The sequence below is a fragment of the Ceratotherium simum genome, chromosome 9 (genome assembly GCF_057802395.1).
Source record: "Ceratotherium simum simum isolate JZ-2026a chromosome 9, ASM5780239v1, whole genome shotgun sequence".
NCBI classification, from domain to species: domain Eukaryota; kingdom Metazoa; phylum Chordata; class Mammalia; order Perissodactyla; family Rhinocerotidae; genus Ceratotherium; species Ceratotherium simum.
This window is the reverse complement of record NC_141908.1, coordinates 69,501,000-69,645,178: the sequence shown is the minus strand read 5'-3', so window position 1 is coordinate 69,645,178 and position 144,179 is coordinate 69,501,000. Positions and strand designations below refer to the sequence as shown.

Below are 144,179 nucleotides of genomic sequence, written 5' to 3'. Positions count from 1 at the left end.
CATTCCCCTCACAATACTCCTTTACTAGGACATTTCACAGTTCTTCATGGTAAGGAATCTCCCTTGCTGCAGCAAGAAATACGCACAACTTTGTTTGACAACAGGTGTGTCCCCGGTGGTCTTTGGCTGGTGGGCAACAACACATCTTTAGCCGTGTGTATAGTATTTGTTGAGATGGATGGAAATTTTCCATACCTAGATAAAGGATTGAAACTTTGTCTGGGGTAGGTCAAACATTGATAGATTCAAAGCTGAGCAGGAGAGATACATAACACAGTTCTTAGCCAATCAGTGCATTATATTTACCTACTCACAGTGATTTGTTCAAAGCTGAGTGCATGACTTAGACAATACATTGATTTAATTATGTGAAAAGTTGAGTTCTCTCACCTTCTGGAAATTATGGTTTGTATATATGACACTGAAATTTCTATAGCCACTTTTCTGTTATATGAGAAGCCAGCTTGAATAAAAAGAAAAAAAAAACAAAACAGAAAACCTACAACAAAACAACAGACGAAGGAACAACTAAGAGAATCATAGAGAGTTAGGGCAGGAACCTTCATCAAATTACCTCTGATATCTTTCCTACCTCTGGAAGTTGGAGATACATATGCCAATAAATCTTTTTTTATTTTTAAGCCAGTTTTGGCTGCTTTTCTATTATTTTCAATTAAGACTAATCTAACTGGTGCACATACCTTATAATCTATAGTGTTGACAGGCACTATGGAGATAAGATCTACTAGACATAGCCATTAATTTGGAGCGATGTGAATGAGTCAGCAGTAAAAGACGATTAATGACTCCAAGATTTTATGCTTGAATGATTAAGAAATTTATGGTTCCTTTATTTAAAATAGAAGACATCAACTTTCTAGAGTAATATAGAAATAAAGAGAACAACGTGGATACATAAGTTGAGATGCCCACATATTGATGTTACATCTTTAGCTCATAAGTGTGAGAAAGGCTACGAATATTTTGCAAAATGTAGAGTCCCTAGACCTATACCAAGAGAATCTGTTTTAGTATTTTGGGGATAAGTGCTATGTATCAAAATTTATTTAAAGGAAACAATAGAAAAGAGAGAAGCAAAGAATACGAAAAATCATTGTGATATGGATCAAGATCTGTCAGCATACCGAACAGATGGGCAGTTTAAAGACATAACACTTAAACTTAGTGATTATTATTTTCACTTAATATTTCTTTAAAGATTTTTATTTATTTATTTTTTCCCCTCCAAAGCCCCAGTAGATAGTCTATGTCATAGCTGCACATCCTTCCAGCCGCTGTATGTGGGACGCGGCCCCAGCATGTTCCGGAGAAGCAGTGTGCGCCTGGGATCCGAACCCGGGCTGCCAGCAGCGGAGCGCGTGCACCTAACCGCTAAGCCAAGGGGCCGGCCCTCACTTAATATTTCACTTAGTGATTATTATTATTATTATAAGGACTGGGCTAAAGGCTATAGCATGTATTATTTATTTCAATACATCAAACTCTGATGTAATTAGTTGTGGCCCCATTTTTCAGATGTGCATAAAAGTGCTTGCCTTTTACATATCCCAATGTGTTCTAAACAATCACACAGATCCATGAGTAATATTAGCATATGTATGCATAATAATGTTCAAATAAATCTATTTAAAATGAGCCATTTCTTCAGATTAAGTACCTTATTAAGGCTGGAGAAGTAAAAGAATGAGAAATTTGCATCAGTCAGGATTCTAACACACAATGTTTATGATCAGATCTTATGGCGGAACGGGAGTTTCTCAAGCTTCACTGTGTCTGATAACAAAAATGGATATAATCCACAAAGATGCTTGGTCTAATCCCTTGAATGCTAGTGTGCACCCCTTCAATTTTTACCTGACAGCTTTGAGCTGTCCCTGGAAGAAAACCCCTGCTGATATTTATATTCTTCCAGATGTAGCCCCCTGACAGGGCTACATGAGCTGTGATGGGAACTCCTGTCCCAGATGTAAGAAGACTGTTTTCATCCTTCAAGAGCAAGGGAGGAGGAGGTTGATGCATGTGGACATAACAGCTGCCAGCTGTTCCCTTTCCTGCCTCCTGGTACTTAGTCTTACTGGGCTGGAAGCCCAATCTTCATGTTGGCCTGGTAACAATTTGTGATGCCAACACTTTCTGCATGAATCCCCCCTGGGCGTGCACCAGACACTGTGTGGAATGGTCCGTGGGGTACTTGACTGCCCTAGTTGGGGATTTTTTGAATTCAGACCATAAAGAAAGCTGTGTCCCTAAGCAGGTGTGACATACACATGAGGCTTCAGTTTGCTCCAGTCGGAATCTGCTCCTGCTACTCAATTCATCAGTCCATTGGCCAAATCAGATGCTTCCAGAAGCCTCAGGCTTCCAAAGATAATTATATCATTTTCCATATGTTTTATCTACCAATGCCTCATCTCATTTTGTTGAGCATAGTATATACTTATTAATTTGTACCCAGAAAGCATATTTTAAATCTGTTTTTTAATTCTGCAAGACTAGCCTTGAATGGCATACCTAGTTCATAGTAAAATTATTAATAATTCTTAGCTATTATTAGCTAAGATATTACATATCGTATATATTATTAATTATTAATAATTATTAGCTGATATTATTATTACAAAGGAGTGCAAGTGGAAGAGGAGTGTAGGCCATAATCAAGGCAGGCTGATAATGTCCCCCGGTTATGGTTTTCAAGAGGTGTCCATATTTGTTTGCTTGTCTCAATCATTATGACTCTATCCAGGTATAGCTATACATAGTATGTAGTCAGATTCTTAGGCTGATTTTTGGAATATTAAAACCTCTGTAGCATGAAAGTGTCTTGTGATCTGGGATGTAGCTTTAGATCTGCTCTCTGAATCTCTGCTCATAATGGTATTTATACAAAAGACATTGTGCTTTCTGACTCACATTTTCACTTCTGATGAATGTGGATACACACTGTTCACCTCATATTAGCTTCCCAAACTCTACAACTTCCTCTTGAAGCTGGGTGCCTGGGTCCTAGCACAGTCATTAGATTCTTGGGCCCTGACGGCATCTTCACATTTTCAAGGGCCTCCTGGGCTTCCATGTATTGTGGGGCAGAGCTGGGCCCTTGTCCCTAATCAAGCTTTTCCTATCCATCCTCTTGATATCTTTTGCTCAACAAACTTCCACTGCCAAATCTTCTGTCTAAAACCCCTACAGATACTACATACTGGACTGGCAGCGAAAGAGCTAAGCCTTTTTCTGTTTCGGTTTATTTTGTTGTAAGTCAGTATGTCTGAGAACTTAGAAATGCTAAAGAAGAGCATAAACAATAGAAGATAGAGACTGCATAGACTTTGTGGCCATTGTCACAAAGAGATTTGAAGAGGGGAGTAAGAAGGAATTAGTGGATTGAAGAAAATACCATCGAAAAAGTGGGAGAAATAAAGTAGTGACAAAAAGGATGAAAAATTTTCTTTCCCAGGGCCAGCCCGGTGGCGCAAGCGGTTAAGTGCGCGCACTCCGCTGTGGTGGCCCGGGGTTCGCCAGTTCAGATCCCTGGCCCGCACTGACACACCGCTTGACAAGCCATTCTGTGTCGGCGTCCCATATAAAGTGGAAGAAGATGGGCATGGATGTTAGCCCAGGGGCAGTCTTCCTCACCAAAAAAAAAAAAAAAAAATGGATTGACAGATGTTAGCACAGGGCTGATCTCACACACGAAAAAAAATTCTGTCCCATCTTATCTCTTCTTAAATGTTCTTCCCAAAGATTATTCTGTATTTTCATGTCAGCATTGTCCTTTGGATGTCTGGTTTAGCTAGTCTAAGTAATTCACACAAATTCTCAAATTTGGCCTATCAAAATGAATATTTTCCATTCACATCCTTCTATAGGCTTATTCAGGAGTCCAGGATACTTCTACCTTGTAGTTTCACTCTCTTCCAGATCCTTGAAGACCCATCTATTCAGCGGGAGATGGGAGATTTATAAAGCCAATCCTGGTATTAGTATGTATCACCTCCGCTCACAATTCATTAGTCAGAATTCAGCACAGGGTCACCTCAGGTTACAAGGGATGCCGGAGCCTGCAGCCTGGTTGTATAACAAGGAAGGAGAATCAATCAGATATATGTGAGCGTTAGCAGTCTTTGCCACAAATCTATTTACCATATAACTCTTTCTGGCTATTCTGCTTTTATTCTGTCTTTCTGAAATATTCTGGGACTGGGACTAACTCCAGTGATGAAGTTCACACAGGCACTTTTAAGAACGGATTTCTTTTCATTTTTCCATAATTAGTGTGGCAGAGATCAAAGGAATTACTTGCCACTTGAGATGGAAAGATGTGTGTATAAGCAAGTATGTGCACATATATAACTGTATTTATTTGTATATAATAAGTTTTGAAGATGGTAAGGAGTTTCAGGATATGATTATTTAAAATAATTTTCCTTCTTATTTTAAAAATATTTTTAGAAATAGGAGTAGCCAAAGTCTGTGTTATTAGGGGAGAAAAGCACTAGAATTAAAATAAAACATGTAGAATAGCAACGATCTCACATACTTCTTGTTTAACCTTAGCTAAGTAATTCAATTTCTCTGACTTCAGATTCAAAATCTGAAAAATGAGAATTACAATGCCCTATATAATCAGTGTCCCTGATTTTCCACTCCATCAATGCCTCATAAAAATTTTTATCTTTGCCAACTCAGATTCTCCCTTTTTTTCCTCTCTTTCCCCAATCCAAAGGAAATTTCATCAGTCATCAGTCAGATCTTAGGGTTCTGAATCAAAAGACTGAGTAGAGACACCAAGTGGACAGCAGGCCAGGGATAATCAGGGAAGCAAACCTTCACAGGAGGATCTGGGACGTGAAGGCAGAGGCGCCAGAAGTGGGAAGGAGGCAACAGGGAAGACAGGAACCACATTTTTATTAAATAATACTGTGGGCTATGAAATGACTTTTCTCTCAAGTTCTTAGAGAGACAAAAATAAAGCTTTTAAAATTACTTTTGGTCCTGCACTGTAATTCGTTACATGTGATTCTGTGCAGAGAGTTGACCACGTGTGTTCCCAGATTTTAAGTTGGTTTAAGTCATGTAAAGAGTTGTCACATAAAAATTAAATGTAAAAATTATTTCTAAGTCATAAAGATCACATACAAATGATAGTTACTATTATTTTCAATAGCTCAGCTATATGCAGCCTTAGATTAAAAAGTAAAGTAAAATGGAGTTGGCTTTAGCTAACCATTAGTAGCAAGGAAGTCCATAATACTCAGGAAATATTGGTTTGAAGGTTACAGTGAATAATATTTTAAGCAAATATCAGCAAAATCTATATAGAAGAAATGCACACCCACACAAACACATGCCTACTTACACCAGCCTAAACATCTCTGTAGATTTCTCATGTGTGTGCTTATCTTGCATATCGACTTAGTAGAATTGTTTTAATGTTCCTATACTAACAGTAATGATTTGGGTTACCTGAGGCCTCTTTTTTAAAATTATTCACTAGTATCATTACTAGATACTAGTATCATAATTGCAGTCTTAAATTCCTTAGCCAAAGCCCAAAACCAAGCAGTACTTTCTTGGTACTTTCCACAAGACTTAAGTTTCACATTAATAAATCTTTGATTGTTGAAATAGAACTTCGGATAGTATATTAATTAGTGCATTGGTGAATAGCTCTTCCCCATACATCCAAATTTGACATCTAAATCGAAATATGACCTTAGTTATGATAAATTACATTTTTAGGTCATTTTAAAACCATTCACAGATACTCAGATTTTACCTAATTAAAGAGATGCTAAAGGAGTTTGTATCATCACTAAAACCTGTGAATGAACTTTTGACCTTAAAATTATACATTAATTCACATGATTCTCAGAAATCATTGGATCTACAAAACTTGATAAATTAATCTAGCAAACATTACATTTCTCCCTTCATCTATTCTCTTAGATTGTACTCAAATTTTGTCTTTTTTTAAAATAAATTACTGCATGTGACAAAATGATTTCATTGACTGCAGACAATTGAAGTGGTGAAGACTTCTGTAATAAATGACTTGGCAATAAATGCAATAATAGGTTTTCTATTTAGGAATTTCACCCAGCTGGGAAATACTGCCATACAATGGAATATGCAGAGATATTGAGGGCCACTGAGGTTGTAAACACCAGTGTCAATAGGGCCAATTCTTCTAAAGCCATAATCCTCTCATTTTCTAATAAATGCAGATTTCAGAAAATTTTGTGCTAGTTAAGAAAAATCGTGACTAAACACTAGACCTAAACAGTTGAAAAAACAAAAGTCTTACCTAATATAAAGAAAGAACTGATAAAAACGGGGAGGTTTTCTGAAATTCTTAAATATATACTCTATCTGGGGATGTTTAAGTTATTTTTTATTCAGGAAGTGACTGTATATATCAGATTTGGGGATATGTGCTAGTGTCAAAAAGACAGTGGGTCATGGTTCTGTTTCCCTTGGCAACTGTGGTAAAGGAAGAACTCCTGCTCCCTCATTCTCCAGCTCTCACAATATTTCTTCATTTGTCTCATGGCACACAGCCCTTGGCTGCTTTTTCCAATACCCAGTCTATTGAATTCCTTCTAGATTTATTTCTATATCTACCTAGCCTTATCTCAAATGTACATTTTAAATACCTTCCCACCAACTTCCTCAAATTTATCAGCCCTTGAAATTTTCACACAATCACTTTGAAAATCCACTAACCCTAAAAACACCATTTTCATGCATTTGACCCATTCTTATAACCAGATAATGTTGAAGAGAAAATGGATTCCAAGATAGAGGTATTCACTGATTCCAGTATCCATTAGGCCTTCAGAACTGCTCAGCCACCCTTTCATGAGCCAGTGGGCGGCTCTCATTCCAATCCCAGTAGCCACTGTTCAAACCCTAGGCCCTCCATAGACCCTCATCTCACTGCATCTTCCTCACTTTCTGATGATGACATGATTGGAGGCTTTGCCACGCAATAGAGGGCACCCCTCACACAGTTTATTTATACTTCCTCTCCAATTAAAATTTTGTCTCTGTCCTCACTCATCCTCATCTTTTGTCCTTCTTTCTTTAAAGAAAAAGCATTCATCCTTCCATTTGGGTTTTAAACCTTGACTTGTGCATTTGCTCTGGACTGCATCCATCTGTCTTCTCCAAGAAAGTGCTTCAGGAAATATCTTTAGTCTTCAAAAAATAAAACAAAAACAGAACAAAACAAAAAACAAAGCAAAAGTTAAGAAAAAAATCCCCCAAATCCCTCTACTCTTTACTCAGAAACTTCTTGGAATCGTTTATGCTCATTGACTTCCTTCTTATAATTCTCATGTAACAAACAAATTTATCTTTGTCAAAGAAAATATCACATCTTGTATCTTCCATCACTTGGTAATTACTGAAACATTTGACCCAATGCTATACTTTTTTCTAAATTCAAAAAAAGAATATTGGTTATCAAGTTGATTTTTTTACATAATAACAACACATGTTCACTGGAGAAACTACAACATGCAGATAACTTATTGTAATGAAAAGTGTCTCAAATGTACCACCCAAAGATAAGAATTGTTAGAATTTTGATAATTTCTTAACAATTTTCCATCTAGGAATATCTTTCACCATCATAGTTAAAAGGTTGTTTATATGAAGTTCATCATAATTTATTTTTATAACATATCATAACATGTCACTACATTACAAAATTATTCATAAAACATAACTTTTAATGGATGTATGGTTTTCCATCATTTGTATGTATCTCAGTCTAGTTCCAAATAGTCCCTCGTTGTTGAAAATAAGACTGTTTCCATTGTTTCATTGTCATAAATTATGCTGTGATAACCATCTCGTTGTATAATTTTTTCCTTGTCTCTTATTAATCAATCAAAAGGTATGAAAATATTTGTCTAATATATAAAAACTACTGTCTATAAAGATTTAGCAATATATACGCTCACTAGGAAATGATCTTTCTCGTTAGACTCACTAGTAAATGAATGTATGCACTTTTAAAATCTTTGCTAGTCAGGCAGGAAAAATGGAATCTTGTTTGTAGAGGAAATGCTAGACTTAATTACTCATGAAACAGAAAGTTATATATTTATAAACAAATTACAATTCTTTTACTGTGCTTTATATGCTCACATCAATTTTCTGCTTTTTCTATGTGGCAATTGTCTTTCTCTTATTGATTTGTAAGCTATCTTGATATATACCTATCATATGTTCTAGAATATTTTCCAAAATTTCTCAAATGTTCAAATGTTTTATTCTATTTGTTGTGGTTTATGATATATAGAAATTTAAATCCTGTTTTTTATTGCTTCTTTTACTCTGTATTTATTTTGTTTTTTATGTTTTTTGACATATAGAAATTTTAAAATTGTATCATCTTTTTTATCTCTTCTATCACTTACATTTTAAAGTCTTCCCTTTCCTCAAGAAATTTGAAAATAATTATTACTATTTTCTTCTAATTTTATGCATGTTTTTTTTTTCAGGTAATCCCTTAATATATTTTTGAGTGTGATATAAGAATTTTTGTGTGTGTGTGTGAGGAAGATCAGCCCTGAGCTAACGTCCACGCTAATCCTCCTCTTTTTGCTGAGGAAGACCGGCCCTGAGCTAACATCTATTGCCAATCCTCCTCCTTTTTCTCCCCAAAGCCCCAGTAGATAGTTGTATGTCATAGTTGCACATCCTTCTAGTTGCTGTATGTGGGACGCTGCCTCAGCATGGCCTGAGAAGCTGTGTGTCGGTGCGTGCCCGGGATCCGAACCCTGGCAGCCAGTAACAGAGTGTGCGCACTTAACCGCTAAGCCATGGGGCCGCCCCTGTGATATAAGAATTGAAGTGGATAGTTTTCAAATATCCGTGCCTGGATTTTTTGAGATATCTTTTTATCATATTTAAAATTCTGATGTATATCACAGTGTAATAGTGTTTTATTGCCTTCTGTTCACCCCATGGGTGAGAGGGGGTTTCCCAGTCTAGGTTATGGGTTTGGCTGAACACAGGACATCCGACACTGGACAGACTAGATTGACAGCAGCAGTTTATTAGTCACATCTACTCACAGGCCAGGGGAGGAGGGCGCCACATGCCATACAGGGCCACACAGAAGTTGCACTTCGAAACAGTGAGAAACCAGAGGCTGTGGGAGGCAGGCTTTGTAGTGTCAAAAGAATGGACCGCCTCCTGGTTCCCCTGGGAGGATGTGATTGGTTTGACTAATTCTGCCAGCTGTCAGGGAACTGAAACTTGCTACTTAGGGATAAGTGGGAACTGCACTTGACCTATAGGATGGGGGCGTTGTTTGGCTACGGAATCTTTCAGGTGGAAGCAGAGAGGGAGGGGAACTTGCAGGTAGGCCACTTGAGGCACTCCCCATTTCACCTTATGTCAAGGGAGTACGTGTGTTGGAAAGAGTTCGTAGGTATCCACTACAAAATTCTTTTAACTGCACACACTTTCTCTCTCTTTCTCTGTCTCTCTGTTTTTATGTCTCTCTCTGTCTTTTACATGTGATAATTTAAATATTTATAAAAAGAAGTGGCGTTGACAGAATAGAGTTGAAGCTGTTTCCAATTAGCAATTTAAGTGAAACTCGAGGTATCTTCAAAAGAAATGATGTGTGTGTGTGTGTTGTTGTTATTGTTGAAGAGGAGGAAAACAAGAGCTAATTAGTCATTTATAAATCAAGCAAATGGATACTGCATGAAAGAGGGCCCATCTGGGGGGGTCAGCTGTGAGGCAGATGTGACATGAATCCCTAGGGAAAGAGCTTTTGCACCATGAGCAATCCTTACCTCAGGAACGTGGCTTTGGAAAGTTTCTTACTTTTGGCAACCTACTTTCTATCTTTCATTGTCTTTAAGCTTATATGTTAAAATGCAACTTACAAAAAAAGGCTCTGATTTTAAATCAATATGCACTATTCAGTTATTCTGTTCACAATTCCAAAGTAGAGATTTATGAAGCTAGGAACAGCTTGTATGAGTTTGTATAACAGCTTAACTCACATTGTTTAATTTATAATTTACTAGGATTTTACATTTATTATAATTTCCTATTCAAAACACAATTATATGATGAGAAAGTAATGTGTTTATTCCTTTCCCAAACCGTGGTGCCATGTCATTGACATTTGCTTTCTTACACATTTTATACAATCAGTTAATTCAATGACCTACATGTAAAATAAGTTATGCTCAAAATATTTTTCTTTAAATGTGAAGTGGGTCATATTTTTTGTGTTAGTGTCAATATCTAGTTTGCGTAAAACTATTCCATTTTAAGAGAGAGCATTCCAGTAAATATACTGTAGTTCACTTAATTCCCTCTTTCTAACTGTCCTGCTTTCCTTTTGCTTGTCTTGTCATGCTTTGTCACTGCTGTATTTCCAGGGCCTAGAAGAGTGCCAGGCACATTGTAGGAACTCAAGAAACAATTTTTTTGAGTGAGTGAATGAATGTTGTTAACCATTGAAATCTTTAAGAGGATAAACTACCATAAGTCAAAGAGCTATACAAGTACAAGATACTGTGTTACTAACAATGCAACAATAGTCATGTTCACCATATTATCAGTATGCAGAAATACTTTCAGAATAATACTTTCAGAAATAATAACCTTGTTGCTTAAATTGATTGGCCCATAACTGTCCTCATTCATGCATCAGATAATGTATCTAAAAATCTTCAATAATATATGCCCAGTAGCTAAACTGTTTTGTTATTTTTCAACGAGGAGAAAAAGAAAATGAAAGAACTCTCAAGGAAAATTATTTTAGCATTTGCCTCAGTTGATTCTACTGACACATTTAATTAACACGAACAAAGACAGAAGCATTTTTATGAAGGCCCCTTAGCATTAAGGTGATAAGTTTCTACTGCTCTCTTGGGTTCTTTCTTCACACCTACCACAATCAGGATAGCAATAATTAAGCAATAAGTGTGGAATTTTTCCCCAGAGATTTCAATAATATTGTGGGGCTTTTTGACTAAAGGCCTAGTGTGTATAAAAGCAAAGTTAAAGGGAGAGTAGAGAATAATATAATCCTTCATACGAGTAATTAATTGTTAGAATTAATTATTCAAATAATCTCTCCATGTTGATACAAATATTGGGTTATATGTCCAATTCCTGACCTTTTGCAAGTAACTATAACCCTAAAGTTAAGACTCAGTTTATTTAAACACGTCTTATTAGCACCTTTAATTTTGAAAACAGTTACCTTTCCATGCTGTGAATTGAGATGTACAGAATTGCTCCCCTGTCTAAAGATATCCCTTCAACAAACCTGCAGGATGTCTGAATATTCACCAAAGCCATTCATTTCTGGTTAGAGAGGACAAGGCTTTATCTAAAAGCACATATGTTTTCTGAGGAAATTAATACACCACTGTTACTATTCATTGATAACAACAAAAAGAGTTAACTATTTTTCAAATGTCTGCTATATGCAAACACTGGAGCAGGCCCTGTGTGTTACCCTAAAGCAGAGCCAGTCTTTACACACAGAATCATTTATTTGGGGAGGAAAAATGTGAAATTGCATAATGTCCAAATGTGGAAAGGAAAGAATGCTGAGTTAACTGATTTTGGAACAAGACCATCTCAAGTTCCAAAGCGAAACAATGGTGTTAAAATAGGGGCTGCCTTTTATTCCTGCCCCAGAAGGTGCATGCTCTATCCAGTATGTGAAAATTGAGAGTGGACAGATTAGGGGCTTCTTGTTTTATATTAGCACTATATAGTGCTATAAACTACGTTTGTTTCTGAAAAGAGGTCTTCAAACAGATATATGTGGAGATGTAACTAAGGGTATGCTAAGTGTGACAAGGTAGCCTGCCGTGGATATGCCAAGACTATGTCCCAAGAGAAAGTTCTCTTCCACCCAGGAAGTAGCTTAAGATTTCCATGAGCTGGACTCAGAGGTTATGATGAGAGGAAACCAGAGAAGGACATGAAAAGAGAGAAGTTAAAACCACATTGAATTTCATTCATCAATAAGACTGGAGGCCAACCTTGCAGAATTATAACCAGTTCTCTAAAAAATTAACATTAACTTCATATTCCATTTTGTAGGGTGGCCAAAAAATTAATTTGCATTTGACATTTACTGTAATCAGCTGAATTGCAATAAGGTTAACTTGTGTGAAAGCTATAGTCAAAGAATCCTGAAGCTTTTATGCTGAATCAACTAAGTATGTGAACTTTGGTCCTTGACATCAGGCCATTTGGGAGAAGAGAGAGAGAAGAAAGATTCTTTGAAGAAGCCTATATATCTGATACTTGGCAGTCACAGACTTTTAAAGATTAACTAGACAAAACTTTTCTGAAATGATCTTATAGTTTTCATAGTCTTCATTTCTAATGATGATCTTTATTTGTGTAAATAATCCTGCCTGAGCTCTTATCAATATACTACGAATAAACTGTATGCTTAACAAAGTGAACATTGTACTTCACAAATGTATTTTATCCACCTCAAAATCTGCAAACAAATTGGTAACTATTGTCATAAACTCATACAAACTGATTTCAGAATGTTAGGTGATATTTTTAGACTCCAAATTCAGAACATTTCTTCTACTCTACTTCAAATCACACCCATTTCTGTTGTATCTTTAAGAAATCAGACATCTGTGTCCCTTTGTTGAGAAGGAACATAGAAAGACAGGAGAAGAGAGAGTGATGAACAGTGCTAAAGAAGACTTAAGGGTAGTTGGCTAAGCAATATGGAGATTTTACATCCTGGGAATGTTTCTGCCTGAGGGGCAGAGAACAGACCTACAGATTGTTGGAGTGGACGATGGAAACAATAACCATGGAGCAGGCCTCAGAGAGAAGCACAGAGGAGTAATGGGCCAAAGGACAGGGGGAATGAACTGTCACAGATGAGACTTTCAAGTGGTTAGGCTAAAACAATGAGTGAATTCTAGAAGCTAGCAAAGACAGCTATCCTATTTTAAAAAGCTGCTAAACTGTATTATTTAACAACACACTAAAATTTGTTCTAACTTATAAGGACATACTTCTTTGAGCAGGAAATTGACCGAGACTATTCCATTTTATCTCATCAAAATTATCAAGTAATTTTTAAATTCTAACATACACTGCATATAAAGAAGGTGCCATGCAAAGCAAATTAAGTAGACTATCTCTGGCCTCTAAGATTTTACATTGTAATGGGCAATAAGTTAACGAAAAACCACAGGGTGAAAGTCAACGAATACGTGCATCTGTAAGGGGGCTTCCTGTTCCTGTCCTGTGTTGGCTGGAACCCAGACATAGAGTGCAGTAGAGGCTGGAATAAGTCCACATGACTCTAGTTATCTCTAAAGGGAAGGCAAGTGTGAGAGTCGTAATCAGCATATCTGGCTAGCCCAGTGGTTGGACAAGGAGGTCTACATTGTAAATTCATATTAAGAATGCATTCCAACAATTGTGATATCCCTAATGGAAACAAGTCAATATATTTAGCTTGAATCATTCTGATTTTTTGTTTTGTTTTGTTTTTCGAAAAGATCTTTTCTCCAAGAGTTTCTGGACATCTGGTCTGTGATACAGTTCAGTTGGTTGAAGCTAAGGTCATCAGACACCCTTTGTTTTAATAAGATCTCAAACTTCAAAAGAATATTCTCCTGAGATGAACATTCTCAAATAAAGTCTCAAATAATATTAGATAACCAGCGTATGTTCAGGTGGAAAGAATGTCCCAAAGGGGAAAAACCGGGTTTAAGTTAATTGTCACTCTTTCACAAAGCATTTTTCTTCAGTTGGGAAAGAGGATTGGAGAGCCTATAGAGATTTCTGCTAGCTTCTCAGTCACTATGGGCTGCCAACACTGACTAAAGCTTCAAAGATTAACGACGCACACTCTACTTGACCCTCACCCAATAGTAAAAAAGGATAAACTGTGATGCCAGAACAGAGTTTAACTGTTGTAGGAAGGAAGCTTATTGCTCTTAATGAAAAGACGCAGGCATTTTATTTGCTAGAAGGAAATTGCAGTAACCTGAAAGACATAAACACAATTTGTTTAAACTACAGAAAGAGTTAACTTAATTAGTTTGGAAACAGGAAATTTTGATGATTCTAATAAAATGTATTCTTTCCGGTTCTACAGTGCATAATTCAGCCTGCAATGCTTCCCCTTATTACTCGTATCAGCCGCAATCCCCTTATGCAGCTGACCCTCATTAATTAATAATTGTATGTCATGGGTAAGAGGAGTCTCTAAGTCAGCCTCTTTGTCGGGCAGATTTAAGATCCATTAAGGTATATTTAACCCTGAGTGGGGAGGGGAAATAATTAGGATCGACGAGCTGGAAATCAAGCTCCTTGGAGTAGTCAAGTTGCAGTTGTCTGGGAAAGGTAAGCTGGGCTGCATTTGAGATGCACAGACATTCTTCCTTGTTATAGGAAAACAAGTTAACCTCTGGGTATACCAGGGGCATCAATTTTTAATACCAATTTACATTCAGTATTTTCACTGTGTCTTGCATGTAACTACGTCAATCTTTCTAGGAAGAAGCAGCCTGGTAGATAAAACTACATATTCAGTTATGTATAACTCGGTTTCTTTCGTGTTTGCATTGCAAGCCCACGTGTTACTAAATGATATATTTTTAATTAGCTCCGTCTGCTTGGCACTCAGAAGGTTGACTTGGATTCTCTCTAGAGTCCTGTTAGCCAAATGACCTGTTTCGGGTTATGGGCCTTTTCCTCCCCTAGGCAGGACCATTGACATGCATTTTATTCACACACCGGTCTTCAAAGATCTACATCAGTTTTGTTTATCGTCCCCACCCCCAGCTCCTCCCAGCCAGGTCCTCTGCCAATTCTACCTGCTCTCCTACTTCTTCAGGCTAATTCGCTTGCTCATTTCCACACTCACTATGCCCTTTCTTTTGTCTAGGTTTCCTGCCAAGTTGCCTCACAACTCTCAAAGATCTCTTTCCACCCTATCTTCAAAATCTCCTCATATTTAAGAGCCCATAGAGAACAGAAATACTCTTTGACTAGGCATTTATGTTTCTACTTGTATGTATACATAACCAAGATATAACCAATATGTATGCAATGTATGATATAAAAGAATTGACTAGAAACTTTCTTTTTTCTTTTCTTTTCTTTCTTTCTTTTTTATTTTTGTGAGGAAGATTAGCCCTGAGCTAACATCCAATGACGATCCTCCCTTTTTCTGAGGAAGATTGGCCCTGGGCTAACATCCATGCCCATCTTCCTGTACTTTATATGGGACGCCAACACAGCATGGCTTGACAAGCGGTGCATCGGTGCGCGCCTGGGATCCAAACCTGCTAACCCTGGGCCGCCAAAGCAGAGCGCGAGCCACCAGGCCGGCCCCATAAATTTTCTTTCTTAGTGATAAAATAGAACTTTAAATCAGCATTAGACTCCATAAATGTTAATTGATTTACCATTTCTCTAGTGTCATATCACCCAAGCAAGGTCATACACAATAAGTTCAAGAGTCCCTGTGTATACCAGTGTTTTCAAGAAATCAGATCACATCAAAGATGTTAATCTGTTATGGGACTTGGATTACAGCCAAAATTCTTTAAGAAGCTGGAAGAACTTGATATTCTTACTAAAATCAGATATAGTTGAGCTAATATTACTTGTTTAGATTCACCCACTTGAAAGTATGTAACAGAGATTTAAGATAATTAAATGGCAACTGAACTGTGATTAATGGAAAGCCAAAGGAAAACGCAAAAAAGAATCAGGAAGTGTTCTAAGCACTGTTTATGGGTTTATATGGCTTTGTCCCTAAAGTAAAGGGTGATTCTCCTTGGTTTAGTGACTTTATCCTTCTCTTACACAGCACACAGAAAGGCTAGGAAGATTAGTGGTAGTAAATTGTTGAATAAATGAATAAATGGACAGCCTATAGCAGATCACTTGAAAGGAAAACCATAAGGCCCCACGAGCCGCTGCATGCCCTAACTTACCAGACTCACTAGGGTAAAACAAAGAACAAATAATTCTCCATTCTAGCTGTCTTTATTCTCCCACCATTAGAGATATTCATCTATTTATAAATCAAAGCAGTAAATGACCCACTGAATGTCACTTTTTAAAATGTGAACCTGAGTGGAAGGACCCTGGAATAAGATGCTTTGTCTTAAGCATACGTCTTTTTAGCAAGTTGCTATGGATTTGTTCATCAAATTAACTGATTTTTACCTTAAAAGGTCTTAAGTTTCCACTGGGAAGAGGAAAAAGGTAGATCCTTCAATACCAAGATGGCAGCAGGGAATGCTGATCTGTGAGTCAAGCCTTAGAAAATCACCAACTTGAGAATGTGGCATTGAGGGTGAAAGTGGCATTTGGAGAATACACTGAGAATTGGGACAAAAGTCCATTGGGTAAGCTGTGCAGAACAAGCTTTCTTATCACCCTATCACCATCAATTCATATTCCCATGTTCTCTAGCTTTCCTTTTCCTCTTCTTCTCTCCTAGGTTACGTTTTGATTATTGTTATAGTGCCAAGTTTTCCTTTATAAATCTTATTAATAGATGCACAACAGAAAACTATAAAGAAAAAATTAAGATTGCATCACAATCCTACTCAATGAAAAGAGTATTAACCAGATAATAATGTAATTTCTTCCATTTTCACCCAATTATTTTTGCCAAGAAAGATTCACCCTGAGCTAACATCCATTGCCAATCTTCCTCTTTTTGCTTGAGGAAGATTTGCCCTGAGCTAATGTCTGTGCCAGTCTTCCTCTATTTTGTATGTGGGTCACTGCCACACCATGGTTTCCAACAAGTGGTGTAGGTTTGTGCCCGGGAACCAAACTTAGGCCGCCAAAGCGGAGTATGCCGAACTTAATTACGAGGCTGCAGGGTTGGCCCCATTTTCACCCAGTTTTTGATAGAGTAGATGCATCATTTCAGGAAGAGACAGATTATTAAAGTAAACCCATATATGAGGGAAGAGTAGGTAACGCATGATAAATTTAATTTATTAGTGTCTTTTACAAATAATGTGTTTTTAAAATACTACCTTTGTATTAAAGGCAAGTATTCATTAAATCATACATCTAAAAATGTTTATCAATAACCTATACAATGATAGAGCTCAGCTAGGTGTTGTGAGTAAAGAGTACAAAGCAAACAAGTATCCTGCTCTCCTGGAACTTAAATTCCACTGAGTTAGACAGAAAAGAGCAAAAGAGCAAGTAAGAAATTAAATAGATTATTTCAAGTAGAGATAAATATTATGGAGAAAATAAAAAGGATAATGTGGCAGTGTCTGGATGGGACTGAACTTGTAGGTAAGGAGGACATTTATGTCCAAGAGGCTGATATGTGGGAGCCAGCCTTCTGAAGATCTAGGGGTACTGGGTGAACTGTGCTCTAGACAGAAGTGACAGCAAGTGGCCTTGAGGCAGGAACAGGGCAAAGTATGTTCAAGGAAACAAAAGAGGCTTTTGTGCTGGAAAGGTGACAGGACATGTCCAGTTACATGTGGGGGCTTTGCAGTTCATAGTAAGGAGTTTTGTTTCTATTCTAAATTTAATAAGAAGCCATTGGGGATTTTTACACAGTTTATATACAGTTTTTACACCATGAAGTAGCATGACTCCTACCCTATCTTTATTTGCAATAAAAAAGAGTCAGAATGATGAATTCAAAGTAAAATACAATATTTTGATAGCCATTTGTCAAAGTTTTGAACTAGCTTTGTTTTTTCTTCTTGAGTTTCCAGTTCTGAGTTTTTTGTTTTCTGAGTAGAAAGTAATGGTGAGAAGTTTGGAGGAAGAAATTCTTTGGAGATGCAGAAAAGTTGGAAATAAATTATTGGCATTGGGATAAAGGTTCTGATTTGGATTTCTTCCCTGACTTTTTCTTTTTGTTTCCAATGGGAAAAATGGAATAGTGTGAGCTCATCTGTAGAAAGGACAATTTGATTTGTTCTCCCTGTAAATCCCACTTAACTATAATCAGGACTTATGTCATTCTTGCATATTTTTCGCTCTGTGTGTCTAAACAGAGAGGGAGAATGAATTTTGGGATAGAAAGCAAATTTTAGAGGGAAAAAGAAAAAGAGGTAGTGAGAAGGAAAGTAAGGAAGAGGAGAGGATTTAAGAATGAAAAAGAAATGGCAAAAAAACAATTCAATTTTATTCAGGATTTTGTATGCCAGTAATAGTTCATTAATAAATATTTAGAACTTGCACATTGAGTGATGGTTGAGAAATGTTTTTGCAATGTTGGTGTAAGAATAGTAAACTTTCTCCTTTTCATCAAAAAAAAATGTAGGTAGATATGGAGAGAGAGTGTGAGGAAAGGAGTGAAGAAAATGGTTCTGGCAAAGGTGTGAAGCTTGATGCACTTGAAGCAGACAAATTACCAAAAGTTCATAATATTCATTATGGTGGTTTGTAAAAATTTATTTTTTTATAAATACATTGATAGAGAGTCATTCTGAATGCAGAAAGATGAACAACCTCTCCGGGACTTTTATCCTAGTTCAAACTTTAAACCCATGGCATTTGCTAGGCAGAAGCTTCTGGCAAGAGCTCTATAGGAGTGGCCTGATGTGGAGTTAGAAATAAGTCCCTTTAGCCCTCAAAAAGCATGCCTGCACAATAATTTGAACTAATCTAGTCTTGATATTTCAGAAACTGTCTGTATTTTAATGTAAAATTTGAAATTTGATTCTGATAGTTCATCACATTAATTTAGGGTTATCATTAATTCTGTTGCCATTTTTACTTTATAAAGAGCACCTTAGTCTCCGAAGACATTGCAAATTATTACAGAGATAGAAAGGGAACTAAATGTGTTGAGAAGCACAGAAACGGGTACTGTGGTAGGTGCTGGGTTAACCCTTCCAGCTATATTTTGAAGTAAGTATGATCCACCCCAATTTACAGATAATAAAAGGAGCTCAGGAAAACTCAACAATTTTCCCAAAGTTTCATAGAAAATGTTTCATAGAAATGGTCAGAAATAACATTCAAATGTTAGCCTGCTAACTTGTTTTGCAGTTTTAGTTTTACTACCTAGAACTTTAAAATTAGAAGGGACTTTGAGGGTTATGCAGTCCAACATTCTACCCAGTGCTGGCTGGCCTTTTATGGTACCCATCACTGATGGTCATGCAGCTTCACCAGTAAACCTTCAACCCCAAGAAAATGAAATAAAGTCTCCCCCAATCTTGATATTTTCAAATATCCTTGTTGCGAAGATCCATATAAACAAAGAATCTTCATAGATTGCAAAACACAACATCTTATGTAAATCATCTCCATCATTAACTTCTAACGGAATTCTAATAAAAATCTTAACAATTTTTTTCACCGATGTTGACTAACTGCCCAATTTCATAGTACAAAAGAAAGAGCTTAGTCAAGAAAAAAAACATAAGAAGATAACTAATTGAACTAAGAACTTACTAAGAAGATAACTACCAGATATAAGGATTCTATTAACAGAATGCTAACGACATTTACAGCAGTGTGGTTTTGGCAACCAATAACATAAAACAAGGAACCCAGAAACAGTTTCAGATATAAAGTAAGAAGCAATAGAAGATGACAATAGAAATCATGGAAGAAAAGTAGATTAATCAGTGAACATACTGCGAAAATTAGTTATCCATATGAAAAAAGATAAAATTAGATCCCTGCATCACACTGTACAGAAAAATAATTTCCATAGGTTTTAATAACTATAGACAAAAGATAAAAAATAAAACTGCAAAACTTGTACAAGAGAATATAGGCAAATATCTTTATATCATTAGAGTAAGGAAGAACTTATTTATTTTTATTTTTTTTGGTGAGGAAGATCAGCCCTGAGCTGACATCCGTGCTAATCCTCCTCTTTTTGCTGAGGAAGAGCCACTCTGAGCTAACATCTATTGCCAATCCTCCTCCTTTTTGTCTCCCAAAGCCCCAGTAGATAGTTGTATGTCGTAGTTGCACATCCTTCTAGTTGCTGTATGTGGGAGGCGGCCTCAGCATGGCCGGAGAAGCGGTGCGTCAGTGCGCGCCCGGGATCCGAACCCGGGCGGCCAGTAGCAGAGCGCTCGCACTTAACCGCAAGCCATGGGGCCGGCCCGGAGGAACTTATTTTTAAAAATATAAAAAGCAACAACCATAAAAAAAGGATAACAAATTTATCTACAATGAAAACATTATGTGAGGCTTGAAAAAAATAAAAAAATAATGTGAAGAAATGATATAGAAGAAATTTGTGTTCATATAAATAATAAAAGATTAGTACTAGAACATCAGTGTGTATATGAATTTATGTAGATACACAGATAGATAGCTATATGGATGATAGATGATAGAGATAGATAGATTAGATAGATAGATGATAGACAGTGTTTTGTTTATATATAGCCATTCAACGAACCACTCCAAAACAAAATGCTTTAAAGCAACAAAAATCACTCATTTTGCTCACTAACTTACCCTATGGGCAGCACTTGACAGAGATGACTTGTTTTTGCTTCCTGTTCTGTAGGCATCTTTCTTGATGTAATTTCAGGAACTCCATGTAGTCTCTCTCCATGGAGTTTCCAGCATGGTGGTCTCAGAGGAGTTTGGACTCTTGCATGGCAGCTCAGGGCTCCAAGATGTGTGTTCTGAGAGACTAAGGTGAAAGCTAAACAAACTGCTTGTGACCTACTCTCAGAAGAGGCTCAGCCCTGATTTGATGACTCACTGCAGCAGCAGACTACACAAGAGTGTGAATATTGGGAGATATGGATCATTGTGGGGGTCATTTGTTTATAAATAAATATATATAATAATTATATATATAATCAATTTTAAAAAGCCAAAACCTGACATTAAATAAAGAGTGGGGCCGGCCCCGTGGCTTAGAGGTTAAGTGCGTGCTCTCCGATACTGGCGGCACAGGTTCAGATCCCGGGCGCGCACCGATGCACCGCTTCTCCGGCCATGCTGAGGCCACGTCCCACATACAGCAACTAGAAGGATGTGCAACTATGTCATACAACTATCTACTGGGGCTTTGGGGGAAAAAAAGAAAAGAGGAGGACTGGCAATAGATGTTAGCTCAGAACCAGTATTCCTCAGCAAAAAAAGAGGAGGATTAGCATGGATGTTAGCTCAGGGCTGATCTTCTTCAGAAAAAAATAAAAAATTAAGAGCAAAGAATATGAACAGATAACCTAGAAAACTGAATGGCCAGTGAATACTAGCAAAGATTGCTAACTCTGCTAATTAAAACAATAAGATATCTGAAATTGGCAGAGTGATTACAGTTTAATAACATTAAAAAAATGGAAGTCTAAATTATTAAGATCACTTTAAAAAAAGAATTCAGCAATACCTAGAAATTTGAAGACTTTCATACCCTTGGCAAAGCAATTCCACTCCTACTTATCCACCTTGGAGAAACTCTCTAATACTGGGTATAAGGATACATGTACAAAAGTATTCGCAGCAGCGTTGATTGTAATAGTGAAAAAAAAATCACTTAACTGTCTCTAAGTGGCGAAATTGACAAAAAATAATAAATGTTTATTAAAATCATGTAATATGGAAGTTAGAATGAATACACACTGAGGAATGTCAAAAAAACACAATGTTGACTAAAACAAGTTAGTTGATAAAGGATTAACAAAATGTTAATACATTATTTGAACTTTTACACACAAAATAATGCTATATAGTTGAAGAATCAAATATACACAGCAGAAGTTCAAAACTTATGAAACTATTTCAAGCTAATTTAAATTTCCTCTATGAGAAATATTTTAAAAAGGCAAAGAAAATCACATGCCAAAAAGAAGGAAGGAAAGGAGGGAGGGAGGGAGGAAAAGAAACAGGACAAAAACATTCTAAAGAATGTTTATATATATCCAAAGAGCATTCCTGGCTATTATTGCCTAGCCCATGAAAGTTGGAGAAACCAATCACCTCTGCCCCAGCCACTAGTGGTTCCTGAAGTTGAGGCTATGCTACTATTACTACTAGCAGAGAAGACCTAAAATTACAAAACCAAAATAAAAACAAACAAACAAAAAACCTCTGGTCCTTCCTAAGAGACGTTCCTGCCCCTTGCTGCTCGTGGGAGCACAGCCAGTGATATTACCTGGTGGACTCTTGAGGACCAAACTTGTGTGACTCAGGCTGTGCCTCTCATTTTGCTGCTCCCATCACTCCTGGGACTGATTCCTGAATGGAGACCACAGTGCTCTTCATGAGCAAGGACTGATACTTCTCTTGGTGTGCTTACTTATAAAATTGATGTCAGTATTACAACACAACCATTCCCCAAAGATGAGCTTAGGAAGTGGGGATCGGGAAGAGTTTGAATCTCAAGGGTACTGCAAACCCAAAACTACAGTTCCGTTTTGACCCCAGACTTGGGTGAAGAAAGCTGCACTCCTGTTCTCTTGTTGAATTCTGTTTCAGCAGTTTCATGACCTTTTCTTGGCACTTGTCCCTGATAGAGGCTGTTCCAGCCACCTGACATGCTTCAATAACTTTGAAACTCTAACTCAACTGGCCAGCATTTCCATCAGTTTCCACTAGGAGAACTTTGGGCTTATATGTATAGTATGTACATTAGCCCAATTCCTTTCTAATAATGTGTCAATCTTCATAATATTTATATCTATATCTATATCTATATAGATATAGATAGAAAGATAGATGGATATAGGTATAGATATAGATATTAGGGAAATAGAGAGGTGATTCCCTATAGACCCTGACTCAGTCAAAACCTCCTGTTTCATAAACAAAAAGTATAATTAAGAGCAAGTGTATTCATAAAGTCAAGTATAGACCAAATAAGAAAGACAACACTTTTGTCCTTAAAAATTTAAGTTCTTAAAATTCGTGTTTTTGTGTGGGAGAGGTGAGTTAAGTTAAATTACCATTGCTTTACATGGAAAATTATTGATTGATGACACATCACTATTGGGTGTGAATTTATAATTTTTTAATACTCCAATGTCAAAAGCAAAACAACAAAGGACACAGAAATATCAGAAATTTGGGAGTACATGTTTAGAAAAGCATCCAGGATTAGTTGAGAGTGACTCATCACAATAAATTTCAGAAAAACAATAAAACATGAAAAAAGCTTATCAAACACAGTCATTATAGACTCATGGTCATAAAAGGAAAAAATCTGCTTTAAGAAAATATGGTGGAAAAGGGAGTCAATACATGTGAAAAAGTCATTAGGAGGGAAAAGTTAGTTTCTGAAATAAAAATAGCAATGAATGAATTATGATTTTATATATCATCTCTTTTTTACATTGTAGTAATCATTTAAAACATACTTGCAATATATGATTCAGGTTAATGAGAAAACTGAAGTAGGTTACAAAATCTACTAAAAACGATTTTTATGTTTATTAACTAATAACACTTTTGCTGGATTATTATGTGAACAGGCTCTGGTACCTGGGTTTTGTTAAATATATTTCAAACAGACTATTTCAATTGGACACTCTCTGCTGAAATTAGGTTATTTGCAAGCTCACCCAGCAGATTTGTGTGTAATCGATTTGCACACTTCAGGCCTTTTAGCCAAGCCCACCTCTGTAGGTCTGTGCATGGGTCGAGGTGTGTGGGCTGCCGTCCTTTCCTGTGAGTGGGTTTGTTTTTTACAGAAATAAGATAAGCCCTTTGCCATTCTGCCAGGTCTGGTTGAAATTAGCCTCTGGGATCAAAAGTTATTAGTGGAAAAGGATAGGGCAGACTGACATAGTGATTTTGTAATTCTATTGTCCTAGAAAAGTAGGCTAATGAGGGTTGACTGGTGCAAATAAAAATGGTCATGAAATGCTCCAGGCACCACACCTCTATAAATAGTGAAGAGAAACAGCCTATAAAACCTCTCCCGCTGCCACTGATGCTGGGCTTAGAAGGTGAACCCAGCCCAGTTAGAAAGGAGAAAGAGATAATCTTCTCCCCCTGCTATCTGTCCTCTTAATCCCTTTGACACTGAGATGATCTTCACCACTTTTTTCAGAACAAGATAGTGATATGTGCCTAAATCATGTTTTTTTTTTCTGTTGTTCTTTTTAATAATTCAATGTATTCATTTGCTTTATATATGAACATATGGGACTGTAAAAAGAAATCAGAAATAAAGTTGCTTGAGCGAGTCCCATCTAGTGGCGGCAATGTTGAATAGGTGCCTAGGGTGAACTCGATATCCTGGGACCAACAAGTAGTGTTAAGTTTCTACGAATGACACCATGTTTAGGAGGTGCTACGATCCAATCAGACTCCCCTAATTTGTAGCATAAAACTACTCAGAGGTGTTTTTGTTCAAGTGCCCTGGACCCTTTGAATTTTATTAGCAAATTGAGTATATTTTACTGGAACATAATTGCAGCACACTGGACAAGATCCCGGAAAGACAAAGATATAGAATTCCAGTGGAAGAAAACAAAATATTTGGAGAAAATGAAGAGCTCACTTCCATGGCTTTATACGATCTTCGTATATACTAGAGGCTGCAATACAAGTCAATGGGAAATAATGGATTGTTGAATGGACGGCGTTGTGGAAACTGGTTCACTATTTAAAGGAAAATGAAAGTAGATTCCCATCTAATATTATGTACAAAATTAGATTCTACATAGATTATAGATTTAATATAATTATTATAAGATCTTAATGTAAGATAATATAAAATATGTATCTTTACATATATAACTGAAAGTTATAACAAACAATGTATATTACATACAAAAATTTTGTATATTACATATAAAAATGTAGGAGAATATCTCCAAATTAGGAATGTGAAAGACTTCAAAAACACTAAGCAAAAACTTGATGACTTTAATTGTACCCCAAAATTAAGGATTTATGATCGTTACCTCTTCTCGACAGGAGTCTCTCATCTTGGCTCCTCCAGCTATCCCATGTGTTTTAATAACTTTGGACCTCTAACACAAATAGCATCTCTGTCAAATTCCCCCCAGCAGGATATGCTGTTCATGTGTAAATTATCCCAATTTCTTCCTAAAAGAGTAGCTATGATATATTGGGAGAAGATATTTGTAATGTCTAAAACCTACTAGAGACTAATGACTAGAAAAGGCACAGGACACTTGCAAATCAAGTTAAATTTTACAAAGTGAAATTCAAAAGACAAACAAAAATATAAAAAAGTGTTCAAATTTGTTCAGAGTAATGCAAGACAAGGACAGATTACTTTAAACCTTTTAGGCTGGCTATAATTAGAAAGCTGGATAATGTTAAGTGTTGAGGGAGACATGGGCTTAAGAATCTTCACACCCTGTTGGTGGGAGTGGTGAAGGCGATGCCTAATCTATCAAGCAGCAATTCTGCTTTGGCTTTATACCCCAAAGAAATTACCGCATGGTCTATAAGGGACATGTCCGAGGATGTTCACTGCAGTGCTGTTCATGGTGCTATGGAAATGGAAACAATCTGGGTGTCCATCTCTGGAGAAGTAGGTGAGCAATATGTGATGAATGCACACCATACCACAGTCAAAGGATAATGGACTAAACATACAGATAACAATATATAGATCGGAAAAAAATAGTTTTATGTAAAAAATAATGATTCATATTAATAAATACAATGAAACATAACACAATACCACTTAAATATATTAATTATATATTCAAACAAAATAATACACATTTTTCAGGGTCACAAATGAACAGATATCAGTATCTATATTGGTATGATTGTCTATGAGGTGGGAAGGGAATCATAACAAAGAAAAATAAAAAACCATACTAATATGTTAAGTATTCAAGACAAGATCCCTGTCAGAAGCAATGAAAATAATGTGAGAAATCATAACAATGAAACATTGTTATAACGAAATTATAACAATGGAAACATTAACAATAAAAATAATGTGAGAAAATAATTCCTCATGGTATGAGGAATATAATTAACTTAACCAGGTGCTTCCAGGTCTCAATAACAAAAACAAAAACAAAGAGGATTGTCTGCATTCTCATCACCCTGTGTGGAATCTCTGACTCTCACAGTTTTTCACAGAATTGGTGAAGAAGCAGTTCCCCACTTGAACAAATATAGCGAGTGATTTCCTAGTGGTGTCATCCACTTCAACTGTGAAGTGATCAGGTTCAATTTGGTTTTCTAATTATAGTAGTCCCTCCTTATCTGCAGGGGATACATTCCAAGACCCCCAGGGGTGCCTGAAACTGTGGATAGTACTGAATCCTATCTATATTCTGTTTTTTCTTTTACATACACACCTATAGTAAAGTTTAATTTATAAATTACGCCCAGTAAGAGATTAACAGTAAGCAATAAAAAAAATAGAACAATTATAACACCATACTGTAATAAAACTTACGTGATCGTGGTCTCTCTCTCTCTCAAAATATCATACTGTATTGTACTCACCCTTCTTCTTGTGATGATGTGAGAAGATACAATGGCTATGTGATGAGATGAAGTGAGATGAATGATGCAGACATTGTGACATAGGGTCCAGGGTGGGACGGTGTGGGGTGGCACGAGGTTTCATCACACTACTCAGAATGGCGCGAGATTTAAAACTTATGAATTGTTTATTTCTGGAATTTTCCATTTAATATTGGGACCGAGGTTGACCACGGGTGACTGAAAACGCAGAAGTGAAACTACGGCCAAGAAGGTACTATTGTGCTGTTCATTCCTCCATGAAGCTCATTTTTCTTCCAGCTATTTACCTGGAGACAATCTCTCAGTCTCTCTCTCTCTCTCTTTCTCTCCCTCCCTTCTTCCTAATCTTGGCCTCAACCATTGTAAAGAGAATGGAAGTGATAGGAAGTTATGTTCTGTGGGCACAAAATTCTTTGTAATTAGTGCAGGCAAATACAGAATCTGTTAAAATGAGTCTGAGTGCCAGGGCAAGAGCAGCCACAATGCACTTCACAAGCACAATAGCCAACTGCTTACGGAATAGTAAGCACTACTAAATGTTCCTCATAGTGGAAGGATTTGGCATTAACAAATCATTAAGCAGGCACATGTGTTAATTCTTGCACAGAATGAGAAATCATCTCTGGAAATCTGCCCTAGAATATAACTTTTTCACTTTAACCTTGGTTGAATTAGGAATCAGAAAACTCATGTCCTATTCACCATTCAAAATTTACTAGGTATGCAAGTTTGAAAGACATTTTAACATTTCTGAGCGTTGTCTCATTTCATTTAAATATGCATTTCATAATACTCTGACTGCCTAAAGAATGGGATTTGAACATGTGATCCCTTGATCCTTGAATTGAGCTGAATGGACTGAAATGATTACATGGTCTACATTCAATCCCCTTCTTATGGAGATGGATTAATATTGTACAATTACATACTTATAAAAAAACACATCTGAACTGGTACTGAAGGTATATTTAAAATCACCAGATCCAACTTTCTCAGGTGTTTAGAAAGGAGCAGAGTGAACGTCAGAGATGTTCAGTGCCTTTCCAAGATCTCACAGGTGCAGAGTGCTTGAGCTGGGAGTAGAAGCCAAATCTTTTGACTCCCAGATGAGCGTTTTACTTCTGAGATTGACTCCATAATTATGTGTTTGGTCAACTATGCTATCTAATCTTTTTTTTTTTTTTTTTAATTTTTTGTTTATTGCAGTAACATTGGTTTATAACATTGTAAAAATTTCAGGTGTACATCATTGTACTTCTATTTCTGCATGGACTACATCATGTTCACCACCAAACTACTAATTACAACCCATCACAACACACATGTGCCGAATTATCCCTTTCACCCTCCTCCCTCCCCCCTTCCCCTCTGGTAACCACCAATCCAATCTCTGTCCCTATGTGTTTGTTTATTGTTGTTATTATCTACTACTTAATGAAGGAAATCATACGGTATTTGACCTTCTCCCTCTGACTTATTTCACTTTGCATTATACCCTCAATGTCCATCCATGTTGTCACAAATGGCTGGATTTCATCGTTTCTTATGGCTGAGAAGTATTCCATTGTGTATATATACCACAGCTTCTTTATCCATTCGCCCCTTGATGGGCACTTAGGTTGCTTCCAAGTCTTGGCTATTGGGCGTAACGCTGCAATGAACACAGGGGTGCATGTACCTTTGCAAATTGGTGTTTTCAGGTTCTTTGGATAAATACCCAGCAGTGGAATAGCTGGATCATATGGTAGTTCTATCCTTGATTTTTTGAGGAATCTCCATACTGTTTTCCATAGTGGCTGCACCAGTTTGCACTCCCACCAGCAGTGTATGAGAGTTCCCTTCTCTCCACATCCTCTCCAACACATATTGTTTCCTGTCTTGTTAATTATAGCCATTCTGATGGGCGTGAGGTGATATCTCATTGTAGTTTTGATTTGCATTTCCCTGATAGTTAATGATTTTGAACATCTTTTCATGTGTCTGTTGGCCATCTGTATATCTTCTTTGGAGAAATGTCTGTTCAGGTCTTTTGCCCATTTTTTAATTGGGTTGGTAGTTTTTTTGTTGTTGAGATGCATGAGTTCTTTACATATTTTGGAGATTAAGCCCTTATCAGATGTATGGTTTGCAAATATCTTCTCCCAATTGTTAGGTTGTCTTTTCGTTTTGTTGATGGTTTCCTTTGCTGTGCAGAAGCTTTTTAGTTTGATGTAGTCCCATTTGTTTATTTTTTCTATTGTTTCTCTTGCCCGGTCAGATGTGGTGTTTGAAAAGATGTTGCTAAGACCGATGTGGAAGAGCGAACTGCCTATGTTTTCTTCTAGAAGTTTCATAGTTTCAGGTCTTACATTCAAGTCTTTAATCCATTTGGAGTTAATTGTTGTGTATGGTGTAAGGTAAGGGTCTACTTTCATTTTTTTGCATGTGGCTATCCAGTTTTCCCAACACCATTTGTTGAAGAGACTTTCTTTTCCCCAATCTATGTCCTTGGCTCCTTTGTCAAAGATTAGCTGTCCATAGATGTGTGGGTTTATTTCTGGGCTTTCGATTCTATTCCGTTGATCTGTGTGTCTGTTTTTGTGCCAGTACCATGCTGTTTTGGTTACTATAGCTTTGTAGTATATTTTGAAATCAGGGAGTGTGATACCTCCAGCTTTGTTCTTTTTTCTCAGGATTCCTTTAGCTATTGGGGGTCTTTTGTTGTTCCATATAAATTTTAGGATTCTTTGTTCTATTTCTGTGAAAAATGTTGTTGGAACTTTGATAGGGATTGCATTGAATCTATAGATGGCTTTAGGAAGTATGGACATCTTAACTATGTTAATTCTTCCAATCCAAGAGCACAGAATATCTTTCCATTTCTTTGTGTCTTCTTCAATTTCTTTCAGAAATGTTTTATAGTTTTCGGTGTACAGATCTTTCACCTCTTTGGTTAAGTTTATTCCTAGGTATTTTATTCTTTTTGTTGCAATTGTAAATGGGATTGTATTCTTAATTTCTCTTTCTGCTACTTCGTTGTTAGTGTACAGAAATGCAACTGATTTTTGTATGTTGATTTTGTATCCTGCAACTTTACCATATTTGCTTATTACTTCTAAAAGTTTTCTGGTGGATTCTTTAGGGTTTTCTATATATAAAATCATGTCATCTGCAAATAGTGACAGTTTCACTTCTTCCTTTCCAATTTGGATCCCTTTTATTTCTTTCTCTTGCCTGATTGCTCTGGCTAGGACTTCCAATACTATGTTAAATAGGAGTGGTGACAGTGGGCATCCTTGTCTGGTTCCTGTTCTTAGAGGGATAGCTTTCAGTTTTTTACCATTGAGGATGATATTAGCTGTGGGTTTCTCATATATGGTCTTTATTATGTTGAGGTACTTTCCTTCTATACCCATTTTATTCAGAGTTTTTATCATAAATGGATGCTGTATCTTGTCAAATGCTGTCTCTGCATCTATTGAGATGATCATGTGATTTTTGTTCTTCATTTTATTAATGTGGTGTATCACGTTGATTGATTTGCGAATGTTAAACCATCCCTGCATCCCTGGAATAAATCCCACTTGATCATGGTGTATAATCTTTTTAACGTATTGTTGTATGCGATTTGCTAGTATTTTGTTGAGGATTTTTGCATCGATGTTCATCAGTGATATTGGCCTGTAATTTTCTTTTTTTGTGTTGTCCTTGTCTGGTTTTGGTATCAGGGTAATGTCAGCTTCGTAGAATGAGTTAGGAGCTTCCCCCTCCTTCAGTTTTGTGGAAGAGTTTGAGAAGGATAGGTATTAAGTCTTCTTTGAATGTTTGGTAGAATTCACCAGGGAAGCCGTCTGGTCCTGGACTTTTATTTTTGGGAAGGTTTGTGATTACTGTTTCGATCTCCTTACTGGTGATTGGTCTATTCAAATTCTCTACTTCTTCTTGATCCAGTTTTGGAAGGTTGTATGATTCTAAGAATTTATCCATTTCTTCCAGATTGTCGAATTGGTTGGCATATAGCTTTTCATAGTATTCTCTTATAATCTTTTGTATTTCTGAGGTGTCTCTTGTAACTTCTCCTCTTTCATTTCTGATTTTACTTATTTGTGCCTTCTCTCTTTTTTTCTTGGTGAGTCTAGCTAAAGGTTTGTCTATTTTGTTGATCTTTTCAAAGAACCAGCTCTTGGTTTTATTAATTTTTTCTATTGTTTTTTTTTGGTCTCTATTTCATTTATTTCTGCTCTGATTTTTATTATTTCCCTACTTCTGCTGATTTTGGGCTTTGTTTGTTCTTCTTTTTCCAGTTCCTTTAGGTGCATTGTTAGATTGTTTATTTGAGATTTTTCTTGTTTGTTGAGATAGGCCTGTATCGCTATAAACTCCCCTCTTAGAACCGCTTTTGCTGTATCCCATAAATTCTGGCTTGTCGTGTTTTCATTTTCATTTGTCTCCAGGTATTTTTTGATTTCTCCGTTAACCCAGTCATTGTTCAGTAGCATTTTGTTTAATCTCCATGTATTTGTGGCTTTTCTGATTTTCTTCCTATAGTTGATTTCTAGTTTCATACCGTTGTGGTCAGAAAGGTGCTTGGTATTATTTCAATCTTCTTAAATTTATGGAGACTTGTTTTGTGGCCTAATATGTGATCAATCCTGGAGAATGTTCCATGTGCATTTGAAAAGAACGTGTATCCTTCGGTTTTTGGATGGAATGCTCTGTATATATCTACTAGGTCCATCTGTTCTAGTGTGTCGTTTAAGGCCAATGTTTCCTTATTGATCTTCTGTTTGGATGATCTATCCGTTGGTGTAAGTGGAGTGTTAAAGTCCCCTACTATTATTGTATTACTGTCTATTTCTCTTTTTATGTCTGTTAATAATTGCTTTATATATTTAGGTGCACCTACATTGGGTGCGTAGATATTTACAAGTGTTATATCCTCTTGTTGGATTGTTCCCTTGATCATTATGTAATGCCCTTCTTTGTCTCTTTTGACAGTTTTTGTTTTAAAGTCTATTTTGTCTGATATGAGTCCTGCTACCCCAGCTTTCTTTTCATTGCCATTTGCGTGGAGTATCTTTTTCCATCCCTTCACTTTCAGTTTGTGAGTGTCTTTAGGTCTGAAGTGTGTCTCTTGTATGCAGCATATATATGGGTCTTGTTTTTTTATCCAGTCAGCCACCCTATGCCTTTTAATTGGAGCATTTAGTCCATTGATGTTTAAAGTAGCTATTGATAAGTATGTACTTATTGCCATTTTTTAACTTTTTTTTTTTTTTTCCTCAGTGTTTTAGTAGTCCTTCTCTGTTCCTTACTTCTTCTATACAGAATTGATGGTCACTTTAGTTTGACCTCTGTCTGAAAGCTGTACTCTTTAACTCCCCTCCTCCCTCCTTTTATGTTTTTGATATCATATCTAACCTCTTTTTTGTGCATTTGTATCCATTTCCCTCTTATCATGGAAATAGATAATTTTTCCTATTTGTGGTCTTCTCTTTTCCCCTTAAATCAGTCCCTTTAACATTTCTTGTAGCACTGGTTTCTTGGTGACAAACTCCTTTAATTTTTGCTTATCTGGGAAAATTTTGATCTCTCCTTCCATTTTGAATGATAATCTTGCTTGGTAGAGTATTCTTGGCTGTAAGTTTTTTCCTTTTAGCACTTTAAGTATATCGTGCCATTCTCTTCTAGCCTGTAAGGTTTCTGCTGAGAAGTCAGCTGATAGCCTTATGGGGTTTCCTTTGTATGTAACTTGACATTCTCTTGTGGCTTTTAGGATTCTCTCTTTATCTTTAATTCTGGACATTTTGATTATGATGTGTCTTGGTGTGGGCCTCTTTGGGTTTATCTTGTTTGGGGCTCTCTGTGCTTCCTGTACCTGGATGTCTGTTTCCTTCCTTAGCTTAGGGAAGTTTTCATCTATTATTTCTTGAAATAGATTCTCTGCCCCCTTGTCTCGCTCTTCTCCTTCCGGGACACCTATAACACGGATGTTAGTGCGCTTGATGTTGTCCCAGAGGTCCCTTAGATTGTCCTCACTCTTTTTAATTCTTTTCTCTTTTACCTGTTCACCTTGGGTAATTTCTTCTAGTCTTTCTTCCAGCTCACAGATCCGTTCTTCTGTATCCTCTACTCTGCTTTTGAGTCCCTCTAATGAATTTTTCATTTCCAGTATTGTATTCTTCATTTCTGATTGGTTCTTTTTTATATCTTCCATTTCTTTGTTGACCTTCTCACTGAGTTCATCTATTCTTCTCCCCACATCAGTGAGCATCCTTAACACTCTTAGTTTGAACTCTCTGTCGGGTAGGTTGCTCATTTCTGTTTCACTTAGTTCCTTTTCTGGGGTTTTGTCCTGTTCCCTTACTTGGAATGTATTCTTTTGCCTCCTCATTTTGCCTCTTTCCCTGTGCTTGTGTCTACGTATTAGGTAGGTCAGCTACGTCTCCTGCTCTTGGATAGGTGACCTTATGTAAGTGATGCCTTAGGAGGCTTCCAGTGTGCTTCCCTCAGTTCTCAATGTTCCAGGGATGGCCCCTATGTGGGCTATGTGTGTCCTTCTATTGTGGCCTGTTTGCTCTCCCTGTAGGCACCCTTGGAGTCTGAGTTATGCTCCTGGCCAGCTGTTGTAATGCTCAGCTGCTTGTAGTTGTTGTGGGCCCTTCAGTCTCTTTATCAGGTGTGGGGAGCCCCAGCACAGTTGGCTGTAAGCTCTAATACCACATTTATGTTGCAGTATTTCTTTTAACTGAGTAGGCCCCCAGCGTGGCAGGTTGTTAGGCTCAGGGCCTTACAATTGCTGTAAGCCTCTAGCCTATTAGGTCTCTTGTCAGCTCTCTGAGGATTGCAGCTGGGTGGGGCTGGCCTCAGGCACAGGAGCACCCAATTGTTTCAGGCTTTGGAAGGTGGGGCAAACCTCCTATGTGGGTCTTTGAGAAGCACAAGTCTTCTGCAGCTGACAAGCCCTGTTGCCCACAGGTCCACACACACAGTCAACACAGTCCTGCCCCGTGTGAGCGCCCCGACCTCCCCAAGCAGAACCAGTCTCTCCACGGCGGGAGCCCCACACTCTCCACCTGCTCCTTGTGCACACCCTGCCCTGCTGAAGTCGGCTCAGTTGCCAGGCTGCAGAGAATCCAGTCACCAATCTATGCAGGCCCACACGTTGCCTGAGGGCTTGTTGTTGGGTGGGGCCAGTGTCTAGGGTGGGCTGCCTGCCTTGGCTGAGCTGGATTAAATCCGTGCTCTAGCGGGTGGGGCACACCCTGGGCTAGCAGGCCTCAGGGAGAACTGCAATGGCGTCTGTGTCAGCACGCTCACACCAGGCGACAACAATGGCGGCCACCCATGTCCCAGTCCCTGGAGAGGTCTCACCCCTCACCGAGATGCACTCAGGGCCTATTAGGTGAGTCTCTTGTCACCAAAGCAGTGTGCACCTTTCTTTCTGGTGATTTTAGGATGCTTTCTGGAACGGGTGAGTTTGTGCGTGGGCCCTTTAAGAGCCAGTTTTAGTTTCTTTGTGAACTGGGTTTTCTGGGGGTGCTCCCCAATGCTTTAGTAGCAGGCACAGTCAGATATTATGCCGCTGGTCTCGATTGTTCTGGGTCCACAAAATGTCCACAGCGGGGGCGCTCCCGGCTCAGGGCCCCGCGCCTCCAGGGAGGCTGCAGACCTGTGCCCTGCTTCCGGGCGGCTGTGAAGCTGGCGGCTTGTGAAGGCGGCGTTTTTCCTCTCCAGAAGGGAGTCTCTGCCTCTTCCACCTCAGTTAGGATTGTCCGTTGTTGCAGGAGTTCCTCTTATCCAGTTTTCAGTTCTGTCTCAGGGGTAATTTTTCCACAAGTAGTTGTAAATTGGCTGTGTCCACAGGAGGAGCTGAGTTCAGAGTCTGCCTACGCCGCCATCTTGACTCCGCCCCCCTATGCTATCCAATCTTAGCTCAAAAAATTTCTCCCTCACACATGAAAATTCAAATATTAGAGAAACTAAACATTTAGTGGAATAAAAAGAGAGTTTTGTGTATATAAGGAACTATTAAAATACATGTTGTGTGGACCCTGTGGCTTAGTGGTTAAGTGCGCACGCTCTGATACTGGCGGCCCGGGTTCGGATCCCTGGCGCACACTGACGTACTGATTGTCCAGCCATGCTGAGGCAGCATCCCACATACAGCAACTAGAAGGATGTGCAACTATGACATACAAATATCTACTGGGTCTTTGGGGAGAAAAAGGGAAAAAAAAGAGGAGGATTGGCAATAGATGTTAGCTCAGAGCTGATCTTCCTCAGCAAAAAGAGGAGGATTGGCACGGATGTTAGCTCAGGGCTGATCTTCCTCTCACACACACACAAAAAATACATGTTATTATCATGGGCATATTTTGCTGATAGGCACTAGCAGAGATTAGTTTATCAGTTTAGCAAAGAGATATTTTGGGTATTACAGAGATAAACTATAAGGCAGATACCTATCCATGATGAGCAGCGTGACATTAGCACTCCTAGGTGGGAACATTTGGCGAGTTGAAAACAATATGATATTACTATGTAGGCCTGAGATAATGGATCACCTGGCCATGAGGACTGGTTTAGGGGGAGGGGAAGAAAGAAAGAACAAATATTGAAACAGAAGAACGTCAAGGAAAGCAAGGTTCACCCAAATTTGCACTTTTGCCGACAGCAGGTTGAGCTTCCCTTGCTCCAGATTGCCCTGTATCAAGTCAGCCCGGCAATTAATACTCTTGTGCAATATGAAATGATGTGCAATATGGTGTGACATCTATGTAGCAAGGCACTCTTGGAGTCAAGAAGGCACATTCAAAAAGAAAAATGAGGGGCCAACCCAGTGGCCTAATGGTTAAGCACGCACTCTGCTTCAGCAGCCTGAGGGTTCACGGGTTCGGATCCCAGGTGCACACCGATACACTGCTTGTCAAGCCATGCTGTGGCGGCGTCCCATATCAAAGAGTAGAGGAAGATGGGCACGGATGTTAGCTCAGGGCTGATCTTCCTCACAAAAAAAAAAAAAGAAAGAAAAGTGGAAGCTTGTGCTACTAAATGTGCTTGGTTTGACTGACTGCAGGCTCCAGAAGAGAAAATCATTAACACATGTCCTGAAAACCGCCTCTAATTCTGAACTTGCAAACAGTCTCCTTAGTCAGTCAAGGCACATGCATGTGCGTGCACATACACATAAAACAATGTTTGTGTAATTTCATAGTATTTTGCAATATGTCTTGTTTCTTTACATTGTTGAAAAACACAACTTTTACGTTTTTATTCAATTTTTAAGACTTGAAATTCATTAGCTTTGCAAGCAAAGAAAATAATTATTAGAGCTGTAATATCTTATATATTTCTGATATTGCTACCATAGCAGAGATTTGAATTTTCAATATCGGCTTTTATTCCTACAATGCAGGTACAGTAAGCAAAGATCTCGCTACCTCATTTTTTTTTTTTTTTTTTTTTTTGTGAGGAGATCAGCCCTGTGCTAACATCCGCCAATCCTCCTCTTTTTTTGCTGAGGAAGACGGCCCTGGGCTAACATCTGTGCCCATGTTCCTCCACTTTATATGGGACACCGCCACAGCATGGCTTGCCAAGCAGTGCGTCGGTGCGCGCCCGGGATCCGAACCAGCAAACCCTGGGCCGCCGCAGCAGAGCGCGCGCACTTAACCGCTTGCGCCACCGGGCCGGCCCCTCGCTACCTCATTTTTGATACGTTAGACAAAGCGCCAGGAATTTCACAGGCCGTGTAAACTAAGAGAGTGCAGCTATGTACGTAGTTCTCCACATAATTTTTGACCAAAGTTAACACATTTTTACCTAACAATATATTAATTAGTAAGTATAAATAAACAATGTACACTTGAAAGCAGAAGTTAAAGAAACACAAACCCTATAGAAAGTTAAAAATCTGTGCCGTGCTAAAATTTAACTCAAAATAGCCTTGTTGAATTTAAACATTACTGAAACCAATCTAGCACTAAAAGCATAAACTCATCTTGAGTCTTTCCTTGGAGACTCTTCTGAGGTCTTCTGAGGATGTATACACTAAACTGGACCTATTTGCCAGGACCTTAGAATTGCTCCTTAAAGCATAGCTCTGAGCTTTAAACAGGGCCACTGGTAGACTTTGTACAAATTAAAGAAAAAGTATCCTTTGCTCAGGGGGACACATTCATTTACCAGGATTTATGACTTAGAAAACACAACATGAATTGGATTTCAGTTGCCACTCACCCCCTCACCTGGATACCCTTCTGGAGGGTAAAACTAGCACAACCGTAAGTGAAGGCCCTGCCTGAAAATATTTACTGGTGATGAAACAGTCAAAAGCAGTTAATTTGCTACCTTGTCATTCTCACTCAGCCAAGAAACTTGTAATTGTAATCATGCAATTCCTCTCCACTTTTGGTAGCAAAGTTTTTCATTTTCATATTCATAATATGTGCAATTTTCTTGTTCAAAATCAGAGATAAAAGATGGAGAATGATTGGGAAAAATCATTCGTACATAATCATGGACTGTTTCTTCCATGAGGGTGTAAAATCTAGCGCATGTCTATTTAAAAGAAAATGATTTCAAGGCATTCCCTTGATTCATTGAACTTCCTCGGTGCCACTGGATTGATAGCTCCATTCAGGTAACACTTATGATATTACTGAGTAACAGTGTGTATAAATGTAGCCAGTTTAGAAACCTCTCAGCTTTTTCTAAACCTATGTAAGAGATGATTTGTGGGGTTTGTTTGTTTGTTTGTTTGTTTCTCCCAGAACAAACACAAAACAAAAAAGAAACTCACAAATGCATTTTTTAAAGCTATTTTAAAACAATGACAAGGACAACCTTCATGACTAGGTGCATTAACAAAAAAGGACACTCAAATGTATAAGGTACCAATGTGTAACAACCTCAGTTTCCACTCTTCCATTCTTTCTTGTTCCTTCTCCTGTTTCCAAAAAGGAGACTAAAAATATAAGCTTGCAAGTTCTGACGCATTGGCTGTTGAAGATTCTGACACTTTAGCCGCAGAGAACCAGTGGCAACTATTTTTGAATAATATGCTGAGTAACTAAAGTGTGGATTTGCATTAAGAACAAAATTAATTCAACCTTTTAAAAATTATTTTCCCATTTCAAAAAGATCCACAGTAAAATTTCATGCGTGTTTTAAGCAATCTAAGTGTAATTAAAGGTCCTTATTTCTGCTTCTCAAAAGATAATGTGTTCAGTTCCTCCTCAGAACCCAGCCAAATGTAGACAGCAACCCACTGTTTTTTGAGTATTGGTTGGGCTGGTTTCTGTCAAAGTAATCAAATAAAGGATATCTGTGTCAGTATACTGTGATACTAAGTACACTCAGCCACCTGGCTTTTTGTTCTGATTCTCCATGTGCTCCATAAACTGACGGATTAGTAAATTATTCTCTTCCAGCAAGTGCTAAATGGTCTACAGATTCTCTTTTCACTTGTCCTGCAAGCACTTGTGCACAAATACATGACATTCTAGTAGAGAGTGGAAAGGAGAGTCGTGCCACATGCATGAACTCAGATCTTGGGAATCCACACCACACCATGCCATGCTCATCTTCTCCAAACTTAACAGTCATTTCTCCTCTTCTCTTAACTGACCCAGCTCCTTCTAGAGTTGTCCAAATCCACTTTTTCTCCATGCTGCAACTAGAGTAATGGTGGAAAAGGAACAAAGCAGATGATTTAGAAAATAGAATACATGGGACCTGAAAACTGATTGAATGTGAAGGGGTCTATTTGAAATATTACTCATTGAAAAGTTTTTTAATTGTGCAGAGAAAGTATAAATGGCATAGTGTGGTATGGGATGTCATGACATAAATGCATGCACACTGCCAGAAATCTGGACATACTGTCCACCAGGAACTGATGTACTTGAATAGGAGCACCTGTAAAGGAAAGACTTGGAAATAGATTTGAATAGGTGTGGGGAGAGCAGAGGAGAGTGGAAGGGAGAAGCAGAAGATGTCCCAGAAGTTCCTGAATGCATATATTACTGAAACCATGGATGGTAGTGCTTCTGATACAGGGCGCACTGGAAGAAGACTAAGGCCAGACTTGATCCAAAAATGAGGTGTTAAAGGGTATTTAAAAAAAAAAAAGGTAAAATCATGACTGTCATACAAATATGAAATGAGCATGTATCAAAGAGTCTATTTAACTGCTTAATTAACAAGGGGACCAGTAAGATGTTACAACCATTTCAAAGTAGCACCCAAAAGAGCAGACACATTTAGAAGCAATTAGAATTGCTGAAATGAACTTGCTTAGTAGTTGCAAAGCATGCGTCTTCTACAGAGGGGAGGGAAAATCAATTGTGTTTGATGAGACAAAATTCATTTGCATGTCTAGGGGCAAGAATCATTTGCATTTTCTATCATTCATCCACATCTTACAAAATGGTAAAGCTCTCAATGAAAGGTGTAGAGACACCAAAGGATCAGAAAGTTGCATTGCACAATACCTAATTTTCCATTGAAGATACCCAATACTCTTTTTGATTCATTTTAAAGTATTTCATATTTTTTCCACCTTAAGATGATTTAGAGACAACAACTAAGTGGAGATACCAAGTAAACACCTAGATATGAGTCCACTTCGTTCCTATTCAGGATCTCCTCATACTAAGGATTGAGTCAAATTTGCTTTAAAAGAAAAACGTTAAAAGGGGGCCCCTCTTTTACTCTAATTTTGAACAATTGGTAAACCACTTACTTCCTACATTTTCATAAAAGGGTGCCACTTGTACAATCTTTCCCCTTTGCAAAACAAAAAATAAGTTGTTCTTCATAAAAACAAATGAAGAAAAAAATGTTACACCAGCCTAAACATTAATTTTTCCATTTCCAGGCCCAACTGAAGCTTGTATCTGGTCCAAATGTCTTTCAAAAATGAAACATGCATCTTTCTGAATAGTTTAGTCTGAAATTAAACCAAGTGAAAAGGTACTGTTGTGAGGAATATTCATCAATTGGAAAGGAATTGACTTTCAGAAAAGGATAACACTAGATGAAAAATTTGAGGGGCGGTTGGTAGTGTTTGATTTGTATGAGAGGCAGTTCACATTTAGATGGCCTCAAATATGGAGCACAGTGTATATTTGTTCTTTATTTTAAAACCTATCATCTTTTTTTTTCTCTATTAGATGGGAGGGAATTTATCAGATGAACCTTGGGGACATAAGGGGCTAACTTCCCAACACACAGATTTTCTTGGAATAGAAGCGGTGATGGAAACTACTCTGAGGGGTCAATACCACTTCCATACACTTGACCCTCAGGTATCCTGATAGCTACCAAGTCATATCATTCTAAAGGGAAAAAAATTCAACACAGTCCTGGAACCGGAAGTGAAGAACCATTCTAATGTTCTATTCAAGTGTTCCATTCTGGAGAAAGTTACCAAAATACTCAGGGGGTTTTGTGGGCTTGCTAATAGTTGCAACGTGCCTGCCATGTAATGACAGTGATTAAGAACTTTGTGTATAGGCCATAGATTTAGTCATAAGTATGTTGAACTAGATTTTATTTAATTTGGTTGTATTCAGTTTTAAAATATGATAAATCTAATAGTGAAATGTATGTCTAAGGAGCCATCTATGAGAACATATCTTTAAAACCAGGAGATAACTAGTTTCATAAAAATATGTTTCCCTAGCTTTGAATAGTCACAACAATTTAATTGTGATTTTTAAACTTGAATCGAGCAACTGATACTTAGAGCTTATTTTCATTGTGATACTATCAGAAAAATTGTCACGTTATGACACAGCATTTTTTTTTTTTTTGCCAGCTTTCACCATTCTCTCCCTTCTCATAGCCCTAATACTCAGAGAAAACATGCCTACTTCAGCTTACCACATATTTTATCATTTCAAGTGGATCATCATTTATACTTCATTGGGATGGACTCTGAATAAATTAAACACAGGTTAGGTACACAAGCTTGCATTGATCAGTTATCTTAGAGCAAATGAGTGTGTTGATTTATGGCAGCTGTCTTCTTTCACTTTCTTCACTTTTTTTGTGTTTTCTTGTTCCACTTTCATATATATGTGCGTATGAAATCTATGCATATATCAAACTTAAACTCCGTTTACCATTGGAGTCCATAGATGAGCTTTGGAGCTATTTTGATCTTTGGAGAAATAACAGAGTTTTCTTTCATTGTTCTGTGGTTACACATTTCCACGTCTCTGTGGAAGATGATTGTAAGTTCTTGGCCACAACCTGATGTGTGTCTCAGTGGACGTCCTGATGACCGTGCCTGCGAACTTCTCCCGCCCAAACTGCACCGTTCTTCTCACGTACTCTTCTCTGTGTTCCTAAATTGATCCTCTGTCTTCAATTAGCCCATCCCAAGGTCCCAAAAGACTTATTTTACTTCTCTCACTCTTTCTGAAATGCAGACGTCCTCAGTAAATTAGCGTTTTTGCATAAATCTAGATATCAACAGCCTGTGTATGTACAGCGAGTCTCCTGCTCTTTTGAGGGAAGCTCCTCTCTGGCTAGTCACACTTGTACGTTCATCCATGGACATCTCCCCTGGTTCTAGTCAGTCGAACTCACCTATAAATTTGCAGTGGTTGTGAGGGGCAGGTTGTTTTCTTCTTCGTCTTTATGGGTTATCTTTATGTGACAGACATAAAACCAATTAAAGATATATTTTCTTAATATCCTAATTTAAGTTTTTGTTCTATTGAAGCTGTAAAGTATAATAGGGGTTGACTTATTTGTTCATTTTCTAAGGTTGAAACACTGATACATGAATTAGGTTAGGGTGTCATTTTGTCATCCATTGACAGTTTTTCACTTTCTTCTATATAATCCTTCCCATTTCTAACCAACATCTGCCTTCTCTCCGTTATGCCAAAATACAGTGTATGACATCCAGGCCATGTTTCTGTACCCAGCAGTGTAGTTTTGAGAAGCATTCCAAAGGATGGTATATATTTTTGTCTGAGTAAGAGAGAGATCGATATTAGAATAGTCCTAGAACGGCTTTATGCTGTTGTGGTCACTCTACAGAAGTGGCTGAGGACCCTGGATGTTGCGGATAATGATGCCACAAATGCACCAAAAGGATATGAAAAGATATTTTTATGCACGTGATGAATTTTTCTGGGGAGACAAGGGCAGACTCCCAAGCAGGTCAGAAAATGGCTTAAAAGAGCCAGCAGGAGATCAGCTTTAGCTTTTTTTTGTGGTTGGGCATTAGCGTTGGGCTGAGGGATCCCGTGTGTGGACAGGAGCTTGTGTAGTTTGAACTTCCCACTATTGCCAAAGAAAGGAGCTCCTGGGTTTTCTGATTGGCTTGCCCAGAAGTAGGGCAAGAGGAAAGGAGGCGGATGTGCAAATTGAAAGCCATCAAGTCATGTATCCAAAAATGGAGTTAGACTCCGTATTATGTGTATGCCAACTTCTCAAAATAGCACCCAAATATAAGGTAACTGATTTCTAAAACGAGTGACCATCTATATTAAAACAAACAAACAAAGAAAATATACTGACAATTTAATTGAAATTGGAATTTTGAGTTATTCTCAAAGATCTAGTAAAATAATTTTTGAAAATATTTTGTATATACCAGTCCTTGTTCTTAGGGTAAAAATATGTTATGCTTCTAGAATTAAGTATTATATGAATTCTAACTTATGGAAAATTTAAGAAGGTACGAGAGGGTGCTATAAATGCAACTTCTAAAAGAACAATAATTCTGATTTGAATATGTCAATTTAGCTATATTACTTCTCAGATATAAATATCAGCCAGATATAGCAGAAATTATTCTACATTTGAAATAGATTTTAAAATCTTGTTTCATGCTTAACAGGCAAGTGAAATTGAGGAAATACCCTTCCATTCCCCTGATTATGAAATAGGATACTATCAGTTCAATCATAACAGGATATATGTGCTCCTAAAAATTATTGCACTGTACAAGATTGGTCAATAAAAATCACACAGTTTATGGGGAAAATGGAGTTAGTGACATATACTCAAAACTTTCGTCAATAAGACATAAAGAAAGGTAGGGACATAAAATCATAAAAATTATAGTACAATTTTACACTTATTAAATAGTTAAGAAATGCATATATGCTGTAACGAATATGGCACTTTATCTTGAAAAAGACCTTAAGTTTGCTTGTGGTAGTTGTCACTGGAAGAGTTACAGCTTGTTAGTTATTGTAAAGTGGTGGAGAAAGGATGGTTATACGAAATTGCAAGGAAGTTGTAACATCAGAGGCAGATGATAGATGTTTGAGGTATGTGCGTGTATGCAGTTTATGTATCCCTATGTGGCTTGGTTCAGCTGCGTGCAGTGTTCTGTGCTTACCTAGTGTTTGTCAGTTGAAATCATGCAGGAACAAACTGAAATTTGCATGATGCCCAAATTGTTCCCTAGTATATCAATTGCATTAAAACAAATTCTCATTTTGAAAACAAGCATATAGCAAAACTGACTACATTACTACCTGCCTTGTCTTTATTGTGGTGGTTGAGAACATAGTCTTACAGCCCCACTGACCGGGTCCAAACTCCTGTTCTCACCTCTTTGCTTTGTGATCTTGAACCCAATATGTAAGATCTAAGTGTCAGGCTCCTCATCTATAAAATGGAGCTTAGAATTGTTTCCAGAGAATAAGCTTTTTGTATGGATTAAATGCTTAATGCCTGGAGAGGATTTTGCACTGGCTAAGGGTTCAAAAACGTACCTATAAGTATTGACTTTAATAAATGAGGAAAGGCCTTGGTGAAAATATTTTGTAAACTAGAAGTCCATATATACGTGGAAGAATTTATTTTTATGTTAAGTTGAATGATACATACGAATTGCCAATATTTGATTATTTTTCTTCATCAAACATAGTAATTTCATTTGGTTCATTCTAATATTTCTTGTGCTTTTTGCTAATACGATACCTATATGTAAGTGGTAATAATTTTAAAATTATATAATATCAGCTTAAAATTCAAGAGGTGGAAAATGTGTTTAATACCATATATAACATAAGCCAGTAACTTTAATTCCTGGTTCAGTAAACTAAACCTGGATTACATAAACCACTTTTATAGCTAACATTCTGATCCTTAATTTGCATTTCTTCCAGTCCTAAGGCATGGAGACTACGAATTAACACGGAAATTTTCCCCATAAAGGAAAGTTTGAAGTGGTCCATTACAAAATGCACGGGAAAGTAAATTAAAGATTAATGGTAATTTTCCTCTTTAGAGAAATTGAATTTGTTGCAGACGAAGACCCCTTGAGGGCTTTGGCACAAAGTGGTCTTGGAAACTTGGAAGACATATTGTTAGCTGAGTGTTTGAAGTTTGAATACAGATGTTTGTTTCATATTTTATTGTATCTTCTCCTCCTCTTCTGTTAATCAGTTTTTTTAAGCTTAGTCAATTAAATTATTCAGCATTTTCTGAATAGGGACCCAATTTATCCGGCTGCAGGGATCTGTATTTGGTGTGGTATTATGGAAATCTGAATGTGGTAGAGCGTTTTTAACCTCAACTTGTAAATTTTCAAGTTAAATTAATTTTGAATTTTGTATTTTGATTAATAGTAGAGAAGCTGTGTCAGATTGTAACACTGTTTACAGTCATTACCCTGTCTCCTTGCAATAAAATAACTGAGTGATAAAAAAGAAGGGATGAAATCAGTGTACATTCTGTGGGAAAAGACACCAAAGCAAATTTCAGTGGATTCACAAGACTCACTGTGCTACTTTCGAAGAGAGAAATGCTCAGATTATTATTCATACAAATCAGATAGAATCTACTGTTCCACCATTGTCTTTTAAATGACAGTATGATTTGTAAATCAGGTGTTTAATCATTATGCTATTTTCTGTGTATATTTACTTAGAGAAAAAGTCTACTTATAAGAATTATAAAGCTGATAAAAAAACTGTATTCACTAAATTTTTATATTAATTTTAACAGTCATACACAGATAGTTATACTTCTGTGGCTAGTGGAAGTATCTCATAAGATATACCCATTACATAAAGCTCCTAAAGCCATTAATTTGAAATTATAAAAATGGCAAATTTTTGTAAAAGCAATATGTTAAAAATGATTTGCTGAGCTACTCTTGATAAATTTCTAGGTTGCATTCATTTTAAAGTGTTTGATGATCATCCATGGCTTTGTGACAAGGTTTATTATAAGCAACTTTCTTCTCCATAAAGATTAATCAGAATTAAATCTATATGTTTAGCTAATAGATTTTAACTCTATGAGAGATCATATTCTTTGCATCTGTCAGTTCCTTGGAACAAGAAAACTCACATTTTAAAAAGACACCTACTCAAATCAAACCTAGATACTTTATTTTTCAGACAGAAAACAAAACAAAAAAAAAAACCACACACACATAAAACAAATAAAGGGCTCTAATGCTTACACTTATGAAAAAATATAATAGTTTAAATTTTATTCTACAGTAGAAGTTACCAGCAAAATTTTCTTTTAATAAAATTATAGTTGAAATCCTAAGCATCTACTTAATTCTTCTGATTAGATTACAACAGGAGTATGAAGGGAGAAAGATGGATGAATGAGAAAGAGAGAGACAACTACTCTGAGCTTTCTGAAGGGCGTGGGAAATGGTCTCTGTGACGACTGACAGAAGGAGACCAATTTTCACACCTCCTTCCTCCTAGGAAAATGGAAATGGAACTGTTATGCTCCCATTTCCCACAGGTAACCCAAAGGGAACTTTCAGGCTCACTGGCATTTATCCAGTTGCAGAAGGTTCCCCCAAAGGGCACTCTGAATTGCCTTCCACTGTGTCAAACAAGATGCAGGACTCAGGCTGCTGTTCAGGATGAGAAACAACTCCCTGGCCTTGTGACATAGATACTATAAGAGAAAATTAAGAAAAGGATCCATTTCTCTTTCCACTCTGGGACGTTATATTATCTTGTGAACAGTGGGAATTTACACTTCTGCATGTCTGGCATTTATTGAGTATATAGTGACACTGAGATTAAATTCTTGTGAAAATATAATATGATTATAATATTATATTAATTGTAATTTATAATAACAAATTTTATTAATAATAAATTTATAAATATATAAATTATATATTATATTAATATGTATTATATAATATAATATATACATTAGCATTCAACAGAAAGAGAAAGTGAAAGGAAGGCAGTGTGCCTTAGTAAAAAAGGCATTCTCATTTAAATTTTGCAAGTGATAAATATTATTATTCCAGTTATACAGATGAAAAAACTGAAGCTCAATATTTTTTGTTTTATTACCCTTTATTTTCATAGCAATTTTCCTCAAGCTAAGTAATTTGTTCAGACAAACAAACTTCCTCTGAGAACATTATGATACCAATGTGCCTCAGCAAAATGTGTACTTTCTTCATCTATAAGCTTGAAGTAACTAGGAAATATTTCAAACCCCAAATCATAAAAAAGTGAAGGTTAAAACAATAGGGCAATATTGTATTAATTTGACAGTTTCGAGTTTTTCATAAATTTTGATCTTTATCATTGCTCTAATACCTTAATTCTTACTAAAAAAAAATTAAATGTTTATAGGACAAATAACTTTATGTTCTTGGAAAGAAAGGGATTATACTTGATACCTAAATAATTTTGTGCAGAATCCTATGTTGATCCACATATTCAAACACTAAAAATAAAATGGACACAAATCAGACAGCTAAAGAGCTGTTAAGTTTTTAAGAATGCAAAACTACGATTTGGCCTTTGCCTGATGGTGACTCAGTTATAGCAACTGTTCCAATGAACACAAAAGTAAACCTAATTAATTCATTTGAACGCATGCTCAACGAGATGAGAATTATCGGTTTTTGGTCATCAAGCAACTCACAAATTACTAATGTGGAGGTAACATACATACTATCTTGAAATATACTTACTAATATAGAAGTAATTTATACATATCCTGAAAGGATAACTTTGAAAGCTCTGAGGAAACTAAAAACAGTTTCTTCACTAAGATTCTGTTTGATAAATTATTCACTAAGAGTAATATCAGTACGAGCCCAAGAGAGGGTTGTAGAATTCATGTCCAACATCTGGATCTAAAATACAAATATACATGCACGATCACTTGCAAACACAAAGCAGACCGTGTCAAATACTTGGCCAAATGAAACAAGGTTAGGGAGAAAAAGCAAAAAAGGAGAAAGGATATGGATTTAAAAGATATTGGCAATGCACAAGTTGACTAGTTTGAATTACAAGGATGGTGAAAAGTTTACGCACTTTGTAGGCTCTATTCATCATCACCGAACAATCTCCTTGTTCAAAATAAGAGTCTACAGTAGTTTGGTGTGGTAGAATTATGGCCACTGCAAATATTTTTGTTTATTCCAATAATATGTTGGTTCCAGTGGTTCCAGTGTTCTACCATAGCCAGATGACCTTACACAGGAGCGTGCCAGTGACGTCAGTTCGCCACACAGGACTATTTTCTCCTCCAACAAATGCCTAAGTAGAGAATGGCAGTGTCTGGATAGAAAACTTCACATTTGTCCCCTGAGAATTGAAAAACTGATGCAACAGTTGCAAGCATGCACACCTTTGACCTTTTTCAATAATGTATGAAGAAATGTTTTTCTGGGAAATCAAAACTCCTCAACTCTGTGAATCAAGAATCCTGTGTGTTTAGCTCTCCAACCCAGTTATCCATCAAGCAGAGACCTGCTTTAGCTGTGAAATTGGGTGTCATCTCCTCTGAATCCTCGCCTTATTCTCTTTACATGCACTCAAATATCTACCCACATATCTCTACATGCACGCATCTCAGATGCCATGCAGAAACCTAAACTCTTCCTATGCCAACTCAAGAACTTTTTAAACTTAATTATCCATCCAAGTAAGAGGAAATACACCTGAAATTTGTACAATGTTATAAACCAGTGTGACCGCAATAAAATAAAAAAAGAGAGGAAAGTCAAACAGCTCACTTCGTATAATTTTCAATCTACTTTCTCCTTCCATTTTTTTTCTTTTCCTTTAGATCATCGGACTTAAGCATATTTTTCTAAGAAAAGATAGTCTAACCTCAAAATCTCCCCAATTATAAAGTGCCTGAAAAAAAAAGACAAACTAGAACTATCTACAAATTTTTTAGCTCTATATCTTTTCCTAATTGTTTCTATTCCTCTATTTCTATTTACTAATAGAAATTAGTTTTTATGTTTCTATTTACTAATCATGGCATTAGTAAAGTTTGTGAGTTTATGAGTATATGTGAGAGAATCAGCATGAATTAAACCCAAGCATAATTCTATTTCATTTCTATTCAACAAAGCTTGCTTGAATACCTACTCTATGCAAACATGGTGCCAAATTCTAGGGATGATTCTTGTTCTTCAGGATTTCAGAGGCTAATGCGAGAGAGTGACATATATAAAAACAAATCTCAAAATAAAATGTCACATACTTTATTTAAAGTATGCACAAAATCTCTGTGGATTTTTACAGTAAGGAGTATCAATCTTTATGGTTCTTCCTTTAGAACAGTACGTTACAAAAGTCAGAGGCATTGCACAGACTCATACACATCCTTCATTCTTAATTTTTTGAGAAATTTGAAAGGTTTGAAAATGCCATTTGGTATCAGTATGATTGATTTTCAAATAAAACTGATTTAAGACTGAATTCAGTTGTAATGGATTACAGTTGGTTTATATTCTGTGCTTTAAAACTGAGTCATCGATCAATCTTTTTTTTTTTTCTCTCATGAAGAACCTTCATTATCTACTCATTAACCATGAAAACACAGTGGTTTCATGGACAGATGACATTTGTTTGTTTTTATATTATTCTAGGTGCCTACCCAATATGATCCATTCTAACTACATTAACTTCTTTTGTGGGTTCCATTTTGCATGTTTGAGAATGAAAGTAGAGGTAGGCTATTTCCCTAGAGATGGACTATTAATTCCGTCAATTCACATGGATGGTTATGCAGGGTATCATGGTGTTTTAGGGCACCTAAAATATACATTTAGCTTTCCTTTTTCCATAGGGAAGATAGACAGGTCCAAGCAGAAAACATGGGTGAAATAAATTAAATGTAGAAAATGTATTCCATATTATAAATGTATTAAGTAAATTTATAATAATTAATGTATTAAAATATTATACCAAATATAATAAAAGTGTGTTATATATTTTACTGTAAATTTTCTATATCAACCATCATGATTTTATAATTTTAAAATAATCCTGGAGTCAAATTTTTGACAGTATAACTTATATGTGATGCTAAACAACCTTCTACTAAATATTTCTCTTCTTTTTCTGATGTTTCCAAATTTATGATAAAAAAATACGAAGCTGTAAATCTGATAGAAGGGAAAATGTTCATTTATATAATACTAAGGTCTTACCTAAAATGAAGTAAAATAACAGAGTGATGGGTCAGTATTTAGAAAGTAACATTTCCATTTTAGCTTTTGTTCAATTATGCATACATAAACTTGTTACCATCTTCCTGTTAATATTTGACCACAATGGCTACATAACAATATCTAAAGGTTACTTTTTACATAAAAGGATTTTAATTGATTTTTTTAAACCAAAATAGTCTGTATGTGTGAGAGCTATAGTAAATTACTTATTCCTTGGAAGTAAGCAGCAGGAAGAAAATGACAAGTATTTACTGGATATGATAGTTGTGTTTCACTGAAAATGCTCAGCCATGAATTAGTTGAATAATACAAAAATTAAATAAAATTGATAAGAGTTCCAAAAAGAAAATATTGGCAAGGAAATTACTATAAAATAATTGGCAATATGGTCAAAAGTTAGAATTTGATTCCTCTTGGAAGAAAAACAAGTAAATCCCTCAGAAAAAAGAATATTCAAAACATTTTTTTTCATTGTGCAAGAGCCCAAGTATAGAAAAGTCAAGATGGAAAGAAGAAAGGACTGGGACAGTTAATAAATGTCAAATGCAATGTAACATGGAGACAAGAAATAATACTCCACATGTGTGCCTCAAATCATTGGAAGTACTTACTATACCTCACTGTGCTATAGACTTCACTTCTTCATCTATATGTCTCTTGTTTTTATTTCCTGAACCTCCTCACCCACTTCGTTCAGGTGTTCTCCAAGTTCTTTTCCATTCTCTTTGATCCAATGATACCTGAGGTATGTTCTTCCTGTAGTGGATCTTGGAAGCAAGAGAGGGCAATCCTAATCATGCCAGCCATGTTTAAAGCTTCCATGCATTATGTCTTGTCACATTCTATAACCTCAGCAAGTCGCATAGCCAAACCCAAAGTCAGTGGTCAAGGTATACTGTACCCCAAGGTGGAGAGGGAGAGGAGGATAATTTGTTGAATAATAATACAATTTATCACACTAGGAATTATTGTTCTGGTTTTACAGATAATTTGATCAAGATTTGGAGATTTTTCAGCAGTTTAGTTAATGTTTCACAATTAGCAAATAACAAAGCTAGGATTCAAACACATTGCTATCTGTTTCCAGTGCTTAGAGTCTCAATTCCTGTCTCATATTGCCACTCTGATCCCCTTTTGACCATATGGCCACAACACTATAGGAAACACACACACACACACCTCGACATACATAAGTCCATCCCTAGTCTCTAAGTTTTTTAAATGGTATTTTCTCATTGTTCCAGTCAATGATAGTCAATGTTCCTTGCACAATCTCTGAAAGACTGCTTGTCTTTTAAGAAATTTAAACTATAACCAATACAACCTTACTAATATGTGTTGTTACTATTTTTGAATTCTTTTTTTTTTTTTTTTTTTTTTGGTGAGGAAGATCAGCCCTAAGCTAACATCCAATGCCAATCCTCCTCTTTTTTCTGACGAAGATTGACCCTGGGCTAACATCCGTGCCCATCTTCCTCTAACTTATATGGGACACCACTACAGCATGGCTTGACAAGCAGTGCATCGGTCCACGCCTGGGATCTGAACCTGAGAACCCCAGGCAGCGGAAGCTGGGTGTGCGAACTTAACTGCTCTGTCACTGGGCCAGCTCCCTATTTTTGAATTCTTTACAAAAGAACATTGGCCTAAATATTATTAGCCTGAAATTACCAGTAGAGTCCTCAACGTACGCATTTTTCAAAGAATCTGTCTTTTTGGACTTTGTATCCTGAGACCACACATACACAAAATTTAAATATTTATTGAAAGGACATAGTATGCACATGATAAAATTGAAAAAATGATTAAAAATAGTTAATTCATTAATTGTATAAAAAGAGGAGTTAAAATTTATTATAATGACAATTTAGCTAACGTAAAAACTGAAATATAAAATAAGCAACAGATTTTAAATATAGACATGAACTCACATATTTTATGTTGGTTTCAATAGTGTAGGGATAATTCAACAGTTTAATAGAAACAGGACTAAACAAGATATCACGGATTTAGTCTCTATTCTGTTAGTAAAAAGCTCAAATAACAAGGGTCAAGCAACAGTGCTTTCTTTGAGTTGTGGAGTTCTAATCAATATATTGAGGAGGTTAGTTTAGATTATCCGTAAATTCTCTTTTAGTATCAAATATTTTTGCACAAACAAAAAATTCATTATCAAAAAGCTGTAAGTAGAGGGAAATTATTAAAATAACAGTATCAACTAGAATTGAGTGAGATGCATATATACAAAGCAGTCAGACACGCATATCTATCTATACCAATTACTACAGTTGAGTGACACATGTGTATACATACAAATGTAAGTAAGAAGGGAAAATAAAGAGCATAATAATTGCTATCTCTCAGGGAATATTATTAGATTTTGTAATAATCTCTTTAGGGATATGAGAGAATGCTAAATATACAGAATAGCACAAATAAAGAAAGAAAAGAATCAAAAGACGTATGTGCATTAGACAAATGCTATACTGTCAAGAGTTCAGTTAAATGATTTGTGAAGAATCTTTGTACCATTTGTTTTTCCTGATTTCAAATATCACTTTAGAGTTTTTCTCTGACTCTTGACACTTCTTTTTCTTTTTAAATAAAGTCTCTTGTAGGGGACCAGCCCCGTGGCATAGTGGTTAACTCTGGCGCGCTCCGCTTCAGTACTCCGGCTTCACGGATTTGGATCCTGGGTGCAGACCTATGCCACTCATCAGCCATGGCTGGGGCAGCAACCCACATACAAAATAGAGAAAGACTGGCACAGATGTTAGCCCAGGGATAATCTTTCTCAAGCAAAAAAAGAGGAAGATTGGAAACAGATGTTAGCTCAAGGTTAATCTTCCTCAGCAAAAACAAAAGAAGGAAAGTCTCTTCTAGGCATAGCTTATTCCATTTGGATATCTAAGACAGATCAACAAATGCAATTTTGGTTTATACTCAATTCTAACATAATACTCATGTTATACAAACAATGAGTAGTGACAAAAAGTGATGCTGATGATGAAGAAATAATGTAGGATTTAAATTTTAATTTTTAAAGCTACATTTTTGTTGAAATAAATGTACCACTTTGAAAAAACTTAATGTATACCTAAAGTTTTAAGTTAATTAATCTGCCTCCCTTCATATTTTTATACATATAAAATAACACCTCACTTTGTCCATAATAGTTCCCATTTGCCCACCTAATATTGAGGAAACTCCTTTTGTTCACACTACATTTTTAGTCATGGAATAGTCATGGAATTAAAAGTATTGTACTGAGTAATACTGCTTGCATAAGCAGTTTGCCTAGACGAAGATGACCTAATATTAAAGGATATTCCTTCTCTGTTTACATTTATTCATCAGAAGCCAGCAGCCTAAATGGGAACCATCCTAAGGCCATAAGAAACCCATAAGAAAATACACTGCAGCCCTATATTTGTGTGTCTCCTTTGCTGTTTTGGCCAGTAACTTAATCTACCATTTCAGTTTTTAAAAATTTCATGTTAAAGTCTATATTATCCATAAGTGCACATTTCTATCCCTTCCCACATGCATAACTTTTAACCCAAATTCAGTTGTCAATGCCTGTAGATCAATACTATAAGTGTTATTTGAAGACAAACAGTTCTAAGTGCCTGGTTTGCTATTATCTGCTATTATACATTGTTCTAACTAGGAGGAGCTTTCAGAGGTACTAGAGAGTTTCCCCCCGTTTCACTAGATGACATCCAATGATAATGGCCTTAACATGTTGGGAAATTAATTGAGAAAGCATTTCTACCCTGCCATAATTTTAGCATCCATTCTATTGCTGCTATTAGCAGGAATCCATAACCCCATGGGTGTTTTAAGTGAATCTCTTTTAGCAGAGCTAACAGTCTGAAGGTCATACTGTTAGCTACTCCCATCAGCTGGGTGTCAAATCACTGTCAAAAAGAAATTACTGGTGTATTTATTTTTTTAACTTCTAGCCTTGTGCTTTGGTATATGAGATGATTTGTAGAGAGCCATTGGGGAAAAAAGAGCGCTGGTGGTCATTGAAGGCTTCTTTCATGTCAGCACTTAGCCGAATCATTACAAATTAACTTGAATGTGTGAGGCACTGCCTGCAATTGAACTCACTTTTCAGACAGAGTTAGAAAATTCTGGATTCTAATTCCTGTCGGACATGATTTTTTCTTAAGTGGACGAAACCACAGAGGGGATCAGTGCCACTTGTGATATTAAACATAACTGTTAAGAATCAGTAGACGATTCCTCCATCATATTGAAAATATACAATTGCATCATTATAAAAACAATAATAAAGGAATAACAATATTATAATATTGGCTGATATTCCCTATTTTCATTTGATTCTGCACATAATGCAATGGTTTTCATACACGCGTTTTGGATGTCCTAAAAGTAATTTACACACGTATATACACGCAATGAGACATGAATAAAATTCAAAGGGAAAAGATAATTCTTTGAAATCTATTGTTTCTAGTCTGCTCTTTTTTTCCCTCTGATATAGAACAAGAAAACAACCTCTAATATCTTTTTTCTATACTTGCTTTCACAACGAAGTACTGTAGACTAAGTGATTTTTGAATAAACATATAAAATACAATGTAGTTGTATGCTTCCATGCTTAGAGTTTGTGTAAATTGCCTATGGACTGTAGTCGGTGCTTTCTTAATAATATTTTTTCAATGAGACAGTAGAGGAAGGGGCACTGTCTATCTTGTCTCTGCTGGTATTTAAGTAAATGGAAACAATTACTGAAATATGACATATGATAATGACATATAAGAGGATTTTATGTACATCCGAAATCAATTGTACTTGGAAAAATGATGTACTACTCTGACAAGCACAGGCATCCCGGTGTAGAGTTACACTTTCTAAAATCTTTCACACATACCTTAACGGCTTTAACAAGTTTACCATAAAATGGCTGTGCCAAGACTGGATCTTCCTTCTTTCAAGTGGCTTTTCTGAATTAATAGCAATGTTGGTCTCTTCAAAATATGACATATAAAGGCAAGGATGGGAAATAAAAATACCAAAGAGCTAATAACAAGGAATAAATAGTAACACAGATATTATTTATTCCAACTAAGGATTAAAGGCAATAACATCTATAATTGAGAATATTCTCTAGAGTTTAAAAATAAATGAAACCAACTACATTCATTCAGAAGAGAGTCATTTCTCTCTACAATATTGATAATTGCCTCTTAATAACTCATGTGGATCGGTTGTTCACAAAGTCTTTTTGAACATATTCGTATTTCTGTCAGTATATCCTTCATGTCTATTAATACCTATGTTTTCTGTCAAACATAGACAAAGTGTACGATCATAAAAGGAAATTTAAAAACAAAAATTGCTTTCAGATAAATACTCAAAATGTGTTGCATATTGAACATAAAAGCAAAGTTAAATATGCATCTAGACTTTTTAAAGTAGGGTGTTTGCCTTAAGTTTCAAATATAATATTGCCTATGTGATAAAATGGTTACTGATTTAATGACACCAGCTTATCATTATAAAAATTTTACTACAACCAGGGATAAATGAGGGGAAAATTCTAAAGAAAATACCTTTTTTAAAGTGTTTTCAGTAACTAAAATGTACACAATTACTTTCTGAATCATTTTGAAATTATTGACTACTCAAATGATGTATAAATTGTCAAATATTTACAATGATTGGTAAGAAGAAAAATTTTCTCTGCATTTTCATAGTAATGATTCCAGAACTCAGTGTGTAAAAAGTGAAAAATTTGTCCAGGAAGTAGTACAATGATGAAAACCTTTATTAAGTGACAGCGCATTGGGCTGTTGTATTGCTGGACAATTATATTAAGCTTAAATGTAGAAAGTGTGAATAATTTCCAATAGATTCTAAGTAATTTACAAGGAAGGATGATCTAGAATTATAAAAATAAGAAATGTATTTGAATTGAAGCTATATTCATTTTTATTTTACTTTTATAAACCCATAGAATATTGAATTTAGGTTAAACAAATATCTACATTAATTTTTGGTGATTTGAAGTGCTTACATTCATCAAATATCAACATGAAAGTTTGTGTTTAGGAAACTGATAAATTCCAACTCATTTCTTTTTTTTTTTTAAAGGTAGTTGCAAATGTATCCCTCAGGTTTATTTTTATTTTTTATTTTTTTCCTTTTTTTCTCCCTAAAGGCCCAGTAGATAGTTGTATGTCATAGTTGCACATCCTTCTAGTTGCTGTGTGTGGGACGCCGCCTCAGCATGGCCAGACAAGCAGTGCGTGGGTGCACGCCCAGCATCCGAACCCCAGGCCATCAGCAGCAGTGCGCGCACACCTAACCGCTAAGCCATGGGGCTAGCCCCCCAACTCATTTCTTAATTCTAATTGGAAATGTATGGTTTGGTCTCGTCTTCATTTGTGTTATAATTATACTCTGAAACTTTGCCTCTTATGTATTGCTCAAATGCCTTGGAAAATATTGACCCCCAAATTATATGAATATAGCATACTGTTTTTGTGCTTTTATAACCCCATTCACGTGCAGATATTTACTTATCAATAAGCAATAACATTTTTTGTGTTTTTTTTCTAAGAGGAGTATGAACGCTTTCCCTTGAATTAAGAATTTACTTTTTGCTCTTACATTTAGTGGAAGTTAAACACTATTTTAAAAAACTATTATCTCTTTTAATTTATCTCTTTGAGATCAATACATTAATATTCTTTAATTAGAATAAAATTATACATATGATTAAAGACACAAAACTTTCAGTATTTATCATGCATTTTTAAATACATGCATAACTCTAACTAATAGTGTAATACCTAACTAAATATAATTGCATTTATTTTTTCTTAAACTTTGTAAAAAGTCAATAAGAAAAATACAACTTTGACTCAAAACAAGAGATCTCTCACGAGCAAACTTCACTCAGGATTAGCGTTAACATCACGTCTCCTGCAACAGAAGCTGAACTTTTGCTGTGAATTACACATTATAAAATGCCCTTTTTGAAAAAATATTTGCGTCATACTTATTAAATTTTTTATTTGTTCCTTTTTAACTGTGTTTTGCTCTGTCAACTGTTTGTTAGATTTCCCTCGAGAGAAAATTGAGCTTCATACCCAGGCTCATAGATCACAGTGTGAATACAACTTGCCGCACTCCACTTGGCAGGTAAGAAGATCGCTGAGCAACAAACACTGCAATAGAATTGGCTTCAGCTCCTGGTGGTGTGCTCTGAAATTGCTGCATTGCTATATCGCCTGACCTAAGCAACAAGGACATATTTTAAATTCAGACTGCCTTAAATTGCCATATTACAGCTTTTTTTTAATAAACCTCAAGGGTTACTAAGGTGACAAAAATTGCTTGTTTTTCAAAATATTCTATATGTTTTGGTGAGGAGTATACGTGAAGGTAGTTACTGGAATTACAAAACGCTGACGGTACTAAGTACATCTGGCCTGTGAATAACGTCCACTGGGTTTTGTGTCTATGTCCTGTTTAGATACAAATTGGGTAAGACTATTGCATTCATTACTAAAAGTCAAACTGTTCTTTCTTCCCTATTAATCAAAGCATCACTTATTGCTTATATTGTTAATATACTAAACATGTATTTGAATATGGTCCTTGGCCACACTTCACAGCCAGTGGTTTAAGAACACAGAAGACACACTCCCACCCTGATTAGGTAGTTCCGCACAATGGGGACTGGGGGGAAGGAGAGGGTGGAAGCAGCACGGGTAATTTTTCAGCTCATTAGGTGCATATTCATCTTAATGGGGCATCAAAGTTTATAACTATAATGCATTCCGTTCATTTAATCCACGAGAGGATATGCATAGTAAGCACATGAAAGCAGAAAGGATTTCAACACTTTGAAGCTGCACAAGCAGGTGTCATCTTTCCCTTCAGGCAAATGGAAACGGATACTTGATTAGTCTAATTCCGACTTGGTAACCCCTTTGCTGGTCCCTTCCTGTCCGGAGTGGATGTGGAGCGCTGCATTGCCTCAGATAAAACACAAGTTGAATTGCCTCCGGCTACATTTTCAGGGAGTGGGCGTGGGAGGGAAAGAAACACAACCTAAGTCATATTGTCTCCAATAAAAGTACTTTTATTCATTCTTTCCATACACACTCATTAGTGCCCCTTTTTACTAAAACACTCCGCTGGATGCTGCTGCAGAGTAAAGAGCATCAAAATTCAGAAAAGCAGTAAAAGAAGACATAATCTTTCTTTTGCATTCTATCCGAACATAGTCTTGAAGATTTTAAACAAATATTAGACTTTCCAACTTATTCTTCACAACTTGACATGTGGAATATTTGTCATTTAAAAATTATCTCTTGCAACTTGTTTTTATGCTTAGATGAAAATAATCTCTTGTATTAGTTTTGCTGTAGAGAGAGTGTAAGGTCTATTATTCATCCTATCTAAGTAAACATATGAACACTAAGTTGCAATTAATGTCTGATTCAAATGAATAATTAGAGTTCTTTTCACCTTAGTTCTAGGTAACAAGGGAATGCCCTCACTTTAATTTTGGAAAAAGAGAAAAATAGAGGAAAAGAAGATAACTCATTTTATGTATATAAAATATACATAATATGTTAATATAGCATTATATATTAATGTAATAATATAATATATAATTTATTAAATATAATATATTTAAATTATATATTACTGTTAATTTATCATATATTAAAATGGTATATTTCCTTTATAAAATTTTTAACATTCCTCCACATTATTTCATGTAGTTACTTATTTTAAATTAATCCAAAGTTAGAAATATACCAATTCAGTGTTGCAAATATGTTTTTAAATTATATAAAGCATATCATTGCAGTAAAAAATTTTTTTCATTTATGTTATTTGGCATAAAAATTATATTTCAGGAAAATCAATAAAAGTAGAAAGTGCATTGTTTTCACATGAAGCTGAAAATTTATAAATGGGAGAGTTATTCCTGAGGGCTTGAAAAGACAAAACCCTTTTATGAAAACTTCAAAACTTGAAGGCATATGATAACATAGTTTATTAATAAAAATGGCCAAATCTATTTTTAAAAACATTAGAAGTAAAACATTTTGTCTCCACATCATTTGTGTTTGTTACCAGACTGTCAATGAATGACTTGAGGGTGAGGTCAATGTCAGTTTTTCTCTTGTATCCCCATTCCTAGCACATAGTAGGTCCAGTTAGTAATTATAGAAAAACAAAAACAAGAAAAGTTCATATGAAACTAATGTTTTACTAAATATTTGCATGCCTCTACTTGGTGCAAGTTGGTGATGTTAACTTAGCAGATTTTTATAATAAGCTTTCAATGACTTAAATATTTTAGTTGGTTTAGTTTACGCTCAATAGCTATACATTTTCCTGAAATGATTCGATGCAAAGGAAACATATCAAGTCTAAAGAGTGCGTCTTGAAACCACTTTGTCTGGATGGAACATATCAGTCTTAAGATCATACTTTCTTCGTGGGCACTGTATACATTACAATGTGTAATGTATACATTTCATTTGATAAAGTTCATTGCTTTATATTTACATTATTTGTGTATATCAAAACATGGAAAGTAGTTTCTAAAATTAAAACGACAATGTGGTGTGGCAAGAGTAGAATACTAGTCTATAACAGATAGAGTCTGACCTCTCATTTCTTGAATTTTTCCTTCTTTTATTCCCACTGAATCAAAGCCTCAAGTCACTTAGATTTACATCTGATTGTCTGATTAAATCAGTTGAAACTCAGATTTCAATTAATGATAGATTGATAACCTTACTAACTGTCCTAAAGGAAGACTATAAAAGATCTCCAACAGGTAGAGTGAGAAACGATGCTTTTCCCTGACATAACTCTGGCATTTTTCTTAATCCATATATTTCAAGTAAACCTGAGAATAAAACACACAGAAGAAGCTAATTTATCACACATTTGAACTCTTCTCCACTTTCTCAAAGGTACTTAGTAAAAATGGAATCATCTTTGAAGAAAAGAGAATCATTTGCAGAGTGATAGATTAACGGCTCAATTGTGAGAAGAATGAGGGCTGTTTCAGCATATGTACAACGTGGTCGTGGTCACATCTTAATGTTTAGTGTTTCTACCAAGTTAGATAGAAAAATAGAATAATAGTGAGATGAACTGGCAAAAGTTAACCATACCATAATCCCATTCCTGTTTGAAACACACTTTTTTATAACCATCATAGTAAGAGCAAAGTCACTGCCAAATTCTGTTGTTTTCTTTTTGATATTTTTTTATTTGCAACTTTTATATTGCTAGTGTAAATTAAAGGCATGTTAATTCCGTGTCACTTGAATTCTTGCTAAGAATAGTCTTGAAAAGTGCTTTTCAAATTTATGTGATATTATTAGGTTACTGCTTTTATGATTCACTGGTGTGAAATCTGAAGTTCTAAGATTATTCATCGCCTCGACCATTCATTCACCTAAGCTCTGAGCCTGGATATCTAGGAACCTCATCAACATCTCAAACTCAATATATTCAAGACATTTTATTTTCCCAAGGCCAGACTCTTGCCCCTAAAGCTCCGTATTTAACATTTAGCTACATAGATTTTAATCCTAATTCTGTCATTTACTAGCTATGTGGCCTTGGGCAAGTTCCTCTGCTTTCTCATCTCTAAAAGGGAGATAATGGTAACTATCACATAAGGCTGTTTGGTAATTCAATGAGTTAATCTATGTAAAGCACCTAGAACAACGATAGGCACATAGAAAGACTCTATATAAATGTTATTTATACTTATTAACCAAACTAGGGAATTCATATTCCTCTTTGTCATTTCCTTCTTACTTATCCCAAGAATTTAGCTAATCAACTGCCATAAGTGAATAAAAATCCTATTTTTTCTCATCACATCTAGGGTTCATCTCTTGTCTTCTCTCTGAAATAAACTATATTCACTTTATGCCTATAATATTAGTCCAAAGTCTCATCACACTCCGCCAAGGAATCTATGTTGCATAACACTGCCAGGCCAATGGTATTAAGGACATCTTGCCTCATGCCATCATCACTTTTTTTTTTTGGTGAGGAAGATTTGCTCTGAGCTAACATCCATTGCCAATCTTCCTCTTTTTTTGCTTGAGGAAGATTAGCCTTGAGCTAACATCTGTGCCAGTCTTTCTCTATTTTGTATGTGGGTTGTCACCACAGCATGGCTTGACAAGCAGTGTAGGTCCATGGCCGGGATCTGAACCTGCGAACCCAGGCTGCTGAAGCATAGCTCAACGGACCTAACCACTACGCCATGGGGCCAGCTCCCCATGATCACTTTTAAAACTGGGGATGACTCTTCATTGTCTCCAGAGCCAACTGTATACTTCTGCCTGGCTTTAAAATTCATTCTAATTTGATCCTATGGTACCTATCAACTCTGAGTTCTTACTACTACTACTTTTTGTATGCAAATAACAGGAAACCCTACTGAAGCTGGCTTAAAAATATTAAATGTATAAACTCACAAAGGCTTATGGGTAAGGCTGGACTCAGAGTCAGTAGATCCAGAGGCTCACAACGTGATAAATGACTCAAATTCTTTCTCTCATTCACAATGCTGGCCTTACCCTCAGGCTAATTGCTCACAAGAGAGTAGAATGGCCTCATCCTGCTGTGTTCCTGTCTTTCGCCAAAGGGGCCAGCATACCTGCCTTTCCTTTCACTGGTCAAGCAAGAGGATTGGGATTACTGTGATTTGCTCATATTATCAGCTAGGGTAGAACTGATATTGGGGATTCAACCACAGAATGTATTAAGGTGCTAAATTTAGTTGAAACTCACTAAATTCATGTTGATTGACCTACAATTAAAAATCTGTTTGCATTGCAAATTTATAAAGTGGAAAATAATCAATAAGAGTTACTGAGTTCTTGGGACTGGTAAAGCCTGGTTTGGGTACTTCCATACATTGTATGAGATATTAGAAGATGATTATTCTGAGAGAGAGAGAGATGTAGGATTTAGTCCCAGCTTTACCATTCACTAGCAGCGTGCACTTGATACAATTAGTTACCCTCACTTACCCTCAGTTTTCTCGGTTATAAAATGAGACTGAATACAGAATATATATAATAAGATTATTTGCATATTAACTAAGAAATGAAATGCTTAGTCCAGTGTGTGGGACATAGTAAGCTCAAAATAAGTCTTAGTTTATATTTTCAAAATAAATAAATTATAGCCAATTAAGGCAGATGTTGCAGAAATACATTCTAAATTAAATGGAAATCTAAATGATAAAAATATTATTTAATTGATTCAAGATTTAAAATAAATCAGCTAACAAGGGATTTCCTGGTAAAAAACATTGAGAAATCTATTATAATATGTGTGAAAGAATGATTTGTAATTGGTAACTTGGCAACTGTTTGTTTAAAATTGGTGATTCTAATAATAATGAAAATTTGTGCAGTCTCAGGAATTTAAGTGTTTATATAACTTGCAATTGATTAAACAAGGCGTTTTTTCCATGGGTAGTTCAAAAGAAGATGTCAGATCAGCACCGTTTAAATTATTCATATATTCTATGTTATAGGTCTAAATCTATGAGATTCTAGTGTATTCACTTAGCCTACTGTTTAGTCATGCATCTACAAATTAGGTTTAGTCAACCTGAAGCATCGATCAAAAAGAATGACCCTAGTCTTCATGGTTTCCCAGCAATCCACATCTAGGGTGCATTGCTTGAAGCTGCAATTCTGTTCATCCTTAAAGCATTTCTTCTGCCTTCTCTGCTTGAACTTACCCTCTTCAATTCCAATTCAAAAGCTCCTTGGGAATCCTGCTGCCATCCGCTCTTTACAAATCTCTAGCCCAGCAGTGTTTGATTAATCATCATCTGAGTGCTGGCAAAGACACTGTGGATAGGAATCTTGTCCTCTATTTATACCCATTTGTTAGAGCTCATAGGTGATGCTGCTCAAGCAGATTGATTCAAAGTCTGCAGATATTTCACTTTTAAAGGCATTGAACAGGTCTGACATTACCACCACTTAATAGACCTTTACTTTTGTCTCCAGCTTGATGTCTCTTTAAAGTTACTCCTCCCGAAAGAAAAAATGACCACCCATTCCAACCGTGTGCATGGATACAAAACTTTAGATGGCATGTGTGACTTCAAGCTAGTCCATAATGTCTATATCTGGGTTTGTCATCCATACAGAATTTTATTGTAACTTGCAAAAGTAAACCTTAGGAATTTTATCTTATTAGGCAAAGATCTTAAGAGGACAAAACTCAAAATTTACCAGGTCTTTTAATACTGTCTTTGGGATGTTAGTTAATCTTTTTGTACTATTCAGTTCCCTCACTTTTGGAAAATTAAAGAATATACAGTTTAATAAAAACTTAAAGTGGAAGGGGTCATTAGTGATCATCCATCCTATACCCTTCCTTTTACAGATGGAAAAACTGAAGCGCAGAACTGCTTCCTCAGCATTACAATTTAATATTATTATCACAGCTATGACTACTACTGAGTGGACGTTGTCCCGGCAATCAAAGTAAAGAAAAGTCTTTGTATCAAAGTATTCTGAAATAACTGATTGTGAAGACAGAGAAGAATATAGCTAATCTGTCTTCCACAGTGGATGACAATAATAAAGGATATGTAAGAACATTTTTTTTCTTTTGGAAGTCGACAAAAGACGAGGATGGTAAAGTTGCCAATAACACATAAGAACAAGAAAAATGTAAAATAAAAATTAAAACAGTATATGAAGTATTGGGAAATGCAGTCTCCTGTGCACAGTCCTTTGACCCCCACTCAGCCACATCGGAGTGGGCCATGGGCCAGAAACACTTCCTTACCAAGAGCTAAAGAGCCCACATAGCCTGTGTTGGGTTTATCACCTTGTGTGGGAGTACCTTTCCTCATTACAGGCTCAGTGAGTACTCTTTTTGTCTCTGCTTAAAGTGCGTGCATCTTATGGCACCTGGGCAACCCCACTGTTACATCTGTCCTCCACAGGGAGGGACAGGGTCCTTCCACTGGGGCACAAGAGGGGTGCACATAGACTAATTGCCCTGCTTTAGCAGGGCGCCAGGGGAGACCTGCTGGCCTTGGGGGCCGACACCCACTACTGAAGCCGATCTTGTCTATCTCTTCTCTATATAAGTAAAGCATTGTTTTATCCTGTGCTTGACTGCATCGTGGTTTCCTTGGTGACTCTGATGGCAAGGTGCAATGGGCAGAAGTGTTTCGAGTCCTTCCCCGGGGTTGGTAAGCGGTGCAAGGCACTCTGCTCACATAAAGTAAGATTTCAATTAGGTACATACATTTGAAATAAAAAGAAAAAATAATTAAAACCAAAATTACTATAGCTAGGTTTGCTCTCTAGGCATGGTGAGGTGGTGGCCTAGCACAGTTTACACCAGTGAGGAAGCAAATCTTGTAATATTCTTCTTCTCACAGAGACTGGTATGGGAAAGACAAATGATGAAACTCAGAAGAGATGGTGTATCATGTACCAGACACACTGAGATTTTGGAAATGTGCAAAGGAGCAGAAAGCTATATTGCTCTGTATAGTAATATAGAGGGAACTTTCTGGGGACCATCAGGAAGAACAAAGAGGGGAGTGGGGAGGGCTGAGAAAAAGGGTGGAAAGCCAAAGCCTGACCCCAAGCTTAAGTTGTTTGCATTTCTGCTATGGAACATCTGTGAAGTCCCCAAACATCAGTAAAGTCTGCTCCAAATGTACATGAATGGCTCTTGGTGAAATCAAGGGAAAGCGAGTAACTGGCATATCTGAATGGCACAGGAGACAGAAATGAACAGCCTCCAAAGATGAGATGCCAGGGAATTTGCAGATTAGCACAAGGATAGCCCTGAAAAGAAACTGGAATGAAAAAAAGTCTGACTTTTTGGGACTATTTCCTAGTTTTAACACTTTAGTTTTTTTCACTTTATATCTTTTTTTTTTTTTTTCTATTTCAATCTATGCACCAGGGCAGATTCTGTGGACTGGCCCCATGCTCCTTGTCCTTTCTCCACATTCTTCCTTTTGCCCTGTTTTCTATTTATTGCTATTATTGTTGTTGCTGAAGTATTTAAAACACATATTGGATCATGTCATTTTACCCCTAAATATTTCCATATGCATCTTTCAAAAGTAAAAAGGTTTTCTTTACAAAACCATGATACCATTACATACCCGCAAAGTCAACAGTGTTTTGTTAATATCATATAAAATTAAGGCCAATTCAAATTTTCCTAATTCTCTTAAAAAATGCCATTTGGAATCAGGATCCAAACAAAGAATACTCATTGCATTTCATTGTAATATCTCCTAAACCTCTTTTAATCTAGAATAATCTTACCTATCCTTTTTCTTTCCTTTTTTTCCCTGTCTTTGAATTGCTAATGAAACCTGGTTACTTGTCCCATAGAACGGTCTATAGTTTGAATATATATGATTGCTTCTTCTTGGTGTCACTTAACCTGTTTCTTTAGCCTTGCATTTACTGTAAATTGGAAGTTAGCCTAAATTTTCGTTGATTAGATTTAGGCTCAAATTCTTAGCAGGAATACTTTATAAAAAATAATATATAATTTTATATGGATACTTCATATTCTATCACATCAGGAGGCATCTAATGTCTCGTGGTATTAACACTCAACGCATTCAGGAGACAGAATCAAGAAAAGCTTTATAAAAGGCATAAGACCATCTCTTTGACACTTTGCCCTTTACCATTTTTTCTTCTCCTTCTTGGGGATGCTGGCCTGATGTCTGAAGGTTCAGCATCCATCTTGTGAACATGAGGACAAAAGCCACAGGCACAGAAAGAAGAGAAAAAGGGCGTGAACACATTATGGTGAAGACATATGCAATCCAGGGCTACTCTAATTCTGGATATACTGTTGTGTGAAAGAAATGAATCCCTTATTTAAGCTGTTATTATTTGAAATTTATGTCATTTGCAGCTAAATGCAATATTGATTCACCCTTTTTTCAAATCCCTTCTCAGCAACACTCATTCTGTATGTACCAGGAAAGCCACCCTGGTTGTACGGAGCCAGCATCTGTCCTGATTAGTGAGTGACTGTGCCATATTGGTCTCTTCACTAAGATTTCAAGCCCATGCCTCGTGCCTTAATCTCTTAACTTTAAAAATGTGAATATTAACAGTACTTACTTGAAAGTTTTATTGTGAGAACTACATTAAATAATTCAAGTAAAATAATGCAGATAAACCATAGCATCTGGTGTATAGTAAGTAGTCAAAGAGTAATAGCTATTGCTCTCTTCCCATTACCCTTCCAGATCACTGAAACTGGCATCAGGGTGAGGTAGTAATTGATATTTATTATCACCCAGGAACCTCACAATCATTTTTCTTGTCACTTTTTAATTAATAATCACCTGAGGTACTCTCTTGTGAAGCTATTTCTACCCGAAATTTTACATTGGAATGATTTATTCATGAAAAGAAAAAGCACTGTAATGCGGAATTAGAGACTAAAATAATAGTAAATTATGTGTTAGTATCAAAATAGAAGTCCAACAAAAGGGAGCAAGGGAATCTATTATAGGTAGCTCCATAAATATGTGTCGCCAACAGCTAAGTCCGTGTTTGTTCACTATAAATTTGTATATTAAAAGCAAGGCCTAAGCTAAACATGTGGGACAGCTGTGGTGGAAGTAGAGCTGCTAACTGAGAATTATGAATTTATTAACATGGTGGAAGAAATTTAAGGGAAAATAATTTTCTGAGCAACATCTCAAGTCTACTAAAAGCTGATAAGTCAATAAACCAAATTTGATTTATGTAAAAGAAGACTCTGGCTTTGCCAAGAAAGAGCAAATATTGGTCAAATCCACATTGGAAACACAAACAATCGGGGGACGGTAACACATCCTGCTGGTTCAGGGAATCACAACAACAGGCCTCTGCAAGGGAAGCTTTCAGGCCTCAGAGGCACTTGAAACACTTAGGAATGACCTCAAAGGAAGGAATCACTTGGCAAATTAGATTGTCCTATAAATCATGGTGCATAAAAAAGTTGTACTAGAGATCTGACCTCCTGCACAATGGAGTAAGGAAGTTGACAAACCCACTTGTTAAAATGCAACTACAAAGTAGGACCAAATGTCCAAAGCCAACGATTTCATCAGCACTGTGGAATGTGACCAAAGGTACTCAACAAACTGAGAAGTGTTTATTCAAGTAAAACACATTTATTAATGAACTCTGGGTAAGAACAGCGCTGGTGTGTGGCCTTCTTGTCCATGGCTGCTTCCCTTTCCCTCTACCCACAGCCCAAGTTCTGTCATCATGGTTCTTCAACCAACGTATGGCAAGCCGGGAAAACTAGCAGTTTTGCTGCTGCCCAAGGAGACCCACTTAAGTGTCGTCAAAGTGTGACTCAATATCAAGCAAGCAAGGAGGGCCAGCGGACTAACTGGGGATTTAACAGAGAATTCTGGGAGGTGTGACAACCACAGAGAGCTCAGAAAGTTTGCCACATACCGAGGATCCACCAGAGGCTACGTGCATGTGTAGAAGTGGCCAGAATGGACACACACCACCACACATATCTGGTCCACAGGACTGGCGGGGCCAAATGAACACTTAGAAAAGTCACGAGAGAGCCAGATTTGAAAATGACCTGAAGTTTGAATGTATACTTCAGCCCGCACACAAATCCATTAGCTGAAGGTTGAAGCTTTACTGGCTTTAGGATTTTGAACACAAACTTTGACCAATCTTTTGATGATCCATTAACTGATGCTGACATAGGAATCACAACTTAAAAATGAAACCAATCAAAAATTTGAGCAGAGATCAATGGCCATACATTACTGGGAGACATATCTCACAGATTTACTCTAGGCAAGTTTATAAACAAACAAACAAACAGCAACAACCCAGGTTGGAGGGAGGTAAGAGCCAAATTCGGAGTTGTTAATATATTATCAAAAATATCTAGTATTCAACTAACAATCAGGAGACATGCAAAGAAACAAGAAAGTGTGACCCAAACACAGAAAAAAGAAAAGAGAGACAGCCATAGAAACTTTTTCTGAGTGACCCAAGTTGTTATATTAAGCAAAGACTTTAAAGAAGCTATTATAAATAGGTTGAAATGATAATAGGAAAACCGTAGTTAAAGAGAAGATAGCATTACAAGAATGATGTAGCGAATAGATAGTCTCAAAATGAGATTAAAAATTGTTTTTTAAAAGGATCAAATGAAAATTCTGGAGTTGGAAAGTACAGTAATTGAAATGCAAAATTAAAATTAAAAAAATTAAAAAAACTAAAAATTAAAAAATTAAAAAATTATCCAATCTGAAGAACAGAGAGAAAAAAAATTGAAGAGTGAACAAAGCCTTATAAACCTGGGAAATAATATCAATTGTACCAATATATGACGAATAAGAGTTCCAGAAGGAAGGAAGAGAGTGAAAGCTGTAGGAAAATATTAGAAGAAATAACAGCTGAAAAATTCCCAAATATGATTTAAAAACAGACAAGCTAGGGGCCGGCCCAGTGGCGTAGTGATTAAGCTCACACGCTCTGCTCCGGCAGCCCGAGGTTCGCAGGTTCGGATCCCAGGCGCACACCTACACGCTGCTCATCAAGCCATACTAAGGCAGGCATCCCACATACAAAGTAGAAGAAGATTGGCACAGATGTTAGCTCAGGGACAATCTTCCTTACCAAAAAAAAAGAAAAAAAAAATATTCAACAAACTCCAAGTTGAATAAAGACAATCAGATTCACACCTAGACACGTAGTCAAACTGTTGAGAGACAAATTTTGAAAACAGCAAAAGAAAAATGACTCAAAATGTACAAATAAGAGTAAAGGCTGATTCCCTTACACGCTATGGAGGCCAGTGGCAGCAGAGAGACAACTCACAGTGCTTACAAACAGAAACAAAGGCTGTCTACCAAGCACGATAGATCTGTTTTAAAATGGAAGTCAAATAAAAACTTTCCTTTACAAAGACTAAGAGAATGCATTGTTACCAGACCTGCCTTACGAGAAATTCTAAAAGAAATCTTTCAGGCTGAGAGGAAGTGACATCAGATGTTAAATCAAATCCACAGGAAGAAATGTAAATATTAAATATGTAGGTAAAAAAATAATAAAACACCCTGCAGATTTCTTCTCATTTCTTCTCAACGTTTTTACAAGACATGATTGTATAAAGCAGTGATTATAACACAGTACTGTTGGATTTGTAACATATGCAGATGTAGCATATAAGGCAATAATAGTACAAAAGAGGAGAGGAGGAAGGAAGGGAGAAAGGAAAATATATAGATAGAAAAGAAATTAAAAGGGAAAAAGGAAGAATGAAAGAAAAGAAACAAAATATAAACAGATAAGAAAAAATAGATAATATCTAAATAAGATTCAAAAACTCTATGTAAAATAACAGCAAAACAAATTTATCAGATGTTTATTATCATTTTATTGCTCCTGTTGATGATTCAGCTAACAAAACTAATCAACGTAAAAACACCATATTAATAGATTAAAGAAGGAAAGATATGATAATCATTTTAATAGATCCTGAAAAAGTATTTGACAAAATTTCATACTTACTCTTGATAAAAATCTTAGAAAATTTGAAATAGTAAGTGATTTCCCTAAGCTGTTAAGCATATGCACAATAAACAAAACAACAACAACATCAACTTGATTAAACATGGCATAACTTAACTGGCATAACTTTGGAAGCATTGACATTTCAGCTGAGGAGAAAAATGAGATATTCATTAAGATCTACACTTTATTACCTTGTTCTAAGACTCCTGGTCAACAGAGAAAAATAAGAAAAAAAAATAGAAGTATAAAAATTGAAAGAAATGAAACTGTTGATGGACTTGTGATTTTAGTTATGAGTTTTTACCTAGAAAATACAAGAAAATGTACAGTAAAAAAAACTAGAGTTACTAAGATAGTTTAATGAAATTGATGGCAACATAATGAGAGGGCAAAATTAATAATGTTCTTACACACGTACAATAAACAAGTAAAATATATTAAAATAACATTTACAATAGCAATAAAAATGTAAGGTATTCTTGAAACAAATCTGGAAAAATGAAAAAGTCTTTATGTAGAAAATTATAAATCCTTTCTGAAGGTCATAGAAGAAGTTTAAATACATGAGGAGGTATACATGTCTGTGTATGAATTGGAAATATGCGGATGGCAAATTTTCCTAAATTAATCTATAGATTCAATAAAAGTCCAATCAAGATACCAGCAGCTGTTTTATGGAACTTGACAATTTTATCCTAAAGTTTATAGGAAAAATAAGAGACAAGAATATACAAGACAATTTTAAAGAGGAAAAAATTGTCCAGGGAATGTACACAAGCAGATATTAAGACTTACGGTAAGGTTATAGGAATTCAGTGTATATTAACTTCACAGAGATGTACAAATATCCCAGTGAAACAGTGTCTAGAAGCGGATCCACACATGATTTGGAAATTTGTGCATAGAAGAAGTCGTATTGCAAATCAGTAGGGAATTAACGGATGATTCTGTAAATCAGATGATGGATTATCCATTTATGGAAAAAAACATAGATTTCCATCTCAAATTTTATATAAAATAAGATCCAGAAAAACAAAACTGTAAATCATTTGAAAAATAATAACTGAAAACATATTTTGGGGATTTTTTTCTCTTGGAAAATATTGGAAATGGGATTACTTCTTAAAAAATCGTACATAAGAGACAACATTAATAATGTAAAAAGACAAGTCCTGGGCTGAGTGAAGATATTTGCAATGAATGTAACTGCCAAGCAATACACAAAATGTACACAAAGCCATTAGATATCATTAAGAAAAAGTCAATCAAATAGAAATTATGAATATAACATACAAACAATTCACATAAGAGAAAACCCAAATGGTCAGTAAACACATAAATACTTGTTTACATTAATTATTATCCAGAGAAATAAAAATCAAAGAAAATTGAAACAGTGTTAAACATATACCAGATTCACTAAAATACATATACCTTGAGTTAATACATGTATTAGTTAGTATAAGTAAGGGGAGGATGTGGGGAAACGAGAACCCTCATATTCTGATAATGTGAGAATAATTAGCTTAATTATTTTCAGAGCCATTTTTATCAATTTTTCCTTTAAAAAATTTTATGGAAATTATCAAACACACAAAAGTAGAGAGAATAATATGATTAATTTTCACGTACACATTACTTGATGCCAACAATTATCAACATTTGGCAGAATCATGTCTACTACCCCCTGCCACTTCCCCACTCCCCCAGATTTTGTTTGTTTTTTTGCTGGGTTATTTTAAACACATTTGCACAAATTTTGCTATTTTATGTGTTAAATGCTTTTCTACACATCCCTTACTAACATGAGACATTTTTTTTTTTTTGGTGAGGAAGATCAGCCCTGAGCTAACATCCATGCCAATCCTCCTCTTTTTTTCTTTTTCTTTCTTTTTTTTTTTTTTTTGCTGAGGAAGAGTGGCCCTGGGCTAACATCCATGCCCATCCTCCTCCACTTTATATGAGACGCTGCCACAGCATGGCTTGACAAGCAGTGCATCGGTGCACACTTGGGATCCGAACCCTGGGCCGCCAGCAGTGGAGCGTGCACACTTAACCACTACACCATGGGGCCAGCCCTAACATAGGACATATTTTACACATATCCCTGACATTAGGACCCACTTAAAAAATGAACAGTTAATCCCAGGCCATATTAAAATGGTTTTTAACAATTTTGTTGTTGTTAAGTTTGAATTAAATTCAAATGAAATCTACATATTGCACTTAGTGCTTATGTGTCTTAGGTGTCTTAAAATTGAAAAGATCTCCTTTCCTTCTTTTCTATCCCCATCTATTTGGCCTGTTGGAGAAACTGAATTGTATGTCCTATAGACTGTCCCACATCCTGGATCTGGCTGAATGCTCTTCTTCTGGTGCCTTAACTTGTTCCCCTGTCTCACACATTCTTGCAAACTGATAATTAGATCTTGCAGCTTTTTTAGGTTGAAATTTAACATTTTAGGCATGAATATTTCACAGAGGTTATTGTGTGCTTCCTATTTCCTCACATCCTGAGGAACGTAATGTCTGTTTATCCCAGTTTTAGTGAGACAGATCACAGGTTTCAGGTGTAGATAGCCATTTTGTATTATTTGGTATAGTTGAAGAAAATTCTACTATCTAACAAGTTCGTTTTCTTGATGTTTACCCTAAATAAACTCTAAGTAATATGCATAAGGAAACGTGTGTACGAAAGTTCGTTGAAGCACCGTGCTGGAACTGGATAGCTTCTGTTTGCCCCTTTAATTCCTCTATCTTCTCTAGCCAGCCGTGTCCCTGGGAGGCTGGACTGTGTAAATGGTATCAGTGGGCTCCTTGGTCCCTGGCTTCTGGTCGTGTCCATCTGAAGAGGAGGACAAGCAAGGGAGCTGAGGAAGACAAGAGGAGATCAAGGTGTTTTGTCCCCGCTACACCAGCCTCCTTCCTGTTAAGTTGCCTCTATTTAAGGTCACAGCTAAGCTGGTGATCTGAAGATTTCCATGAGCTCTTTTTACTTAGTTTCCAGCTACCGTTCCCTCCTCTTTTTCCCTCAGGACTAAGTTTGGTAATAAGCGTGTAATTGTGAAGTAACCCTTGAGGTTCTTCTACACTTTGCCAATTTCTTTGTAAATAGTCCCTTTATCAAACTCTTTCTCAAATGATTCAGCTTGAGTACACCATCTATTTCCTGCCAGAATTTAGAATTCATATAGTTCTCAATGGTAAAATATTGGATAAATGTAAATGCTTATTCATGCACTCATTCATTCATTGAAGAAATGATTATTGAATGCCAGGTACTCTTCTAGGCGCTGTCAATATAGTAACAAATGAAACAAAGCCCCTGCTCTCGCTGAACGTATGTTCTAGACATAAACAAACACACATATATGTTTTCTGGATATAAGCTTACAATAGGAAAAGTGAGCTTGGTATATTCATACAGTAGACTTCTATGCAGCAGGTAAATGGCCTGAACAAAAGATACATATATCAACAGACATAATAGTGAATGAAATAGTAAATTTCAGAACGATAAGAGTAATGCTGATTATTTAAAGGGAAAAAAACAACACTTAAAAACACACAGAAAGATGTGCAATAACAAAACAAGCGTGGGATTAGTACACATGAATCTTGGGTTGTGGTTTACTCTGGAAGGGAGGGAAGATAATGGAAGCAGGTTGAGGTATGCAAAAGTTTTCAACTCTACCTGTAACGATTTTTTTCTTTACTTAAAAATAATAAAACATCTAAAGAAAATCTGCATTACTTTCTCTAAAGTTGTTTATTGGTACATAGGTACTTGTTAAATTGTTCTCTATACTTTTCTATGTGGTTGAAATATTTCATGTTTAAAAAACATGATCTCTGGCCGGCCCTGTGGCTTAGCGGGTAAGTGCGCGCGCTCTGCCGCTGGCGGCCCGGGTTCGGATCCCGGGCGTACACCAACGCACTGCTTCTCCAGCCATGCTGAGGCCGTGTCCCATATACAGCAACTAGAAGGATGTGCAGCTATGACATACAACTATCTACTGGGGCTTTGGGGGAAAAAATAAATAAATAAATAAATAAATAAATAAAAAAAAACATGATCTCTCTTACATGTGAACTCTAAAAATACAAAACCCAGCTCATAGATACAGAGAATAGATGCGTGGTTGCTAGAGGTCGGGGGGTGAGGGGTGGGAGAACTGGTTGAAGGGGGTATAATTTTATAGAAAAAAAATTGCTCACTGTTTATATGTAAAAAAACACAAAATAAAAGAAAAATAGGAAAATATGGAGCTCTGGTACAGAACTGCCTTTAAAAGACAATGCTTGGAATTTGGAGCCTCTGATCTGCCTCCCTTATTCTGCCTCCACTGGTTACAGTTCTGATTTCCCTATCCTGGCATGCCCCTGCTTGTCTCACTATGCATAAGACCTTGATCAGAATCCTACCTGAACAAGCCCCACCCGGTGCCTGTCTTTGGATTTAGTTTTTCCTATCACTAAATTCACGCTCATTCAGTTTTGCCCACATCTAGATCTGTTCCTGGTGATGCGGTACTGGCCATATGGCAGGCCATGCTTAGTGTCAATTCAGTCATTCTAAGCAGAAAGATATTTCAAATAAAGACAAAAGATGATGATTTCAAAAGCTAAGGATTTATTTAAGTTGGAGATAATATTACTAGACCACTCTGACACTGGATTTTGGTGTATAAGATATAACTCCCAAGCATATAAGCCATTTAATGAATTTTAATCCATTCATTGGCCAGAAGTTACTGGTTTGGAAGTGAGCCATGGTGGTTGAGGCATGAACCAACGAAGTAATGATAACTGATACCCAGTTTCAAGGGTATGCCTATTTATTCAACAGTTAAATTTAAATCATTCATGCAAAAACTAAAAACTAATTCAACTGAATGTATCATCTCTCAGATTTAAGAAAACTGGGGTAAATATGGTAATAATTTCTTAAATGTTTACCTTAATTGGGAATGAACATGAGAATAACTCACTAGACAGATTAAGAAATAGAAGATATTTGCCATTGAAAGTTATTCTAATAAGTTATTTTTGGAGAGAGAAACAATCCAGACTGGGATTTGCTTTATAAAGATGAGAGAATTACTTACAGAAACATTGAAAATGTTGAGCTCTAAATAAGCTGAACAAAACAATTGAGCACATGTCTTAACCAGAGGCCTACCTTGATTATTTTTATGAATAGCTATTCTGCTGCCCAGTTTTTATGTTCAGTTTTATTTTGCATATGTGCATGAGAGAGAAAGAGAAATGAGAGAAAGTTCAACATTAACCGTATTTAGCATTCCCTTAGGGCTTAACATATTCACCAGTTCAGTCACAAACTGTTCCAGAGAAAAGCGGATGAAATCATTGTAGCTGTTAAGCATGTCATTTTGTATTGAGAGCTAATATGAAAGATGATCAAGTCCATAAGGATATTATCCCCGATTCTTGAAAAAAAAATCATGTATCAACAAAAACAAAAACAGGAATCAGATCAAAGGGAGAAATATGCCTCACGAAAAAACAAACATCTAGAATGTCTAGCATGTAAGTGCAAGCTGAATTTGGACACATGTATGAGAGATACACTCTTGTAGGCTAGTGTGACCAGACAATACGGCTTGCCACAGTCTGTCTTCGAACTATAAAGTCAACAAGTCATATCAATCATGAAATTATTGAATCATCCACCTGTATTGATTATTAATATGGCCAGGACAGCTTTACTGACCTTTTCTGCTGTATCATAATCCATTTGGTCAGAAGCAGACAACCTTTGCTAAAAGTGAGTTTCCAACAGCGGCAGTCTTTGCTGACAAGCAGGTGCCAAAACCATGCTGACTTGAAAATGACAAATAACCTTGCCAAATCCACCTCAGACTTTACTGAGTTGGTGGTGCCAAAACCCATCTCCTAATGGATGATTCGCAAGTTCTGTGAGATCTTTAGCAAAATTCTTTCTTCTCAGAGAAGTAGCAGCTACTGCACTTTTTATATCTTAGTAGAAATAGAAGTTTGATAAACAGATGAACATAGCCAAGTGAAGACTTGCCCCTGTGCTTTGGAACACGGACATGATTTTTTCTAAAACTTGTTATTCAAGGATAACATAGCAAACACAAGTGTAGGCATTGTAAATGCAGTTTGCTGAATTTTCACAAAGAGAACACACTCTTGCAATCAGCACTCAGAATAAGAAACAGAAAAGTACCAGCACCCCAGAAGGCCTCGTCTCACTCCTTTCCAGTCACTGCCTATACGATCCTGCATCCTAGAGCGTAGATTAACTTTACTGTGTTTATATATGACATAAATAAAATCACACGATGTGGGTTCTTGTGTGTGACTTCTTTCCCTCAACATTAGTACATCTGTGCTTTCTATACCTCTTGTTCATGTGCGTTTTAATAGATATGGGTCTTTTCGCTTCTGAATTTCAACAGATATTTTCCAAACCCCCACTCACGCTAATGTGCAACTTCCAAAGTAAAATGTAATCAGGGGATATGGGCCTCAAAAATATTGATTTTGAGGAATCTGTTGGCAAACTCATGGGAATAATTCCAGTTCTTAGGTAAAATGAGAAGTCACCACAATAAAGATTCAATGGAGTAGGGATGCTATTGGCAAAAGTGCTGAAAACAGACCACCAAATCCAATATGTACACTTAAAAAGTGACAAAACACTCTAAGTAAATAACAACAGTGGATAATTTTAAAGGCTTTATATACAGACCATTGAGCTCTGAAGTGAAACATTTTGTACGTGGGAAGCACTCTGAAACACTCTAAGTGCTTCTCATTAATTTCCACAAAAAGTTAAAAAAAAAACCCTCATACTATTTTGTAGATGAATAAATCAATATTTAAATATGAAAGTAGTTTTCAACCTCATATAATCACTGAGTGAAGAATAAAATTCAAACATTTGATGTCTCTATCTCTAAAACATACATTGTGAGAATAAAGGTTATTATTCAGGTGAGCAAAGTGATGAGGAAAAGGAGAAAAAAGAGAGAAAGGATGGACTCAGAAAGTTTACCTCGAAATATGCATTAATGACATTTATGCAACTTCGTACTCAGCACCAGATATGGTTATTTCGTTAAGCAAACTTGACTCCATTTTTCACATTTTAAATCCTTAAAGTTACTTGTAAATTGCTGGTTTAATACTTGAAATAATTAAGTTGTCTTAAACTGCAAGTTATTACCATATTTTAGACAATATTGGTATTTGTGAAATGTTTCACAGACTTGAGCGTAAGCAATGAAGTCCTTTATTCCTTCCTTCATTCTTTCAACATTCACGTAATATGTATTCATCAACTAACAGTTAAAAGTCATTGTATTAGATATGGTGTGTAATAAAAAATGAATCCTGCTCTTAAGATGTTGTTTGAAGATTAATTTCTTTCCTTCCTTCTGTCTTTCCTACTTTCCTTCTTTCTTTCTTTCTCTCTTTGTTTCTTGCTTTCCTTCCTTCCAGCAAAGTTTAGTCTGAAAGCCATTATGTGGAACCAAACAAAGTGGACATTACTTGGGGGGAAGGTGGTGAGGTGGTGTGGGCTGAGAGTGTTGGATCCCAGGAAGAGCTGACAATGGCCTCTGTGCAAGCAAGGGTAGAGGCAGCACTGATAATGGAAGATGGGTTACATGAAGAGAGGATTCTTATAACAAGTATATATACTAAAAAGAGGTTTTCACTTTTCAAAAAGGGAGTTACAATTATAGGAAGGAAGAAAACTAGAATAAATACTGTGGTGGTAGGTTGTAATTGGAAATATTGGTACCAACACAATTTTCAATATATATATGAAAAGATAAAAATAAAAAATAGGTATAAATAGGTGTTTACTGAGAAGGATGGGAGCAGTGTCCCACCTCCTCTCCAAAGCAAAGAGTACACCTGGAGCCCAATCCTGGTTTAGAAATATATTCTTCATGAAAAGAAATTAGGGCTTCACTGAAAAATTGCTTATTACAAGGCTAGGGCAGGGAATGACTCAGGGAATGACAGAATAACTCTGGAACATATTCTTGTGCAAAAAATAATGCAGGACTCAAAATCAAATGTAATATATCAAAAGAACTCAGAAGCCAGCTTGAAGGAGTTTCTTCCAGCCAAATCTGGGGTAATTTCGGTATCAAAACAAATAATAATGATACTAACAGATTATAAACCATTGAAGAAAACAGGAATCTATGAGTACACAGACATATAAATGAACATATAAATGGAAAAAAGTGAAAGCTCTCTCTTATAGTAGAATGCCAACTAATAAAAGTAAGATGAAGTTTAAAGTTACAAAATCACCATTTGGAAACTCCCGTAGTCATAATTATTTTAGTCAATAAACATCAACAGATGCTAAAACTGGTGTGTAGAAGATTGATGAGAAATGCAAAACATATATTGTCTCAAAGTACCTCTCCAGAAAATACTAATTAATTACACATTTTAAAAGTGTACTTTTATATTGGAGAAACTTAGCAAATACCACTTAATTTTGTGATGAAAGTTAACATCACCAGTAATAGGAGAAATCAAAATCATGTACCACTTGACAGGATTCATTAAGAAGAATACAGCATCACTTCTGTGGTTTTCTTGCAAGGCATAACCTGATTCTAAATTGAGGAAAAATAGACAAATCCAAATTTGAGATCAGATCTGCAAAAACATCGGTCATGAAAGTCAAAGAAATACTGAAGAACTGTTTCAAACTGAAGGAACTGAAAAACATACGACTAAATGCAACATGTGATCCTCAACTGGATCTTATTACTATAGAAGACATTGCTAGAAGAACTGACAAAACTTGAACAGCATCTGTGCATTTGACAGTAGTAATGTCTTGATGTTAATTTCCTGGCTTGGATGGTTGTGCTGTGTTTATGCAGGAAAATGTGCTCATTTATAGGAAATACACTGCAACTTAACCTCAAATGCTTCAGGGAAAAAAAAAGTTTTTAGTACTGTACTTGCAACTTTCCTGTAAGTTTGAAATTATTTCAAAATAAAATAATGAAAACAAGGAGGAGGAATCAGTGTTTAACGGGTTTAGAGTTTCAGTTTGGCAAGATGGAAAAGTTCTAGACACCTGTTGTGCAACAATCTGAGTGTACTTAACACTTCTGAACTGTACGCTTAACAACGATTAAGATGGTAAATTTAATGTTCTGTGTTTTTTAGCTCAATAAAAAAATGGAAACAAATGAATCAACAAACAGCAAAAGAGTATTGTTTAGAAGATGAGTTCTCAATCCCGAACAGCATAGTTTTCAGAAAATACAGATGCCTAAATCACAATACTGGACATTATGATTCAATATGTCTGGATTATGGTTTGGGATTTTTCACACGTGGTCAGGGATGTGAAAACACTGATCACACTGCACTATTTACAAGTGGGTAACAAGAGCTACACTAGAGAAGAAAAAGCCCTGGTCCCAGTTCAGTGTTCCACTTACTAGTTTTATGACCTTGCACAAACCACGTCAACACCCTCATCTTTAAAGCCCTCATTTCTAGAATGGGGATAATAATTCCAGCCTTGTAATATTGCTGAGCTGCTCACAGGAGACAATGTAGATAAAAGCACTGCAGAAATATAAGGCAATATTATAATGCAGGAAACTAATGAGTGAATTTCTCTACTACAAAAGGAGTCGCATAAGATACAACCATATCATGTCACTAAGGGGCAGCAACCCGCTCCAGTGAGCCATTCCACGGTCTTGGATGATACACCTGAGGGATTCTGGGCATGGAGTATATAAATTTAGAAGCCAGCAAGCAAATTACTGAGAGAAACCCTCGCAGTTTCTGTGAGTGTGAGACCTAAATGAAATCCCGTTAGCAAGCTTAAAACTGGTGACTTTTTCATCTCAGTGGGCTCTCTATTAGGACTTTTTGTGGGATCTCACGGTGGAGGAGAAATGAAAAAAGGGAGATGGTATATTGAACGATAGAAACGGTTTGGCCTCTCACAATCTTTAGCCAAAATGGCTTCCACCTGGCCTGCCACTCACTGGGCTGTCTAGAAATCGCTGGTGAGCAGTGTGAGAGTTCTTGTCCTCGTGCCTTGCTGACACAGCAGTGCCCTTGGAGTCTAAACTCAGAATTTAGATCAGGGAGACTTGAGGTCAAATTCCAGCCCCAACCGGGAAACTTGCACACGTTTCTTGTCTCTGAGTCTCAGGTTCATAATTGGTAAAGTGATGATCATGATAGTATGAACTTCATAAGGTTAAATGAATGAAGTATAAAATAAGTGCTTGCTAAATGCTAGCAATTACGATTTCTTATAAATGATGATATTCAGCACAGTTCCCCTTCTGTCTTTTCTGTAACAAGTGTTAACACTTAAGATAGCAGCTGCGGGCCGGCCCGGTGGCTTAGCGGTTAAGTGCACGCGCTCCGCTGCTGGCGGCCCGGGTTCGGATCCCGGGCGTGCACCGACGCACCGCTTCTCCGGCCATGCTGAGGCCGTGTCCCACATACAGCAACTAGAAGGATGTGCAGCTATGACATACAACTATCCGCTGGGGCTTTGGGGGAAAAAATAAATAAATAAAATCTTTAAAAAAAAAAAAAAAAAAAGATAGCAGCTGGGATGAGCGTCTCGGGAAGTTACTAATTTGGCCTCAGGAAGTTACTAGATAGATGAATATTGCAAAAATAAATTAATTAATAAGGCCACTCCAGCTCAAAGTACAATTCAGATTTGCAGACAGCAACTAAACAGTGTTTCAAGAAGTGTTATATATGTATAAAGTGCTTTGTGGGGTAGGAGGAAGTGTGAGGAGGCTTTTAAAATAGAAAAACCCCATTCCCAGAAACCAAATTATGTTCTTTCCTTAAGATTCACCCAACTCAGCACCAATTCTCACTTAATATATTCTTTTAGGAGAATTATGTTATATAAAGGAACAACAACAGCAGCAAAACTCAGTTTTGGGGACAGTAGTCAGCATAAGAACCCTTAAGTATAGGGGAAAAAAATCAGTTGAAGTATTCTGTGGTCTCTTGTCTCATATCTGAAAGCTAAAATCCTTAACGCTCACACTATGTATGGATCAATTCAGACTACCTACAGTAGTTACAGGTCTTTAAATACTTGCTAGTTGGCCTATTTATAAATCCATTCACTTTCAAGGCAAAAAATAAAAATTTGTTCAGAAAATTCTTTCTCCCCATAATTCTTTGTAAAAATTTTATGCTATTTTACCTCTATAAAATTCAGGAAATATGTTATTATTCAAATATAAAAATCACCCCTCCTATTGTATAAAGTTGATTGGCTTTAAAATACTCAGTTACTTTTCATGGAATAATTGAAAAGTTCTTATTTCGTTACTCCTATCAAAAATAATGATCTACAATATTAGTCATGAGTTCTACAGAATAATTCATTAAAATTTTCAAGGAATTTTCAGAATTCAAAACTGCTAATGTTACTCAAACTGTAGTGTTCCTTTGGTCTTTGTCACACTGAATCATTCATTAGGTGTTTTCAAGGGTTTCAAATCTCCAGTGGAATTATTATTCTTTTAAATACGTTGGTGAACAGATAGTTAAAAATATTTTATAACTACTCATATGAAAATACAAAACATTTCACTTTACATTCTCTCACTGTTTAAAAAGACCATAAATTTTCTAATCTTCCTCACTTTATTTCTAAGACAAAATGACAGGTACAGAAATATCTGCAGGGAAGAAACATGCTGATTAGGAAGGGTTTCATGCTATCATTTTAGATTTTTTAAAAAAGTGATTAGCTTTCTTTTGTTCCTTTACAATAGTCTGTTGATTTTCTTAAATATTGCAGAGGAATTTAGAGAAAAGAAAAACATCCTAACTAATTCATAAGGTGTACAGTCAATGTAGCACTTGACAAGGATTGAATTTTTAGTATGGTAAAAGAATAGTGTTGAGGAATGTTGGAGAACTGAGGGGAAAAAAACGAACTATGTGGTTTGATTGATCTTTCTTGGTTGTGCAGTAATTTACAGTATGTACCTCCAAGGTTTGCATATACTATTTTGGCATTTTGGAGTAATTATCGCTATGAAAGTTTCACAAGTACACCTATTTCTACAGGTAATTAAGGTGACCTAGTTATGTCTGCATAAGGCTTAGTCTGTGAACAATGTAGACCCAGGGGAGGCTAACAGGTCACTAACAGCAATCAATCTAACTGATGGAAAAGAGGAAGAATCTTGTAGATGATACTTGCCCTATACTATTATAAGGCTGTTTTTAAGATGCATTATTTCAACAATACCTTAAGAACATAGGAATCATTTCCTTTGAACTATTCTTGGTCTCACTTCAGGTTTCTTTTAAAGATTTTATTTATTCAGTTTTTCCCCCCAAAGCCCCAGTAGATAGTTGTATGTCATAGGTTCACATCCTTCTAGTTGCTGTACGTGGGACTCGGCCTCACGTTGGACGGAGAAGTGGTGCCTCGGGGCGCTCCCGGGATGCGAACCCCAGGCCGCCAGCATCAGAGCGCGCGCACTTAACCGCTAAGCCACGGAGCCGGCCCTCAGGTTTCTTTTAAAATTTGAGGTGTTGAACATAGCAACTCCTTATCATTAGTCATAAAGAGGATTGAGATTCATTTTTCAAAATGAACTTCAATCTTGTTGAGTTTCAAAAGCATGTTTAACGAATTGTTTCTATTTGCATATGATTAACAAATCTTTAGCTGGTGCTCTCATGTCTGTGGATTATTGTTTATTACCAAGGCTTTACAAATACTGTACCACAGCAAAGTGTTGTTTGCCCCCAAATGGTCCCCTCCTTCCTAAGGACAGCCTTGAACTCAAAGACCCCCCTCCATCGACATAACGTCAATGTTCTGGCAGCTGACCTTACTGAAAGAGATAGAGAATGTGGTTTCTGGTACCAACCCACAAAATGCAGCTTCTGTCCTCTTTTTCCACAACCTTGAAATTTGCTATAAAAAGTCAATGCATCAGATACACCACACCGAAAGCACAATCTTCTTTAATATAAAAAGGTCACAAGTGTGTTTATTTAGAGCCTGCCTCAGGTTCGTTAACGGACACAATTTTTTTAGAAAAAGTAAACCAAAAGTCAACTGAAATATAAAATACTTCAAATAATCCGAAGTAGATGTAAGCCCAGAATTTTTTTTCCACCTCATGGCACTATGGCTGGGAAGACACGGATAATATAGTTCACATTTTACTTACAAATGAGTTTTTCATCTCCACTTCTGGGAAATACTAACAAATCAAACTCAGTTTTTTAAATGGGTTGTCTATGCTCCTGAACATTAAATTCTAATAGCTCAAACTGAAGCATATGCAAAAGAAAAATATATGCTATTAAATGTGCAAAGCATTTGCATTCACTGTTGAATCATTATTCAATTAATGAATGACTTACTGTCATACCATAAATGGGGATGAGACTTGGATGGGAGCTCTAGTTGCTTGAGGGTGAATGCCATTGTGCATTTTTCCTGGAGCCCGTAATAAGTGTCATTACATTTGAGGTGAAGTAGAAGCCTCTGTCAGATTCGATTCACATGGGCAATCCCCAGTGGCAAAACATCTGATTAACTAGCAAAGCCACTGTCGTTAACAGCTGTATCATTGGAAGCGTGGAAGTATTCAGCCTATTTAGTAACCAAATGTATTATCATAATCACTCTCTCTCTGGCTCATATCCAGGAAATATTAACTACTACCCAAATAAATTACTATTAAAATGGTTAGGCATAAATGAAACAGTGTATGTATAATTTACTTTGAACCATACAGCCCATATGTTCTATTCGACTCTAGTAAAACCTATTTAATAATATATACGTGGCAGTAACTTCAAGACAAGTGTTTGATGATTTCTTCATTTGTAAGTTTGCCAGGTTGGTTTTGCAAAAATCCCTTAAATTTCTCTACTAAGACCTTGCAGAAGGATCTATTATTAGTTCTATTATTCTAAATAAAGTATATTCTCCACCTTGTGAGCTCAGATACGTGCATTTGAGTGACGTATTAAGGTGCCAGCAGGGTGTGCCTTTTAATTATCTGTAACTATTTTAATGAGATAATTTTCTAAGTCTCTCACATATTTACAAACCATAATTATAAAAAAGTAAAACACTTAAATGGCCCCAAACATCCAATCTTGATAAAATCTTATCAATTTTGTGACCAATGACCATTTAAAATAGCTACAAAAAAATTTTGCCAAACATAAATATGGTGCCTGCAAGTGATTAAAACTTCCCAGTGTAAAATGCAAAGTTGTATCAAAATCTAATATATGATATTTTACCTACCTTTAAATAAGGATAATAATTTAATAACCAAATTTTAATATTATTTCTAAGAAAATTTATTTCAATCCTTAGACAAGCAGGAAATTCATTTTTTAGTCTAATATTATAAGTTTAAATATCATTTATTACATCTTGTCCACTATCTTATTTTACTCTCCCCATTAACCTGTCATAATCTTCCATTATCCTCTAGAACAAAATTTTAATTTAGAACTTAATGAAAATATTTATGGTGCTTTAGTTTACTTTGTTATAAGTAGCATGGGTTTTGAAAGGGCTCTCATAAGTAAAAATAAATGAATTATAAAGATAATCTACTTCAATGACATAAGATAATTTAATGAAACTTTGCAAATGTACATCTATTTCCTAAGTCTCATGGCAGCATGAAAAGGAAATTACAAGGGAACATCAAGTAAAAGTGCTTGGAGATCTTAATGGTTTAAGCAAAATGAAATGAAGATGTTTAAAAGTGTAGTACTATTCTGAAATGATAACTCTAGTAGTCTATGCTATCTAAATATGGAATGGAAGTACCTAGATTGGTATGAAGAAGCAGAATGTGCTCACTTGTGTATGCTCCAGGCAGGCAAATATTACAATAATAAATGACCAGTTTGTCTAGTGGTTTCAAAGAGAAATATTTCGTATACATTTGTCTCCTTAAAAGAACAGTCTAATAACTTACTCTTCACTTTTGCATCTATAAGTATCTTGCATTTTCTCCAAACTCAGGTTTTCAAGGAGGAATTACAGAAAAATTAAAAAAAATATAAAGTTATCCCTATATTAAAGAGTGTACTATAAAAGCCACAGCATGGAGATAGCATCAGCAATGAGTGAAAACTATCACAATTCAATCAATGTTATATTTTACTGTCTGCTTTTGTAGGGAAAGTTTTCTCCTGATTAAATGTACAGGATGCTCTTCAAAACTGCTCAGAGTCTCTCCAAAGGACAGACTAATTACCAACTGTTAATATTAAGAATACATTTGGGGCAGAAAAATAGGACTTCAATTTACAGTAATAATTTGGGGATGGAATTATTCCAGCAGTAAATTGTCACAGCTGCTGAAAGTGTAATGACACCCGTGAAAATAAAATAAATACAGTTACAACTTCCCAGTAGATCTTGAGACACTTTGCCAAGAAATGTAAAATATTTAGTATACTTCCACAAATTATAAAGTGAGACTTATACGTTATGTTTGCATAGGGATTTAGAGTTACAAATGGTTTTAGATATGACATGAATATATTTTTTGACAATCAATGTTAGCATTTAGCATTTAATGCTCTCTGCTGAATATTATTCATAAAATATTCCTTGTTTTGAATTACTGATGGCCAAACCAAATAATCCCCAAATTGTTCAAACATAAACACATTTTTATCTCAGACTAGTTTATATTTTTCTGGCAGGTTAGGATCTTACCAGTACCACCACCACCACCACCATCCCATCCTCAGAATTTTTGCTTCAGTTAGCTGAAGGATTCCCAGTTGTCCAGACATCTGTTCCTGCAAAGGCAGACATATAGACAAGTAAAAGAAGAGTGTTCAGGTTATTTGGCAGAAAGCTAATACGCTTCCTGCCTCTGAGTCTCCGGTCACATCCAACCCCCCACAGATTATTTGCATGGATGAAAAGCTTTCAGATGTGATCTCACTCTTCACTTGTTAGGACAAAGGAGTTTCTCTCTCTCCATGTCTGTGTAAACTCAATCTGGTCATCCCAGTGTAGGATGACTCCTCCCTTTATAAAGGAAGAGATCAATCTTATTTCACAACTTGATTCAGTGTGTTCACATGCGATTGAAGTACCTTCCACTGATTTAGCAGTTTAGTGTAGGAAGTTCTTGTGCTTGTATCATCATTTTGCATCCTCCTCAGACCCTGTGACATAGACATCTACGTCTTTTCTCTAGACTGAGAATTAGATTTAATTGTAATCTTCTTTTTCAAAAGTGCTCATATTTTTATTCATCATATTTGGTTATTTTAAATTTCAAAGATATTTGGTTTCATTAGAAGCTTTCTTTCCTTTTTCTTCTTTATGATTTGGAACTATTTGCTTTTTACTGTTGCCTCTTATTGTTGTTCAGTGACTACATGATATTTAATACTATCATAGAGCAATAATATTCTCACCAAATAGAGATGGAAACCAAAATAAATTTATGCTGCCTTTTAAGTCACTGTGTAGTATAAAAAAAAATTCTTAGACTAATTTGTAATTTACTTTAGTTTCAATGTATCAGTAATTTATACTGAAAATCTACTTTACATGGATTTTGACCACTACTAGGGGAAACGACTAAGATACCACCATAACACAGAGAATATGTATTTTTATATATGAAGGGCATTGAACGACAAAAGTACCATTACTAAGTTATCTGTTTATAACTCTCTCTAGGTTTTTCATTCCTAATTCCTAATCACGTATCAATATTCTTTTGTATTCTCCATTCCTGTTTTGCACCTTAACATCCCTGTTATAAAGGTGGATTTATCCATCTATCCATGGCTATTTTTCCTTTAACATGACAAAATGCTCCTATTTTAACTATTATCTCCCACAGGTTCAGAGGTGATCATGGTGAACCACAAATCCAACTAGGAGATATGTTCCAATGGAGATAGGAAGAGATTTGATCCTTTTAATCCACTAGGTTACCGTAGACTTTTCTGTTAAATTGCTTATTCATTCATATATGTATTTCACTTTATTTGCTATCTATCTGTTTCTGAGTATTTTTTCATTTCTACACTCTTTTACAGCATCTAGCGAAACATCATGTGCTTCCCAAAGGAGCGTTCTATTTTTCCCACACTTGTTTATGCTCTATGCAAAGCATAGTGTCAATGCCTCTCTTGGCACTATTCACCAGACTGGGAAGAGAAAGACTGGGCAGAGAAGCAGATGCTCATCAAGGCCAGGCAAAGCTCTATAACCAGAAATAGTTTTCAAAGAAAACAATTTAACTATAAAAGCTCACCAAGGCACAGGTCACTAACTGTTTAAATGTCGTACAAGACTGTATTGTGTACGTGATATCAATGATGTCCTTCTGCGACGACTGAAGGAATCTCTCCTACTCTATTCACAAGTTTTGACCCCCCCCAAAAAAATTGCAGCAAAACCCCTTCTACTTGCAGGTTGGCAGTCAGGAAATAAGTCTCCCTTTGAAGTATCCCTTTTAAACATAAGGGTAATAATTACATTCTTAGAGAAGGAGAAACTACTTCAAATACATCATGTTACCCCACATTTTTCACTTGTGTTTTATAATTGGCATTTTATTAAAAGAGAATCAATTTGAATTGATGTCACTGCCATTTTGTAGCTTTATTCTCAATCATTTTCTCTTTACTAATAGTGCCCTTTGTTCAAAACATCTTTAAACTGGACTGGCAACGAAGTTATCTTGACAAGTTAAACATCCTCTCTTCCTGTCCTCCAAAGTGAAGTCAATCGGAAACATAGGAATGAAAACACATTTCTAGCACAGAGTTATCAGATGCTATTTAAAATCCCCGCTACTAAAGCTCCAGTGTGGTACAGGGAAACCGTGGTCCAGTGACACCAGGGGACTGAGGTTGGAATCTCAGCTGTGCCAAACATAAGCTGTGTGCGAGTTTCCACCTCTGCCCGCTAACTCACAGGTTTGTCGTAAGGGCTAACTGGGATCCCAATTTGAGAAGGTGCCCAGCACATTACAGACCCTTATTAAACATTAGTTTCATCATACACTTTTTCAAATTATTTTCACATACATTACCTCCTTTGATACTTGCAACCACCCTGTGAAGTAGTGTGGTCAGATATGATCTCCACTCTGTGGATGAAATGGAATCACATGGAGTCTCTTACTCTTATGACTCTCAGTGTAGTGTTTGTTCCACTACATGACCCCTCATTAGATTCACTAATGTACTTAATTAGTGAGGTTCTTAGAGAACTTTCTAGCAAACAGCCTGAGCTCAGGCTCAAAGGGCAGCCTAACCATCATGAAAGGATCCAAATAATAAAGAAGGGCTTACTGTGTTCCTTTGATTTACAATGTTATCATTTTTGAGGAATATAATTGCACTATTTGCTTTGAAAAATTTTCAGCGGGCTGTAGCTGATGTTGATGGGAGGAAGGACAACTGTTTAGGCAAAAAGTATGGCATAACAAGGTAATCAGTCTAGGAGTAGAGGAGCCATTTGGAGAGTTAGAAAGAACATGATCATAGAAACCCAAAACAATATGAAGAGGCCCAAGCAGATGGTCTGTTTCAGGAAAGCCCACTGGAAAAATGGCAAGGCCATCAGAGCTAGTTCTTGTTTATCATGTGTATATCCACAGTCACCTGACATGGTGTCTTATACATAGGAGGAATTCAATACACAGTGAATGAATGAATGAATTAGTGAATAGATGAGTATTCTATCCCTAATGAGTTGTTCAATACAAGATCAAAGGAGTCATTCTATCTGTTTTTACTTAATGAATGAATGAATGAATGAATGAATACATGAATGGCATTTTTTTTTAATCTCTGTGTGACTTACAAATAAGTAAAATTGGAAAACTTTATGGAGCAATAAATTATATGCTGGAGAGCATTTTATTTGCACACCTATTTTAATGATCATGAACTTTTGCTTAACATTAATTTTGATTGTTGACTCTGTATAATCAAGCAGCTATTTAGCAGTGAGCTTAGTGTGCTCTGATCTTTAAGTAGCACAGCCTTAGTGATGTGCTGGTTCAACCAATAAATAAAGACAAATAAATATCAGATTGTAGTCTTATAATAAGTCTGTAGAAAAAATTTAATTTAGACATATAAGGATAAGAAAATCACAAGAAATCAAAAAGGATATTATGAAAGAAAATGAGGTTATTATCTAGATATACTTCAGGAAGCTAAAGGCTTAAACGCTTTTAACTCATAACAAGCTTCCAAAGGAGAAAGCAAAAAGGGAACAAAAAAGCACATTTCCTAAAAGACACACATGATAAAATTGATTTATTTCCACTTATTTAAAATAAATATTTAAATCCATTTCTATATTACAGTAATATAGAAATTAATCAAAACAAGATACAGGGATGATAGGAACAAAATTTTCAATGGAAAATATAAAATAGCAGTTCTTCCATCAAAGTGTACAACACAAGGCTGAAAATACCAAATGATTTGTCTTGATGATAATCAGTTTAAAGCTTTCATGGAAAGGTTTTAGGGTCAGACAAAGCTTGCTGTGAGGGGGAAGCCTACAATATAACCTAGCACATTGAAGACATCAACAATGTACCTATTTCCTTTCTCTCCTTTGAATTGACCACACTCCATCCTTTTAAAGGCACAGTCATCTCCCTACACCACCATCTAACATCAATTCACCAAGAACTCCTTTCTGTCTTTATTGCAGTAAACTGCAATTTCACCTTTTATATCTTGATTAATCAGAAAAGTAGTAGCACATTTTCAATGTGATGAATTACTGTGTTTAAAAATTACATAACTATTCCCCAAAGAATGTGTCATAGGATAATATCCCCCTAAAGTTCTCTAAAAATAGGGTTCTATGAACAAGTACATTTGAAAAATTTTATATCCTCTTTCTTACAGATTCACAATAACACATTATAATACCAAGGAAAAAGGGGAAGGAGCAGGTGTAGGTGGAGAGAGTGGTCAGATCACAGCTTAGCAGGTCTAAGCTGTGCGAGGAGAGAAGGAAGGAAGGAGGATTGGGTAGCAAAAGTCTCAGATCACAGCACGGTTCTGGGAAAGTCTGGGATAGGCCGAAGTGGAGCCCCAAGAGCAAAGATGGCCCATTAAAGGAATCCTGCCTTGTGCACGAATGGCCTGATTCTAATAACTCCATCATTCGTAATCATTGGCTGAGAGCAACTAGGGATAGTGTGGCCTCGGCGTGAAAGCCATAGAGTATCCAACGGGGCAGCAGTTGGAAGCTATCAGCCAATTATGCTCCCCACAGCAGGTTCTCTTGAAGAGCACTTCCAAGGTCATGCAACTGGATTTGTTAAACAGCTATTGGTTGAGCTGAAAGGCAAACATGGAAAAATGAAGCAAATTAGAGATGAGGAGCAGCAGGAAGTTCTACCACACTCAGGATCCGAGAGAACAGGGGTTTTAGTAGAGACTAGGAGCTGGGACCACTGGGCAGAATCTGGAACCAAAACAGGCAGGGGCTGCCTGATGAAAGCTACACTCACAGCAGACACTCAGTCCCTCTCAGAGACATCTACCAAAGCAGAAAGCGGGGAGACTTCTGCCTTCCTTCCTCCTTCCTTTCTCCCTCCAATGCCTCTCGTGGCATAAACTTAGATGGAAACTATTGGCAAGGACCCTGAGAATATTGCAGGGTCAGCACCCTGCACTACAGAGCAGATCAGAAGTGTCAGCAATGGATCTGGAAGGAAACCCGCCCAGGACTGGCACAGCAAATCACGGGCTTAAAAAAATCCTAGATTTATGCTGAATTAACAAGCAAGTTAGTACATTGGTTATCAAAATGATCAAGCACCCACAAGTTACTTAGGCCACAGCATTTGGGAAAGATATAATGTGTCTTTATGAAAGACATACTAAACATAAAAACATATTTTCAATTGTTAATGAGAAGAAGCAATAGGTATAATGTTTTTGAATATTAAATATTCGTTTTTTAAACAATGTAAGAAACAATCATGCTGATTAATAAGAATTTTATTCACAAAAACATCTTGACAGTAGTTTGACAGTTTGGAGAGCACAGATCAAATGTGGTTTCACAATTGGTTGATTTAGACAAGGACTTAGCATGTATATTAGTGCGAATGTTGAAAATAGATCATGATTGAGAGCTTCAATTTTTGAATGGATTGAATAAAAAATTTGTCAAAAGGTTGGAACCATTTTTAAAAATCCAATAACATAAAGCCCTTTAATTCAGAATCCACATCTCATAATTGCATATTTGTTATATTTTAAAATGATTTCTTGTATAGGCAGCATTGGTTCCCTGTGCTAGCAAGAAGAAAAGCCTCAAAGACTTTGCAAGTAATGAGGTTTTATCAAGAACTTGCTTATCACATGGTTATTCCTCCCGAATTAAATGAGTACCACACCTAGAAGGCTTGAAGTCTGGCCCAAATACGAGCAAATTTCTTCTTCGCCTCTGCTCCAATTCTTCGGCTGGCCAAGGTCAGAATATTTGCGTAGGAGGTGGAGAGACGGTTCAGACATCTGTCCGGAGCTAGCTTACTATTCAGCTGTTACACCATCGCCTGCCTGCCTCAAAATGAGAGAGGGCGAGACATAGTGAAGTAGGAGGGACAGATGCCCAGCATGCCAGCTTTGTGAGGTGCTAAAAATACCGCACTGGAAATGATGAGGCAGAGGACAAAAGACTATCCAGGTGTTGGCACTGAGGGGGTGCTCAGCGCAGCCCTGGTGTTAATGTCCACTACCCTCATCACAGAGCTGTAATTGAGTGCCTTCGACAAGATTACAGGTTTGTCTCTTCTGGAAAAGGCACCGTATGCTCCCCTCTGTGTGTGCACTCTTTCAATTTCACCATTGGACAACTAAGACCTGAGACGATGGGGTTATGTTTTAATGTGTCCCTTTGTAAAGGTCCATTGTTAAACACTGGCTTGGAAATAAAAATGGGGGGAAAAGATAATTTGCTGTGCTTGCTCAGTTTAAAACAGGCAAAGTTATTTTATGGAGAGAGAACACGGTATCCTGATCTCTGGTGATGTGCTATTTAACTCTCAGTCACCCATCTCTACTTTGATGGCTGAGCAGAGTGAGGAGAACTTTGATGGAGACAGGGACACAGTTTTGAGAGCAGTATTATAGTACCATTGCCCATCTGCTTATAGCCAAAAGGCATCAAAAGAGAGAGACTGCAAAAAGTTTCTTTCTTGCTTTCTTTTTTTTTCTTTTTATAAGAAGCTTAAAAGTAACAAGAGATAAGGTTAAAGACAATAAAAGCGTTACTGCAAATGTTTCAGCAGTTATTTATAGAAATGGGAACTGGGAAGGCCACAGAAGCACACAGAGCAAACACAATGATGGAAGACCTGGGTCCTAGAACCTGCTCTGAATCTCCTTGGGACATTTACGAAAATGAAGTACAATAAACTTTAAAAGCAAAGGGCTCAAAGCCCCAGACAGGAAAAAAAAAGAAATGTTTAGCAAGGAAACTTCACTGGCTGTGACCTTCTGTTGAGCATACACACCGCAGCGGAAAATAAATGATAGACAGCAAATTGGCAGGCGAGTCCCAGAGGACTAAACAACATAATGTCATGTAGTTTGTAAAGGCATGGATATTTGTCACCACAGCCTGCATGAAGGACACACACTGTGCAAACTTTTATTAATGTGTTCCATTGCTTTGGTGTGTGTGACTTCTTCCCCCACATCCATTATGTAAAACAGCCTGGAATTTGGCACATTGCTTAATAAGGGTTGCAGTCAACTATGCAAATACTTAATTATTACGGCACGCACCTTCACACGATAGCTTCCTTTATGATTCTTCTCCTATGTTAAAATTATTTAAACTTAACCCTCCCTCCACACCACTATGAAGAATCTTGGTCTGGTAGTAATATCCAGGAGACACTGCCTATACTGGTAAGAATACAGGGGCCATCTGCTTAACTGAGAGACCCATCATAGGTTTTCCCAACCTATTTCCCAAGTAAGCAATGAAAAGAGTGGCTATAAATTATTTATTGAATATGTTTATCAAAGTCTAGACAATAAAGCTGTTCTTAATCATAAGTGATTTTTAAAAAAATCTGATGATAATTTTCGAGAGTGATATTCTGTTACTTCTTTGAAAGCAGATAAATAAGTGATGACAAATATTCTTTAACATTATGAAATTGAAAGACAGTGAAGACACACATTTTAAATATATATATTCATGTTAGGAAGAGCATATTGACTACTATATAGAACAATGGGTAATGTATTGTTTTCTTAAAAAATATTCTTTTATGTGAAACAATTAAACATAGAAACGTTTTTATAATATTACATTAGTTTAATTAGAAAATATTTTACTATTCATCAGTTTTTAATTTATTTTTACCTGACCATGTCACAATATATGATTTATAGTGACTCATGAACATTACAAGAAGTTTGATTTTTTATTTTAAATGAATGAAATGGAACAAAGAGGAAAATAAGAATAGAAAAAGTAAAATAAAGCTAGAAGTGAGATTAAGGCATATGATTTCCTACTAGCAAGAGAGTCATAACTTTGATTCCGAGCTTTTTAGAAGCTAGTTTGGAGTGGGAAAGCCAATCATTTATGTGAGTTTCAGTGTCCATAAAATAAAAACAAGCCATTTGGTCGTCAATTTGACTGGGTCAACTATTCTTGTTTCTAATACTTGAGAGGAAAAAGTCCCCGTGTTTCTTTATAACAACATTGACTTTGGTTAGTGAACAACATGCCCATCGTCATACTTAAAGCAAATAAAGTCAACGATGAGTTGCCTAGTGATGTTTCTGGTAATGTCTCTCAATGCAGCCCTATTACATAAGCTCTAAATGAAGTTCAGTAAAAGTTTTTCTGTGATGCTTTGAAATTATGCAGTCTCTATACTCTCAAACATTTTATATCAAGTTTGCGATTATTTTTTGAAATTTGCCTAGTGTTGACATCTATAGTGGACATCTGAAAGTTGAAGTCAGACAACGAATACCTTTATTGACTATTCTACAATTCTGGGGAGATGGGACTCTGAAACCTCCAGATAAAAATTTTGTGTCTACTTTAGAAAATGAGTAACACATATGTTAATATGGTAGCCAAGTCCCCCTGGAGTACATTGTGTTTAAAAGTCCTCATATGTCACTATATAAAATTCTCACTCTTAATGGATTTCACATAGCATCAATCAGACGTGACTAGTAGAATATAATGCACAATTCTTTCTACCAAAACCACCCACTGGAAGTATATTAGGACTTCTAAGTCATTCCACCAATAATCTCATAAGTAGTTTTTTAATTCATATAACTCTATAGCACCGTTTTCCCAATTTTCTTATAATATAGAACAACCTTAGGAACTTGTTATCAGTAAATAAGCCTAAGCCCCTCATGTCCATTCCGAGGACCTTCTGAATTGATATCCTCTGGAGCCTACGCCCCGTACATTTAACCAACCTGGTGATATTACGTACACCAAAGTCTGAGAATTACTTCTCTAGAATGGATTTCCCATTGAAAATTTCCCATGAAGTTTTAGACTTTAGTCTTATATATGAATTTTTTTAGAGTTTTTTTTCCAGAATACTGCACTGTCTGTTATTTGGGGGGTAATTGTTAAAAATTTGGGGGCTTTTCCTCAGATACTTAAGCCAAATATGTGAGTTGGAGCCATGGTTATCTGCATCTTTTCTTTTTAGATAAGTCTTATACATGCTGATATTAAAGAGCCACTACTATGCAGGTAGCACTAGCCAAGAGATTTAAAAGAAATAAAACTCAAGTATTATGTGGATAAAGCTACAATTACACTTGTCTCTAAGATTTATTGTGGACTAATTATAGTTGTTTGTGCACTCTGAACTCTAATTATCTGTTAATAAATACACTTTTTTAAAAATAAAAACTAATGTTATTTTCCAAATTGCACAGTAATAGTATTAATGAGTAGGTAAAACCATACATGGATCTATTGATCAGGGATAGCGCTTATCAACCTTCTATATGTTCCCCTTAGTTTGGAAAAAACTATCCTAACAATGGAGGATATCAAAGAGTTAGTTAGGAAAGTTCTCAAATTGTGGGGTCAGACATATGTCCTTTCAGTCCTGTTTCTACCACTAACCAGCTGTATGATCTTGGACAATTTATTTAACTTCTCTGAAACTCAATGCCCCCACCAATGAAACAGTCATAATAAAGTTGTGAATGGGAGGATTAAATGATACCTCGTCCACCTTCAATAAATGTTACTTCCTTTCATCTCTGCTTCTAGTCTAACAGTGCTATTAAAAAATGTATTCCACAGAATCTGTTACACCATTGAGTTCCTGTCTCTTCATTCTTCCATAGCTGTTTAGGATAGAAGATAAACTACCATGTACTCTCATAGAGGGTGAAAAGACTGTAGTGTCGTGAAGAGAAGGAGATCTTTGGAGTCTGATGTGAGTTCAAAGTTTGACTCTCTTATTTGATCTGCTTGACTTGGGGCCAATCTGAGCTTCAGTTTCTAATCTGTAAAGTTCTTTGGAATCTTATGGGGAATATATTAGATATAGACAATAAATTAGTTGGTAAATTCCTGGCACATAGTAGGAACACAATGTTAGCATTCTGTGTCTTTGGTGGAGAGACCCTGTATATGCCCATCACCACCTTTGACAGAAAGTCAACACCTGCCATTAGAGAATTCAGTTGGAACTGAATTAAAAATAAATTAAATTAAAATCAAATTTAAAAAGTTCATTTTACATAATATTAAAGGAAAATATTTTTATAAGGCATTGTTGTCCATTGGGTAAAACACCTTTATGAACTTGTGAGCATTATTAGATCTTTTAAGGATAAAAGGAATACCCAAAGTAATTAGCAATTATTATTTCACAACAAATCACAATTGTCTACTCACTAAGGTATTGCACCGGGATTCAGTAGACCTGAATTCTATTCCCACTTCTGCTGTTCTCTAGTTTTATGACATTGGAAAGTCACCTCACCTTTCTGTGTTAGGGAAAACTTATAATTAACTTTCATTGATGTATAAGCCTTCTTCTGCAGCAGCTGGATAACTAGAATTATATTTCCTATCAGAATGCAAAATCTTAAATATTTCCTACAACATATTTACTGTGGAGTGGATTTTGGAATTTTTTAGAGACTAATTTTATTGATGAAAAATGAAACTATACATATTTTTTAGTAATTTCATATTTGATTTTATATTGTATATCCTAGCAGGACAATTAAAATAAGCTCTCTATATATGAAAGTGGTATATATGGAAACTTTCTCTTACAAATCAACAAGGAGATGACTAACTCACTCCAGTAGAAAAATGGGCAGAGCAATTGAGTAGCCAATACAAAAAGAACAATAACATAAAAAATATTCAATCTCATTATAAGCAAAAAATTCACATTAAAGCAACAATAAGTTTCAATATTTTGCCAACTAGATTTTAAAATAATTTAAATGATAACCCCCACAGTTTCGATGGGACAAATTAGGCAATAACTATCAAAAGTCTTATAAATATCCATACTCTTATACTAAGTATTTCCATTTTTAGAAATTTAAGTATAGACTCAGAGAAACACAAAATATTTCTGTGTAAGAATTTCATAACACCATTTTGTATAAATCTGAAAAAGGTTAAACAAATAAATGTCCAACAAAAGGGTACTGGTTAAATAAAACATGGTTTATCTTAGCAATAAAAATATTATGCAGTCATTAGAACTGAGATTTTCAAAGAATAGTTTCACAATTGATAAAAATAACGACTAAGGGTCGAATTGTGCCCCGCCCCCTGCCAAAGGTATGTTGAAGTCCTAACTCTCCGTATCTCAGAATGTGACCTTATTTGGAGATAAGATCTTTCCAGAGACAATCAAGTTATAATGACTTCAAGCCCTAATCCAGTATCACTGGTGTCCTTATAAAAAAGGAGAGATTTGGACACAGAGACACGCACAAGGTGAGAATGCCAGGTGAATGTGAAGGCAAAGATGGGGGTTATACATCTACAAGCCAAGAAATGCTCAAGATTGCCATAAAACCACCAAAAGCCAGCTTTTTCCTGCTCACACCAAAACGGAGAGAGCAGGTTGTAAGGAAACTAAGATGTAACAATTGTTGTAGTTTGAACTATTCGGTGACCTGCCTGCAATCAGCATGTGTGTGTATACGTGTCTCTCTCCACTCTGTATATTTTATAACCTTTCTGTCTGGGCCCTCCTACCTAGCTTGAAATTCTGGATCTGACCTCCTCCTGCAGCTATACTTAGTCTCTGCCAGCGGTCTCCTTCATGATGTAGATCCAAGGACAGAGATCTTAGTCTACCTGCTCATATTCCTTATCTTCTCAGTCTCTTCATTCATTTGAGAATTTAATTGCTGACCTTGATTTTGTCCTGAGGATTCATCTGCAAATCTTCTATCAGTTTTCTTCAAATTCTTTGTGGTGAAGGACTATTTTTCCCCCAAATCCATTTCAGATCAATACTTCTGTAATATACATTAAGATAAAATACTGGAAACACAAAATTAAAAAATAAGAGATAAAAAACTGAATTCGTTTTCCATTGAAGACCAAAACAGCTATAGTATACATTAAAATAAATTACTAAATAAATGAACTTAAAAATTAAATACAAAAATGCAAGTCCTTTTTTTTTCATTATTAGCTTTAACAGACAGAATTAGTCTGCAAGTTGCTATAAACGTTTTTAAATGCTTACTTTCAATTTACACACTTACTTTATTTACAATGTAACGGCTAGTTGTGGGCCAGCGCCTGACCCCAGAGCACCTGAGCACTTGCTTCAAAGTTCTACCACTCTATACACCCAGTTCTTCTTCTTACCCTAAAATTTTATCCAAGGTTATAAAGTCAAGTTTTAAAACCAAACAATAATCAGCACTGATTAACCACTTTGCACATCCATTCCTTGTCTGCCTTTTTCTTATTTCACCTATTAAGAGCATGGCTATTGTTTGAATGGTTAACTCAATGCTAATATCTAGCTGTGCTAAAATGGATAATAATTTAGAATTTGAGATTCTTGCTCTTTAAAATTAGGTTAACAACTTTTCAACTCTTGATTCAATGAACAGGACAAAAAGCTATTGATGGTGATTATAAAATTAGTGGTTATATGCATTGTTAGGTTTTGCTATCAAAGGCTAGCTTCCACATCTAAGTTTCCAGTATTTGTCATCTGCTGGAATCTGAGCAAGCTACTCAGCATCACTGAGTCTTGGTTTCCTCATTTATAAAAAAAGGAAAATAACACCTACATCAGAGAGTTAGGGGTTGGATATGTGTATGTGATGTAAGGCTCAGAGGCTTTTGAAATAATAACTCCTAAATTAGAGGATGGCTGTGTAGTAACCATGGTCTCTGCCTAATCTAGAAGTCTCTGTTTCATTTGAGATGATAAACAGCTTCTTAAGGCCCATTTTAGGCACCTTCAGGAAGCCCATACACCTGCATCACCAATTTCTGTTTCTTAAATCACATACCTTAACAGTTTTTCCCCATTCAGAACCTCTGTCTGTTTTCCTAAGTGTCATTTCACTCTCTTCCTGATATTACTAAGTAGTCCTCTTTACCTTACCTTAGATTCCAAAGTATAAAACTTGCCCTTTGGACAAAATTTATGTTATTATACCATTAAACATTTTCTGCAATTATTTAAGTTTTCTTACATCCAGGAATATGATCTCTATACTTCCTAAATTAAATCATCCTTAAGTATCGCAGTTTCTGACAATGAATGTGGCTTTAAAATGAATACTCTTGTTTACAAATTACAACATTCCACAGTGTTTTTTTCATATTTTCTTTAATGTAGAGGAGTTTGTTTAATTCTTCTCCTACTCAGTTCTGAATGAGCATTGTACAGTAGAAAGCCCTGTGGGAAAGCCCCAATTTCTTCAAATGGGAGTAAAATACGTATCACGTAGGATAATTTTAAAATTAAAATAAAATCACAGAATAAAGAAACTAACAACTTGTTGGCATGTAGAAGTAAATAATAAAATTTTCATCATCTTACATCTTATATTCCTATGAGCTCTTTGACTATCCGATCTTTTCTATTCAATTCTAAATTCTCTCGTGATAAAATTTCCTAATTATTGAGGCCCATTGAAAATCATACACATTATAAGATTTTAGGCTCTGGTTATAAAATATTTAAATTTATAATTACCAGCCATGTTTAATTTTATTCTGAAGATTCCTTCTGTAAATCAACAATTGATGTTGATTTATTTTTTTAATAACTATAACATCTGCTTTCCAGGATTATGTGACTCACTGACTAAGCCAGTCATTGGTAAAACTGTGAAAATTTGAGGTAATATTTTTATCAATAAACTTCTTCATGCAAACCTTTTTTGCCAATTCGAGTGCCCTCACATAATCCCATATCTGCCTCACTGATATAGCCTACCAACCACATCACCTCAAGTTCATATGTCCATCAAAAAGCCCTCTAAGGCTGTTGTTTGGGGCTCTGATTTCCTTTCTGTGACTAAGGGATGATAAAGACTTTAAGAGGTAGTGATATTGCTGACAATCTCAGGAGCTAAAAACCTACTGTCCTTCAAATCAAACCTTATAGGTAATACGTACTATACAAATAGACCTTTAAAAAGGTGTCCATAATTAAGTGAAAAAATAGGTTTAAAAAGTGTTTGTACCATATGATCTCATTCCTTCAAAATAAATATACATTGAAACATTTACCTATAAAGAGATCTCTTTAAACTGATAGAGACTTAAAGACTGTCACTGTTCATTTGTTGAATGAACATGCTTCATGTGCAAACATTACTGTGATAGGCTTGTTTACCAATAAAGGGGCACAGGATAGGAGTAGAGAGTATAACAGATTTAATACAAACTGAGCCTCACATGGAGATACTCATGTTTCACTAATAACTACAAAGTACATTAAAATACAAAGTCCTGGGTAAATGATAAGAATTTCTATCCGGTATTGGTCCCTGACAGAAGCTGAATAACATGTTTGATGGATGAAAGACTTGATAGAATCTGGCCAAGCCTTAATTCCTACTAACTTCTCACCTCCATGTGAGAATGATAGGGAATTAAAAACAGGACCAGAGCACTTCATCGGAGCGTCTCCAATCTCGCCTCCTGCCACCTTGCATTCTCTGTGGTCATCACCTTTAGAACACTGGCACAAGTGTGCATTACTTTGGTTTCTAGTTCCATTAAAATAGTATTTTGTCCTATTTTCTCCAAAGATGATTCCATAGCAACATTCAAATATGCGTGATGCTTTCAGCAGAGTGATACCAGAAAACATTTGGGCTGAAAGAGCAAAATAAAACCTTCATTCAAGCTTTTTCCCCAATTGCTGGGCTTGAGCACACATAAGAATTTGTGCTTTTAAAATAAAGAATTCTGCAGGGCCGGCACAGTGGTGTAGCGGTTACCTTTGGGGGATATGCTTCAGCGGCCCAGGGTTCGCAAGTTCGGATCCCGGGCATGGACCAACCCACCACTTGTCAAGCCACGCAGTGGCGGCGTCCCATATAAAGTGGAGGAAGATGGGCATGGATGTTAGTCCAGGGCCAGTCTTCCTCAGCAAAAAGAGGAGGATTGGCATTGGATGTTAGCTCAGGGCTAATCTTCCTCACAACAACAACAAAAACAATAAGGACTCTGCCATTATTGATACTGACATGAAAGTCATCTCTGTCTTCATTTGGAAAATATTTATTCAATTAATCATATTTAATTATAGAAAACATGGCATATTTGTTTTCATTTGTACTTGTTTGTACCATTTTTGGATATAGAGTGGGAAAAGTCTTAGATTTGCTTTACAACAAAATGTGAATGTACTCAGGTCTCCCCTTTCCTCTCCCATAGCACGGAAGCAGAACCACGCAGCACAGAGGGGACCAAGGGGCCATATGCACTCTCCATTTACAATCGGGGCAGCCATTATTACCAGTGGAAATCATTCTAAAATGAGCATGATCCTGAACTGTGCACCCAAAGTCATTCTCCTAAAAATAGAGAGCACATCTTTAAACTTTATTACCCTTTTCTGTAGATTTCCCAGAAATGGCAGAAATACCAGCAATTGCTTGATCACCTATGTAAGGTCAGCATTTTTTTTCCTACAGAGTCCAAAGTTGGTGAAAGGATTATTATTTCAAATAAACCTATATGATAGGTATTTTATTCCCATTTGAAGAAATGAGTTTTCTACCATACCAGGCTGATTCCCAACTAAGTAACTAAGTCACACTAAGAAAGGAAATGTAAAAAGGGTGAGAAAGTAGATTTCTTGATAAATAAATATCTACTATAAGCAACTGAATGAATACACCAGTCTCATTTCGAAATTATATGTGAAAGATCATCTTTTTAATTGACTAAGTGCATCTTACGGCATCTGCTATTAAACTGAGATCCATGAATTCTGAGAGGATTTAATAAGGTTCATGAATTCCTTGAAATTCAAGGCAGGATTTTGTGTGTATGTGCATTTTTTGTAATGAAATTTCTCCCCCTTTACAGGATTCTTTTATTTGGCAAACAGACATATTCCGATAACTGCCTCTTAAAACAAAAGTCTCCTTTATCATATGTCCCTTTCCCTTCTCCCCCTAATTTTCCAGCTTTTCTCCGTAATTGAACTCCTGGAACACATTTAATATACATGCAGTCTCTGCTTCTTCAACTTCCATTTTCTCATTCTCTTGAGAACATTTGTCTTTCTTCTCCACGACACTGTAAAACTGTGCTCTGAGAGAAAGGCAACAATAGCCTTTGTTTTGTGATATCCATTGTCAATTTTGAGTCTTTTTCTGGGAATTTTCAGTCATTCAAAACAGTCAGCATCTTCTGAGATCCTTTCTCGCCTTGTCTTCCATAATATTAGATATCCGCAGCATCTTTCAACTTCTCTGGCTGTTTCTTTGCATTCTCCTTTGTTTCACATTTCACTTCCTAATAACTAAATGTGAGAGTTCCTCAGCCTTGGTCAGGACCCCTTCTCTCTCTAATCTCTTCATAGGGGATCTCAGCCGTAACTAGACTTTCACAAACCAGCATTAAGCTAATAATTCCTGAGTCTATATAGAACTCAAACATCTTTTCTGGGTTCCAGACTTGCATATGTAACTGTATACGTTCAGTCCACTTGGCACACAGTACAGTCAAACCACCTTCTTTTCACCTCTCTGAAGTTCTTTTTTCTTGTACATAGATACATAGAACATTCTCACCCTCACTCTTTGCGTGGTTTTCTTTTCCTTGTTATCCAGACATAAACTTAAATATCATATTCTCAGAGATCTCTTATTACAGTTGAAGTTAGATCACACCCTATTACTTTTTCCATAGTGATCTGTTCTTTTCCTTGATTGTTCGTTATCGTCATATGTGTTTTAACATGTCCAACATCTGTCTTCCCACTCACCAACCTTACTTGATGGTGGGGATCATATCCTCTTAATTTCTTGTTCCTACATAACACAGGACTTGGCACACAGGAATTATTCAGTATAGATTAATTATAGAAATCCTTGATACAAACCTACGATGTGCCAGACACTGCCTTAGATACTGAAAACCTGCAGTGAAAAAAAAAAAGTGATGAAGTCCTTGTTCTCAAGGGACTTGGATTCTATTAGGAATAATGACAATAAACCAATGAATATATAATATTTCGAGTGAAGATAAGAACTATGAAGAAAAATAAAGCAAGGTAAGAGTAATAAAAACTAACCAGCATCAGATCAGAGGGTTGTTATTTTTTTACAGGGTAGTATGAACACTTCTCTGGCTGAGTGATTCTTCTGTTAATTATTAATGTAAATATGGGCAAGTCAAACCATCCAACTTTGGAGATTTTTCCATATCTAGGACTAAATGATCAATTTGGGTCATTCCAGTTCTTAAGAATTTTATATTTCTGATAAGAGAAAACAATGTGGTAGCTAAGAACTGCAACATTGGGAAAAATCTGAAGATTTTGAGGCTTGAATCCTTGGTTTGACTGAAGCAAGAATTAAAATCCAGAGATTTTTAAGGGCATCTGGAAAAGTTTTTAGAAGGACACCCAGTTATTTCCATATTCAAACATAGAGGTTGACTGCACAACTCCTGTGGGTTTGGAAGTAGAGAGTTTCTGTCCTGAGGTATTGTAGAAGAAAGAAAATGGAATGTGTGTGTGTGTTTGTAGGAAGTACATATGTATATAAACCATGACAGTTTTCCACCTTTGGATTCTGATAAAGGAGTAGTTATTGGCTTTCAACATCACAGCTAGTCAGAAGCCTAGAAACCTACAGGAAATGAGAAGGCTGCCAGAGAAGCTGACCAATGAATTCATTGTTTTTCCCCGGACTATTAGTACTCTTCTTTTCAGAGCTGGCTTTTTCACTTCTTCAAACTCAGACTTGGTGAATCAGCCAGAAAAAAAGAAAGAACTTACAAAAGGGAAAACTTTAGGACTTGGAAAACATTTTTAAGAGTTGACTGCTTTTTTTTCTTTTTTTTTGGATTGTCTGCAACTTGGAGTTGTCCTGGAATCAGACTTTGGCAGCTTAACTTTGAAGTTTTATTTTTAATTTCTTGAAATAAAAATAATATTTTATTATTCAATTATTTGAATAAGATATAATATTCTATAATTTAATGTATTATTAAATATAATTTCAAAAATAATTTCCACTGGATATACCTATAAAATTAAACAAATTGATGACAGGTCATAAGATTTAATTGTGTTATTTATTAAGACTTTGTAGATGATTTCTATAATGGTATTTTTAAAGATATTTGCACTTATATTACATATTGTTTTCTTTATGGGGAGATTCATATGTGAGTAACTGTCTGGTCTCATTAGTACTTTTTCTGAATAATTTGTTTTTAGAAACTGATATGTTGCTCCCTTGCTTATCATTTGTGTGTCCAATCTCTACCCAAGAGTTTAGAACATACTAATGTTCATCTTGTTTTGTGCCTCTCTTTTTCATCCACTTAATTTGAAAATATTTTAATTTTACCTTGCTGTATATACAGATCATTAAACCAGTTTTAGAATAAATTGGGTTATAAATGAATGTAAATGTGTAATTTAAATCCATTTAGGATGTGTTAACAAAATAATAATACAATACAATAAATGAAATACATAATAGTGGGAAATAGATAAAAATTCTTTCTGCAATCAATGAGTTTTGAAATGGATTTTGACATATTTGAGGAACCCACAACGCTAAGAGTATGAAAGATCCTTAAAAAAAAAGGCAATTACAGGAGTAAAGATGGGCATGAGCAAGTTGCGATCATGAGACAGCAAGCACTCTGATGGGGTTCAAAGATAGTGTTCAAAATCAGCAGAGAACATCCAAAGCAGAGTAGATAATATGTCTCACAAGCCAAGAGTGACAACTGAGAATTAGTTAAGTGTAGAAAGAGTGAATGTGAAAATAGCACGTCTCCCAGGGGCAAAGACGTCTCTCTAACAAGCTCAGGTCAAACCTGAATGAGGAAGTAGGATTTTGCATTCACGTGGGCCAGTGTAAGTCCTAAAGGAGTCAGCTGAGAAAGAAGATTGCAAATCCGAGAGTTGGAGTAGATGTTCAGACAAGGGACAGGACATGAATACAGAGGCAGTGGCATGTCAGAGTGAACATCTAATAACTGAAATTACGCATTAAAATTTGAGTGATAAATGGAATTCCAAACAACACAACAGCAAAAATGAACAAAACCTCAACATCTCATAGAGACGTGCATAAACTCAAGACAGCGTAATGAAATGGCTTTCTAGTCTAAGGACTTGACACATATAGTCTGTGCTGGGCCCACAGGAATGGCTTTACTGTTTATTAGCAAGCAAAGACAATTATGACAATATTTTCTCCTCACTCTAGGCTGTTGCAGTCTACTATAACTGGCTATATGACTCTGTATAAGGCATGCAGTCTCTTCTCTTTCCATCTCTCTTGAATATCTGTCAGATTAATCTTCCTAAAGTGCCATTTTTTAAATTGTTTTTCCCATTTTCCAGAATATACAATAGTATTCTATTTTCTATGGGGAAAAAAGTTCTTTGAACGTTTTTTCCTTCATTCAAAGACTACCCACTGGCTATCAAAGGCTCGTCTGTCCTTTTCTGCCCAGGAGAGAGATGGTGCACATGCCCATCCTTCCAAACACTCTCTTCCCTCTTCAAAGTCCTGTGAATTCATTATCTCTGTCACTACTTTTAATTTGTAATTATATACATCTAACTTCCTTTATCTGCAGATGTTTTATTTCCCTGGCATGATTTTAACTATTTAAAGACAAGTTCTCAGTTCAGTATACACTCAGTAAGAGTTCAGTAAATACCTGGTGAACTAGACTTTGTTGGTTGATTAGAAGGACTTGATTAATTAGCATATGTTTTATTTCCCACTCTATGTTTTATATAATTTTTCTCTCAATAAAAATACAACTATTGACTTTTCCTCCTAGCAATTTTTCCAAAATTTTTAAACCTGTCTGCTGTTGCTCTCAATTTAGTTTCTTGCCAACCTCTTCAACTTCTACTTGGACAAAATTTTTCATGCTATTTTGTAAAATTAGGGATTGCATGAGGTTTTAATTTGAAGTCAGGTTTGAAAATTTCAAAATGACAAGGGAGGTAGTTATGTCACAGAAGAGTCTAAGGGAGCAAAAATGAGCAAACTTTGGTCCCAAGATGCACGCAGAGTCTCTTTCCCATATTGCCTTTCCATCACATGACTGTAAAGTGAAACTCGTGGCTGTGAAATAAAGCGTTGCTTCACTGAATGATTCCCAGGCTTGTATTGCACAAGTCTGTCAGCAGTCAGCTGTTCCCAGGAAAAGTAAAACCAAGGGACTAAGGAGGAGTGTGTCAAGATTATTTGACAACTCTATCCGTGTTAATATTACAATCTCTGCTGATTTTAGTATCCAAATAACCCATCTCTCTCCTCCAAGACTCTCTGCCTGGCAAACTGTAAATGTCAAACTCTCCAGGTGATGAATGGAGAAGAGAAATATAAGACCGATAGTAACTGGAAGCTGCAGCATAGGAAATGTGCACATTCTTTTCCTTTTCTTTCTAAACCAAAGAGAAATCTCAGTAATACACTATGGAGTTTTTTAATCCTCTTGTCTATAACATAAACGATAACACTATGAAAGCTATAACAAGGCTTGGACTCCAATGAACTTACTACATTGAAAAAAATTGCAGTTTTTTATATCATTGCACACAATCAAAGGGACCAGTAGGTGTTCAGTGTTAGGAGACTCCATAGATCATTCTAGCATTGACTACCAAAACACATAGCCACTTTTATTACCTTAGTTCTTTCCTAAAGTGTCTATACAGCATATAGCCTTTCACATAAAGTCAGTGCAGTAGAAAACAAAATCAGCAACCACCAGACAGGAACTTACTTTCAACAGACATACACACACACAGACACACACACAATATGCATTCCTAGTTTTACTTTAAAGGAGAGAAAGTTTAATGGTATCTGTTTATCTCCCCCTGCCCCCGCAGATAAATACAAACTCTGGCCACTCATTTTATATACAATACTGAGATCACGATAAACTCAGATTTTAGCTACTTAATAATCAGTTTATACCCCAGATGTCAGATGTTCCTGTATCCTTATCCTCACAGCCCGTCTCTGTCTAGCTCATTCAAATCACTATGCAAACATCAACCCCTACAGTGTTTTACTTTTTATCCTATCACATTCACCATTTCAGGATTTTTGTTCATAGTTGTATTAAAGATTGCTTCAGGGAGATGAGAAGTTTATATCACACACATATACCATTTCCTCTTCAGACACTCCGTTCTTCTTGCTCTGCTTCTTCTGTGTAGCCAAGTTTAGCTCCTTCTCTCTTTGGCCCTTCTTCTGAGCAATGGTTGTCTACACCAGTCCCTCCTTCTACTCCACACCCTTCTTCCTTAAAAAACCATGAACATCAGACCAACACCCAGGACAGAGACACCCGTTTCTACCTCAAAGTGGCCCTAGGAGCAGATATGACTCTCAGGCCACAAACTCAAGTGTGCAAACAAAACATTGCTTTTTTTCAGGCTTATAAGCCATTTTAATTTTACTTTGGTGTCCTATTCTCCCAAGCTGGAGGAAACGTAAATCACCATCATTGCAGAGGTATTCCTTTTCTCTACATTACGCCACATGTCAAGATCTACACCACATTAGTGAGGCAGTTCTATATGTCACTGAGATGTCCTTCATCCCCATCCCAATGACCATTCAGGTCTGGTAATGCTCTGCTATGTGAGTAAAAGAAATAGTGTGAGGGACACTGTGACCCCGTCTGCCTAGATACGCCAGGTAGTCAATTCCTGTCTCATAGTCTTCCACATCCTTGGTGCTCCCACCAGAAAGCTGACCTCAAGACGTGTCACTCAGGGAAACACAGATCTCTCTATATTTTTCTCCAGTGTAGAAGAATCTATTTCAGTCAGGGGAAGAAGCTTAACTCACCCACTGACTCTCCTGTTCCTTCATAGACTCAGTTTCTGCCCAGGGATGCTCTCTCCTATTTGGGCAAACTTAAGTTCCCCTAAGAATTTAAATTTTAGAAAATCAAAGAGAGTAAAAGTTGCAGATTATCTTCGTTTTCAGCCCTGTCACATAACTGAGGGAGTTAAGCAAAAAAGGTCACATACTTATGTGGGAAAGAAAGCAAGGAGGAGGAATTAAAATACAAATTAATATCTCAAAATGGGATCTATCCAGAAAAAATATTTTAATAAAAGTTGGTCTCTCTTTCTCTCTGCACACTCAAAGAAATTCTAGTACTTTGTGCTAAAAGAATGTCATTTTCTTTATATCATTATAAGTTCACTGATTATCCTCTACCTTCTTCCAGCAATACTAATTAGTCATAACTGCAAAGTGGCATTTTTTTATTTCAGCCATATGGATATAGCCCCTAAACAATGAGCTGTTTGAGAGCAAAAATCATATTATTTAATCTTAAATTATAAGCATTAGCTTTGGGTCTGCCATATAACAGGCATTTAATAGTAATTTGTTGAATGGATGGATGACAGACAAGTTCAATTTAGAGGCTTAATACACAGATACAGACATACATACACATACACACACACAAACACAATTATTGGAAGTCCACAAAGTACTTGTCATATAGAAGATTCATTTTTTCCTTGTCTATTCACTACCTTGAACTAAGCATGAAATGTGCATAACTATTACAAAGATAATGGTGGCAACTGTTCAAAGTTTAATAGGCCCAGTGGTTAGGCTTGTTCTAGGCACTATTAAGAACATTTGGGCACAGCATTTGCCCAAAATCTGCTATTCTTGGCCTTTGAAAGGTTAAACAGCCAAAGTTATATCAAACATCAAACTTGTGTAAGAGCATGATCATGTAATCACATTGACCACCATCTTATGTAACCAATCTAATCAGTGATATGGACTAAACATGTTTCAGAATTATCATTATCTGATTGTCCATTTCAATTACAAGTGCAACTTGGAATGAAACTCTTCTTATGTGCTTTATATATTGGGATTATCAGCCAATTGAAGTAAAAATTAAATCAAAATTTATGAGAATGATGTCAGCACCATGGCAGAGTGAGCTTTCCCCCTTAGATTCTACCCCCCTAAGATACAACAAAAAGGACATTCATACACCAACAGAAGACCTTCACACAACATGAAAGACATCTGAGAGTCCCACACAGCCTTACATCTGAAGGTAGAGGTACTAGAACCCCCAGAGGAAGTGGAAGGAGGTAAGGAGAACTCCTCTCCTTCCCCAACTACAGTGACCCTGAGACAAGGGCCACGTGGCTACCTGAGAGAGACGGAGGAGGCGTGGCCCTCCATGGGAAAACCGTCGTCACTCTACAAGTTCTCTCACAGCCTGGGGGAAATTCCCATATGGAGGGGACTGAATTGGTGCAGGGGTGTCTTCATCAAGCTAGCACCCCAGGAGAGCAGATAGCAAAGGAAGAGCAAGAAGCCCCCAGGATCTGGTAGGTGAAAGAAAGATCCCCTCCCCCAGCCCAGAGCAACAGCACAGCTGGTCAGCCAGAGCACCCACGGATTGCAGTGGGCTCAGAATACACAGCTCTTGACCCCCACCCAGTGGCAGCAGATGGAAGCTGCAACCAGATATTTTGAGCATGAGGAAAAATAAGCCCATGCCCTCAAGCAGTATGCAAAAATATATTAAATCTCCAGAACAGAAGGAAAGTGACAAGAACCCAGAAATCAATCCTGAAGCCACAGAAATTTATAACCTAAATGACAGATAATTAAAAATAGCTATCATAAAAAAGCTCAACAAATTACAAGAAAATACAGATAGACAATTCAATGAAATCAGGAACTTCTTCACAAAAGAGATTGAAAGTATAAAGAAAAACCAATTAGAAATGTTGGAGATGAAAAACACAATGGAGGAGATAAAGAAAAATCTGGAATCTTTAAAGAACAGAGCTGATAATATGGAGGAAAGAATTAGCAATATTGAGGATGAGAATGCAGAAATGCTCCAGATGGAAGACAAGAGAAAACTAAGACTAAAAAGAAATGAAGAAATTCTCTGAGAAATATCCAACTCAATTAGGAAATGCAACATAAGGATTATAGGTATTCCAGAGGGAGAAGAGAGGGAAAAAGGAGCAAAGAGCTTGCCCAAATCAGGAAATGGCCCGGATGACCTTCAGCAGATGTACAGTTAAACAAGCTGTGGTACATCCATGCCAGGAAACACTACTCAGGAATAGAAAAGGAAAAAACTATTGATACATCCAACAACTCGGATGGATCTTCAGATCACTATGTTAAGAGAAAAAGCCAACCCCAAATGGTAACATATTGGATTATTTCATTTCTACAACATTTTGAAATGACAAAATTTTAGAAATGGAGAACAGATTGGTGGCTGCCCGGAATTAGGGATGGTAGGGTTTGAGGACAGCAGAGAAGTTGCAAAATTGCAACATTTGGATCTTTGTGGCCCTGGAACTCTTCAGTATCTTGACTGTAGTGTTAGATACATGAACCTACATGTGTGATAAAATTGTATAGAACTAAATGTATATACACACACACACACAAACACACACACAAAGTTATATAAATAAAATTGAGGGACTCTGAATAAGATTGGTGGATTGTATCAATGTCAATATCCTGGTTGTAATATTATAAGATAATTTTATAAAATGTTACCACTGGGAGAAATGAGTTAAAGTGTACACAGAATCTTTCTATATTATTTCCTATCACTGCATGTGAATCTGTAATTATCTCAATGAAAGCTCAACAAAAATATAATTCTTAAAAAATTAGTCATTGTTATTGCCAGAGTAAAATGCAGTAAGAAATGATGATTGTAAAAGCTATTAATTTTATATACAAAATCATTAGCAATAACTCTAAAATGGTTAAAGAAATATATTGACAATTAATACAACTATTAAGAAAGTATGTATGCAAAATAATTTAAGGATAACGCCTTTGTGATTCAACACCTACTTGTAAAAAAAATTAATAGGGGCTGGCCCAGTGGTGCAAGTGGTTAAGTGCGTACACTCTGCTGCAGTGGCCTGGGGTTCGCCAGTTCAGATCCCCGCCCGCACAGACATACTGCTTGTTGAGCCATTCTGTGGTGGCGTCCCATATAAAGTAGAGGAAGATGGGCACGGATGTTAGCTCAGGGCCAATCTTCCTCAGAAAAAATAGGAGGACTGGCATCAGATGTTATCTCAGGGCTGATCTTCCTCACACGCAAAAAATTTAATAATGAAACAAGAAAAAACTAGAAATTAGATAATGCAAATCTTCACAAAATTATTTGTTTTACTACTATACCGTAACAGTAAGTGAAACAATCTGTAAGAATGGGTTAGATTTAGTTATTTAATTAAATTTAGTCTATGAGTTGAGTGAAGGAAGAAGAGAAAATAATTCCAAAATTATGTATGACAGCATCCATGATCAACCTTTTTCAAAACAGACAAAATAAAGAATATGGAAAAAAGAAGAAAATGAGGAAAATAGGGCATCTCCCAAATATCATGCTTTGAAATTGACACCACTGTAAATGAACCTGTGTTTAATCAAAAATATTCATTAAAGTGACCACAAAATAAACGTTTGCTCAAAAATTTATGTTCCCACTCTAAAATCAAACTTAAAATTTGACTGTTGAAAGTTTAAAAATAAACCTGTAGTGAAAATTTAATGTTTTTTTAATTAAAATTACAGATTTATTTTTTACAACCCAAAGTTTTTTAGATGCAGGTATTTGGGAATTTGGAAGGCAAACATTTTAGTTACCCTATGAAGACCATTAAATCTTGCTTACTAATCCTGATTAAGTAAGAGATGAATAAAAACCTACAAAAATGATTTTCCTAGTGCTTATCCCATGCAAGCCATGTTATACATCAATGCTTCTTAATCTATACTGTGCATGAAATCACATGAAGATTTTGTTAAAATGCAGATTTTGATTCAGTATGTCTGAATTGGGCCAGGAATTCTGTATTTCTAACAAGCTTCCTGGAGATGCTGGATGTGCATATCTGGGCACAGACTTTGAGTAGCAATGCTACAGGAGATAAAAGATCTAAGTCGACATTGTTTTCTCAAGAATTTTGTAGACATACTGGGGAGACAAGACATAAGTTACACCTGAGAAGGAATTTCCAAATCTAGAATGTAGAAATAATGTTCTGTTAGGGCTGAATGTCTCAGTAATTTAATCTGTATAAAAAAACATTGAGAGCAGGGATAAAGTGAACTGACTTTCTGGGTCCTATTGCCCCAGATTTCCTTTACGGATACTGCTCCTTTGTGTTACTTTGCTAGGATTTATGCCAATTAAAGCCAAAGGAAATAGGCTTAATTAACATGATTACAGATTAATAAATTTTGTGATTTTAAGACAAGAACAGGGAACCAGAAATACCAAGAAAGTGAATTTTAATTATGCCAACCATTGAGAAGCTTCGGAAAACATGAGAACTGTTTCCAAGAAAGGAAAGTCTGAGAGATAAACTAATTCAGGGGAGCAAGATATTCTTTAAGACATGGGTGCAAGAAAAGGCTACACTAATAAATAAGAGAAACAAAAAATATAAGAAGAAATCAACTTGGCTGAATTGAAAGTTGGTGGTATCAAAGCCTGAAACTTAAATAGGTTACTAGGTCAGGCTACTGGAAACAAATAAAAGAAAAGCCTACTACTTTGATGAAAAGGATGAGAAAGAACAAAAGTAAATTTAAATGCCATTTGCAAAAATAAAGAGCAAGAAAACAAACTCAGAGGAAAGAAGGCTTATGTAAAACTCAAGAAAAGGAAAAGATGGAAAAAGCCAACTACAGAAAAATAAAGAGGGTTTTTATAAGCAAAATATGATGTCAAAAAATTTAGAAGATGCAGTCTTAGATCTCTTAGCATACTTTTTGAACAGTAAAATCTTTTGTTGAATACGTAGTAAATGTGTTAATTTTCTAATAAATTATTTGAGTTTTTAAAGTATTAAATTATTTTAAAATTATACAAAATAATTTATAGGTAAAAAGCATTCCAGGCTAAAATCTTAAAAAATAAAATGGTTACACTGAAGAATAATTTTGAATTGCATTAAATGAGGAACTTCAGAGTTTGAAACTTTCCTCACAAGTTAGACTCGAACAAGGGCCAGCCCCAGTGGCCTAGCAGTTAAGTTTGGCACACTCCACTTCAGTGGCCTGGGTTCAATTCCCAGGCATGGACCTACACCACTCATCAGTGGCCATGCTGTGGCGGCAGGCCACATACAGAATAGAGGAAGATCGGCATCAGATGTTAGCTCAGGGAGAACCTTCCTTAGCAAAAGAAAAAAGTTATGCCTAGACATACGTATGGTGATGAGTAAAAACGAGACTATTGGTGGTGAACATGATGCAGTCTATGCAGAAACTGCAATATAATAATGTACACCTGAATTTGCACAATGTTATAAGCCAATATGACTTCAATAAAATAATTAATTAAAAAAAAGTTACACCTGGGAAGGAATTTCCAAATCTAGAATGTAGAAAAATAGAAATATATGTGCTTGCAGGAAATGTTTGTATGACATAATCACAAGATTAGAAAATACATTAGAAAATAAACCAGTTCCTCATAATCCTGGTAAAATAACCCCCACCTTGGGAAGTAGGTAGTACAACTGAATGATGATTGATAGGTTAACAGGTATGTACTTACATACATACAGAAAACATAGAAAACTGGAAAATTAGTATAAAGACAAGAAATTGTTCCCCTAACAGCCATAATTACAGAGAAACCATGAATCTGACTTATTTGTGTAGGTCATGAGATAGCAAATCCAGAGAGAATAATTTCAGAAAAAATAATGTGTAATGAACTTAAAGATATGACCACAAGATGGCCACGTGTTTGACAAATTTGCAGAATTCCCTAATGGTGGGAATATATAGATAGAGATGGATAGATGGTAGATAGAAAGTTAGACAGCTAGATAACTAGTAGATAGATAGATGATGATAGATGATAGATAGGTAGAATGATAGATGATAGATGATAGCTAGCTAGCTAGCTAGATAGGTAGAGAGGTAGATAGATAGAGGATAGATGGAAGGATAGATGCCATCTGGAAAGATTATGCCAAACCAATTTATAAGCCCATTTGTATTTCATGACTGCGTATGAGACACTGTTGAGGCCCCATCCACACTTCCTTGGCACTCAGTGGTCTAGCACTTGTCAGTGAAGTTCAACTGCAAGCATCTATGACTCTCCATGCAAGGGCTTTCTCTAGGCCCAAATACATGGGGTGGTATGGTAGTGCCAAACAGATAACCCTCTTGGGAGCAGCCCTCTGCCAATAATAGATGGAGATGGGGAGAACAGATATCCCAGCTTCCTGGTCCCTTAGGTGGGGAAACTTTGGGATAGATTGTACACAGTCTTGCACGAGTTCCCCAGCAGAGCTGAGTTTCAGTTTCGAGCAGTGGTAACCAGACTTGCTGCCCCATCTCACTTGATGGGTTTTCCTACCAGTGAATCCCGGGACTCCCTCCCAAAGTGATTCCTTTGAACTTAAATTCTTGTCTCTGTGTCTTCTGGAGGAACACAACTTACGATACATTGTCAGTCTACATGCAAACCTACCTCATCAATGGCTGCTACCTGTTTTTTTTTAATTGTTGACAATTTGCTGAGGAAAACATTACACATCATGGGGATTTTATCGGCATTTTAAAGTTAGTAGAGATGTACATGTTTTCTTGCTCTTTGTTCATTTCAAATGTGTCTTTTTGGACTGCATTAGCCCAATTTTTCTTTTTTAGTGAAGAATACATTTATGCTAATTGACTTGAAAGATCACAGTATATTAAGGAAATAAATCCTTTCATTTTAATACATGTTTCAAAGTGTGCTTGAGATATATACTTTTATGTATCATGCATTTGTCATTCTAGGTTTCGTAGTCAAATCAAACATTTAATTTATGATTTCTGGGTTTTGTCACCTACCAAGAAAGACCTTTGTGATCCATGATTTGTATAGGAAAGGGACACTAAGAATGGTTTAGTACATGACTCAACTATAAATGGCACTTAGATAATCATAATAATATTAATCAAAATACTGGATTTCAACCTAACCAAAACTACCATAAAACTCTGTTAGACAGATAGTGGGATGGAAAGAGTACAAACATGGGGGACAGGCCGAGGAAAAAGAGCTAAGTCCTTTTTTTCCTACTAGGAATTCAAAAAGTATACTGAAAAAAGCACAACACTCCACAGAGATATGGAGATAAATATTAAATAATCAGCTAATATAAGTCAAATTGGTTGTCTCTGCTATTTTGTTTGTTAATAGACCTTGTTTAACTATCTAACTTTGTAAACTATATACATATCTAATTTTTTTTTAATTAACTATAAAAACAAAAAGAGAAACTTTGGGGTTTTAGGTATTTAATTAATAATCAGCTACTTTACTGTGTTCCTTTGTAACTTATAGTAATTTTTTGGTTGATTTTCTTCACAAATAATTAAAATTTTATCTCTTCACTTTGGCTGGTTATATTTCAATTCATTTTGCCTAAATGGCTTATGTCTAGAAATGATAAAGACTGACAATCTTAGGTTTTTCCTGCTTTTAAAGGAAATGTTCCTATTGTTTCCCTACTAAACATAGTATTTTCCTTTAGGAAAAAAAAATCTCTGTAGCCCTGTTTCACTAATGACTTTCATCAGGACTGGTTTTAAATATCATCAAATGCCTTTTGGCATAAAATTTTTGATCATGTAGCTTTTCTCATTTAATCAACTAATATGGTGAAGTACAGTAACATATTCACTAATAGCAAGGCACCATATAATTCTCAGGGATATCAGGATAGGGACAGGATCAGGTGAGGTTGATTTTGATATACTGCTGAATTTATCTAATATTTTGTTTGTAATTAACTATTTTATGCTATCTTTTATATTCTCTAGATATCAAAGTTACATAGTCTTTCTAAAGTAAGTAGAATATTTTCTTTCATTTTCTATGCTCTAAAATTTACATAGCAGCAAATTTATTTGTTTAAATATTTAAAATTATCTGAATTTAGAAAATTTAATTTGTTTCACTTTTTTATTTAGGAGCTTATTAATAAAGAGTATTAAAATAGATACAGTTCTGTTTAATGTCTTTGTGGAGTTTTGGTCAATATTGGAAATCTATATGTTTTTAGAAAATGGTTCAATTTATCCAGACTTTCATTTCTGGTAGCATGTTACTGTAAAAATCACTTTGATATAATTACTTTTAATTCTTCCTCTCTTTGTGATTGTTTACTTTTTTATTTCTAATAATGAGTATGTGTGTTTTCTCTTTTTTTGATTAATGCAAGGAGTAGTCTATCTCATTCATTGTTTTTAAAGAATTAGTTCTTAAGTTCATGGTTTTTCTTTCCTTTTTTTAAAAAATTTCCAATATTGGGGCCAGCCTGGTTGCATAGTGGTTAAGTTTGTGTGCTCTGCTTCTATGGCCCAGAGTTCGCAGGTTCGAATCCCAGGCGCGGACCTACACACCATTAATCAAGCTATGCTGTGGCGGCATCCGTTATACAAAGTAGAGGAAGATTGGCATGGGACAGCCATGTTAGCTCAGGGACAATCTTCCTCAAGCAAAAAAAGAGGAATATTGGTACAGATGTTAGCTCAGGGCCTATCTTCCTCACCAAAAAAAGAAATTTCCAATGTTATGTTGATGTCTTTCTTCTCTGTCCTAAAAAATACTTATTTTTTTTTCCAAATTTGTGAGTTTATTCTGTTAAAAGATAAATTGAGGCATATTAAATTTTTTAAGAGTTTATTTGAGCAAAAATGTGTTTCTATTAGGCAGCACCAAACCAGAAGTCATTAGGAGGGCTCCACTCACAGAAGCTTGGGAGGGAAAGACTTTTATAGAGAAAAGGCAGAAGCAAAGCAAGGAAATTCTTGATTGGCTAGAGCTTCAAGCCTAGTCGACTGCTTGTGATTCTTTGTTCTTAGATTTCGATTTTGTAACCTTGCGGCCTTTATAAACTTAGATTTTGGTTTGCTTACGTGGGCTGCCATGGCATTAGAGCTACATCAGTCTAATGGCCTCCTTATTCAATTAATTTAACACTTCTAATGATTTCACCTCTTTATTATAGAAGCACTAAGGCTGTGATTTTTTTCGTGTAATAAAATTTAATGCCCAGATTCCATTTATTATCTAGGTTCAGTATTAACTCAGATTTTCTTATTTGTGGTTATTATATTTTGATTTGTCTTTGGTTAACTGGATCATATCTTACTACTTTTGTTTTGTTTTGAACACAGACAAACCCACGGAGTAGTATGGCACAGCTTCACAAGCACCATCCATATACACAACGTGAGTGGCATCCATAGAACTGTTAGTGAAAAATCCTGAGCTCTGACCTTTGTAACGGCATCTTGCTTTTGGTTTTGTATGTAATTTGACCATTTACACAATTCTCAGAGTACTCTCTTCCCTTCAAAACTGTATATATGTTCAACTCCCTTCTAGCTGCAATAAGCCTACATTTGGGTTTTTGAAATATTTCCTTTGTATTGACCTGCTGCAGAGGCCTGAATGCTCACAGAAATTAATATTTTTGTCTTCAAGTTAAAAATTTGTAACAGGAAGTGCCTTGGAATTGGTCTTTCCAATATACAGTGTGATTTCCTTTGGACTAACCTTTCTTTCATTATATAAAAATGTTGTTTTGTTTTATTTTTGAATCTGTATCCATTTCATTAGTTTGGATTTCTTTTGCAAACCTGCGGGTGTCTGTCTATTGGCTCTTGATCACCTGCCCTCCACTCTCTGCCCTGTCTATTCTCTTTTTTCTGTTGACTTTTGTATTTTTGTAGTTTATCCCTACCTTCCATGGGATTGTTCTTGAGGGTGTGATCTGGTTCACTGATGTTTGTTTGTCTGTTTGCTTTTATTTTTTTTTTTGCATATCCATTTTGCATCTTACTGCATGTAAATGTTTCTAAGTTGTATCATTATTTCCCTATTTCTTTCCATAACCCTATGAAATCATTTTTTCGTCTCTTTCTGTTGTTTTATCAATTCCTGTTTCATTTAGTCAATGTTTTCTTTAATTTCCTTCCAAGTGCAATTTATTTGGGAATAGTATTTTCAGCTGCTTTCTGGAATCAATACTCTGAGACGCTCTTTCTTTTGTGTGATATATGCTATTTCCTATATTTTGCTCTAAATTTTGTATTGGTGCCATATATGTTGTTGCTATTGTTGTCATTTTCCTCCTGATTGCTTATTTTTAAGCACGGACAGTCCTATCCTGCACTGGCCATTCCTCCAAAAACAATGTGAGCAGAGTGTGTATCCTTGAATACCTGTTGGATCGTCCTGTGGCACTTTGTTAGAAGAAACATTATTGTTGCTTTCTCACCTTTTCATGAGCAGACTTCTCAACAGAGGTAATACAAAGGGTAAAACTCCTGGGCCCTCTCGCCACCTTCTTCAGTCAACCCAACCTTCATTAATACTAGGGAGACTGACAGTTCTGGTCACCCCATCAAGCGAGATTAATGTGTTAGAAGTTATTGTGTATGTGGCTCCATCTCTGAGACCTATTTCACTGTTAATGGCAAGTGACTGTTCACCGTGCTCTCTCCTCTATAATGTGTGCTCACCAGGGCTGCTCTGCCTCTGCAGCTCTCTAGCTGCCTTTCCTGAAATTGGGTAAATAATTCAGCTGGATAAATAACAAGAAGGTCATATAGTTCTTGGGCCCAAGCTTGGTTTTCAAGCCAGGTAAAAAAAATTACACTAAATTCCCTCCTAGATTCTTGATTTATCGTTGATTGGGAATCTGGAAGGTCATTAAATCAGTTTCCTTTAAACCTTGAAACTCTTGATAATATAGATTGTCTGTTCTCTTTATTTGACTAAAAGAGATGGAAAGAGAGCTGGGGACACTGGAGGCTAAATTATAGAAGCTTATGAGACTTCTCACTGAATTTTTGTAAACTCCTGAATTCTAGGACATTCATTTTCGGTTGAGAATATATCCTCTTCCATGAATAATGGTTTATGGGTGTGAACTGCCTCTCAGAATTCATTTGTTCTCCCACTGTTGGATCAACCTTCACTCTAATAATTAAACTAAGAGACTATATAGCTAGTGAAGAAATGCAAAGATATCCTCAGTGAGATGTAAGTATAGTGCTTGTCAGTAACACATGTAGGCATGAGATAGTCTCAAAACACTGAATGCAAAGCACTGAGACACTGACAATTTTTTTCTGCTTCCTGTTACAATAAAGTTATAAGTTATAATTATATAAACTATACGTGTTAAGAAGGATAATAAATGCAGACTAGCAAAGTATATAGGTGCTAAAAGGAAACGGCATAAAATGAATGGAGTTGGTAAAATTAATCTGGAAAATCTTTTTGGAAGAGACGAGTTTGGCATAGGAATTTTAGGAGATAGTGGATTTAACTGCTGGAGAGATGGGCTAGAAATTCTGATTAAAAGAAAAGTTCCGAGAAGACAATAACACATTCAATTCTTGTTGGGGGAATGATAGAGGGTAAAATACAAGGAGCTTATAGTAAGCCTATACAAATGTCTGTTGAATTAAAGAACAGTTGTAATCTTCTCTGTCTCCAGAGACTAAAGAACAAATTGTTTAAAATGACTAAGATAAATTTAGAATCAAAATAATTAAATCCTTGAACATACATAATGCTTTATAAGGTGCTAAATAGAGGTCTAAAATCCAACATTCAAAAGGAGATACCTGCCCTCTAAGAAATGTATTTCCAAATGAGAATGCATAAACATCTAGGCAAACACATCAGAATCAGGTGTCCAGAGACAGGTTATGGTAGAGAATTTTGAATGATGGAGAAGAGTATGATTTTATAGCACCACTTCTCTACTCTAAATATTGGTAAATAAAATTTCCCAAGGAACCATGCAACATTGATGTCACCAACAAAAATAAAGGCAGTTCTGAGAGACCTACTGAGCATCTCAGCATTTCTTGCCCATCATCTAATGACCTGAAGTTTGATTCTCACCACTCAGACTTCCCGAGTCCTTGGTCAGAGCTTCTTTCATTGCCTGAAAGTGGTTCAAGTGCCTTTGCTATGATTACGTTCCACTGACTGTTTTGACAAAGCCGGTAATATCTTAGGATGCAAAGAAGTGTGCCAAACAGTTCTCAGTGGACCTTTAACTCAAGCACCACTCTGTGAATTTTGTCAAAACTGTTCTCTACACATTGAGAACTATAGATTTTTGGACTGGTTTAATGTAGATATAGATAAACATTATTTTTTAAGTCTCAATATTAATACTGCCGAAATCAGAACTGATCTTTCAAAATGGAACTAGAGATTCTAAATCTCCTAGAAAACAGCTATGTCTCCCTCATTTTCCTTGGTTCATTTGCTAAGACTGACAAGTCAAGGAATCATTGTGATTTTTTACTTTTAAACATTTAATTTTCTCCTTGGGATAAATCTAAATAAATACTTCTTGATTAGGAGGGACAGCTGGATATTTGAACAGGTGGTTGCAGAAGATTACAGAATAGCTTCTCAGGAAAATATTCCTAACTAGATACACAGCCATCTGTCAGATATTGTTCAGAAATTCTTATGTGTAGGAAAAATTACACAATGAGCTCTTAATGGCCCACATATTGACATTTTCAATAATAAAACCATGGGTCAGGTAAAAAGAAGGAAGTGTTAAATAGCCTAAGCTACTTTTTAACAAAAAAATTGTTCTAAATCAGAATTTTCCAAAGTGAGCTCCATGAATTCTAAAATTAGGATTCTAACACATTATTAATTAAAAGAGAACTTTGGCAAATACAGCTGAAAAGTTCTCGGTTAAACAAAGTTAAAGAAGTTTTATTTTTGCTAATTGTTTGTTTGTTTTCTGTTAGAAATCCTCAGAGCCTTTGGGATATTAATATATATTGTGACTTTCTAAGTAAGAAGTGAATTTTGGGGAAAGTTGACCGTGAAGATAAAGAATTTCAAGTTGGACAGGTAAAAATCCAAACAGAATTCAGAATAAGAAACATCAGCTTCATACCATTTCCAAAATCATTTCATGATTCAGTTATTGGGAAATATGGGACATAGACCAGCAAGAGAATAGGCCACTGTGATTCTCCACCTCTGTGAGGTAGATAGTTACTCCGAGGTCTTGATCCTTCATGCTCCAAGCTATCACCACATCATTTTAGGCAGAAAAGAGTTGAACAGAAATTACCAGAAGAGAAACAATGAGTGTGTGTATTCTAGTTGTTGTAGTCCTCGTGTATACAGGACTGTAGACCAGGGACAGAGAAGGGAGGAATCACATCACTGAGCAGGCACAAAATCATGATTTGACAAGAACTTTATCAGTGCAGAAACAGATGGGGGTGCGGGGGTTGCTGTCTCAGTAGGGCTGAGAGAATGCTGAGTACCAGCCCAGCAAAACAGATGAACAGGATTGGAAGTCATGCAGATTAACCTAAGAATACAATGGTAGGAATTGAGTTCACATTAGAGACAGTTAAAAGCAGAACTAATGAAGAACATTCGATCAGTTACGTAGAGACAGACTTGTTTTGTGTATTTTGCCACTTTGTTGTTATACAAAGGTTCTTAACAGGTAGATTTTCTTGTTAGAGTAAATATACTCTAACATATATCAGTTAAATAAACCCTTTTATTCTTAAATGACTCTTCTTACTTTGAATTATCCTTAATTTTGTATCAGTATTGCTTTCACGCATTTTGTAACACTTTTCTTCTTTTCATTTTTTGTGATTTTTTAAATTACTTTACTTTTGCATTTGTGTCACAGTTTGTTTTAAGCATATCTTTCGTAAATAAAATATAAGCCACAGTTATTTCACATTTGAGGGGAATGGTGAAAGAAACAAAACTTGATAGCCTGCATTTTGATAGTAGTATTTGACACATTTGTCCACTGAAATAATTACTGATCCTTTTTACTTTTTATTTTGGCCAGCTTATTCTTTGTTTCCTTCTTTCTATCTATATTGTGATGTTCCCCCGCTCCTTCCTCTCTCTTCCTCTCTCTCCCTCTCTGCTCTCTTTCTCCTGGCACACCCTCCCCGCCCGTGATGCTAGAGAAAGTCCTTGATCTTTTCTATTTTCTGCCACTTCACTAATGAAACCTTTGCATATTTTTCTATTATTTATTTTTTTAGAAACCCAGGAAGGTAAATTACATGAACACAAGATAAGGATTTTAGCATAGACCATTTTCAAATATGGTTTGTAAGCATTTAGGAAAAGAAAGTGCTCACTAAATGTAAGAGTTCCAGCTCTTTTTTTTTTTTTTTTTTTTTGGTGTTCCTGGATTGCTGTAAACACGGTTTCTGGATTTACCCATTTGAATTTATCAGCAGGATGCTGTAAACATGGTTTCTGTATTTACCCATTTGAATGTATTCTTTAAAGTATCCTATTATACCATGGAGATTTAGATGGTTAAAAGTGAGAGAGATGATAATATGATTCAGTGCATTTCTAATTTATTAAATGGTTCTATCCAAGATTGATGACTAATGAAAGGACGTAAACCCAGAGTAAGATATGCGATGGTAGGTTTCTTACATCATTTTGATAACTCACTCAGATGCTCACATGAGTGGAAGTCTTATCAAATGATTAAATAGCAGGATGCTTGCAAGAAGGTAAATAGGAGAAAGCTTCACATTAAAAACAAATTTAAAAACAAGCTGGAATGTTGTACTGAATTCAGTAAGATGAAATTTTATTATTATTTTTTAAGTATTCTTTGATTTTATTAACCAAATATTCTATCTTGGCTGTTGAATGTATAACTTAACAGCACATATAAAGAAGATTTAAGAGTAATTGTCGAGATTAAGCTAGATTTGAATTAACAGTGAATGTCACAGGTAATATATCCAATGGCACGCCAGGCTGCTGTCAAAATGTAAGGTTAAGAATGAGAAGGATATCAATCTCCTTTTACTTTATGCTGGTTAGAGCCTGGTGGGAGTTCAGTAGTCGGTTCAGCGTTCAGCTCATTTCAAGATGGCCCTTAACAAACTAAAATGTGACCACAATAGTGAAGATTCAAAATCACTAAGGGAACTGGAGATTTTTCAAAGACGGTAGGTTTAAATATAGACTAGACAATCATTTGACGGTGATATTTTGTAGTGAGTTTTTTCACTCAACAAACTTTCACTGGGGACCTAAACTGGACTAGCTTCTAGGAAAATATAAAACCAATAGACTAGGTCTTTTCCAGTCATACACTTACACAAATAACAGTGACATAATGTGCGATACGATGAGTTTCATTCCATATACTCCTATCTATGTTTGTGCTACCAAGGGCATCTAAATAAATGTATTTCCTTGAATTCTTTGCTCTTGAATTTGTAACAAATGGGAAAATATACTATGATAAAAATTTTTTCCAACGTTTTCTACCTCTTAACCAATGTTTCTTAACCTATTTTTCATTATCATGCCCCTAAGGAGAAATCTATTTTAATTTAATTTAATATCTACCTAATAAAAGAAATTAAATATTAAGAAAGAAGGTCTTGTCAAATATGATTAAGCTCTGGAGGATCACAAACCATTCTAACATGCAAGGGTTTTTGCCTGCCTTCTCCTCTCCCCACCCAAACCAATTTTGTCCTCTTGGGCACGATATCATTCCCATTGAAAATGCATGCTTTACACAATCCATCCTTTACATATTCACTCAATATCTTACTAATTCTCATCTTCCAAATTTTATTTATATTGTTCCTTCAGCTAACATTGCTTTTTTTCTCTCTTTTAATTTATAGAGAACATGCCCATACCAGGGACACAATTCCAATCTTCCTTTCCTTGTGAGCATTTACTTATTACAATACAGATTTTAAATGGATTTAGTTTTTAAAAATTTATTTAAATGTATTTTATGTGTTTATTTAATTAAATGTATTTAATTTTAAATAACTATTTCATTGTGAAGATCAAATGAGACTATGCATGTAAAGCACGCACCAGTTGGACACATAATAGCAAAGCAAAAATTGATGTCAATTACTTTTATATGATCCCTTTATAATTTATGTTACTACACTATAAATATAAGCTATAAAACTATTTTCTAGTTAATACTTCAAATTGAGTGTTCTATTATATTAAAATTATGTAATTTCATATTCCTTACTATATCTGTATTCTAGTTATTTCACAAAGTACATCAATAATCCTATAATCTCTGACTCTAGTCATTTCACCCTGAAACTTCCTTTCTATTGTCCCTTCCTTAGAAACTTGAGCCAGCAATATCAAATCATGGCATTATAACAGTAGTTCAGAAGCGTACCAGATGAAAAGGACAGATCATGATCAATTCTAGGTGACAGTGGTAGCCAAGCAGAGAGTCCAGTGGTTCTGTTGAACATTGCCAGGAGATATGTACTTTGGGAATATAAAAGACAAGAGAAGGCATTTTTCTAAATAGGAAATGGCAACTATTACTGCTCAGATTTAGAACAGGCTCCACTGCTGTGTGATGACTTGATTGTACATCTGTGACTTTTTCTCCCTCTGTTATTATGCATCTCTGTCAGATAACTGATATTAAAGTCCCTCTAGCTTTCCAAGGTCTAGTTTTGGCTGATTTTTATATATGCTTATTTGGTTTTGTACCTATTGATATCCTATTTTTATCCATTACAACTGGGCTGAGAAAAGGATTTTCCAAACTTTGATCCAAGATTAGATAAAAGAGAAATCTTGTTATAGGTATTATCCTTGTGATTAATGTATTTGTACTATGCATACAAGCTATATATTCAAAAATTCTCTTAATGAAAACATTAGAGTGAAATCAAGTAAACAATATAGTAACTTCTTTTCAAGAGCACTTTATACCTATGAAGTTCGTGCTATACTTAACAGCCCTCTTCTACAGACCTTTTGTATTCATCATATTAATTAGCTAAAATTAGAGACATTCTCTTTAGCCTTATCATTCAGTTGTATATGAGCCAAGTACATAACTGTGGGTAAATCTGAAGTCATTATCAATCATAACATTTATGTGAAAGAATTGATATTCATTTTATTCAACTGAATTAATTAAGAACTGTACTTGAACTATGATTTAATAAGCAATACGTGAAAATAATATAACAATTCTACTAAAGGCAAAGTGCAGAGATGTGATAGATTATACTTAACACATTATGAAAAGGAAAGAAGTTGCAGCTCATGGGTTTCCAGAGGCACAAAGCAACTATCTAATTGAGCCCTAAATTTGAACTCACAAATATTTATATTTTCCTTCCATTATTCAAATGTTTTCTTACTCGAGATCCTTTAAAACACAGGAATCTGTGTTCATCACCCAAGAAACATTGAGAAATTTACTCTGTCCTTCACTCTGGGTTAGAATTTAGAGGAAGGAACAAATTAGACAGTCCACTGAGTTGTGCAGGTGGGATCAATCGCAATTTCTTTCCCAAAAAAGATTTATCCCAACCCACTTTCTCATTTTGAATCTGTTGTCTTTGAAAATATGGAAAGACAGAGAGAATGGAGGCCATTCCAAAGATGCTTATAAACAGAGCTATAGCATATCACAGTCACTTCCTCTCCAGTGTCTCTCTCATACATCCTCCCTCCTTTTCTCATCTGTTTTTTCAGCACCAATATTTGCCACAGTTTTTGTCATCACAACGTCTCACTCCTTTCAGTCCTAATTATAAACTCATCCGGTTCACCAGTTTAGGATATACGTCTGTAAATTAAACTTGTTAGAGAACAGAGAGAGTAGTGGTTTTACTTAAATTAGTCAATTTAGAGCTGTAGTTTAAGGCTGATATTTATAAGAACATAATTAGCCAGGACTAGGCAAAGACTGCAAATATCCAATCCCTTGGCGAACACCCTACATAAGTTTTTACCAACCAGGTAAAGCTGTATTAACCACTATGTCATGCCTTACAATGCATTACATACTCTAGGACATAAAAAATAAAAGGCATGGCCTCGTTCTCAAATAATTTACTCTCCAGGTGAGGAGCAAGAACATAAAGAGCTTATAATGAACAATCAAGGGAAAAAAGTACACTACATAAAACAATTAAGAGTACTTACGCTGCAGGCCGGCCCTGTGGCATAGAGGTTAAGTGTTTATGCTCCGCTGCTGGAGGCCCAGTTTGGATCCTGGGCACGCCCGGATGCACCGCTTGTCAGGCCGTGCTGTGGCCGCGTCCCATATAAAGTGGAGGAAGATGGGCACGGATGTTAGCCCAGGGCCAGTCTTCCTCAGCAAAAAGAGGAGGATTGGCATGGATGTTAGCTCGGGGCTGATCTTCCCCACAAAAAAACAAAACAAAAAAAGAATACTTATGCAAAGTAGATAGGTAGGTAGACAATAAATATATGTCTGTATGGAGAGATACTAAAAATTGTGATTTATTTAATCAGATACAGTTTACGAAAAGAAGTATAATTTGCCTTAAAACTTAAAAATATAATAATATAAGTGTTATAACGGCAGAAGGAAGGCAGGAAGTCAATGTATAGGCAAAGAAAGAAAGGAAAGAAGGAAAAAAGGAAGCAAAGAAATCAGGGCATAAGTGATCATGGCATCTCCTTCCCCTGCCCACTAAGGAGAATTCATCGATTACTTCTGGACATTTCTCTTCAATTCTTTTACCTTCTAAGATATGATGTTAGCCTACTAAATCTTGGGTTTTATTATGTAGCAGATGGAGGTATAAATTTGGTGGAAAAACTGGAGAGGTTTATGTGGGAAAGCAGACTACTTACTGGAGAGAAGAATAAATATTCAAGAAAAGAAAGGGAAAGAGAGATTAGAGAGCCAAAGTGAGCTCTCTGGAGAGAGAGTTTGCAGGAATTTGGAATGGCGGGGGGAGAATCTTCAAGACAGATCTCTAGTAAAATATTAAGAGGCAGAGGAATGGAAAAATAATTTAAAGATATTTTGACATAATTGTCAGGTAAATGAACTTTTTGGGGTCTTTTTATGGTAATTTTTAGTGTTGTAAGACTATTTCCATGAGCTTTTCTTCCCAGTTTTCTTAGAGGAGATTGTATATCTGACATAGGTACATCATACATTTGTACATATAATCTGATCCTCCATCCCCCATGCCTCGAGTTACTTTCAAGTCATAATAGAATGACTTTAGAAACAGATGGGTGAATTATTTAAGCAACTGGATACTAAATTTTGGTATTATTCAAACAACTAGATCTTGGTAAACACTTGATTACTACCATTAATCTCAGAGTTTTCACTCCCATTTACTAGAAACAGCGATTTTCCCCTGATTACACAGCAATTAGTAGCAAATCTAAGTAGAAACCAAATCTCCTACTCCTTCTCTCTTGCTGAAGTAGTTCTTTGGTTCCTGAAGAATGTCTTAGAACAAATGCAGTTTTATGTGAGATATAGGTTTGTGAGAAATGGAGAGTAGAAGAAAAATTGACAAGATTCATAAAATGATTACAAGGTAGTATCTTCATCTGGAATTTTCTTTCTTTTACAATTCAAGCTTCCTCGGCACCTTTGTCTCACGGGATGAAACATTAAGAATGTATTATCGCCTCAGCTCATTGCTCATGTCTCCAATCAGATTTGGAAGGGTGTTAAATTTTTCAACAACTTTTACTCCTAGGCTAAGAGAAGAAGGAGAAGACAGAGACAAAGGAGGAAGAAAATGGGAACGGCAGCCGGGTGAAGGTAGACGAATGAGTGTCTATCGCAGTATCCTGCTCTCACACTAGCTTGTGAGAAAAATCTAGCAGCTCCTTTAATTTAATCTTTTGCCTTTACTCATAATAGAGTATTGCCTTTAGTAACCTATTGTGGTTTCAAACCTGAAAATCTTAAGGCATGGGAGAAGAGGATTATACAAGGGGAAAAATGTCCTTAAAAAAAATGTCTCTATATAAGGAATTTTCAAAGACAGTAAATAATTGAAAATAGTAACACTGGTCTTTTCATTGATTATGGAAATAGACAGAATTTGTGAAAAGTAAAAAGCAGAAGAAGATGTGTTGTATTGGCCTCTCTATCACCTTCAGTATCATCACTGATTTATCCAGGCCACAGAATAATGGTATTATTTACCTAATACCACTCATCCTGTCTGAATTTCACCACTGTCTGCTTCTGCAGGCTTCCATCACTGCATCTGGATTTCTTCCATGCTGCTCACCTCCCTGTGCTATCTCTAGCCCATTGAATGGTAATATATAACTGACAATACATGGGTACTAATCTAATCCTCAGACTTGACCTTTCTCATTGCGAGGTTTGAAAATGACTGCCAGCTTCCATAATAAGAACTTTAAAACTTTTCGTAAGCTTTAATTTCAGAATTTCACATTATTTATATAAACACCCAGTGATTTGGAAAGTCATTCACTGAATTTTCCACAAACAAAAAGGGTCTATTTTCTTCAAGTATTTCATTATTCAAGGGGAAAGTGAAAAAAGAAAGACAAATAACGGAATACCTATTACAGGAGTTAAATTTTGCTCCTTCTTTATCTCCCCTCTATCTGGTGCTTCCAAAAACAAAGGACTCAAACTGGAAAACTCTGGCCAAGTGTATACCTTTCCTTATCTGAGCATCCCACAGGTGTGATTTGGAAAAACACAGAAGAAAATATAATGAGAGATTTCATTTTGTCACTGAGGGTTCTTTGAAGTTGCTTATTAATCTTTTAGAACATTTTGGCATGTTAATGTCCAACTGTAGAATATTAATATTGCTAAGCTAAGAAAAAGTGAAGTTCTTGCCTTTAAAGTTCTCTCTGTAACCCAGCTCTGTGATAATTCTTCCTATTTGAGTCGTATTTTAATTGACTATGACTTTGAGCTTGACTATTCCAGCAGTTTGGCCGCTACTTTATCTTATACTACCTGGATTTTTCAAGGGGAAGAGGGATAAAAATATAGTCTTGAAAAGTGTTTAAGTCTTAAACTATCATGACAATTGTTCAGGAAGAATGCCAGATGGGTTTGGATGGATGAATACAGTTCCATGATACCAAGTGCCATTCATGTGCCCACATGCAACATAGGGCCAGTTCCCTGTTCATGTAAAAACAAAGATTTTCCTTTAGTGACTAATCTCAGATAGTAAACACTTTTCTGGGAAACAGCTATAGCCCCATTTTTTTTTTTAAATTATGGTGACTGATCGTCATGTTAAATGAATTTCCAGGATAAGGGATAAAGAAGATTTATCCAGAGTCTCCTTTATTTCTTTTGCTTGCTGTATTAGTTGTCTGTCATTGCTGCTATAAACTGCCCAAAACTTAGTGGCTTAAAACAAGACGTGTATTATCTTATAGTTTTGGAGGTCAGAAGTCCTAGAATCAAGGTGTTGGCTGGGCTACATTCTTTCTGGATCTTCTCTTGCCTTTTCCACCTTTTACAGGCTACCAGCATACCTTGGTTTGTGGCTGCCTCACTCCAGCCTCTGCATCCTTTGTCACATGTCACATCATCTCCTCTGAGTCTGCCTCTCCTACCTCTCTCTTATAAGGAGAGATTGTCATTACATTGGACCCACCCAGATAATCCAGGATAATCTCCCCCTCTCAAGGTCATTAATTTAATCACATTTGCAAAATCCCTTTTGCCATGTAAGGTAACATATTAATAGGTTCCGGGAAGCAAGGGACCATTCCAATCACACAAACACTAACCTTCTCTTCACCTTTCGTCTCTCATCTCAAATATCCCAAACAAAAGCAGGTGACTTAAAGATGTAAAAGCACCATTCACACAGTACACGGATCGGTTTTAGAGTAGTAGAAGGAGGCAGAAGAATGAATTCCGAAAGATCCTTTCTTCCTCTCCTGGGTTCAAAGATTTCCTTTTCATTGATTAATGAGTGATTTCTGGTGAATGCTAAGAAATCTTTGCAATTAGTATAAAAACTCTAAATCAAATTTTTATCATCATCATCATCATCACTTCAACACAGAAGAAGATTACCAATTGATGCAGAACATGGGAACAAAAATAGAACAAAACATAAAAACTTGAACAGAGAACAGTTAGGACTACCTAACATCTTTACCATTCTCCAATAAGTTGAAAATGTTATCAATACATCAACACGTTTTGTTAACTTTCTGCATTTCAATCCAAATATAGGTTCAGTCATTTCCCAAGAAGCTATATAAGTGTTTTTTAGTGAAATCTTAAGCAAAAGATTTCCCTGCATAGTCAAATGGATCCAGCGTATACTCACTACCAAATACTGAGCATGCAGAGCGGGCAAACTAAGTCAGAATTAACCCTTACAGAACGGGGCCTTAGCAAGATACATCTGTGTCTGACATTTTCACACACTAAAAAATAATTTATTTCAATTCACTGTATTTTTTCACCTTTAAGAAGACCCAGGATGAGTGTCACCAATAATTCCCACTTTATATAATAGTAGACAACAATTAGCTCCTTCTAATTTTGTCTCAAATTCTCAAATTACTATATTGACTTACTATATATTAGTAAGTCAAAATATGCCACTGTTAATATTTATATTTTATCTTTTAGAATCTGTACAATAATTAGTGAAAAATATCACTATAATTGCTATATTTAAAAAAAGTGAAGCTAATTAACTTTTATTCTGAAAATATCCATACTGATATTTTATAATTGAATAATTTTTGTTAATGCATGATTCCCTCAGATCTCTCTAACATCTTACCTGGGAAATCTTGACACAAAAGCTTCCTATAAAATGTAGAAGTGAGATGAATTTCTGCTAACTTCTCAGAGTCCATGCTTTATTCATATTTATATTCCTAGTCTCTTCTACAGTGTCTGCTGCTTTGTAATTGCTCCCAAAATATTTGTTGACTTGAACTTTATTGTTTATGAGAAAGCACTCAAAAATATACATCAACAAAAGGGGATCTTGTAAGTGGTTGAGAACTAGAGAAAGGAACATTTTAATTGAAACCTGCGCCTCCATATTTTAGCGGCCTAATGAAGCAGTATTTCTCTTATTTATTTGGTACAATGTTCTATTACAGATTCTCTCTTTCTAAGAGCTCGAAGCTTTTTGTGCTTATTAAAATCATGGAACTTTTCAAAAGTAACAAGGTTAACCCTAGTGCCTTGGCCAACCACTAATTATTAGCATGTCTTCTGTCTATTTTAAGATCCCTCCCCCAGCTCCCACTAACTGGAGAACTCTTTGCCACTTGGGCAATGTTGCTGTACTCTGTTAATCACTTGTCATGATTCACCCAAGAGATGTCTGCATTCCAGAAGCAGCCAATGTCATTCCTATAATATCTGTATTGTAAGTTGGTTGTCAAAGTTGTTCAAAATGCCTTGAGCCTCTTCTGTTTGCAAGGTGATTTCTAAATATAGCGTTAGTATAATAAGATATTTCAGAAGTTGCTACCAGCAGCAGGATCTGTTGTACTTGATTGGAGCTATTGACCCACTGCTCAGTGAAAGAAATCAGACGTTAAGTGAAGAACACCAGTCCCATTCAGTAGAAAATGTAAGATTCTTTTCTACGGTCTCTTCCCAGCTGTGAAGACATCAGATCATACAATGAGGTGCTTTGTCTTTCCCATAGTGTTAGATGAAGTGCCAGTCTTCCCTGAACTACAATGTGTGTTCCTAATTAAAACTGTCACTTTCCCAGATGTGTTTAAGGAACTGGCTCTCACCCTTAAAGGGGTTTGTTTCTAAATGTCTTACTCACTTTTTGTTGCATGTATGGTGTTTTTAATTGTTTAGTTCTTGTGGTGTAAAAACAGTAATAACTACTATTAAAATTTTGCAATTCATAGTGAATATATAACATCTGTAAAGCCAGTTATGAAAATTTTGAGTCTTAGACATTTAATAATGAGGTGTCAAAACTGATGACCAAGTTAAGAGAAAAGAATGAAGATGAATGTTTTTTAAAAGACCAAGGAAAAACGGGAAAAGCCTGAGTTCATTGCTGTTGTGTTGGTGTTTGTTTGTGTAGTTAAAAACAGTAAAACTTGAATAAATGAAAAGGGAGAACAATCAGACCATGAAAAATATTAATTATGAATAATGTTTTAAGTTCAGTTTTACAAGATTCCACTATTAAGAAAATTATTTCAAAAATTTTCAAAACTGCCACTAGTATTTGGTTCTTTTAAATGACCATATGCTCATTTTATATTAATAAATGTATCCTATTTAAAATCAACGTATCCATTTGCCCATAAAACCATTAACAAGCTGTAGTGATTAAAAACAGCTAAACTCATGTATTATGCGGCATAGCAGCTGGTGTTACAGGACAATTTTTTGTGAGTCTCTCACATTTCTCCAAGTCTTGTGAGTGAGGCACTGGCTAGATTAGTTTTGGACTACCTTTTCAAAGATGTTTGTGTAGTAAACTGCCTTGGAAGACAGAGATAGTGCCTCCCTCAGGAGCAAAGGGATGTTTACCGTCCATTAGAAAAGATTCAGGTTCACTAACCCCTAGATCCTCTCTTGTAATGCAAACCGCTGCACGTGCAGCATCATCTTGTCCTATTAGTGTTACCTTGGGAGAACCATGGCTCCCATGAGAACAAGCCCCAAAATGCTAAAACGCTGTCTACTGCTATTGCTATGAATCATAGATTGTAGCCTCTGATCCAGAAGTCGTATGTTCTCTCTCAGTATCCATGAAGTGGTGACAAGCTAACACGTTAGCTTGCAAGTCAGCCAAAATCTCAGGCCCACAACATTTTTTTTTTTCCAGCTGGCCACTGAAATGGTTATAGATACCATTGTGTCTTTAGTCTTCTTCCCCATATTCATCTTTCCACTGACTCTCCCCTCAGGCCTTTGTATTGCTTTGGCTCTTCAGAGCCCTGAATTAAGTTCTAGGGCACACTGTCTAAAATGCTTCTCCAATATTACCACCTTTTAGATTGTGCTCCTTAAATTTTAAACGTACGCAAGGTGTTTCTTCAAAACACTGACCTCTCAGGTCCTTGAATTCTTTCCCTCAGCTGATCATGTTCTCTACATTACCTCCCCCTTGTACCCTATGGTGATAACCTACATCATATCAGTAACAATTAGTGCTAAGCTCCATATTTCAATTTCATGAGTTATTTTTTGACCAGCAGGTTACATTTGTCCAGTGAACTCCTTTAATATCCTAACGCCACCAAAGCGTCAACTCCATTGGAATCCACAATACAGATTCTGATACCCACAATCTGATAACTATTTTTTTTTTAAACACTTACCCACTTCATGGTCTTTCTTTCTTACAGCTTAAGTTTAGGCTGATGGTCCAATACTTATAGTAACTTCTCTATACACACTCTCGATCCTTTTCACCTCTCACTTCATATACATAAATCTAAATATAAATATATTTATAATAGTTATACCATGAGGGTTGTTAAAGAAAAAAATCACACAGACAAGATGAGTAGACAGGTGGATTTTATTCCAATACTATTGCCAGAGATAGGTAACAGGCACAGATCAAGTCTGGAAACACAGCTTCACCAGTAGGAGTAGGGGTGGGGAGATCATAGGCTATCTGTGTTTGCTAATTGGCCCTACCCAAAGGAAAAGTAAACTTTCCCCTATCTTCATGACTGGAGGTAGTTTTACGACTTAGAGTAAGAAGTCCCTTCCAAGTTAGGCTCCTATCCTCACACAGAAACCTAGAGATATGGACTCTATCTTTCTCAAAGATTACGTTTCAAAGAGATAGTTTGCAGGTCTTTAAGAAAGGCATTTCCTGGGTGACAAAACTGGCAGGAGGCTGGGAGAAGATTTACATACAGTTCAGAGGGGCAGAGAAAGTTTTCTAAAATAAATGCTCTAAGAAAAGGTAGATTGGGGGCCTAGAGTCAGGAAGAAGCCTGTCTAAATTTCAGTCAAACTGGGGAAAACTTTAAGGCTGTCTTGGTCAGATCCTTTAAGATTGCCTGATGCAGATTAGGAATCCAATAAATACTTGCTGACAAAAGAATGTGATTTAAAATATGGCATTTAAAAAAAAGGAGATATTAATTCCATTTTGACAACCAATAATTGTTTAATTCTTACTCTGCTATCTTTACCTAATTGTCAGATAGCTTCCATTGAGTGGAGTAAATGCTGTCATTGTGGGTCTGCACATTGGGGTGTGACAGCTAATGTTGCTGCTCACCCACAAAAGGCTTACCTTGGGGGCCGGCCCTGTGGCATAGTGGTTGAGTTCCCTTGCTCTGCTTCAGCACCCCAGGAGTCGTGGGTTTGGATCCTGGGCAAGGACCTATGCACTGCTCATCAAGCCATGCTGTGGCGGCATCCCACATACAAAATAGAGGAGGATGGGCACGAATGTTAGCGCAGGGCCAATCTTCCTCAGCAAAAAGAGGAGGATTGGCAACAGACGTTAGCTCAGAGCCAATCTTCCTCACTAAACAACAAAAAAGAAGGCTTACCTCTTTTCAGCATCTGTGAACCAGCTGTCTCCACCTGTAGTCTTGCCATCTCCTGTCCATCTGCTACACAACCTCCAGAGTAATTATTTTACAAATATAATCAGATAACTTTCTGTGTCCCTCACCAATGTCAGTTCCCATGCACACCTGGTTTAAAAGTTTCATTTTTTCTGCCAGAGCTTAAAAGATAAAGTCAAGCCTCCTTACCACGGCCCACCAAACCCTTAGCGTGATCCTGAATCTCTCTCCAGATTGCACTCGCGACACTGTCCTCACTATACAATGTTCTGGTTTTTGACCTGACAGCAAGAACCCAGGAGTCTTGCTTTATCTTGCCTATGAGCCATCACAGCTACTGCTTCTCTGATATTGCACCCCCTTTCATTACTTTAGAGTGGCCAATGCTCCTTCATCCTCCAGGATGACACCAAGGAACCTTCCACGATCCCCTTCTAATTCTCCAATGGTGTCTGAGTTACCTGTCCTGTGCTCTGCCACCAGGCATTTCTTTTCTCTTAACCACTAGGTTGCAATGTATTAAACTCTCCTTTTTTTAAATCTGTTGGCTTACCTGGATCAGCTATTTTACTATAAACTCCTAGAGGGCAAGCAATTCATCCTTTTTTAGTTTTTATCTCCAGAACCTGATAGAAAGGGAAAAAAATGAAAGAGTATGGGTTTTGGAGACAAAGCAGAACTGGATTTGAATTACAAACGTTGGAATATTGGCAAAATTACTTGACTACTCTTTTCTCAGTTTCCACATTCTTAATTGGGAATTATAAAATCTGTCCCATAGGATTGTTATGATTACAAAATGAGGCAACACACTTAGGGCAAATTACACAGTGCCTGGTACATAGTGACCATAATATACACTTCCAATGAATATTATAGAGAACAAATTTGTGGAACCCTCCCAAGTGTTTAAGCCAGAGGTACTTTAGAGAATATATATGTGTCATTGATTATCAGTGTTATATTATAAATGAATATTTGCATAGTACTCTTATCTCACTCAGTTTCAAAACAAAAGAAAAAGGATATACTCTATGTATTATACTTTCACGAAAAAAACTTGTCATAGATTATATTAAAAAGTCTGTTAAAACCATAATTATTATAAAATATTAACAATATGGATATTTCCAGTGAAAAGTATTTATTGCATACTACTGAAAATGTAACAAAATGTTTTTGAGTATTTGCATATCTGTTGAAGATGTTCAGTCCTGTGTAATCTTTCAAACTCAAAAATTGCAATATCCTATGAACCGTAAAATCCTGACTTCTTCATTTTTTATTTCAGTGGGAAATAAAACATCACTGATCTCAAAAATCAATTTAACACTAATTGTTCAATGTCATTTATTTTCAACAATTTATACTGGGTTTCTCAGATGTTTTTTATACGTGTGCTTTGCCAGAATAATGATTTTTTACAAAGTAAGTCTGTTTTGCATGAAAATTAACTAAAGGACATCTCTCCATGGAGCATTTATTTAGAAATTTATTAAGTCATTCCTTGATAATTTAATTTAAGGCTTCGACTTTGGGAAAAGAGGAAAAAAATCTGGATGTTCAAATGATCCGAAGCTACTTTAAAGTGAAATCTGGCAATGAAAAATGTTCAAAAGGGTTACTATGTTAAAAAATTCCATTCCTCATGAATATTAAAACTCTTAATCATTATTAACTTGCATTGAAGTTGAACCAATAATATAAGTCAAAGTGCCCCTTACTGCATGCTTAGTCAAATGAATTTTTAGTTCTTTATAATTATGAGAATTAAGCAGAATTTGGAACTTGTCAATATACCCAACAATTTAAGGCTCTGACAGTGTCCCCACATTCATCTTGCCTCAGATTTAAAATTCTCTTTGTGCATCTCTATGAAAAATACTCCACGACTAATTATTACTCTCAGAAAAATATTGTATCTAACCATGAAAGAACACATTTTAACTAGAAATGAAGAGCCTAAAGCATAAATTCAGTTTATTTAGTTTTGTTTTTCAGTAAGTTTTACTGAGTACAGTAAATACTTTTTATTCATAAAGGAGGGATTTTTTGCAACACAATAATAAAAGCACATTTTTGGAACGAAATTTTTATCAATCTGATAATGATTATCACTTGCAATAAAATAACTAAAATATGTCAGAGATACAGGTTGTAAAAAAAATTCAAAAGAAACATACTAGGAAGGTACAATACACAGTATTTCTGAATATGTCCTCTGAATACTTACTTCATTATTGTTCACTAATGGACATTTATATATTTGAGTTAATCACATTCTAAGTGCTTCTGAAATTTAAAAAAAGTCTGTATTTCTGCCAATAGTCTCATAGAAAATTTGGCACTATCAATGGTGCTATCAGAGTAATTAGGGAATAGAAATAACTAGGGTTATCACACAAATCTGTTTTGGCTTTATTTTTAAGTTTGAAATGCAAATGGCTAATATAGTCCATTATAGATAACTTCAGGCTGCTTATGTTCAAATTTAGCAGGAGGCAAGCACTCAAGTAATAGTTAGAAGTCTTTTGCTCTCACAACACTTTTCTTGAATAATGCAATAAATATGACTTAATCTTATACTTTTGTCCAAAAAAATGAAAAACTGAATTGGAGCTCTGCTTTCCATGAGCTATCTTGATTTTGGGGTTGTGGTATTTTATTTTGATATTACACTAGCACGAGAAGGAGATCAGAAAGAGATAACCAACATGCTTGTCTCCTAAAAAATAAAACTATAATGGTATCCTGAATTTTACAATAATTATATTTATTTTCATTGGCTCAAGAAATTCATGATTGAGTAGAGAAGTAATCAAGACCTAGTGGTGCTTTCTTTTTCTGTTTCTGACATCTATTAGATTCTTACATTTCGCAGCCCTGATATCTTGAGACTTCTTTAGACGCCTAGCAGCTTTTCTGGCTATATAATTGACATACAATAAACCTCACGTATTCAACTTGCACCACTTTTTAAATTTTACATATGTGTACTATCATCACAATCAAAATATTGAACATATCCATTACCATAAAATTCCCTCATGAGCCAGCCCCGTGGCTTAGCGGTTAAGTGCGCGCGCTCCGCTACTGGCGGCCCGGGTTCGGATCCCGGGCGCGCACCAACGCACTGCTTGTCCTGCCATGCTGAGGCCGCGTCCCACATACAGCAACCAAAAAGATGTGCAACTATGACATACAACTATCTACTGGGGCTTTGGGAAAAAAAGGGAGGAGGATTGGCAATAGATGTTAGCGCAGAGCCGGTCTTCCTCAGCAAAAAGAGGAGGATTAGCGTGGATGTTAGCTCAGGGCTGACCTTCCTCACAAAAAAAAAAAAAAAGTTCCCTCATGATCTTTTGTAATCTCTCCTACCTACCTCTCCTCCCACCCTATCACCAGGCAACCACTGAATTGCTTGAGTCATTATCTAGTTTGTATTTTCCAATATTTTATCAAAGTGGAATCATACAATATGTACCTTTTGTCTGGCTTCTGTCATGCAGCATAAATATTTTGATATTTGTCCATGTATTTGGAGTGTAGCAATAGTTCATTGATTTTTATTGCTGATTAATATCTCATTGTTTGGATATATCACAAATTGGTTATTCATTTACCTGCTGATGAACATTTAGGTTGTATCTAGTTTGAGGGCATTACAAATAAAGACTTGTAAAAATTCATGTATAAGTCTTTGTATGGACATATGTTTCCATACAAGAAATATTGCTTGGGTCAATTAGCTTGTTAGAATCAAGATCAATATACAAAATCAATTGTATTTCTATATAATAGCAATGAGACATCAGAAAATTAAATTTTAAAAATACCAATTATAATTAAAAAATTAGTGTTAAATGTGACAAAAGATGTGCAAGACCTGTACTGTACACTTACAAATACAAAATATTGTTGAGAGAATTTAAAGATAAATAAACGGATAAATGGATAAATAAATGGAGACATACACTGTGTTATGGCTCCAAAGATTCAATATGGTTAAGGCATCCCTAAATTGGCCAATAGACTCAACGAAATTTCAGTAAACATGTCAACAGCCTTTACTGGGTAGAAACTGACAAACAACAACAACTTTGAAAAAGAACTTTAAATTTGGAGGACTGACATTATCCAATTTCAAGACTTATTGTAAAGCTACAGTAATCAAAACAGTATAGAACTGGTGTCAATAATGAAAACTTGATAACAGAAGAGAATAAAGAGCCCAGAAATGGTGCCACATTAACGGTGGTGGATTCTTTATAAAGATGAAACAAGAATTCAATGGAAAAGGATAACTATTTCAACAAATGGTGTTGGAACAATTGAATATTCATATAAAAAATAAACTTCAACCTATACCTTAAACCATACACAAAAAATAATTCAAAATGGATCATAGATCTAATACAAAACCTAAAACTACAAGATTTCCAGAAGAAAATATTGGAAAAAATCTTTGTTTCCTTAGCTAGGCAAAGACTTTTAGATAGGACACTAAAAGCATGATCCATTAAAAGAGACAAGTAAAAATAGTTGAAAATTTTAAGGTTAGAAAATTAGTCAATTTGATTTAAAATCATCTAGAAGGTAGTGAGTAGAAGGAAGGAAGAGAAAATAGAAGAAGAAAGAAAGCAAAGAAAAAACATTTAGAGATTTGTAATAGATTTAGTTTATAAAGTAAAATGTACATTAGACCCCAATATAAATGGAATAAATATAAATGAGATAAATTATTTCAATGAAAAAATTGCATCAGATTAAGAACAAAATTTAAAAGGGATTATGCCATTTGTGTGTGTGTGTGTGGAAGATTGGCCCTGAGTTAACACCCATGCCCATCTTCCTCTATTTTGTATGTGGGACACTGCCACAGCATGGCTTGATAAGCTGTGCCTCAGTCTGCACCCAGGATTCACCCTGTGAACCCCAGGCTGCCAAAGCAGAGCAGGAAAATTTAAACATTATGCCACCGGGCCAGCCCTGAATTATACCATTTTAATTGCTGTAGTAATTTATTAACTCCATATGTCTTTGATGAAATGTATACTTTTCTAAACTTTATTGAGATATAATTGAAGTATCAGAAACTACACATATTTAAATTGTATAATTTATTCAGTTTTAGCATATAGATACACCCGTCAAATAATCACCACAATCAAGATAATGATTGTGGACAGGATGTCCACAATCATGATTGCTGGACAAGACATGTCCAGCACTTCCAGAACTTTCTTCATGCCCCTTGGTAATTCCCCCTCCCAAATCTTTTCTGTTTTCTGACATAATGTTTTAGTTTGTATTTTAAAAAAATTATATTAGTGAAAATATACAGCTTGTACACTTATTTTGCCTGAATTCCTTCACTCAGCATAATAATATTGAGTTTTATTCCATGTGATTATGTGTACGAGTATTTACTTCCTTTTTATTGCTAAGTAGTGTTCAATTATAAGGTATATCAATCTGTTTATCCATTTATCTGCTGATGGAAATTTGGGTTATCTTTGGTTTTTACAAAGATTTGGTTTTGGTTATTACAAAGAAACCTATGTAGGGGCCGGCTGGGGTGGTGTAGTGCTTAAGTTCTCCAGCCCCGCTTTAGGGGCCCAGGATTCAGCAGCCAGCGCCCCAGCAGAGACCTACACACCACCAGTCAAGCCATGCTGCGGGGGCATCCTGTATACAAAACAGAGGAAGATGAGCACAGATGTTAGCTCAGGGCTAATCTTCCTCAGGAAAAAAAAAAGACTAAAATAAATAAAGCTACATAGATTTTGAACACATCTTTGAGTGGACAAGTTTTCTTTTCTCTTAGGTAGGTACTTATGAATAGGATGGCTGGGTGGTATGCAAGTTTTTTTTACTTTTTAAAACGCTGCCAGTTTTCAAAAGCGGCTGTACATGTTACAATCCCATCAGCAGTGTGTGAATTGCTCCGGATCCTTGCTACCACTTGGTATGGTCAGCCTTCTTCATCTTAGCCTATCTAATGGGTGTGTCTCATTGTATTTCACTGTAGTTTTAATGAGCTATCTTGTAGTTTTAATTTGCATTTCTCCGAGTGATGATGGTAGGCATTCATTTCTGTGTTTATTTGCTATGGATATATTTTCTCTTGTGAAGTGTCTCGGTTCAAGTTATTTATCCATTTGTTAATTAGGTTGTTAGTCTTATCATTGAGATTTAAAAGTTTTTTATAAATTCACAGTACATGTCCACTAATTATTGTGTTGTGAATATTTTCTTCCAGGCTGTCATTTTTCTTTTCTTAATAATGACTTTTGAAAAGCAAAATTTTTTTAATTTTGATGAAGTCCAACTTATTAAATTTTCTTTCTTTGTTTCATATCTATCAAAATCACAAAATTTACCCTCCTGTATTTTCTTCTAGAATTTTTACAATTCTAGGTTTTACGTTTAGGTCTATCATCCATTTTTACTTAATTTCGTATGTTGTGAGGTAAAGACTGATATTCATTTGTTCCTGCATGGGCATAGATATCTAGTTGATTGTACATCATCTGTCTTTCCCTATTTAATTTTCTTGTCACATTCTTCAAAAATCAATATATTATGTATGTGTGGGTCTGTCTATATATCCGCCAGATAGGATAAGCCTCACAACTTTGATCTTTTTTAAAAATTGTTTTTTTGATTTTAAATTTTTTGCATTCCCATGTAATTTTTAGAGTCAGCGTGATAATTTCTACAAAACAAGTACTGCTGCAATTTTAATTGAGATTGCATTACATCCTTAGATCAATTTGGCCAGATTTGCCATCTTGACAATATTGAGTCTTCCGGTTCGTGTACACGATATCTCTCTCTATTTATTTAGGTCTTCTTTAATTTCTCTCAGAACTATTTTGTAGTCATCAATGTGAAAGTTTTGGACATATTTTCTCAGATTTATTTCTAGGTGTTTTAGTGGTTTGGGAATCACTATAAATGTATTTTCTAAGTTTTTTTCAATTGTTTGCTGGAAATTGTTTTGTAGACTGTCTAGCTTTTTCCATATAAATGATAACAGTATCTGATGATAGGGGAAGTGTTAGGTTTACCTTTTTGAGCTTTATGCCTTTGTTTTTTTATCTGGTCTTAGTGCAATAGTCAACTATCCAGAACCAGCATCCTTTCTTGGTTCCCAATATCAAGGGAAACAATTAAATCTTTTACCACTAAGTATATTGTTAGCTCTAGGTTTTACTTACATGACCTTTTCCAATTTGAGGAAGTTTCCAACCATTTCAAGTTTGCTGAGAGTTTTTATTATTAATGGATGTTGAATACTTCAAGTACATTTGCTGCATCGATTAAAATTTTCGTGTGTTTTTCTCTTTTATTGTATCAATATGGTAAATGACATTGATTGATTTTCAGGTGTTACACCGAATATGAATTCCCAGGATAAAACACACTTGGTCATAATTTATTATCCTGTTGCATTTAGCTTGATAATATTTTATTAAGGATTTTTCCATCTATATTCATGATAAATATTGATCCATAATTTCCTTTTTTGTAATTTATTAGTTATGGTTAGTAGTAGGTTTATACTGGCCTCATAACCCCATTTAAAGCTAGATGGACAGTGAATCTTCCTCCTCTATTTTCTGAAAAACTTGTATAAGATTAATGTTATTTCTTTCTTTACTATTTGATAGTGTTCACCAAAGAAACCACCTACACCTGGAGTTTCTTTTGGGAAAGGGTTTTGTTAACAAATTCAATATTTGTTAAATATAAGGCTGTTCTGATTTTCTGTTTCCTCCTGTGTCATATTTGAGAAGATTATTTTTCAAGAAATTTTTTCATACCTTCTAAGCTGTCCAACTTGTTAGCATAAAATTATCCATGCTTTCCTCTCATTATTCTTTTAATGTTTGTAGAATTTGTGGCTATGACCTCTTTCTCATCCATGACATTAGTGATTATGTTCTCTTTCTTTTTGTCTTGCTCACTATTGCCACAAGTTTGTCAATTATGTTGACCTTTTCAAAAAACCAACTTTAAGCCCTAATTTTCCCTGTATTGATTTTGTTTTCTATTTCATTGATTTTCACTTTTATCTTTATTCTTTCTTTCCTTGGACGTGCTTTGGATTTCTTTATTCATCTTCTATTTTTTTAACAAAAACACTTAGTTCATTTATTTTATGTATTTCTTTTTAATATAAGCATTTAAATTTATTTATATCTTTCTCTCTAGTAAGTATTGTAGCTGCATCCCATAAATTTTTATATATTTTATTTTCATTGCCATTCAGTTCAAAATTAATCACTCATTATTTTTGTATTTGATTTAGGAATTATTTAGAAGTGTGTTGTTTCATTTCCATATACTGGGATTTTCATAAATGTCTAATTATTATTGATTTCCTAAGTCCATTAAGGTTAGAGAATATACTCTGTAAGACTTTAATCACTTTGTGTTTATGGCAAATTGTTTTCTGGCCTAGTGATGCTCTATCTTGGTCAATTTACCGTGTACGCTTAAAAAAATTCATATTTTTTAATGAAAATTTCATATTCAGTTGAAAAATTTTCAGTTGAAAAATTCATATTTCAGTTGTTGGAACCTAATGTTCTTTAAATGTCAATTAGACAAAAGTGTTTGATGGTGTTGTTCAGCTCTTCTGTGACTTGACTAATTTTTTTTTTACTAGTTTTTCTGTCAATTTTGGAGAGAAAGATGTTAAATGTACTATAATTATGGGCTTATATATTTCTCCCTTTAAATTTATCTACTTTTTCTTTCTGTATTTTAAGACTTTATTACTAATCATATACACACCTTTATTTGTTGTTTTGCTGAGGCATTATTCCTTTTATTATTATGAAATGTTCCTCTTTCTACCTGGCAAAATCTTTTTTCTTGAAGTCTATTCCATCTGGTGTTAAAATATTTATTCTAACCTTCTTATATTTACAATTTTCATGATATATCCTTTTTAATTCATTCATCCTATCTAAACCTTATATTTATATTATTTTTATATTTAAAATGAGTGCTTTGTAAAGAATATAGTAGGGTCTTGCATTTTTATTCACTCTGTAAATATCTATCTTTTAATTAGGGTGTTTTGGCCATCAATATTTAACACAATTATTGATGTGGTTAGATTTAGCCAGTGTGTATAACTCCAGCATTTCCTATGCAAAGGCAACTTCAGGACAAGTCCTTTGTAGTCCCTTCAAACCAAGTTTTACCACTTCCTAAACTCAAGCAATGACTACTTCTTCCCCTGAGAAAAAACAGTTTTTCTTTCTTCTGTAAGTTAATAATTCTTGCTTCTTTAAATATTCCTTTTTGAGGATTTTGTGTCTCTTCATCATCTTGCCAACAGTCATATAAGTATTTTACAGTTTGTATATATTACTTTCAAAGTGATGTCTTCAAAACTGAATTACAAGGATTCCAATTTCTCTACTTCCTCACCAACACGTCTATTTTTTTTTAATAATAGCCATTCTGAAAGATGTAAAGTAAAATCTCCCTGTGGTTTTGATTTGCATTTCCCTAATGATTACAGATGTTGAACATCTTTTCATATACCTGTTGACCATTTGTATGTCTTCTTTGGATAAATATCTGTTCAAGTCTTTAGCTCATTTTTTCAATTGGGTTGTTAGTTTTTTGCTTTTGAGTTATAGGAGTTCCTTATATATTTTGGAAATCAATCCCTTACTGTATATATGGTTTGCAAATATTTTCTCCCATTCTGTAGGTTGCCTTTTCATTCTGTTGATTGTTTCTTTTCCTGTGCAGAAGCTTGTTTAGTTTGATGTAGTCCCACTTGTCTATTTTCACTTTTGTTGCCTATGCTTTTTGTGTCATATCCATGAAATCATTGCTCAGACCAACGTCATGAAGCTTTTTCACTATGTTTTCTTCTAGGAGTTTCACAGTTTCAGGTTTTACATTAAAGTTTGTATGTTAGTATTCTTAACATCCTTGTGGAAGATCAGTTGACCATATATGTGTGGATTTATTTCTAGGCTATTCTGTTCCATTGGTCAATATGTCTGTCTTTGTGCCAGTATTATACTGTTTTAATTACTGTAGCTTTGTAATATATTTTGAAATCAGAAAGGGTGATGCCACCAGCTTTGTAGAAATTGTAACCTTTGTACACTATTGGTGGGAATGCAAAAAATGGTACAGCTGGTATGGAAACATATGGTCAGCCAGTATGGTACAACCAGTGTGGAGGGTCCTCAAAAAATTAAAACCAAAACTGCCACACAATCCAGCAATCCCACTTCCTGTATTTATCCAAAAAAATTGAAATTAGGATCTCAAAGAGATATTAGCACTTCCATGTTCACTGCAGCAATATTCACAATACTATGAATATGCTACCATACTGCCAGCTATGGAAACAAGCTAAATGTCTATCAACATGTAAATGCATAAAGAAAATGTATATACATACGATGGAATAATATTCAGCCTCAAAAAAGAAGGGAATTCTGCAATATGTGACAACAAGGATCAACCTTGAGGACATTATGCTAAGTGAAATAAGTCAATCATGGAAGGTCAGATACTTTATGTTCCTCTTATATAAGGTATCTACAATAGTAAAATTCATAGAATCAGAGAGTAGAATGATAGTCGGCAGTGGCTGGGGGAGGGGTAATGGAGAGTTGTTAATCAATGAGCATGAAGTTTCAGTTAAGCAAGATGAGTAAGTTCTAGAGATCTGTAGTACAGCGTTATATCTTTGGTTAACAATAGCATATTGTACACTTAAAATTTTGTTAAGAGAGTAGATTTCACGTTAAGTTTTCTTACCACACAAACAAAAATAAAAACAATGTAATTAACTAAGATTTTATTAATGCAATCCAGAGCATTATAACATTCTCTGTGTCTCAATATTATAATTATGTTAACACAGACCAAATTCCCATTAGCTTTTGTGAAGATCACATCTTGCTATCTTTCTCACATTTAGCATCTTGAACACTGAAATGTATCGTGGCTAACAAGTAACAAGATATCTGATGTAGGCGTTTGAAGGAGATGCAACACCTCCAAAATTCAGATCATAGAGATTTTTTATCTTTCTACTCTGTCATCATTAGATTTGGGTTTTACTTTTCCTAGTTTTATAGGCACAGTTGGCTCATATATCTCTGATCATGGTATCTAAGAGCCAAGAGAAAGAAAACAGGTGCATCAAATGTTCTCCTTGCCAGCATATTCCTCGGTGACTTCAGCCTTCATCTCATTGAATGCATGAATTACTTTAAGCAGTAATATTTTTACTATAAGCAATGATTTCCCACTGGGTGTTCATGCTCCTTAAGTGTTTGGTCATAAGTGGGGATGGGGGCGGTGAGAGACTTTTCCACTTTGTAACTGCTCACAATGTTCTGACATACGCCACCCAATTTGAAGAATGCTCTCCAATCCGTCTAGCTGC

General features: G+C 35.8%; 1 protein-coding gene across 1 annotated transcript; it reads left to right on the top strand.

Moving 5' to 3' along the window:
* Positions 1-33,715: 33,715 nt before the first annotated feature.
* LOC147916331 (uncharacterized) lies at positions 33,716-116,650 on the top strand. The gene is made up of 5 exons (XM_087434962.1): positions 33,716-33,847; positions 55,998-56,080; positions 114,178-114,204; positions 115,537-115,591; positions 116,516-116,650. The coding sequence occupies exons 1-5, from the start codon at positions 33,790-33,792 to the stop codon at positions 116,614-116,616; spliced, it is 324 nt and encodes a 107-aa protein (XP_087291088.1). The 5' UTR covers positions 33,716-33,789; the 3' UTR covers positions 116,617-116,650.
* Positions 116,651-144,179: the final 27,529 nt, after the last annotated feature.

Excerpts from the sequence above, each read along its gene's own strand:
- LOC147916331 (XM_087434962.1), top strand. The coding sequence starts at position 33,790 with ATGTCCCAGTCCCTGGAGAGGTCTCACCCCTCACCGAGATGCACTCAG. Across the intron at positions 33,848-55,997 it reads ATGCACTCAGGGCCTATTAG|ATTTCCCTCGAGAGAAAATT; the intron begins GTGAGTCTCTTG and ends ACTGTTTGTTAG. Across the intron at positions 115,592-116,515 it reads GCACCATCCATATACACAAC|CACGGACAGTCCTATCCTGC; the intron begins GTGAGTGGCATC and ends CTTATTTTTAAG.